General features: G+C 43.0%; 5 protein-coding genes across 35 annotated transcripts in view; 4 read left to right on the top strand and 1 right to left on the bottom strand.

Annotated features, from left to right (window-relative positions):
* LOC149984117 (uncharacterized) overlaps nucleotides 1-298 on the top strand; it is a 6,048-nt gene extending 5,750 nt beyond the window's left edge. For all 6 annotated transcript variants that reach the window (XM_090232863.1, XM_090232861.1, XM_090232859.1 and 3 more), the window contains one exon: nucleotides 81-298. In XM_090232863.1, coding sequence (XP_090088989.1) covers nucleotides 81-179 — 99 coding nt within the window. In that variant the 3' untranslated portion in view covers nucleotides 180-298. The remainder of the gene's footprint in view (nucleotides 1-80) is intronic.
* Nucleotides 299-10,245: 9,947 nt separating this feature from the next.
* On the top strand, nucleotides 10,246-22,661 carry LOC149984116 (uncharacterized). Of its 5 annotated transcripts, none has more exons than XM_090232857.1 (13): nucleotides 10,246-10,561; nucleotides 10,775-10,827; nucleotides 10,940-10,979; nucleotides 18,760-18,957; nucleotides 19,055-19,257; nucleotides 19,458-19,524; nucleotides 19,623-19,693; nucleotides 19,941-19,953; nucleotides 20,223-20,417; nucleotides 20,518-20,720; nucleotides 20,826-20,882; nucleotides 21,056-21,183; nucleotides 21,388-22,661. In XM_090232857.1, exons 2-12 carry the CDS (start codon nucleotides 10,816-10,818, stop codon nucleotides 21,173-21,175), a joined length of 1,179 nt encoding a protein of 392 aa, XP_090088983.1. In that variant the 5' UTR covers nucleotides 10,246-10,561; nucleotides 10,775-10,815; the 3' UTR covers nucleotides 21,176-21,183; nucleotides 21,388-22,661. The 5 variants fall into 5 exon arrangements, with proteins under 5 accessions (XP_090088983.1, XP_090088981.1, XP_090088982.1 ...); XM_090232855.1 differs by having other exon boundaries at nucleotides 20,202-20,417; XM_090232856.1 differs by having other exon boundaries at nucleotides 19,938-19,953.
* Nucleotides 22,662-33,459: 10,798 nt separating this feature from the next.
* Nucleotides 33,460-46,731, top strand: LOC110522258 (uncharacterized). 15 transcript variants are annotated; one of them, XM_090232847.1, is made up of 15 exons: nucleotides 33,460-33,723; nucleotides 41,061-41,163; nucleotides 41,403-41,467; nucleotides 41,560-41,626; nucleotides 42,650-42,844; nucleotides 42,989-43,191; nucleotides 43,375-43,443; nucleotides 43,664-43,730; nucleotides 43,802-43,929; nucleotides 44,078-44,147; nucleotides 44,248-44,457; nucleotides 44,829-44,885; nucleotides 45,225-45,332; nucleotides 45,570-45,755; nucleotides 45,953-46,731. In XM_090232847.1, the coding sequence occupies exons 3-15, from the start codon at nucleotides 41,459-41,461 to the stop codon at nucleotides 46,159-46,161; spliced, it is 1,578 nt and encodes a 525-aa protein (XP_090088973.1). In that variant the 5' UTR covers nucleotides 33,460-33,723; nucleotides 41,061-41,163; nucleotides 41,403-41,458; the 3' UTR covers nucleotides 46,162-46,731. The 15 variants fall into 15 exon arrangements, with proteins under 15 accessions (XP_090088973.1, XP_090088964.1, XP_090088978.1 ...); XM_090232838.1 differs by having other exon boundaries at nucleotides 45,567-45,755; XM_090232852.1 differs by having other exon boundaries at nucleotides 41,371-41,467.
* Nucleotides 46,722-81,851, bottom strand: LOC110522257 (atypical kinase COQ8A, mitochondrial). 6 transcript variants are annotated; one of them, XM_021600493.3, is made up of 15 exons: nucleotides 81,698-81,851; nucleotides 73,602-73,784; nucleotides 72,698-73,093; nucleotides 72,537-72,603; nucleotides 61,933-62,007; nucleotides 59,552-59,677; nucleotides 55,740-55,825; nucleotides 55,326-55,466; nucleotides 53,479-53,560; nucleotides 51,944-52,037; nucleotides 50,843-50,990; nucleotides 50,449-50,556; nucleotides 50,188-50,253; nucleotides 50,013-50,099; nucleotides 46,722-49,787 (listed from the first exon to the last, which is right to left on the bottom strand). In XM_021600493.3, exons 2-15 carry the CDS (start codon nucleotides 73,764-73,766, stop codon nucleotides 49,494-49,496), a joined length of 1,935 nt encoding a protein of 644 aa, XP_021456168.2. In that variant the 5' UTR covers nucleotides 73,767-73,784; nucleotides 81,698-81,851; the 3' UTR covers nucleotides 46,722-49,493. The 6 variants fall into 6 exon arrangements, 4 of the variants coding, with proteins under 4 accessions (XP_021456168.2, XP_021456169.2, XP_021456170.2 ...); XM_021600494.3 differs by having other exon boundaries at nucleotides 50,849-50,990; XM_021600495.3 differs by having other exon boundaries at nucleotides 61,945-62,007.
* Nucleotides 81,852-85,063: 3,212 nt separating this feature from the next.
* itpkb (inositol-trisphosphate 3-kinase B) lies at nucleotides 85,064-140,164 on the top strand. 3 transcript variants are annotated; one of them, XM_021600491.3, is made up of 8 exons: nucleotides 85,064-85,414; nucleotides 88,442-89,709; nucleotides 125,851-125,950; nucleotides 126,342-126,555; nucleotides 129,362-129,566; nucleotides 134,213-134,314; nucleotides 135,117-135,188; nucleotides 137,149-140,164. In XM_021600491.3, the coding sequence occupies exons 2-8, from the start codon at nucleotides 88,573-88,575 to the stop codon at nucleotides 137,368-137,370; spliced, it is 2,052 nt and encodes a 683-aa protein (XP_021456166.2). In that variant the 5' UTR covers nucleotides 85,064-85,414; nucleotides 88,442-88,572; the 3' UTR covers nucleotides 137,371-140,164. The 3 variants fall into 3 exon arrangements, with proteins under 3 accessions (XP_021456166.2, XP_021456165.2, XP_090088961.1); XM_021600490.3 differs by having other exon boundaries at nucleotides 85,086-85,554; XM_090232835.1 differs by having other exon boundaries at nucleotides 85,210-85,554; nucleotides 88,445-89,709.
* Nucleotides 140,165-144,179: the final 4,015 nt, after the last annotated feature.

Below are 144,179 nucleotides of genomic sequence, written 5' to 3'. Positions count from 1 at the left end.
AAGCCTAGATAAGTAGTGCAGATATAAAACTCAACTTATTTGGCATCTTTCTAATACATGATTTTCTTATCTTTCTCCAGAGGAAGATTCTCTGGATCTGCGGTGTTATTGGTGTAGGCTGGGGCATATACACTTCTTATAGAAGGATTAAAGAAACATGCTTTCACTTTTTGCAATAAAACGGTGCCAATCTAAGGTAATTACACAGCTGTAAGAGGAGTGCCAGTTGTATTTCACATCAGATATCAATTTTCCAATGTGATATCCTTGAAAAAGAATAAAGGAAGATAGAGGACCAGCGAATTGCTTTGTGTCATCTTTCCCACCAACACAGACACAAATGATAAAATAAAATAAAATTGTATCAAATAAAATCAAATGTTATTTGTCACATGCACCGAACACAACAGGTGTAGTAGACCTTACAGTGAAATGCTTACTTACAAGCCCTTAACCAACAATGCAGTTAAAAAAAGAAAAAGGTGTTAAGTTAAAAAATAGATTCAGTTGAAGTCTGAAGTTTACATACATTTAGGTTGGAGTCATTAAAACTCGTTGTTCAACCACTCCACACATGTCTTGTTAACAAACGATAGTTTTGGCAAGTCAGTTAGGACATCTACTTTGTCAGTGACAACAATTTATTATTTCTATGTTTATTTATTTATTTCACTTAAAATTCACTGTATCACAATTCCAGTGGGTGAGAAGTTTACATACACTAAGCTGACTGTGCCTTTAAACAACATAAAAAATCCAGAAAACGATGTCATGGCTTTAGAAGCTTCTGATACGCTAACTGACATCATTTGAGTCAATTGGAGGTGTACCTGTGGATGTTTCCTCCTTCCTCTGACACCGCCTAGTATAGAGGTCCTGGATGGCAGGAATCTTGGCCCCAGTGATGTACTGGGCCGTACGCACTACCCTCTGTAGTGCCTTGCGGACTCCATAATTCTTAAATTAAATTAAGAAGTTTGGAACCACCAAGGCTCTTCCGAGAGCTGGCCGAAGGGCCAAACTGAGCAATTGGGGGAGAAGGGCCTTGGTCAGGGAGGTGACCAAGAACCTGACGGTCACTCTGACCGAGAACGGGTGTACAATGCTTTAAGGAAGTGGAGCCAAGTATCCATTATCTCTCATGTAAGCTTGCCAACCATTTAGGAGAAGCAAGCAGCTCTTTGTGTAAGAAGTATATAATGACTGTGTACGACTCAAACTTTGAGTTTCCTCTCCGATTTATCCCGAGTGTGATCTCCCTTGCAATTGCTTGAACAAACTCTTATTAACTGGATAATGAGCTCTGCCTGGTCCTTGATACGAGATTTCCTCAACAATGTTTACTATGTTACGTCTAGTCTAAGAGACCAGGCTTATTCATTTGCTCTACTAAGTTGAGTGTGGCAGTGCTGGCACCTTTCCATCCTTCCCTGCTCCTTCAGTAATCAAGGTACAGGCCTAGTCCTACAAGCGAGCCACCTTAGTCAAATAAATCAGTGATGTGACTGACAGGGAGTAGAAATTCTTAACCTGGTCCGAAATATTTCCCCTGAGGGGGAAGAAGTTATGGCAACAAAGAGGAGGAGAGATACCTTCCACTGTTCTGTTCTAGCCACAACATGCTCTTCCACACACACACACTCTCACACACATTCCTTGCTGCTGCAGACCTTAGCCTGATTCCCAGTCTGTTTGTGCCATCCTGCCAACTCCTTGTCACTCACGGTGATGCCAACGGTTTGGCTTGACAATGACAGCAATGGAGTTGGCTACAGACACCTAGCCAACTCACACTGCATTACAAACACACACATTAACTGCACTACGCCCCCCCCCCCCACCCCCCCACCCGCCCTCTTGTGATGCTGGCCAGGAAACTCGTGTGGACCAGAGTGTCAGAGGTACTACACCTTCTATGTATCTCTATCTCTCTTTATGTGTCGCTATGGGTCAGGAGACTCGTTATTACATTTGAAAGGACAAAAAAGCTATTACATTATTGGCAGTTATTACATTATGGACTACTCAATAATGGAGCTAAGATTGTCCACTCCTTGTTAAGTATGTCAGTCATCAGTCTTTTACATCTTGTTTAAAGGCCAGTAGATTACCTAATGACATATACACTGAGTATACCAAACATTAGGAACATCTTCACAATATTGAGTTGCACCCCCTCCCCCCACACCTTTCGCCCTCGGAACAGCCTCAATTTGTCGGCGTATGGCCTCTACAAGGTGTCTAAAATGTTCCACAGGGATGCTGGCCCATGTTGACTCCAATGCTCCCCACAGTTGTGTCGAGTTGGCTGGTGCACCATTCTCGATACACACAGGAAACTGTTGAGTGTGAAAAACTCAGAAGCGTTGCAGTTCTTGACACAAACCGGTGCACCTGGCACCTACTATCATACCCTGTTCAAAGGTACTTTATTTTAAAAAAAATATTTCAACTTTATTTAAAACTTATTCAGGATCGTTGGCTCCCCATGTGATGGTTGAGCTAACGTAGGCTAATGTGATTAGCATGAGGTTGTAAGTAACAAGAACATTTCCCAGGACATAGACATATCTGAAATTCTTGTTTATCTAACTGCACTGTCCAATTTATAGTAGCTATTAGAGTTGCCTCTGATCTGGCAAACTCAAACACAAACACATACTTCATTTGTAAACGATGTCTGAGTGTTGGAGCGTGCCTTTGGCTATCTGTAAATAAAATAAATAAGAACATGGTGCCGTTTGGTTTGCTTAATATAAGGAATTTGAATTGATTTATACTTTCACTTTTGATACTTAAGTATATTTAAAAACAAATACTTTTAGACTTTGACTCATGTAGGATTTTACTGTGTGACTTTCACTTTTACTTGAGTCATTTTCTATTAATGTCTATTTATTTTTGCTCAAGTATGACAATTGGGTACTTTTTTCAATACTGCATTTAGTTCCAGTGAAGGGAAATCGTGACGCTACAACATACAATGACATTCTAGACGATTCTGTGCTTCCAACTTTGTGGCAACAATTTGGGGAAGGCCCTTTCCTGTTTCAGCATGACAATGCCCCTGTGCACGAAGCGAAGTCCATACAGAAATGGTTTGTCAAGATCTGTGTGGGAGAACTTGACTGGCCCAAAGGTGTTCAACCCCATCGAACACCGACTGCGAGCCAGGTCTAATCGCCCAACATCAGTGCCCGACCTCACTAATACTCTTGTGGCTAAATTGAAGAAAGTTCCCGCAGCAATGTTCCAACGTCTAGTGGAATCCTTCCCAGAAGAGTGGAGAAGAGTACACCCAGGAAACTGTTGAGTGTGAAAAATTCAGAAGCGTTGCAGTTCTTGACACAAATCGGTGCGCCTGGCACCTACTATCATACCCTGTTCAAAGGTACTTTATTTAAAAATATATATTTATATTTAAACTTTATTTAAAACTTATTCAGGATCGGTGGCTCCCCATGTGATGGTTGAGCTAATGTAGGCTAATGCGATTAGCATGAGGTTGTAAGTAACAAGAACATTTCCCAGGACATAGACATATCTGAAATTCTTGTTAATCTAACTGCACTGTCAAATTTATAGTAGCAATTACAGTGAAAGAATACCATGCTATTGTTTGAGGAGAATGCACAATTTTGAACTTGAAAAGTTATTAAACAAATTAGGCACATTTGGGCAGTCTTGATACAAAATCTTGAACAGAAATGCAATGGTTCATTGGATCAGTCTTAAATGTTGCACATACACTGCTGCCATCTAATGGCCAGAATCTAAATTGCACCTTTACCAGATCTAATGTGCTATATTCTCCAACATTCCTTTCACATTTCCACAAACTTCAAAGTGTTTCCTTTAAAAATGGTACCAAGAATATGCATATCCTTGCTTCAGGTCCTGAGCTACAGACAGTTAGATTTGGATATGTCTTCCTAGGCGAATATTGAAAAAAAAGTGTCCGATCCTTAAGAGTTAAATTCAGTTAAAACAAATCCTTATATTGTTAAACAAATCCAATTGTGAGCCACCCTATGAGACTTCTGATCACGGCCGGTTGTGATAAAGCCTGGGATCGAACCAGGGTCTGTAGTGACCCTGCTAGCACTGCGATGCAGTGCCTTAGACCGCTGCGCCACTCGAGAGCATAAAGATGCACTATGCAGAAATCTTTCTGCCATTTCCTGGTTGCTAAAATGTCCCATATATAACAAATATATTTTCCATAACCCAAAATATTGTACTTTCAGCTGTTTGAAGCTGGTTTACAAAACCAAAAGTATAACACGCAAAAACTAAACTTAAGCACGGGAAGCATAGATATAACATTTCTATGTGAATTTAGTTGGGTCGCCCAAAAAGTGACATACACTACATGGCCAAAAGTATGTGGACAACCCTTCAAATTAGTGGATTTGGCTATTTCAGCCACACCCGTTGTTGACAGATGTATAAAATCGAGCACACAGCCATGCAATCTCCTTAGACAAACATTGGCACTAGAATGGCCTTACTGAGGAGCTCAGTGACTTTCAACGTGGCACTGTCACAGGATGCCACCTTAGCAACAAGTCAGTTTGTGAAATTTCTGCACATCTAGAGCTGCACCAGTCAACTGTACGTGCTGTTATTGTGAAATGGAAACGTCTAGGAGCAACAACGGCTCAGCTGCGAAGTGGTAAGCCACACAAGCTCACAGAACGGTACCGCCGAGTGCTGAAAGGTGTTGCGCGTAAAACTGGTCTCTCCTCGGTTGCAACATTCCCTACAGAGTTCCAAACGGCCTCTGGAAGCAACATCATCACAAGAACTGTTCGTCGGGAGCGTCATGAAATGGGTTTCCATGGCCGAGCAGCCGCACACAAGCCTAAGATCACCATGGGCTATGCCAAGCGTTGGCTGGAGTGGTGTAAAGCTCACCGCCATTGGACTCTGGAGCAGTGGAAACGCGCTCTCTGGAGTGATGTATCACGCTTCACCATCTGGTAGTCCTACAGACGAATCTGGGTTTGGCGGATGCCAGGAGAACGCTACCTGCCTGAATGCATAGTGCCAACTGTAAAGTTTGGTGAGGAGAAATAATGGTCTGGGGCTGTTTTTCATGGTTCGGGCTAGGCCACTTAGTCAGTGATGTAAAGTACTTAAGTAAAAATAAAAATACTACATTCCTAAAGAAAATGATGTACTTTCTACTTTATACATTTCCCCTGACAGCCAAAAGTACTCGTTACCTTTTGAATGCTTAGCAGGACAGGAAAATGGTCTAATTCACACACATCAAGAGAACATTCCTGGTCATCCATACTGCCTCTGATCTGGCAAACTCAAACATATGCTTCGTTTGTAAATGATGTCTGAGTGTTGGAGCGAATCCCTTGGCTATCTGTAAATAAAACAAATAAGAACATGGTGCCGTTTGGTTTGCTAAATATAAGGAATTTGAATTGATTTATACTTTTACTTTAGACACTTAAATATATTTTAGCAATTACATTTACTTTTGATACTTAAGTATATTTAAAAACAAATACTTTTAGACTGACTCGTAGGATTTTACTGGGTGACTTTCACTTTTACTTGAGTCATTTTCTATTAATGTCTCTTTACTTTTACTCAAGTATGACATTTGGGTACTTTTTTCACTACTGCACTAAGTTCCAGTGAAGGGAAACGCTACAACAAACAATGACATTCTAGATGATTCTGCGCTTCCAACTTTGTGGCAACAATTTGGGGAAGGCCCTTTCCTGTTTCAGCGTGACAATGCCCCCGTGCACGAAGCGAAGTCCATACAGAAATGGTTTGTCAAGGTCTGTGTGGGAGAACTTGACTGGCCCAAAGGTGTTCAACCCCATCGAACACCTTTGGGATGAATTGGAACACTGACTGCGAGCCAGGACTAATCGCCCAACATCAGTGCCCGACCTCACTAATACTCTTGTGGCTAAATTGAAGGGAGTTCCAGCAGCAATGTTCCAACGTCTAGTGGAAAGCCTTCCCAGAAGTGTGGAGGCTGTTATAGCAGTGTAGGGGGGACCAACTCCATATTAATGTCCATGATTTGCAATGAGATGTTTGACGAGCAGGTGTCCACATACTTTTGGCAATGTAGTGTATTTCAGCTCTAAATATTTTGTCTTGCCCATTCACCCTCTGAATGGCACACACACAATCCATGTCTCAAGGATTAAAAATCCTTCTTTAACCTGTTTCCTCCCATTCATCTACACTGATTGAAGTAGTTTAACAAGTGATGTCAATAAGGGATCATAGCTGTCACCTGGATTCACCTAGTGAGTCTATGTCATGGAAAGAGCAGGTGTTTTTAAAGTTTAGTTCCATATGAAAAAAGTTTGCCAAAGGAGAGCTAAACTATCACTTCAATCCAGGCTCCAACAAGGAACTTCACTGCAGTAAAAAAACACTGGCCAGACTCCAGCCTGGCATTGGCTAGACTTCGAACCAGTCCTGCAGGTCTCTAAGTTCTCTGTGTACCATGATCCCTGGTGCTCTCTTAGTAATGATCTCACACACAGTGACTCTGTTCCTTGGCCAGTCAGTGTATAATGGCTAATCCCATACACACACTGACAGTTTGGCACACGCTCAAAGAAACACCAATCCCAGGTAGCCATTTCCAATAATACGAAATCACTGACAAAGTGGAGTAATACTGGCAACATAATGTAATATATATTGAAATGGACTGGATTTATGTCTCTTTCATCTGAGAGTGGAGGACTGCCATACCTGAGTTGGTAAACACAAATTGTGGTAGGGCAAGAGCACAGAGGCATCCTATGAGATGTGACATGTGTTTGAATTATTTTGTACAAAATGAATCAACATCATTGAAAACAACCCCCAACTATGCAAAATGAAAAATTAGCGACAGGGTAAATATAATGAAATATGTAGGCTTACATTTAAATTATTCTACTGTGGGCTACTGCTTATAGTTGCACGAAAGTGAACATTTTAGATTGCTCCATATTTCCAAATGGTTTATGTTATACAGTATATTATGTAAATAACAAATGTTCCTATTACATAAAACAGAGGCATATATTTGAGGTTGATATATACCGTGCTCGACACTCACAACACAAAGAAGCGATTCTGGAGAGGATGTTGCACAGAGGTCCAACGTGAGAGAACACTTGTATTTCTGGGAAAGAGACCAGATGACATTAACATCATAGTTTTGTGTACAATGTGATCAGATGTAATACATGATACAGTATAAGTATACTACTCTGAAATTCTTCACTGTAACAACTGGGAATCCTGGGACGTCTCATGAGGACTTTACAGGGTGTCTCATTACAGGAAGAGGTTTAACTGAAGTGACTAAGGAAGAGAATGATGTTATCCTGGCTTTCTGTTTCATCGTCTGTCGTGCTGGGAGTGATATTGAAGTAGCACTGCAGCAGATTCCAGGATTTCAATATGAATGCTTGCCCTAGATTTAAGGAGCTCCTTAAATCTCCTTTCAAACCACATGTACTGCAACCTACACTCCTTTCAAATCACATGTACTGCACTCCTTACCACAAAAATTCTGTACCTTAATATATTGTAATTATCTGTTTTCCTGAATGATTTATTGTTCTTGTCTGTCCCTCACTCTCTTGACAGCTGGTAAACCTGTCATCCTGGTAGTGCTGCATCATACCTTCAATCCAGACTACACTGTACCTGACAGTAGCAGACTAGTGACCAGAGGTGATGTAATACTCACAGTGGACTGTCTCTTTCATGAGAGCCAGGGACTACAGGAGTGTCATTGCATTGAAAAGTAGTCAAAAAGATTCTGAAGAGGTTCAACATATAACCAAAGGTAAGCCATTTCACTTGTATTCCACATGATGGTGATAAAGTTGAATACTGGTGTATACTTATTGTTGACACAAGAGACACATTCTCATTGTTTTCCATACAAACATTCACATATGTTACTTTTCAGAAGAATCTGCTGCTCAGCTGCTGTGCCTGTTGATGTTGCTGTTCCACTGACAATGATATAATCACTCGCCTTGTGAATCAAGATGACTGACACTGGATTATACACCAGTTGCGGTCAGAGCTGTTTATGATGAGGGAGGAGGATTTTTTGTTGTTGTAATGAGCATGGCCTTATTTCTATTACAGCATATTCCATTCATATTCCATTCACCCAGCTCAATGTAACGTCGATAGGTTAAGGCTACAACATTATCCTCAAATTTTCCATATACCCATCATGAGGTTGTTACAGCCAAGCCTGAATGAAAGTTTACAACGTAGCTGCACACAGGTCAAGAGAAAATGTTGAGGTGACAGACAGTGACATATTCAATACCGCCGTGCACACTTTTTCCTGCATCTAGCAGTTGTAAACTAGAGTTTTTATTGGACAAATTCAGGTATGTTTATCCCTGTTTCGTTCCATTTGCTTCTGTTTAAGAAGTGTTTTTCAACAGAGTCGGCGGAATGAATACACCCCTAATCACGTGTAAACAGTTCACTCACCTTTTCTCTTAATTTGTGGACTTCAATGCATCAGCAGTATGTGACTAGGCAAAATAAAAGTTCAACCCAAACCATATCCTAAGCGCTACACAGTCTACATGTCACACCCTGATCTAATTCACCTGTCTTTGTGATTGTCTCCACCCCCCTCCAGGTGTCGTCCATCTTCCCCATTATCCCCTGTGTATTTATACCTGTGTTCTCTGTTTATCTGTTGCCAGTTCATTTTGTTTTGTCAAGCCGACCAGTGGTTTTCCCTCTGTTCCTGTCTCTCGATCGTTCCTGTTTTCTAGTTTTCCCAGTTTTGACCTTTTCTGCCTGCCCTCACCCTGAGACTGCCTGCTGTCCTGTACCTTTGCCCCACCTATCTGGATTACTGATCTCTGCCTGCCTGCACCTTTGCCCCACCTATCTGGATTACTGACCCCTGTCTGCTCTTGACCTGTCTTTTGCCTGCCCCTGTTGGATCAATAAACTGTTGTTATTTTGATGTTGTCTGCATCTGGGTCTTACGTGAAACGTGATACTACATCGTTGTTAGCATATTAGCAAAAGTAACGTCCTAGTCAACATAGCTAATAGAACCAACACGTTAGTAAACCCCTTACAATCATGCAGTAACCTTACAGTCATTAAGCAGTACAGCAGTTACACCAGCGGACCCCGGTGGAAATAAATGAATAAAACCAAAAGCTTAACTTGACTTGGAAGAGTTCCAGTGTTGTGTTGGATAGCCAGCGAGCTAACATAGCATCCCTCTGTTTGAGCCGGGTGTTTTGGGTAGGCTAATTCGCTAGCTAAGTGAAACTGAAAGTGAAGGAAAAAAAACACTCTCTCTCTCTCTCCTCCTTCATTTTTGAAGAAATTAATTTGTTCAAAACTGTTCAACTATTGTCTTTCTCTCTCTTTGAGTCAACTACTCACCACATGTTAGCTTATGCTTTCAGTACTAGATTCATTCTCTGCTCCTTTGATTGGGTGGACAACATGTCAGTTCATGTTGCAAGAGCTCTGGTAGGTTGGAGCACGTCCTCCGGAAGTTGTCATAATTACTGTGGAAGTCTATTGAAGGGGGTGAGAACCAAGAGCCACCTAGGTTTTGTATTGAAGTCAGTGTACCAAGAGGAGGACGGAAGCTAGCTGTCCTCCGGCTACACCATGCTGCTACCCTGCAGAGTGCTGTTGAGGCTACTGTTGACCTTCATTGCAAAACAGTGTGTTTAAATAAATTATTTGGTGACGGGAATATATTCACTTTCGTTTTCTAAAAAGGATAACTTAAATGTCTGACCATTTAAAAAAAAAACGAAATTCACTAGGGAGGATAGTCCTCCCCTTCCTTCTCTGAGGAGTCTCCACTGTATACATATACTTTACACTACAGTTTGGACTGCTTTGAACACATACTAAACACTATCCTGACGATGACATATTTCATCGAGCACAACATCGACTGAAGCTATATTATATCAACTGAAATGAAGGAATTTGATATGTATATGATATGTATATTTTGTTACATTGAGACATTAGGGCGGGGGGGGGGGGGGGGGTTGATGGGCATAAATACTCTAAAATATTTGCATTGACAATCAAAAAGCTAGTATAAGCTATTTGAAAGCAACCTGTTTACACATGCACATGGAGGGCATCAGACACCTGTGAATCATTACATAAATTAGGTAAAAAAATGAGAAATTTGACATATCAGTTATATTCTTGCAGGGCTCAACCCTCACAACAGGATTGCTCTTAATGTAAGGCAATAGCATTGTAAGGTCAATGACTAAATTAAGCAGATTTTTTTTGTCACCATGGGAGTTGCTGTGTATACAACAATATACAATATATATACAGAACACAAAACAATCTGTTTTATCAGAAGCAGTTTGGACTTATCCTATTTTATAGAAGTGTGCTGGGTTAGTATATTGTAAACCCAAGTGATATACTGACCCTTTTAGTTTCACTTTCTTATTATAAGAATTCAGTGAGTTCAGAGAATGTTTCAAGAGTGAAAGTAGATGCTTCGACAGACACGGTGCAGAATCAGGTTCGTTATTTAATTGAATCTCTTTTCATGAATGCAATGTTCAAATTGTTATTGCTTTGTCTATCTTGATGGGCTCATTGACATTGACAGCATTTAGAAGTTCAGTATGCACCTTGATGTTCTGCGGTAGTGCACACTGTATCGGACAAACTGTCATTTGAGCGTATTGCTTGTGTTCTCACGCATCTGCTTTTGTATTACATTGAAAATCAGATGATCTTTGTGAGGCTCTGCAGCGTCAATTAAAATTGAAAATGAGCAACAAGGTAAAGAATAGGACAAAAAAAATCTATCATTAATAATAACCAGATAAATGTTAACTTTGAATAATGTTTCGAACCAGCACTTAAAGTAGACCTATGTATTTCTCTTTCCAAGGTAAACTGTCTACCACCTGCAGATGCAGATACACCCCAAGGTAAGCTGAAGGACTATGCATGTGACACCTTCACAATCTTACCTTATTAATGCAATGAGGAAATCCAGAAACACTTGGAGGATAGTGGAAGTTGATAAAAGTGTTTCTTTACTGTTTCAGCACATAGCCTTCCACAGGAATTTACAGATGGATTTTATATCCTATTTAAAAATGGGTGGCCAATGGGGTGATACTGATGGTTTACTGGCACGGGTGGTTTGTTTACATAGCAGATTATAATGACTAAAGTAGCAGGTTAGGAGAATTAACGTGGCAGCGGTGGCGGACTTACCATTACATGCTGACCAAACCTGAGGTGCACGTGGGTATATGCTCTTAAAAACCAATGAGGAGATGGGAGAGGCCGGACTTGCAGCGGGTTGAGCGTCACAAATATAACCTACTTCTTAGCCTGGCCACGCAGACGCTCGCGTGCAGTGTGGGTGCAAGGACTGAATAACATGTTTGTGTACATTTATTTTGCAACGCTCACGCAGCATGTTAGGCAGAAGAGGCATTTACCTCAGGCTTCACTGTCAGGTGCGTGAATGAGGACCCAAAAGCGAATTAACAAAACAGAGTTTCTTTAATGACGAAACACACGTAGGCTCAGATGGACAGGCAGATTCCGACAGGACAGGACAAGGTTAGATGAACAGGCAGATTCCGACAGGACAGGACAAGGTTGCAGCAAACACGACGATAGTCTGGTTCAGGCATGAGTAACACAAACGAGAATCCGACAAAGACAGAAGCAGAAACAGAGAGAGATATAGAGGCCTAATCAGAGGGAAAAAGGGAACAGGTGGGAAAAGGGGTGAACGAGGTAGTTAGAGAAGATAAGGAACAGCTGGGGGAAAGAGGGGAAGAAAAGGTAACCTAATACGACCAGCAGAGGGAGACAGGGTGAAGAGAAAGAACAGGAACAGGACACAACATGACAATACATGACAGTACCCCCCCACTCACCGAGCGCCTCCTGGCGCACTCGAGGAGGAAACCTGGCGGCAACGGAGGAAATCATCGATCAGCGAACGGTCCAGCACGTCCCGAGAGGGAACCCAACTCCTTTCCTCAGGACCGTACCCCTCCCAATCCACTAGGTACTGGTGACCACGGCCCCGAGGACGCATGTCCAAAATCTTACGGACCCTGTAGATAGGTGCGCCCTCGACAAGGATGGGGGGGGGGGGGGAAGACGAGCGGGGGCGCGAAGAACGGGCTTAACACAGGAGACATGGAAGACCGGGTGGACGCGACGAAGATATCGCGGAAGAAGAAGTCGCACTGCGACAGGATTAATGATCTGAGAAATACGGAACGGACCAATGAACCGCGGGGTCAACTTGCGAGAAGCTGTCTTAAGGGGAAGGTTCTGAGTGGAGAGCCAAACTCTCTGACCGCGACAATATCTAGGACTCTTAGTTCTACGCTTATTAGCAGCTCTCACAGTCTGCGCCCTATAACGGCAAAGTGCAGACCTGACCCTCTTCCAGGTGCGCTCGCAACGTTGGACAAAAGCCTGAGCGGAGGGGACGCTGGACTCGGCGAACTGAGATGAGAACAGCGGAGGCTGGTACCCGAGGCTACTCTGAAAAGGAGATAGCCCGGTCGCAGACGAAGGAAGCGAGTTGTGGGCGTATTCTGCCCAGGGGAGCTGTTCTGACCAAGACGCAGGGTTGCGAAAAGAAAGACTGCGTAAGATGCGACCAATAGTCTGATTGGCCCGTTCTGCTTGACCGTTAGACTGGGGGTGAAAGCCGGAAGAGAGACTGACGGAAGCCCCAATCAAACGGCAAAACTCCCTCCAAAATTGAGACGTGTCTTGCGGACCTCTGTCCGAAACGACGTCTGACGGAAGGCCATGAATTCTGAAAACATTCTCGATGATGATTTGTGCCGTCTCTTTAGCAGAAGGAAGCTTAGCAAGGGGAATAAAATGAGCCGCCTTAGAGAACCTATCGACAACCGTAAGAATAACAGTCTTCCCCGCTGACGAAGGCAGTCCGGTGACAAAATCTAAGGCGATGTGAGACCACGGTCGAGAGGGAATGGGAAGCGGCCTGAGACGGCCGGCAGGAGGAGAGTTACCGGACTTAGTCTGCGCGCAGACCGAACAAGCAGCCACGAAACGACGCGTGTCATGCTCCCGGGTGGGCCACCAAAAACGCTGGCGAATGGAAGCAAGCGTACCCCGAACGCCAGGGTGGCCGGCTAACTTGGCAGAGTGAGCCCACTGAAGAACGGCCAGACGAGTAGGAACGGGAACGAAAAGAAGGTTCCTAGGACAAGCGCGCGGCGACGGAGTGTGAGTGAGTGCTTGCTTTACCTGCCTCTCAATTCCCCAGACAGTCAACCCGACAACACGCCCCTCAGGGAGAATCCCCTCGGGGTCAGTGGAGGCTACTGAAGAACTGAAGAGACGAGATAAAGCATCAGGCTTGGTGTTCTTAGAGCCCGGACGATAAGAAATCACGAACTCGAAACGAGCGAAAAACAGCGCCCAGCGCGCCTGACGCGCATTAAGTCGTTTGGCAGAACGGATGTACTCAAGGTTCCTATGGTCAGTCCAAACGACAAAAGGAACGGTCGCCCCCTCCAACCACTGTCGCCATTCGCCTAGGGCTAAGCGGATGGCGAGCAGTTCGCGGTTTCCCACATCATAGTTACGTTCCGACGGCGACAGGCGATGAGAAAAATACGCGCAAGGGTGGACCTTGTCGTCAGAGAGGGAGCGCTGAGAAAGAATGGCTCCCACGCCCACCTCTGACGCATCAACCTCGACAACGAACTGTCTAGAGACGTCAGGTGTAACAAGGATAGGTGCGGATGTAAAACGATTCTTGAGGAGATCAAAAGCTCCCTGGGCGGAAACGGACCACTTAAAGCACGTCTTGACAGAAGTAAGGGCTGTGAGAGGAGCTGCCACCTGACCGAAATTACGGATGAAACGACGATAGAAGTTCGCGAAGCCGAGAAAGCGCTGCAGCTCGACGCGTGACTTAGGGACGGGCCAATCAATGACAGCTTGGACCTTAGCGGGATCCATCTTAATGCCTTCAGCGGAAATAACAGAACCGAGAAATGTGACGGAGGAGGCATGAAAAGTGCACTTCTCAGCCTTCACAAAAAGACAATTCTCTAAAAGGCGCTGGAGGACACGTCGAACGTGCTGAACATGAATCCGGAGTGACGGTGAAAAAATCAGGATATCGTCAAGGTAAACGAAAACAAAGATGTTCAGCATGTCTCTCAGGACATCATTGACTAATGCCTGAAAGACAGCTGGAGCGTTAGCGAGGCCGAAAGGAAGAACCCGGTATTCAAAGTGCCCTAACGGAGTGTTAAACGCCGTCTTCCACTCGTCCCCCTCCCTGATGCGCACAAGATGGTAAGCGTTACGAAGGTCCAACTTAGTGAAAAACCTGGCTCCCTGCAGGATCTCGAAGGCTGAAGACATAAGAGGAAGCGGATAACGATTCTTCACTGTTATGTCATTCAGCCCTCGATAATCTATGCAGGGGCGCAGGGACCCGTCCTTCTTCTTAACAAAAAAAAACCCCGCTCCGGCGGGAGAGGAGGAGGGGACTATGGTACCGGCGGCAAGAGCTACAGACAAATAATCTTCGAGAGCCTTACGTTCGGGAGCCGACAGAGAGTATAGTCTACCCCGGGGGGGAGTGGTTCCCGGAAGGAGATCAATACTACAATCATACGACCGGTGTGGAGGAAGAGAGGTGGCCCTGGACCGACTGAACACCGTGCGCAGATCGTGATATTCCTCCGGCACCCCTGTCAAATCACCAGGCTCCTCCTGTGAAGAAGAGACAGAGGAAACAGGAGGGATAGCAGACATTAAACATTTCACATGACAAGAGACGTTCCAGGAGAGGATAGAATTACTAGACCAATTAATAGAAGGATTATGACAAACTAGCCAGGGATGGCCCAAAACAACAGGTGTAAAAGGTGAACGAAAAATTAAAAAAGAAATGGTTTCGCTATGATTACCAGAGACAGTGAGGGTTAAAGGTAGCGTCTCACGCTGAATCCTGGGGAGAGGACTACCATCCAAGGCGAACAAGGCCGTGGGGTCCCTTAACTGTCTGAGAGGAATGTCATGTTCCCGAGCCCAGGTCTCGTCCATAAAACAGCCCTCCGCCCCAGAGTCTATCAAGGCACTGCAGGAAGCTGACGAACCGGTCCAGCGTAGATGGACCGACAAGGTAGTGCAGGATCTTGAAGGAGAGACAGGAGTAGTAGCGCTCACCAGTAGCCCTCCGCTTACTGATGAGCTCTGGCTTTTACTGGACATGAAGTGACAAAATGACCAGCGGAACCGCAATAGAGACAGAGGCGGTTGGTGATTCTCCGTTCCCTCTCTTTAGTCGAGATGCGGATACCTCCCAGCTGCATAGGCTCAGCACCCGAGCCGGCAGAGGAAGATGGTAGTGATGCGGAGAGGGGGGCAACGGAGAACGCAAGCTCCTTTCCACGAGCTCGGTGACGAAGATCAACCCGTCGCTCAATGCGAATAGCGAGTTCAATCAAGGAATCCACGCTGGAAGGAACCTCCCGGGAGAGAATCTCATCCTTTACCTCTGCGCGGAGACCCTCCAGAAAACGAGCGAGCAAAGCCGGCTCGTTCCAGCCACTGGAGGCAGCAAGAGTGCGAAACTCAATAGAGTAGTCTGTTATGGATCGATTACCTTGACATAGGGAAGACAGGACCCTGGAAGCCTCCTCCCCAAAAACAGATCGATCAAAAACCTGTATCATCTCCTCCTTAAAGTCCTGATACTGGTTAGTACACTCAGCCCTTGCCTCCCAGATTGCCGTGCCCCACTCACGAGCCCGTCCAGTAAGGAGAGATATGACGTAGGCGAAACGAGCAGTGCTCCTGGAGTAAGTGTTGGGCTGGAGAGAAAACACAATATCACACTGGGTGAGGAACGAGCGGCATTCAGTGGGCTCCCCAGAGTAACACGGCGGGTTATTGATTCTGGGCTCCGGAGATTCGAAAGCCCTGGAAGTGGCCGGTGGATCGAGGCGGAGATGGTGAACCTGTTCTGTGAGGTTGGAGACTTGGGTGGCCAGGGTCTCAACGGCATGTCGAGCAGCAGACAATTCCTGCTCGTGTCTGCCTAGCATCGCTCCCTGGATCTCGACGGCTGAGTGGAGAGGATCCGAAGTCGCTGGGTCCATTCTTGGTCGGATTCTTCTGTCAGGTGCGTGAATGAGGACCCAAAAGCGAATTAACAAAACAGAGTTTCTTTAATGACGAAACACACGTAGGCTCAGATGGACAGGCAGATTCCGACAGGACAGGACAAGGTTAGATGAACAGGCAGATTCCGACAGGACAGGACAAGGTTGCAGCAAACACGACGATAGTCTGGTTCAGGCATGAGTAACACAAACGAGAATCCGACAAAGACAGAAGCAGAAACAGAGAGAGATATAGAGGCCTAATCAGAGGGAAAAAGGGAACAGGTGGGAAAAGGGGTGAACGAGGTAGTTAGAGAAGATAAGGAACAGCTGGGGGAAAGAGGGGAAGAAAAGGTAACCTAATACGACCAGCAGAGGGAGACAGGGTGAAGAGAAAGAACAGGAACAGGACACAACATGACAATACATGACATTCACATCATCAATGAGCTGGGCATATTTAAGATACATATTTTAAAAATAAATGTCAGATTTGTCTTTTCGTAGCAGGTTAGGAGAATTAACGTAGAATGTTAGGAATATTGGGTTAATGTTAGGGTTAGCTAAAATAACAAAAGCTGGATCCCTTCTAGCCGTACTGCAGGCTCGTGCATTGTTTCACACAATATGATTGCAAACTAATATGATTCATTGAAAGTCAGCTGCAGCAAAAAAAGAAAGATTAAAAAATTACATAAATTAACGCATTTCTTTAGTTAAAAGAAAGGTGCCGCTGATAATACTGCCATCATCAACGAGGCAGAGGGCACGATGGAGACGAGCCCAGACACAGGGTAGTTCCACTGTAAAAAAAAAATATGAAATTCAGAGCTTTCTTATATCGCTCAGATATAGAACAGACACTTCTAAACATACCTACTTTTAACTTAATTTTTGACTGATAAGTTTCTATGGCATAATAGCAGTAAGGTCAAATTCAATGTTTCCTCAAATAATTGTTTATGTTTTGGTGACGGCTCAACTGCGGCCCCTCATGATTTTTTGAGCCCCCCCCCCACCATCAACAATTCCACAACTACTACCTTATACACACAAGTGTAAAGGGATAAAGAATATGTACATAAAGATATATGAATGAGTGATGGTACAGAAGATGAGTAATGTAGGGTATATAAACAAAGTGGCATAGTTTAAAGTGGCTAGTGATATATGTATTACATAAAGATGGCAAGATGCAGTAGATGATATAGAGTACAGTATATACATATACATATGAGATGAGTAATGTAGGGTATGTAAACATTATATTAAGTTGCATTGTTTAAAGTGGCTAGTGATACATTTTTTCCATCAATTTCCATTATTAAAGTGGCTGGAGTTTAGTCAGTATGTTGGCAGCAGCCACTCAATGTTAGTGGTGGCTGTTTAACAGTCTGATGGCCTTGAGATAGAAGCTGTTTTTCATTCTCTCGGTCCCTGCTTTGATGCACCTGTACTGACCTCGCCTTCTGGATGATAGCGGGGTGAACAGGAAGTGGCTCGGGTGGTTGTTGTCCTTGATGATCTTTATGGCCTCCCTGTGACATCGGGTGGTGTAGGTGTCCTGGAGGGCAGGTAGTTTGCCCCCGGTGATGCTTTGTGGTGCAGACCTCACTAACCTCTGGAGAGCCTTACGGTTGTCGGCGGAGCAGTTGCCGTACCAGGCGGTGATACAGCCCGACAGGATGCTCTCGATTGTGCATCTGTAGAAGTTTGTGAGTGCTTTTGGTGACAAGCCAAATTTCTTCAGCCTCCTGAGGTTGAAGAGGCGCTGCTGCGCCTTCTTCACAACGTTGTCTGTGTGGGTGGACCAGTTCAGTTTGTCCGTGATGTGTACGCCGAGGAACTTTAAACTTACTACACTCTCCACTACTGTCCCGTCGATGTGGATAGGGGGGTGCTCCCTCTACTGTTTCCTGAAGTCCACATTCATCTCCTTTGTTTTGTTGACGTTGAGTGTGAGGTTATTTTCCTGACACCACGCTCAGAGTGCCCTCACCTCCTCCCTGTAGGTCGTCTCGTCGTTGTTGGTAATCAAGCCTACCACTGTAGTGTCGTCCGCAAACTTGATGATTGAGGCGTGCATGGCCACGCAGTCGTGGGTGAACAGGGAGTACAGGAGAGGGCTACATTTAGAAATCTATGTTATTCAATTATTGCACCCAACACACTGCTCGAACGCGCCAACGAGCACCTGCATCGCCAAGGGCTAAAATAGAAGTCAGTTCTATTTCTGACACAGATCACGCTGCAAGTCCTGCCTCCAATGTGACGCTGCAAGTCCTGCCTCACATTGGTGCGGCTGGCTTCCGGGTTGGATGGCGCCGTGTTAAGAAGCAGTGCGGCTTGGTTGGGTTGTGTATCGGAGGACACATGACTTTCAACCTTCGTCTCTCCCGAGCCCGTACGGGAGTTGTAGCGATGAGACAAGACCAACCAAAAGTGGTTATCATGGAATAGGCTGAGGATTCATCCACTGAAGTGAATACTTGCGTGTTGATCAGAGTGAGCAGGGCTTAAAGATCTGACAATGCTCTCTAGTTTACCTCAGACATTTCCTGTATCTCTATAGGGTCGACGATGGACAAATTCTTCACTGTTGTGACTGGGAATACTCTGGGGTCTCATGAGGAATTAATCAACCGTCTTGCTGCCAAAAGACACTTAACTGAAGTGACTTCACTAGAGGAGAGTGATGTCATCCTGGCTTTCTGTCCCATTGTCTCTCGTGCTGGGACTGATGTTGAAGCAGCACTGCAGCAGATTCCAGGTAATCAATATCCATGAACATTGTCAAAACGTTAATGATTCATTAATCAGGTATGTTTACGTGATTATTGTTACTGTTATACCCTCTCTCTTGACAGCTGGTAAACCTGTCATTCTGGTAGTGCTGCATCACACCTTCAATCCAGACTACACTGTACCTGACAGTAGCAGACTAGTGACCAGAGGTGATGTAATACTCACAGTGGACTGTCTCTTCCATGAGAACCAGGGACTACTGGAGTGTCCTCGCAATGAAGAATCAATTCTAAAGATTCTGGACAGGCCAGAAATACAGCCAAAGGTAGTTTCTGGTTCTTGTCAGCAAACAACTTATTATTAAATACAATACACATTCAAGAGCAGAGATTTGACACCAAAAACATTTTATTTTTAATGTGCTATTGTCTTTAATAATATTCATAATTTGAAAACTAGTATTTAAATAAATTATAATAAATTATTCATTGTTTTGGATGAATGGATAACAACCTCTCCTTCTAGACAAGTAATCCTGCTGCTCCAGAGAAGACCAGACAGAGACCCCCTGCTGTTTCAAATCCACCTGAAGGTACAGTCAGCACATGGGGATTCATTTTGACACTTTATTTACACTATGCATTGTCCTTCAGTGCTCACTCACTGATGTTTTTTTCTATTGTTTTTTAGATGCTGTTAACGATGCTGACGAACGTCCTCCTGGTCTCAAGAACTCTGAGATTACAAAGCAACCTAAACAGGTTGGCATGAAGGCTACAGCTATGTCCATTTTCTTCTAGGCATTCTGTTGATATTTGATAACTAATAGAGTTACCTCATAACATATCGACATTAGAAATCACATTGAATGACACATAACAGTCTGCTTGTGGCAATTATATTGGACTTTTGAAATGAATATTCCCCCCCCCCCCCCCCAACAATTAACACAGGGTCTTTTCTATTATTTTTTAAAAGGAAACTAAACTTTTCTTTCTGTTGCAGCAGGACTATCCAACAAGTAAGTACTGTTATAAATTAAACATTAATATAATATGTTGCACAATAAATAGGTGTCATAGGGTCTTTTGAAACGGTTATCTACTGTCAAGCAGGGTGTTCCCTTCAAAGTAATCAATATCCATGAAACCATGTTAAAAGTAGTTATCATGGAATAAGCTGAGGGTTCATCCACTGAAGTGAATACTTGTGTGTTGATCAGAGTGAGCAGGGCTTAAAGATCTGACAATCATCTCTAATTTACCTCAGACATTTCCTGTGTCTCTATAGGGTCGACGATGGACAAATTCTTCACTGTTGTGACTGGGAATACTCTGCGGTCTCATGAGGAAATCAATCGCTGTCTCACTGCAAAAGGTTTAACTGAGGTGACGTCACTAGAGGAGAGTGATGTCATCCTGGCTTTCTGTCCCATTGTCTCTCGTGCTGGGACTGATATTGGAGCAGCACTGCAGCAGATTCCAGGTAATCAATATCCATGAAGACCATTGTCAAAACGTTAATGATTCATTAATCAGGTATGTTTACGTGATTATTGTTACTGTTATCCCCTCTCTCTTGACAGCTGGTAAACCTGTCATCCTGGTAGTGCTGCATCAGACCTTCGATCCAGACTACACTGTACCTGACAGTAGCAGACTAGTGACCAGAGGTGATGTAATACTCACAGTGGACTGTCTCTTCCATGAGAACCAGGGACTACTGAAGTGTCCTCGCAATGAATCAGTGTTCAAAGACATTTTGAAGAAGCTTGACATACTTCCTGAGGTATTGTATGATTTACAATCACAATTTTAAGTGTTTTAATTCAGTACTGTGTCACTTTGTAGATAATGTACCAGAGAAACTAATACAGTATATATATTTTTTCAGACTAAAATGAAAGCAGGAGCCAATAGGGCTCAGGAGAGGCAAACTGTACAGCCAATGGTAGTTTATTCTATATTCTACATTCACTCTACACTTGTATGTTTATTAGTAATATGAAGATGATATTTTTCAAGTTATAAACTAGAAATCAAATCAAATATTTGTGTTACTCTAAACAGATATCTAATTCTTTCCAAATGAAGTTGAGATGCAGTATGTTATTCTCTTCTCAGGAGACAAGCCTTTGGGGCATTTTCTTCAACAACTACTGTTGCTGTTTTCTACCCTCAAGAGTATGTCCTACAGAGGGCCAGAACACTCCCCTTATCCAAGATGAGAGGACAGGGGCCTAATTGAAAAGGTATAAGATAAAGAAGCGTATGAACAGTATTGCATAAATACTGACATTGCATAAATACTGATTGATTCTGATACTTTCCATGTTTCACTGAGCACCACATACATACATTGTGTGATCCTTTTGCAATGCATCCAATGACTATGACTGTAATCAATTGCAGGAAGTACATTTTCTGACAATTATTTTTTTTTTTTTACATTTTAGGGGGAATAGACACATGAATCTCAATCATCACTATAACATGTAGTGGTATATGCTCTTTCCAAGTCGTGTACCTGTATATTTACTTTATGTGTAGGCCGCGGATACAACATCAAACAAAAACAAGAAATGTGTGCTTAAAATACAATTTATACATTGATAATGACTGAGATGGTTATACCTGTGATAAAACAATATATTCAATAGTATAAACTGGGTAGTTTGGCTCCTGGATGAAGATTAGCTGAAAGCTGTTGTATATGAGACATTTGTGCCACATTCACGTGCTGGTCGGAACTCGGAAATGTCCGTTTGCTAACTGGTTGAATGCGGCACGTGTACAACCAGTTAGCAAGTCGAAAATGTCCAAGTTTCTTAGTTCCGACTAGCACATGAACGCTGCCTATAAACCTGGTAGTCTGGGTCCTGGATGCTTGTTGAAAGCTGTGGTATATCAGACAATATACCATGGGTATGACATAGAATTACTTGTTTACTGTTCTAATTATGTTGGTAACCAGTTTATAATGGCAATATTGCCCCTTGAGGGTTTGTGGTATGTGGCCAATATACCACAGCTAAGGGCTGTATCCAGGCACTCCACTTTGCTCTTTGCCTAAAAACAGCCCCCATGCTGCGTTCATGACCAAGTTGGAAATTACCACATACAACTGGGAAAAATCCACCTGAACGGCCCTCCAACTGGTCATTACTAGTGTGAAACTCATCCATCATCCTGATCTCCACTTTCTCCCACATGCTGGCCACCTCTGATATCACCTACTAAAGAAATTACCTTTATAAAAGCATTTTCAACAGTTATATGCAAAAACAAAAGTATTTATTTACAGTAATATGTTTACGAGCATGATAGCTGTACTTTTAGTTGATAGGTTACACAGCTCGTTGGCCATTAGCCAATCAGCGTTTCTAAACGAGTTCAAAGCACGTGAATGTATCACTGGTAAATTCCCACCTCCATCTTGGTTATGAAGGCAGCATCAGTTGTGGTGTATTGGCCACATACCACACACCCCCCCCCCCCCAGCCCTTATTGTTTAAATAATATACTGAACATGCCTTAGACATGCCTTAAACATTACTTTGTCTAATACATGAGCCAATGAACTCACAAATGCATGTAGATACTTTTTTGTTAAACCAATTATTACTTGCATTGTGTCAAGCTATTTAACCTTTACTTTGCCAGAAAATTGTGTATTGTTGTGACAATAATGACCTGCTGTGCAAGAAACCAATAAAAACGAATAAATAAAGGAGGCTATTTATTTTGTCAGCTTGGCTGATTGTGAGTTGAACGTTATCCCCCGCCAACCAACGGGCTGGGCTGTTATAGCCTGACACTTTCACTTTCTGATTACTAGAAATCAGGAGGACGTTTCAAGAGTGAAAATACCGACACAGAAGTGTTTACATAAATTAAGATTATATTACTTTTGATCTGGTATTTGACGAACCTATCGTCCAAAAGTGATTGTGACTACGAATTGGTCCACTTAATTTGTGTTTATTTTTGTAGTTTGGGCAACCGATAGTGCAGCTCTAGCGCCCATGCACTGTCGTCTTTCTAGGCTTGATATGCATTTTGTCAAGGTGTGTCAGGCAGGATAAAGAAAGTGCATTTTGTTGAGGATGTTATATATAGAGAGAGAGGGATGCTCTGACAGAGAGGAACTGGTCTGCATCATTACAGCTCACTATTTGCCAGAAATGGTTTGTGCAGCTAAAACAGAATAATAAAAGACAATCATGCCAGTTTGATACAGGTGCAACATGTAGTGAGTAGGAGAGTGAAATAGAATATCACCAAATACCCCACTACAGGCAAGTAACACACAACTGAAGCTGTACTCAGGAGAGCTAATTTGATAAATGGGGTGAAATAACACAGACTGTGTCATTAAGGGGGTTAAGCACAAGCTAGTCTTTGAAGTTGTGGAGTTGGATCAAAACCCACTACTCTCTGGTTGTACGTGTGAGCACTTAGGACTCGTAACTCACAATTCCAGCCGAGCTAAACAAAGTGGAGCAGTGCCCCAAAGAGCTGCTGAGCGAATATCATGACGTGTTCAATGATCTAATGGAGTCTGTGCTTGGAGATGTCCTCTTCCAGTCTGGTCTCATAGACTAGACATAACGTCGTAAACGTACATCTTGGAGACTCAAATTAGTGCAACACGCCACGGAGGGGATGGACAGTAGACACACAGCGTCTGATGTCGCACAGACTCAAGTCATTGCTGCCGGTGGCACCCAACCTGCTGAAGACCTCTTAGGTTTTGGTTGTCACCAGTAGCTATGTGTGGGTAAAATCACTGGGAAGCAGTATTTGAGGTGTCACTACAGATGCGGGTTCGATCCCAGGCTGTGTCACAACCGGCCGTGACCGGGAGTCCCATAGGGTGGCGCACAATTGGCCCAGCGTCGTTCAGGTTAGGGGAGGGTTTGGCCGGGGTGGCTTTACTTGGCACATTGTGCTCTAGCGACTCCTTGTGGTGGGCCGGGCACCTGCAGGCTGACTTCGGTTGTCTGTTGAATGGTGCTTCCTCCCACACATTGGTGCAGCTGGCTTCCGGGTTAAGCGGGCGGGTGTTAAGAAGCGCGGTTTGGCGGGTCATGTTACTCAACCTTCACCTCCCGAACCTGTTGGGGAGTTGCAGCAATGAGACAAGATCTCATATCACTAAATGGGGGTAAAAAAATATAGAGATATTTTCAGATCTCTGTGTTTCATAATTTTCCTTCAATTCGCAAGAGGGTGAATGTATCTCACCAGAGAAAGCATCAGAGCGAGCGAAACAAAAATGTGCTAATCAGCGTTGAGCTAAACTGAGTGAGTTCAACTGTGAATGGTCCTGCCGAAAAAATCTAAGTCTAAAGGGAAGCCAGCTTGGATTTGGCGTCTCTCCTATCAAATCGCTTTGAGAGCATACTTCAATAACAGGAACAACTTGAATTGTTGCATCTCATTGTGTTGTTGTCCACCGGTGGCTAGCTAGCTAAAATTGGCTCTTTCCTGCATCGACATAGGAAAGTGGTGATCCTAACTGACCTAAAACAGGGAATTTTTACTAGGATTAAATGTCAGGAATTGTGAAAAATTTAGTTTAAATGTATGTAAACTTCCGACTTCAACTGTATATGAGAATGCCATTCCTTGACTTCAGCTCAGTATTCAACACCATACAGTGCCTTGCGAAAGTATTCGGCCCCCTTGAACTTTGCGACCTTTTGCCACATTTCAGGCTTCAAACATAAAGATATAAAACTGTATTTTTTTGTGAAGAATCAACAACAAGTGGGACACAATCATGAAGTGGAAAGACATTTATTGGATATTTCAAACTTTTTTAACAAATCAAAAACTGAAAAATTGGGCGTGCAAAATTATTCAGCCCCTTTACTTTCAGTGCAGCAAACTCTCTCCAGAAGTTCAGTGAAGATCTCTGAATGATCCAATGTTGACCTAAATGACTAATTATGATAAATACAATCCACCTGTGTGTAATCAAGTCTCCATATAAATGCACCTGCACTGTGATAGTCTCAGAGGTCCGTTAAAAGCGCAGAGAGCATCATGAAGAACAAAGAACACACCAGGCAGGTCCGAGATACTGTTGTGAAGAAGTTTAAAGCTGGATTTGGATACAAAAAGATTTCCCAAGCTTTAAACATCCCAAGGAGCACTGTGCAAGAGATAATATTGAAATGGAAGGAGTATCAGACCATTGCAAATCTACCAAGACCTGGCCGTCCCTCTAAACTTTCAGCTCATACAAGGAGAAGACTGATCAGAGATGCAGCAAAGAGGCCCATGATCACTCTGGATGAACTGCACAGATCTACAGCTGAGGTGGGAGACTCTGTCCATAGGACAGCAATCAGTCGTATATTGCACAAATCTGGCCTTTATGGAAGAGTGGCAAGAACAAAGCCATTTCTTAAAGATATCCATAAAAAGTGTTGTTTAAAGTTTGCCACAAGCCACCTGGGAGACACACCAAACATGTGGAAGAAGGTGCTCTGGTCAGATGAAACCAAAATTGAACTTTTTGGCAACAATGCAAAACGTTATGTTTGGCGTAAAAGCAACACAGCTGAACACACCATCCCCACTGTCAAACATGGTGGTGGCAGCATCATGGTTTGGGCCTGCTTTTGTTCAGCAGGGACAGGGAAGATGGTTAAAATTGATGGGAAGATGGATGGAGCCAAATACAGGACCATTCTGGAAGAAAACCTGATGGAGTCTGCAAAAGACCTGAGACTGGGACGGAGATTTGTCTTCCAACAAGACAATGATCCAAAACATAAAGCAAAATCTACAATGGAATGGTTCAAAAATAAACATATCCAGGTGTTAGAATGGCCAAGTCAAAGTCCAGACCTGAATCCAATCGAGAATCTGTGGAAAGAACTGAAAACTGCTGTTCACAAATGCTCTCCATCCAACCTCACTGAGCTCGAGCTGTTTTGCAAGGAGGAATGGGAAAAAATGTCAGTCTCTCGATGTGCAAAACTGATAGAGACATACCCCAAGCGACTTACAGCTGTAATCGCAGCAAAAGGTGGCGCTACAAAGTATTAACTTAAGGGGGCTGAATAATTTTGCACGCCCAATTTTTCCGTTTTTGATTTGTTAAAAAATTTGAAATATCCAATAAATGTCGTTTCACTTCATGATTGTGTCCCACTTGTTGTTGATTCTTCACAAAAAAATACAGTTTTATATCTTTATGTTTGAAGCCTGAAATGTGGCAAAAGGTCGCAAAGTTCAAGGGGGCCGAATACTTTCGCAAGGCACTGTAGTGCCCTCAAAGCTCATCACTAAGCTGAGGACCCTGGGACTAAACACCTCCCTCTGCAACTTGATCCTGGACTTCCTGACGGGCCAACAATCTGGTTCTTGGTCACCTCCCTGACCAAGGCCCTTCTCCACTGATTACTCAGTTTGACCGGACGGCCAGCTTCAGGAAGAGTCTTGGTGGTTCCAAACTTCTTCCATTTAAGAATGATGGAGGCCACTGTGTTCTTGGGGACCGTCAATGCTGCAGACATGTTTTGGTCCCCTTCCCCAAATCTGTGCCTCGACACAATCCTGTCTTGGAGCTCTACGGACAATTCCTTTGACCATATGGCTTGTTTTTTGCGCGGACATGCATGATCCCCATTGTTCCTGTGGCAGTGCCCTTCCCCGTTCATGCCTTAGATAGTTGACCATTAGGGTCAGAGTTGATTAGGGAGGCCACCGCTCCTCTGGGCATGGTGACGCAGGGGGGTCACAAGGAGAGAATTAGTCTCTTTCTTATTGACTCTCCTGCGTTTCCCATTGTGCTAGGCCTACCCTGGTTAGCTTGTCATGACCCCACTGTTTCTTGGCAACAGAGGGCTCTCACGGGGTGGTCGCGAGAGTGCACGGGGAGGTGTTTAGGGGTTTCCGTTGGTGCTACTACGGTGGAAAGTCCAGACCAGGTCTCCACCGTGCGCATTCCCCCTGAATATGCCGATTTGGCTCTTCTCCAAAAAGAAGGCGACTCAATTACCACCCCATCGACGGGGCATTTGTGCGATAAATCTCCTGGTAGACGCTGCACTTCCCAGGAGTCACGTGTATCCCCTCTCACAGGCGGAGACGGAGGCTATGGAAACATATGTCTCCGAATCTCTGCATCGGGTACATTCGGGCCTCCACTTCACCCGCCTCCTCGAGTTTCTTTTTTGTGAAGAAGAAGGAGCGAGGTCTGCGCCCATGTATTGACCATCGAGGTCTGAACCAGATCACTGTGAGGTATAGTTACCCGCTACCGCTCATAGCCGCAGCAATTGAGTCAATGCACGGGGCGCGCTTCTTCACTAAAATAGATCTCAGGAGCGCTTACAACCTGGTGCGTATCCGGGAGGGAGACGAGTGGAAGATGGCTTTCAGTACCACCTCAGGGCACTATGAGTACCTCGTCATGCCGTACGGGTTGATGAATGCTCCATCAGTCTTCCAAGCCTTTGTAGACAAGATTTTCAGGGAACTGCACGGGCAGGGTGTAGTGGTGTATATTGATGACATTCTGATATATTCCACTACACGCGCCGAGCATGTGTCCCTGGTGCGCAGGGTGCTTGGTCGTCTGTTGGAGCATGACCTGGACGTCAAGGCTGAGAAATGCCTGTTCTTCCAGCAGTCCGTCTGCTTCCTAGGGTACCCCTACCTCAGGGGTGGAGATGGAGAGTGACCGCATTTCAGCCGTGTGTAATTGGCCGATTCCCACCACTGTAAAGGATGTGCAGCGGTTCTTAGGGTTTTCCAACTACTACCGGGGTTTTGGTAAGGTAGCGGCTCACATTACCTCACTGCTGAAGGGGGGCCCGGTACGTTTGCAGTGGTCGGCTGAGGCGAACAGGGCTTTTGGTCACCTGAGTGCTCTGTTTACCTCGGCACCCGTGCCGGCTTATTTGGATCCCTCTTTGGAGTTCATAGTGAAGGTGGACGCGTCCGAGGCTGGGATAGGAGCTGTGCTCTCTCAGCGCTCGGGTACGCCACCGAAGCTCCGCCCCTGTGCCTTCTTCCCGAAGAAGCTCAGCCCGGCGGAGCGAAACTATGACGTGGGGGACCGGGAGCTGTTGGCTGTCATCGAGACCATGAAGACGTCCCGTCTGCTGTTCGTGACCGGTTGATCTATTGTGCCCACACGTCACCCTCCTCTGGTCATCCAGGCATCGGTTGGACGGTGCGCTGTCTGACTGGGAAGTACTGGTGGTCCACTTTGGCTAAGGACGTGTGGGTTTATGTTTCCTCCTGCTCGGTGTAAGGCTCCTAGGCACCTGCCCAGAGGTAAGCTACACCCCTTACCTGTTCCACAACGGCCATGGTCACACCTGTCAATCGATTTCCTGACCGATCTTCCCCCATCACAGGGAAACACTACAATCCTGGTTGTTGTGGATTGTCTTTCTAAGTACCTCCGTCTCCTTCCTCTGCCCGGTCTCCCTACGGCCCTAGAGACTGCGGAAGCCTTGTTTACGCACGTCTATGGGCACTATGGGGTGCCTGATGATATAGTGTCCAGGCAATAGGACCTCAGAAACCTACCCACATCCTGGTTAACTCTCTCCACCTGCCCGTTACTCTCGGGGTGAAAACCCGAGGTAAGTCTGATCGAGACCCCCAGACGTTCCATGAACGCCCTCCAGACCCTCGAAGTGAACTGTGGGCCCCGATCAGAGACGATGTCCTCTGGCACCCCGTAGTACCGGAAGACGTGGGAGAATATAGCCTCCGCAGTCTGTAGGGCTGTAGGGAGACCGGGCAACGGGAGGAGGCGGCAGGACTTAGAGAACCGATCCACAATAACCAAAACCGTAGTGTTCCCCTGAGACGGGGGGAGATCGGTCAAAAAATCTACTGATAGGTGAGACCATGGCCGTTGTGGAACGGGGAGGGGTTGTAACTTCCCTCTAGGAAGGTGCCTAGGAGCCTTACTCTGGGCGCACACCGAACAGGAAGATACATAAATCCTAACGTCCCTAGCCAAGGTGGGCCACCAATAATCCTCCCGGAGGCCCCACACTGTCCTCGCCACCCCAGGGTGACCCGAGGAGGGTAGGGTGTGAGCCCACCGAATCAGTTGGTCCCGAACACCAAGCGGCACGTACTTCCGCCCAGCCGAACACTGAGGAGGCATAGGCTCCGCCCGTAACGCCCGCTCGATGTTTGAGTCCACCTCCCATACCACTGGTGCCATCAGCCTCGAGGCGGGAAGGATGGGAGTAGACTCGGTGGACCGATCCTCTGTGTCATAAAGGCGGGACAGGGCGTCAGCCTTTACGTTCTGGGAGCCTGGTCTATACGACAGAGTAAACCGGAATCGGGTGAAGAACATGGCCCACCTTGCCTAACGTGGATTCAGTCTCCTAGCTGCCCGAATATACTCCAGATTCTGGTGGTCGGTTCAGATGAGAAAGGGGTGCTTAGCCCCCTCAAGCCAGTGTCTCCACATCTTCAGAGCCCTGACCACCGCTAACAACTCCCGGTCTCCCACATCATAGTTATGCTCCCCTGGACTGAGTTTCCTCGAAAAGAGTGCCGTGCTGTGATAGCACGGCACCCACCCCAGCCTCGGACGCGTCCACCTTCACTATGAATGCTAGAGAGGGGTCCGGGTGCGCCAACACGGGTGCATCCGTAAACAGCGCCTTCAACCTATTGAAGGCTCTGTCCGCCTCTGCTGACCACCGCAAACGCACCGGGCCCCCTTTCAGCAGTGAGGTAATGGGAGCCGCTACCTGGCCAAAACCCTGGATAAACCTCCAGTAGTAATTGGCAAACCCCAAAAACCGCTTCACCCAAAAACCGCTTCACCGCCAATTACGCACGGCCTTAATGCAGTCACACTCCATCACCACCTCTGAGGTGGAAATGCGATAACCCAGGAAGGAGACGGTTCATTTGGAGAACACACACTTCTCAGCCTTGACGTATAGGTCATGCTCCAGCAGTCTACCAAGCACCTTGCGTACCAGAGACACATGCGCGGCGCGGGTGGCGGAATAGATCAGAATATCATCGATATAAACAACCACGGCCTGCCTGTGCAGGTCCCTGAGAATCTCGTCTACAAAGGATTGAAAGACGGCTGGAGCATTCTTTAACCCATACGGCACGATGAGGTACTCATAGTGGCCCGATGTGGTACTAAATGCGGTTTTCCACTCGTCTACATCCCGAATACGCACCAGACTATACGCGCTCCTGAGATCCAGTCTTGTGAAGAACTGTGCTCCGTGAAATGATTCCACCGCCATAGCGATGAGAGGTAGTGGGTAACTAAACCCCACTGTGATGGCATTTAGACCTCTATAATCAATGCACGGACGCAGACCTCCCTCCTTTTTCTTCACAAAAAAGAAACTCGAGGAGACGGGTGAGATGGGGGGCTGAATGTACCCCTGTCCCAGAGACTCCGTGACATATGTCTCCATAGCCAACGTCTCTTCCTGGGACAATGGGTACAGGTGACTCTTGGGAAGCGCAGCGTTTACCTGGAGATCTATCGCACAATCCCCTCCCGGTCGATGAGGTGGTAATTTAGTCACTTTCTTTTTACTGAAAGAGATTGCCAAATCGGCATATTCGGGGGGGATGCGCACCGTGGAACCCTGGTCTGGACTCTCCACCGATGTGGCACTGATGGAAACTCCCAGACACCTTCCAGAACACTCCTCTGACCACCCCTGGAGAACCCCCTGTCTCCACGAAATCTTAGGATTGTGACTAGCCAGCCAGGGAATCCCCAGAACCACTGGAAATGCAGGCGAATCCATAATGAAGAGACTTATCCGCTCCCTATGATTCCCCTGCGTCAGCATGTCCAGTGGAACCGTGGCCTCCCTGACCAACCCTGACCCTAATGGCCGGCTATCTAGGGAGTGCACGGGGAAGGGAGAATCTATCGACACGAGCGGAACACCCAGCTTGATGGCGAGTCCGCGATCCATAAAGTTCCCAGCTGCACCTGAATTGACTAGCGCCTTATGCTGGGAAGAGGGGAGAAAATCAAGGAAAAAAATCAAGACAAACATGTGACCAACTGGGTGAGTTTGGTGCTTACTCACCTGGGGTGACCGAGAAGCGTTCCGCCTGCCATCTCGACTCCCAGACGGCCCCCCCAGCACCGATCGGCCGTGTGTCCTCTCCGACCCCAGCTGGTGCAGGGGGAGCCTCCTCCTCTGCTACCCCTCGGCACGGCCCCTCCCAATTCCATCGGAATGGGAGCGGGGGCGCTGGGTGGTGGAACGCACAGGACCCTCTCCGAACGGCCGCGGGCAGCCAACAGATTGTCCAGCCGGATAGACATGTCAATAAGTTCATCTAGTGAGAGAGCAGTGTCCCGACACACTAGCTCCCTGCGGACATCCTCCCGGAGACTACACCGGCAGTGGTCTATAAGGGCCCTGTCGTTCCACCCAGACCCAGCGGCCAACGTCCGGAACTCCAAGGCGTAATCCTGGGCGCTCCTCTTCTTCCTCTCCTCTTCTCTTCTGCCTAAGGTGGAACAGTCACTCTCCCGCCGCTCGGCCCTCTGGAGGGTGGTCAAACACGGCACGAAAGCAGCGGGTGAATTCCGGGTAGTGCTCCTTCGCTGAGTCTGCGTTTGCCCACTCCAGAGCACGATCAGTCAGGCAGGAGAGGAGGACACTCACCCTCTCCGCTCCCGAGGGAGTGGGTCTCACTTCAAGTTGGAGTAAGAACCCCTGACACCCCGCATCCGCTCCATCATAATCCCTCGGGAGCGCAAGACGGAGAGCGCTGGAGCCGGTGGATGGGGAGAGAGGAGAAGGGGAATCCTGAGCTGGGGAAACCGAAGGTGGAGAGAGGAGACCACTCCTCTCCCATCGGTCCATTCTCTCCATCATCTGGTCCATGGCGGATCCGATGGAGGACGGTGGTGTGGTGGAGGACACGTTCCTCCATCGATAGGAGGCGGTTGGCAGCTGCTCCTGCTTACTCCATTCTTAATGGTGCGGGATTCTGTAATGCCCGGGGTGTAGTGGAGGAAGAAGTCAGACGCAGGAGACAGAGAGTTCAGAGTAGCGCTACTTCTTTATTCACCACAGTTGAAAATGACGCCACTCAAAACAAATGCCCCAAAGCACAGGGGAACTAAACAGTCCCAAAAATAATTCACATACACGAACAACCGTGACTTACAGGCGTGTACACGAGTACACATAAAACAATCCCGCACACCCAGCAGGCGGGGCCGGCTGGATAATAAAGCCCAACTAATTATCCTAACTAAAAACAGGTGTAACTAATGAACAGACAAGGAGGGGGAGGAAAAGATCAGTGGCAGCTAGTAGGCCGGTGAAAACGACCGCTGATCGCCACCCGAACAACAAGGAGAGCCACCTTTGGTACAAGGAGAGCCACCTTTGGTAGGAGTCGTGACAGTATGTTAATCTCTTCTCAGGAGACAAGCTGTTGTGACATTTTCCTCAACAACCACTGTTGCTGTTTTCTCCCCTCAAAAGCATGTATAATTAGAAATTAATATTTGTCATGTTATAAACTAGAAATCAAATGTTTTTGTTGCTCTAAAAAGATATCTAATTATTTTCAAAGAAGAAATGTGTGCTTAAAATACAATTTATACATTGATAATGACTGAGATGGTTATACCTGTGATAAAACAAAACAATATATTCAATATTATTATAAACGGGTAGTTTGGCTCCTGGATGGTGATCGCCTGAAAGCTGTGGTATATGAGACATTTTTTGCTGTGTTCACGTGCTGGACACAGAGATGACTGGTGATGAACTGGAGATGCCGAAGCCCACTGATGCCAAGGCAGTACAGAACGAACAAAACAATATATTCAATATTATAAACGGGGTAGTTTGGCTCCAAGATGTTGCTTGCCTCAAACCTTTTTGCAGCGTTCACGTGCTGGTCGGAACTCGGAAATGTACGACATGCTAACTGGTTGAATGCGACACGTGTAAAGACAATATATCACGGCTAAGGGCTGTATCCAGACACTTCACATTTTCAACAGTTCACATTTTCACATTTCCAGACATTTTCAAAAGTTATATGCAAAAACAAAACTATTTATTTATAGTAATATGTTTACGAGCATGATAGCTGTACTTTTAGTTGATAGGTTACACAGCTCGTTGGCCATTAGCCAATCAGCGTTTCTAAACTGGTTCAAAGCACGTGAATGCATCACCGGTAAATTCCCCCCTCCATCTTGGTTATGAAGGCAGCATCAGCTGTGGTGTATTGGCCACATACCACACCCCCCCAGCCCTTATTGTTTAAATAATACACTGAACATGCCTTAGACATGCCTTAAACATTACTTTATCTAATATACGAGCCAATGAACTCACAAATGCATGTATATTATTTTTGTTAAACCAATTAATACTTGCATTGTGTCAAGCTATTTGACCTTTACTTTGTCAGAAAATTGTGTATTGTTGTGACAATAATGACCTGCTGTGCAAGAAACCAATAAAAACGAATAAATAAAGGAGGCTATTTATTTTGTCAGAGCCATAGAGACGCTTGGCTGATTGTGAGTTGAACGTTATCCCCCGCCAACCAACGGGCTGGGCTGTTATAGCCTGACACTTTCACTTTCTGATTACTAGAAATCAGGAGGACGTTTCAAGAGTGAAAATACCGACACAGAAGTGTTTATATAAATTAAGATTATATTACTTTTGATCTGGTATTTGACGAACCTCTCGTCCAAAAGTGATTGTGACTAGTTTGTTTATTATCTGTGTTGGTTGACGTGACAGTATTATGCGGTAAGTAGACTACGAATTGGTCATCTTAATTTGTGTATATTTTTCTAGTTTGGGCAGCGGATAGTGCATGGGCGCTAGATCTGCACTATCGTCTGTCTAGGCTTGATATGCATTTTGTCAAGGTGTGTCAGGCAGGATAAAGAAAGTGCATGTTGTGTATTCGGCCCCCTTGAACTTTGCGACCTTTTGCCACATTTCAGGCTTCAAACATAAAGATATAAAACTGTATATTTTTGTGAAGAATCAACAACAAGTGGGACACAATCATGAAGTGGAACGACATTTATTGGATATTTCAAACTTTTTTAACAAATCAAAAACTGAAAAATTGGGCGTGCAAAATTATTCAGCCCCCTTAAGTTAATACTTTGTAGCGCCACCTTTTGCTGCGATTACAGCTGTAAGTCGCTTGGGGTATGTCTCTATCAGTTTTGCACATCGAGAGACTGAATTTTTTTCCCATTCCTCCTTGCAAAACAGCTCGAGCTCAGTGAGGTTGGATGGAGAGCATTTGTGAACAGCAGTTTTCAGTTCTTTCCACAGATTCTCGATTGGATTCAGGTCTGGACTTTGACTTGGCCATTCTAACACCTGGATATGTTTATTTTTGAACCATTCCATTGTAGATTTTGCTTTATGTTTTGGATCATTGTCTTGTTGGAAGACAAATCTCCGTCCCAGTCTCAGGTCTTTTGCAGACTCCATCAGGTTTTCTTCCAGAATGGTCCTGTATTTGGCTCCATCCATCTTCCCATCAATTTTAACCATCTTCCCTGTCCCTGCTGAACAAAAGCAGGCCCAAACCATGATGCTGCCACCACCATGTTTGACAGTGGGGATGGTGTGTTCAGCTGTGTTGCTGTTACGCCAAACATAACGTTTTGCATTGTTGCCAAAAAGTTCAATTTTGGTTTCATCTGACCAGAGCACCTTCTTCCACATGTTTGGTGTGTCTCCCAGGTGGCTTGTGGCAAACTTTAAACAACACTTTTTATGGATATCTTTAAGAAATGGCTTTCTTCTTGCCACTCTTCCATAAAGGCCAGATTTGTGCAATATACGACTGATTGTTGTCCTATGGACAGAGTCTCCCACCTCAGCTGTAGATCTCTGCAGTTCATCCAGAGTGATCATGGGCCTCTTGGCTGCATCTCTGATCAGTCTTCTCCTTGTATGAGCTGAAAGTTTAGAGGGACGGCCAGGTCTTGGTAGATTTGCAGTGGTCTGATACTCCTTCCATTTCAATATTATCGCTTGCACAGTGCTCCTTGGGATGTTTAAAGCTTGGGAAATATTTTGTATCCAAATCCAGCTTTAAACTTCTTCACAACAGTATCTCGGACCTGCCTGGTGTGTTCCTTGTTCTTCATGATGCTCTCTGCGCTTTTGACGGACCTCTGAGACTATCACAGTGCAGGTGCATTTATACGGAGACTTGATTACACACAGGTGGATTGTATTTATCATCATTAGTCATTTAGGTCAACATTGGATCATTCAGAGATCCTCACTGAACTTCTGGAGAGAGTTTGCTGCACTGAAAGTAAAGGGGCTGAATAATTTTGCACGCCCAATTTTTCAGTTTTTGATTTGTTAAAAAAGTTTGAAATATCCAATAAATGTCGTTCCACTTCATGATTGTGTCCCACTTGTTGTTGATTCTTCACAAAAAATACAGTTTTATATCTTTATGTTTGAAGCCTGAAATGTGGCAAAAGGTCACAAAGTTCAAGGGGGTCGAATACTTTCGCAAGGCACTATATATATATATATATATATATATATATATATATATATATATATATATATATATATATATATATATATATATATATATATATATATATATATATATATATATATATATATATATATATATATATATATATATATATAGAGAGAGAGAGGAATGCTCTGACAGAGAGGAATTGGCCTGCATCATTACAGCTCACTCAGTGCCAGAAATGGTTTTTGCAACTAAAACAGAATAATAAAAGACAATAATGCCAGTTTGATACAGGTGCAACATGTAGTGAGTAGGAGAGTGAAATAGAATATCACCAAATACCCCACTACAGGCAAGTAACACACAACTGAAGCTGTACTCAGGAGAGCTAATTTGATAAATGGGGTGAAATAACACAGACTGTGTCATTAAGGGGGTTAAGCACAAGCTAGTCTTTGAAGTTGTGGAGTTGGATCAAAACCCACTACTCTCTGGTTGTACGTGTGAGCACGTAGGACTCGTAACTCACAATTCCAGCCGAGCTAAACAAAGTGGAGCAGTGCCCCAAAGAGCTGCTGAGCGAATATCATGACGTGTTCAATGATCTAGTGGAGTCTGTGCTTGGAGATGTCCTCTTCCAGTCTGGTCTCATAGACTAGACATAACATCGTAAATGTACATATTGGAGACTCAAATTAGTAATGTTATGTTTGGTATGGTTACATAAAACAGATGGCTACTTAGGGTGGTTTGTCGGGGTCGAACGTATAAGGCGAACGTCTAGCAACTCAAAGGTTGCGATTTGGAATCTCATCACGGACAACTGTAACTAATTAGCAGCTTTTCATCTACTTACTACTTTTTAGCTACTCTGCAACTCATTAGCATGTTAGCTAACCCTTCTTCTAACCCTGATTCCGGAAATGTTGAGCCGAATAAATGCAAGACACATTGGCGGGGAGGCACGCTATAGACAGGCAAGGGACACACTTTTCTGGTCGAACATGAGAGAGGAATCAAGGACATGTATCCAACTGCTCAGCCTGTAATGAATATGCACGAGCACAGCAAAACGAATCAATGATTTCACATAACATCCCAGAGTGCCCATGGCAAACAGTGAGCATGGACCTTTTTACGTATATAGGAAAGGACTTCCTGATTATGGTTGATCATTACAATTCTTTAAATAATAGTCCTGTACAAGGTATCTCCATAGCTGGTAAAGAAATTATTATAAGCCAGCTGGCTGACGATACTACACTTTTTCTGAAAGACGCTAACCAAATTCCCATATCGATCAATGTGATACAATCCTTTTCCAAAGCGTCTGGTCTATATCTTAACATTAAGAAATGTGAACTCATGGCTGTCAAAGATTGTGTGACACCTTCATATTATGGTATTCCAGTAAAAGAAGAACTTACATATTTAGGCATAACCATTACAAAGGATCAGAAGTCTAGAGGCTTTCTAAATTTTAACCCTCTTATTAAAAAAACCCAGAAGAAACTAAATCAATGGCTACAGAGGGACCTATCTTTAAAAGGTAGAGTCCTAATAACCAAGGCTGGAGGTATCTCTAGACTAACATAGGGTGCGCTATCTTTATATCTTGACCGTAAAATAAGCAAGGAGATAGACCAGATGCTTTTCAACTTTCTTTGGAGAAACCGTACCCATTACATTAGGAAAACTGTTGTAATGAACACTTATGAGAATGGAGGACTGAATTTTCTGGATTTTACTACTTTAAATAATACTTTTAAGATCAATTGGATAAAACAATTTCTAAGAAGACCCACTTCTATCTGGAATTATATTCCTCATCATGTCTTCTCTACTTTTGGAGGCCTTAACTTCATGTTGGTTTGCAATTATAATATTGACAAAGTTCCAGTGAAACTTTCTGTTTTTCATCGGCAGGTTTTCTTGTCATGGTCCTTAATTTATAAACACAATTTTTCTCCACACAGATATTATATATGGAATAATCGGGATATATTGTATACAAATAACTCTCTGTTTTTAGAATATTGGTTCCGAAATAATATCCTATTGGTGAGCCAACTGGTAAATGCAGAGGGTCTTTTACTCAGTTATAAATAATTCTTATCACTTTACAAGGTCCCTGTAACACCTAAAGATTTTGCAATTGTTTTAAATGCCATTCCCTCAGGTGTTGCTATGTTATTCAGGAACCTGTCAAGACCTGACCCTCAGAGCCTACCTTCTGTTGACCCTGTTGACTCATCAGTAGGAAAGATTTGTTTCTCTTTTGGTCCATTCAACAACAGAGCGATACGAACCTTGTTTCAGCAGGATGTTGTATCTATACCTTATGTCATGCCTTATTGGAATGGATTTATTGATAATATCTGTTGGAAAAAAGTTTGGATGTTGCCACACACATACCTACTTGTTAACAAAATTAAGGAAGTTTCCTTTAAAATTATTCATAAATATTATCCTGCCAACCACTATATGAAGAAGTTTAAGGAAAACATAAACTCAAATTGCTCCTTTTGTAATGACCACCCAGAAACAGTTGTGCATCTTTTTTGGCATTGTGTTCATGTAAGAAAACTCTGGCAAGACATCAGTAGGTTTATAATTGAACACATTTATGAAGATTTTACACTATTGTGGAGAGATGTACTGTTTGGATTCTTTACATACAATAGAAATAAGCGGAATCATTTTTATGTAATTAATTTCATTATTCTTTTGGCCAAATTTCATATACACAAATGTAAATTTACAAACAGAAAACCACATTTTCGTACCCTACAAAAGAAATTGAACTGTATTTTAAGACAGTTAAATGCTCTACTAACAAAAAAGCTGTTAGAATTGTAAGTATATGCATGTCCCTTAAGGTCCTTGTGTAATTGTAATGTGATATTGTACCCCCTAGCTCGATTGTCTATTGTTTGTAATCTATGTATGCTTGTGTTCCCTCATGTGATTTATGTATTGATTTGAAATTAATAAAAAAAATAAAAAATAAAAATAAAAAAAAGGTTGATCATTACGTAGATTACTTGGAGGTGGAGCCACTGCCAGACGTGTCAGCTGACATGGTCATCACATTCTGCAAAGTGGGGAGGAGGGGGGCTATGAGGCAGAGCCAGCTGCCAAGAGAGTGAAAGACTTATGCAAGAGGGCAAAGCTAGACAGTATGGATGTATGGTCAGCTATACTGCAGTGGTGCAACACGCCACGGAGGGGATGGACAGTAGACACACATGTAACAGGGTTATATTGGTGATTCCCCATGCCACTTTATTGTTAAGCCAATGGGTTTTTGGTTTGAGTTTGTTTTGCCTTCACCTACTCAACATGGCATCTTATTGGCTGGTTTGCGTAGCTTGCTTACGAGGGGGGATGTTCCAGTTAGAATCGTCGCAGTGAACAAGCACCAAACCAGCGGTAAGTTGTTGGTTGCAAAGCACTGTACATCAAAAGTGATTTTTATACTCTCAAGTGATGATTTAAATGTACAATTTATATCAAATTGTTTGTAAATGTTATTCGAACATCACACATAAGATGCAGCGGTTTTTGGAGAATATTTGTTGTGCATTTTGTTGTAGAGAATTCCCGCCAGTATTAGCTAGCAACTTACTGTGTCTGGTGGGGGGGTTCATATATTTTGTACAGTGCGTGAGTGCAGAGTTGGATGGTGAGACGTGCATTGCATGACGTGCAATTTTGTGTCGTTCTTATCAGGTACATTGTTAAATATATTATATTGTAATTGTATTATTTTGGTAACTAGCCCAGTGAACAAGCACCAAACCAGCGTGCGTGAGTGCAGAGTTGGATGGTGAGACGTGCATTGCATGACGTGCAATTTTGTGTCGTTCTTATCAGAATAAAGCTACATGACTGGTGCTACATGTTGGAGTTCCGTGTCGATGACTGATTGTACAAGACGAGTACTGTTACACACACAGCATCTGATGTCGCACAGACTCAAGTCATTGCTACCGGTGGCACCCAACCTGCTGAAGACCTCTTAGGTTTTGGTTGTCACCAGTAGCTATGTGTGGGTAAAATCACTGGGAAGCAGTATTTGAGGCGTCACTACAGATGCGGGTTCAATCCCAGGCTGTGTCACAACCGGCCGTGACCGGGAGTCCCATAGGGTGGCGCACAATTGGCCCAGCGTCGTTCAGGTTAGGGTCGTTCAGGTTAGGGGAGGGTTTGGCCGGGGTGGCTTTACTTGGCTCATTGTGCTCTAGCGACTCCTTGTGGTGGGCCGGGCACCTGCAGGCTTACTTCGATTGTCTGTTGAATGGTGCTTCCTCCCACACATTGGTGCAGCTGGCTTCTGGGTTAAGCGGGCGGGTGTTAAGAAGCGCGGTTTGGCGGGTCATGTTTCGGAGTACGCATTACTTGACCTTCACCTCCCGAACCTGTTGGGGAGTTGCAGTAATGAGACAAGATCGCATATCACTAAATGGGGGTAAAAATATATATAGATATTTTTCAGATCTCTGTGTTTCATAATTTTCCTTGTATTAAAAAAATAGATATATATTTTTAATTTCACCTTTATTTAACCAGGTAGGCAAGTTGAGAACAAGTTCTCATTTACAATTGCGACCTGGCCAAGATAAAGCAAAGCAGTTCGACACACACAACGACACAGAGTTACACATGGAGTAAAACAAACATACAGTCAATAATACAGTATAAACAAGTCTATATACGATGTGAGCAAATGAGGTGAGATAAGGGAGGTAAAGGCAAAAAAAAGGCCATGGTGGCAAAGTAAATACAAAATAGCAAGTTAAACACTGGAATGGTAGATTTGCAGTGGAAGAATGTGCAAAGTAGAAATAAAAATAATGGGGTGTAAAGGAGAAAAATAAATAAATAAATAAAATACAGTAGGGAAAGAGGTAGTTGTTTGGGCTAAATTATAGGTGGGCTATGTAGAGGTGCAGTAATCTGTGAGCTGCTCTGACAGTTGGTGCTTAAAGCTAGTGAGGGAGATAAGTGTTTCCAGTTTCAGAGATTTTTGTAGTTCGTTACAGTCATTGGCAGCAGAAAACTGGAAGGAGAGGCGGCCAAAGAAATAATTGGTTTTGGGGGTGACTAGAGAGATATACCTGCTGGAGCGTGTGCTACAGGTGGGAGATGCTATGGTGACCAGCGAGCTGAGATAAGGGGGGACTTTACTGTTTTGTGATAAAGCCAAGGTTTTGTTAATGTATTCTGCCACTGTGTCTTCTTATTGTCTCGGCCTTTAGGCCTATATATCACGCTCGCAAGGCATATGAATTAACAGCAAACAACGCAATTATCACAGCACATACAGTGTAGGATGTAATATGGCTTTTCTGGTGAGGGGGGTGGCTTGGCTTCCCCAGTGAACTTATCCACACACCGCTACTGTTAATTCATATGCCTTGCGACCGTGATACCTGGTGTGCATCTGCGTAGTGGTTGTCTGTCACGACCAACCAAAAGCACTATTTTATACTGGTATTTAACTTTTGTTTCTGCCTTCTCGTCGTTAAAGCTAGTATAGGAGGGAAATGATGCCACAATCTATGTCATTAAGTGTTTCAGTAACAGGCAATCCTTTGTGTCTCTGCAGTGTCAGTATTTGACGTCCCACTCAGCCAACACTCATCTAAACAGTGACTGTTTCTCCGTGGGTCTTACCTGGCAGCGTAATAAAGGTTGATAAACAGCAGCAGGTGAGATTATATTTCTAATTTTTGCATCCACTCATGACTCTTACCTTGCCCTAATCAGTGAATTTGTTATTTGATTGCCCAGGCTTATTGAATTATGAAAAATGTTGATAAATGTACCTTTTTACAGCAAGGAACAGCAAGGAAAATGTATTCTCTGGGCACAATGTATTTTCTATCTGAAAGTGTTGTGACGTTGTATCAGAATAGGCCTACCGTCCTGAATCCGTTATCTTTTCAAGATCAGAGCAGAGGACAGCAAATCCTGTTTCCCTACAGCAGCATCAGTGTGACAAGTATGAGTCAGGTAACTACAATGAAATGATACAGTTAGCAGCTGTGTAAGCCTGTGAACAATGTTTTGTACTAATAAATAGTCTATAATTCTCTTCCTCCTAGGCAAGGACAATGAGTTTCGAAAAGCCAAACAGGAGCCTCTCACCAGATGCAGCATGTGCCCTTACAAGTAAGCAAAGATTTACATGATCTGGGTCCCAATTAACTTGTGGTAACCACCGGTTGTAGGATATCAAAGAGTCTGAGAGCAGTAGGCTATTGCAATAATCTTATATTTATTTAACACATCTACATTTCAAGGGAAGGGGAACAATGGGCATCTTGGCAAAAAGGAAGTGTCTGAAAAGGTTAGGTCGACTAGCTATCAGTTTTCAATGGTCGTGGTGCTGTCCATGGTGCTAAATGTTTGTGCGCCGGTATAGAGAGCAATCGTAATGGCGTCTTTTTGTAGGCATTAACTCCGCCATCGTTCGTTGGACAAAGCTTATTGGGAAATAAATTGAGTTTTTGTAGGCATTTTGAATAAAAGCTGAAATAAGGTCTGTGGTAAACACAGACCAGGAGATCTTCTACATTCATACAAAATATCTCCTAAGCCTGTGTTAACCTCAGACTTTGTTTACGGCGTTTATCCCAAAACCCTATTCTTTCCCCATTAATTTACCTGTTAGGAATGGCTGAACGAACCAGAGGTAACTCATTTCAGTATTTTAGGACTTCAAGCGGGCGAGCTCTATATTCATGTAGTTTGCGCTGTTGTGGTGCTGAACATTTGTGCATCAGTAGAATAGTGTCCCCAATTGGTCAATTTCACCGCAATATCACCAGGAATTAACAAAGAGTTCCGCTATCTCCAACTTTTTGCATCGCTCTGTTCGCCAAACTTATCTATCCTTGCTCATTTTGGCGAGATCCACTTTCCTTTCATTGAAAATGAATGGGCTCCGTCATGTTGTCAGTGCACGTCCATGTTAGTGGACATTGCCTGTAAGGGCACAATAAGGGATTCAAACAGGCTAGTTAGATGTCTTTATTGTAGCTGCGACTTCTACAGTACAATTTAAGTTTGCCTACAACACTGCCATTTATGGACCAGGCTAGGTGTAAGACACTTTTGAATATGCTAATGTAGTAACTGAGGTGTCACAGTTGCTTAACCCTATACTTAAATCACATGTTTATTATTCTATAGAGTGGAGGACGGAGACATTCTTCACCATTGTGACTGGGAATACTCTGCGGTCTCATGAGGAAATCAATCGCTGTCTCACTGCAAAAGGTTTAACTGAGGTGACGTCACTAGAGGAGAGTGATGTCATCCTGGCTTTCTGTCCCATTGTCTCTCGTGCTGGAACTGATGTTGAAGCAGCACTGCAGAAGATTCCAGGTAATCTTGGCACCCAGAACCAAGTGTACTGTAACAATCAGTCACCAGAGACTATTTCCAGGCGATCAATAATTCATAAAGGAACTTCTCAAAAAGTGACATCTAATTCCAAAAGCTCTTATCTGTCCCTCATTCTCTTGACAGCTGGTAAACCTGTCATCCTGGTAGTGCTGCATCACACCTTCGATCCAGAGTACACTGTATCAAACAGTAGCAGACTAGTGACCAGCGGTGATGTAATACTCACAGTGGACTGTCTCTTCCATGAGAACCAGGGACTACTGGAGTGTCCTCGCAATGAAGACGCAATTAGAAAGATTCTGGGCAGGCCAGAAATACAGCCAAAGGTAGTTCACCTTCATTCAATATGATAATTTAGATAAAGAGGAACATTGTGTCCCCAATTAATACAAATGGGAAAAAGTGAGCTTGAGTTGAGATTAGTAACGTCTAGGGAAATAACACGTAGTTGTAATACTCCTCATGCACACTGACCTGTATGTGTACTGTGTATTTTAACACTGGTGCAGAATGATGAGGTCTGGGAACTAATCGGAAAAGAAGAAGCCAGTGATGCCCCTGAGCAGGAAAACCTAGTGGTATGTCGTCTCATTTCAGACTTTGCCACTTGGTCAAAATACGAATGACAGGTCAGAGCAGAGGGAGGTGGTCAGAGCAGAGGGGATCAAATCCTGTTTCCTTACAGCAGCATCAGTGTGACAATACAAATATGTTTCAGGTAACTACAATTAAATGATAGTTAGCAGCTGTATAAGCCTGTGAACAGTAATAAATAGCCTATCAATCTCTTCCTCTTAGGCAAGGACAATGAGTTTGGAAGAGCAAATCAGGGGCCTCTCACCAGTTGCAGCATCTGCCCTTGCAAGTAAGTTATCTCCCTGAGCTTTATGCAGTTGTTGTTAACTGTCCTCCTAATAACATCATATTTGTTTTCAGGAGCTGGAATTAAAGAGGACATTGATATTCAAGAGTTAACAAGAGATGATCTGAAGGAACTTCTGCCAGGCCTTGAGCATTTCAAACTTAGGAAGAAGATCAGTGAACTTCTAACCCAATCTAAACAGGTTGGTATAGTCCCAAAAGCTTCTATGGTTACTGTACCACTTTGTGGGATCATTCAGTATAGTTAATAGAATGAAGGTTTTTGATTCATTGTACATTTCCATTGTATGTACTAATCCCCCCATGTTTTCTGTTATTTTTGTTTCTTAGGACACAGCTAAACCTATCGATTTCATTCTTAACGAGTTTAGGGAATTCCTTCCAGCTGTTGTCATGAAGAGTAAGTCCCTTTTCAAGGACTTTCAGCATAGCTGTCACCCAATACATTTGTGGTGTCTCTTTGGTTGTAATTGTATGCACTGGTCACTTTCTCCTTACAGATGCACTTGTTCCTGGGGGAGTGTTACATGGCTACATCCCTATTCTTAAAGATTTGAAGAAGCAGCTGGCCAAAGCCCTGCACTTCATTCAGGAACACGTTGAACTGCTTGAGAGCTACAATAAAGAAGAGCCCATGGAGGCTGAGGGCAATGCTGTGTCCCCATCAGCTGACTCTGCTACAGCAGGAAACCAGCTATCCAATGTTGCAGGTAAATGACATAACTGCTGTCTGTGTTGGTTGCAGAATAGTGGGTCTCATCCCTCATGAATCAAAAGACATAGATAATGGTATACAAAATGTTGAGAAATTAAACATTCAAGACATTCACTATTGGGACTTTAATGGAGCTCGAACACAGTCTTTTCTTAGCCTAAAATTACTCTGTTAACAGCCGAAATGTAAGGCGCTTCAGAACGACCAGGTAACTCAACCTTAAAAATATTTTTCTCAAAACATAAGAATTCTATAATGTTAAACCCTTTTACAGCTGGCAAAGCCAACCACAATGACTTGCACAGACTCACAACAATGTGCTGCAAAAACACTGGACTTGAATTCATAGTACCTTGTTGTCCTCAGCCTTAGGTGCTGTAGAGATCCACCCCAAACGACCAAGAACAGATCTGCCCACCAGTGGTAAGTGGCAAAACTTCAAGGAACCCCCACCTCATACTTCAGGAGCAGCTGGAATAACATATGCTCCTCCAAGTACCACTGGTAATGTGCAGTTCAGGTCGCGAGGCAAACTGGAGACCTCAAAATCATGCTCTCCGTACACTTCAGGAACAGCTGATATTGAGCCATCTGCAACATACTACAAAGGCCATTATCAAAGCCTAAACACTGTTCAATGTCATTAAATCCTTTAAAATATAATTAATTTATAAGTCAAAAATTGATGTATCAATTGCAGATTGCCCCTTTAAGGAATTGGAAACAATGTGTTGAGAATTTGATTTCAATTGCTACTTTCAGATAGGTCCTCATCAGTACCTGGTAACATCCAGGCCCCAAAAGAAAAGGAAGGAAAAGAACCTGGACGTTGGAGTTTTTTCAGTAGATATGTAACAAAACATTTTCCGGGTGAGATTCTTGAGATATGCTTTGTACTAATCAAAAACTATTTGTTCATGCATTTCCTGTCAGTCAATCTAATTGGCATAAATCCCTCCTTACCTCTCCACTCTGATAGCTGATGTGTGATGAGCTTTCTAGTGTAAAATGTCTGCAATGGAAATCCACCACTTTGCTTTTGTTTGCAACATCTTGGGGATATAATGTATGTAGTGTTGTAATTTAATTATGTTTTGTTTCAAGAAGTTAAAGTCTATTCCCAAGTGTGTGGAAAAACCCTGAACACTCACCTTGCACTCATGAAACAAGTGGAGGATCTGGGACTTAAACGAAAGGAGACCAGTGTAGAGGACTGCCAAGTCATAATGGTCTTCTGTCCTGTTACATCTCGTGTGGGAACTGACATTGAGGCTGCCATGAGCCAAGTTCCAGGTAGGAAAGCCTTTTGGGATTACACCATGAAAGCAAAAGATTTCTAGACCGAATACAATTGTCAATACTACTTCTATCATGGGATTTCATTTTACTCAACAGGATGTATTGGTCCATGTTGTAGAACAACCTTTTGTCTAATGATTTTTGGGGTGGAAGTACTTTTCTAAAGCTTGCATCATTTTGTCACTCAACAGGTAACACAGATGCCATTCTAGTGGTGATGCACCATACTTTTGATCGCTACTTTGTCACAGACCAGAGATCTGCATCTCACTACAACAACGTAGTAGAGAAAGTTAATGTTCTCTTCCATGACTCTGTGGGACTTCTGCATTGTAAAACAAATGATATTGCAGTGACTCTCATACATAAGGCCTTACTGAAATACAACAGCAGTCCTTAGACATTAAGCGCCCCATTGTGGCAACACAAAGTGTTTGAAGTCTGTAACAAGATTACAACGCCACCAACATTATTTAAAAACCTACATTTCGACAACTTCCACCCAGGGCGTTGGTGACTCATTCTAGTTTAGAAGAAAGCTTATCACAATCTGTGTAGTGAGCCAAATTAAATATTATCTTGATTCTCAATAAGTACAAAACTAGACTTCTCTCTGTAGAACCTCTGTTGTGAGGGAATCTTTGAAGATAAGATACCTCATATGTATTTGTGAATTTCAGCTTGTTCTACTTTTAGTATTAGAAGCACTTATAGTTTGTGTTTCCTACTGTTACATTATGCCTCAATCATGAGAATGTGTTTATGAATGTTTAATCTTATTCTATGAGAATAAATCAAGTACAAGTGTTGCATAAAATATTGAATAACTTAATGATATTGATAAGATTTTTTCTCAACTCTTCTGATATCAATAGACTTACTCATTTGTGTTGAGGAATTTCTGTCTCTGCAGATAGACTAATCTATTCCAAAGCTAAAATAAAGAGTGCACACGCAACATTGATTGGAACAAGTCTCAAATATTTAATATTTATCACAACACTAAGAACGTAATTGATTATAAAAAAATTCTGCTGATATCAATATAAAAGATGCATAGCGGCATTCATTTCTAAACATCCTTCAAGCAATACTTTTGCATTTATAGTCACACAGTGATTTAGAATCACTTTTCTCTTGCCTTAAGTCTTTCCATCACAAAGTAAAGACAGGCTTTGTAAGCTGATGTAAATAAAGGACACCATGATCAAAATGTCATAAGCCCACCAGGCCACAAGAACAACACTTTAGTGTCAAAACAGTCCATGTTGGTGCTACAGGCCCATGGTAAAGTAGATGAGAATGCATGTTCTTATTTCCAATGGAAGTAAGGCCATGTCCCATGATCCATCCAGTAACCGTGTCATGACACAGTGCAGATCATTGATAAATATATGATATTTCATGTTTCCCAAATGTAATGTGTTTATAGGGACAGGCTTTACAGGAGATTGTCCTCAAATCTTCTCCCTCAACAGGAATTGGTCTGCAACCTGTTAACGTGTGCAATATGCTTAAGTGTGAGAAAACATCCTTTTACACTTTGGTATGAATCACATGAGCATTTGTCCTCATAGGACACTAGAACTACTGCCACATGCTGGAAAATATAGGCCATTAACAGTATATCACTGTTCTTCAATATATTTAACTCCTGTCTCATCACCACCACTGGTTTTATGCCCATTAGACAGTATCATATCCCTATGTCACAAGAAACCAACTGTCTTGAATTCACAATAGCTTTACAATTCTCTGACACACACATGGCATTTATCCCAGTTAACTCAACCTAGACAATCAACCATCTGATATGTCTTGTGAATGTTAACTGGACAGCCATGGTTAATATACTCTAAATAACACAAAAATATATACAGTACCAGTCAAAAGTTTGGACACACCTACTCATTCAAGGGTTTTTATTATTTTCTACATTGTAGAGTAATAGTGATTACTGAAAAAACAAACAGAATCATGTAGTAACCAAAAAAACAAATAAATATATTTTATGTTTTTGATTCTTTAAAGTAGCCACCGTTTGTCTTGACAGCTTTGCACACTCTTGGCATTCTCTCAACTAGCTTAATGAGGTAGTCACCTGGAATGCATTTCAATTAAACAGGCATGTTTTGTTAAAAGTTAAATTGTGGAATTTTATTGTGACAAGGTATACAGAAGATGGTCTTCTACCAAATATGGCTAAGTCAAATAAGCAAATAGAATCAACAGTCCATTATAACTTTAAGAAATGAAGGTCAGTCAATCCGGAAAAATTCAAGAACTTTGAAAGTTTCTTCAAGTGCAGTCGCAAAAACCGTCAAGCGCTATGATGAAACTGGCTCTCATGAGGACTGCCACAGGAAAGGAAGACCCAGAGTTACCTCCACTGCAGAGGATAAGTTTATTAGAGTTAACTGCATCTCAGATTGCATTCCAAATAAATGCTTCAGAGTTCAAGTAACAGACATCTCAACATCAACTGTTCAGAAGTGACTGTCAATCAGGCCATCATGGTCAAATTGCTGCAAAGAAATCATTACTAAAAGGACACCAATAATAAGAAGAGACTTGCTTGGGACAAGAAACACGAGCAATGAACATTAGACTGTTGGAAATCTGTCCTTTGGTCTGATGAGTCCAAATTTGAGAGTATTGGTTCCAACCACCGTGTCTTTGTGAGACGCAGAGTAGGTGAACGGATGATCGCCGCATGTGTAGTTCCCACTGTGAAGCATGGAGGAGGAGTTGTGACGGTGTGGGGGTGCGGTGTGGGGGAGACACTGATTAATTTAGAATTCAAGGCACACTTAACCAAGATGGCTACCATAGCATTCTGCAGCGATATGCCATCCCATCTGATTTGCGCTTAGTGGGAGTATCTTTTGTTTTTTAACAGGACAATGACTCAAAACACTGTAAGGGCTATTTGACCAAGAAGGAGAGTGATGGAGTGCTGCATCATATGACCTGGATTCCACAATCCCCCGACCTCAATCAAATTGAGATAGTTTGGGATGAGTCGGACCGCTGAGTGAAGGAAAAGCAGCCAACAAGTGCTAAGCATATGTTGGAACTCCTTTTTTTTAACATTTTTTATTTTACTAAGCAAGTCAGTTAAGAACAAATACTTATTTTCAATGACGGCCTAGGAACAGTGGGTTAACTGCCTGTTCAGGAGCAGAACGACAGATTTTTACCTTGTCAGCTTGGGGATTTTAACTTGCAACCTTTCAGTTACTAGTCCAAGCTCTAACCACTAGGCTACCCTGCCGCCCCAATCCTTCAAGACTGTTGGAAAACAATTCCAGGTGAAGCTGGTTGAATGCCAAGAGTGTGCAAAGCTGTCATCAAGGCAAAGGGTGGCTACTTTGAAGAATCTAAAACATAAAATATATATTTATATATTTTTTTATATATATATATTTTGTTTCTACATGATTCCATATGTATTATTTCCTAGTTTTGATGTCTTCACTATTTTTCTACAATGTAGAAAACAGTAAAAATAAAGATAAACCCTTGAATGAGTAGGTGTTCTAAAACTTTGGACCGGTAATGAATATACAGACATACTCTGGTTCGGGGGAGAGACGGGCAAAAAAGTGCCATTCATATACATTAAATTAACAGCAGAGAAAGTCTGGCTAGGGTCAACATCCCTCCCCTTATAGTCCACACCCTCTGTAACCCTGATGCTGTAGCCCTGCTATTGGCCCTCTGCGGTGTCCGTCACTGGCTTGGTCGGTTGAGGCGGCCCCTCCAGTAGTTGTTATAGGCCTCCTGGAACATGTTCTTGCAGCCGAGCTTGGCGTCGAGGCGGGAGCAGATGAGGAAGGAGCCGCCCATCTTGCGGTGGAGAGAGTAGGTCTCCTCGGGAGGCGGGGTGAGGCGCTGCTTCAGCATCACGGGGATCAGGTTGTGGATGCGCTCCGTGGTGCTCTGGGCTCCGAAGTTAAAAGGCTCCATAGAGGCAAAGGCCTCGCCCAGAATCATCACCGCGTCCACATGGGCGTTCACCATGGACTGAGGGAGGGGACGGACAGAACATACTCAGAGAGTAATAACCTGTATGTGTTTGTGTGTTTTTTAGTGGGTTCAGGGGGAGCCATTGTAATTAAGTTATGGGTATTCACTACTCAGTTTATGCCATGGAGTAATGAAGAGCCTTCTCAATTCATTGTCTACGACAAAATAAACTAGTACGTGGCATTGTTGATTCATGTGTTGAGAACGAATGAATTGACTCACCTTTGACTCATAACCTGTGAGGAACTTGAGATCTACTGATCTTCTCCGAACGCCCTCTCTGTCTCCCTCTGCTGCTGACTTGATGAGCTGATTAAAACAATGAATGTCACACACACGTCAAATAAATCATTTTGATCGGCTATGTTTTGTTGTGGGATAAAGCCTAATAGCTTACCTCGATGTAGATGTCAGTGAAGTCCTCACTAAATCCTCTTGTGGCTCCGAAATCCAACAATGCAACCTATGGATGGAACAGAAGTCATGTTTAGTCATTCAACAACATCGTGCTACTGGAGGTGGCTACTGTATAGGCTTGGCAGGCTCTACAGAAGACACCAAGAAGACCCATTTAAACAGAGACAACCTTTAGGAGGGTCATCAACATTAGTTACAGGACTCTAATGATGAAACTGATAACAAGAGTTAAAAAACTCACCCTGTGTGTCTGTGGGTCGTAGAAGAAGTTGGACCAGTTGGGGTCAGTCTGCATGTATCTGAACTCAAACAGCTCCCTTAAACAAAGTTTCAGGATATTCTCACATATCTGACACACACACACCGAGAAAGAGGCAGAGAGAAAGAAAGATACTTTAAGAACACACATTTTTCAGTCTGCAATTTCACCACCAAGGGGCAGTAATACACTGTAGCAGGTGCTTTGGCGGGTGAGGTGACAGAAATGAGTTCTGTAGTGGCATTTGTCTTACACATCAAAACAAGCTTGGGCAAGCAGAAAGCACACATCAAAATCCACAAGTACACAACGTACAATAAGTAAATACCAAAATACATAATGGTGGCCTTTGTTAATGAACACAGGTGCAGCATACAGTGACCTCGTTCTTGAGCTCCTGGGAGAGTTGTTCAGCCTGGTCCAGAGGGAAGCCTGGGACCAGCTCTGTGGTGAGGACGGCGTTGCTGCTCAGCTCGTCTATTACATCTGGCACGTAGAAGAACGGGTGGTCTTTCAGCAGCTCCCTGTACCAATCACATAACCATCATCAGACGCAGGAACACCACAACACACAGCTTTGAAAACTCAAGCTCTTAGGACTAAATGGGAGTATATGTGCAGTATTTATGTCATGACAATTCACAGGATATTTCCAGTGTTTCAAAAATGGCATTATGTCACTGTATGAATTTATAATACCACGGTATGATCTTCTGTTCAAACTCCACAGATGTGTCAGTGAGTGACCTCTGCAACAACTCATCTCCACAATCCCTCAAATAATCCTCCCGTGTCTACACTCTAGCTGTACAAATCACTGTTTAATACTGTATGAACATGTATAGAAGGGAGAGTGTCCACCGGTCATGGTGAAAAAGCATGTCATCCACAGCTGGTGCGTACTGTATGTAACAGGAGCCTCCTCTCTGGACACAAATCTTATCTCTCACCCTCACCCTGCCTGCCAACAAACCTGGGGATCATGGAGCGGGGACAGGGGGCATGAGGACAGGGTATGGAGAGGGGGTGCTTGTTGTCTCCTTGTATTATGTCCAGATCGGCTATATTTAAATGCTGGCTGTAGACGAATGATGCACTTTTATATCAAAGTCATCCAACCAACACTCCCCAAAGGGCTGGAGTGGCTATTCGTAGACCCTACAGGCTACAGTACATTTCCTGATCTGGAGTCATACAATGATATGCTGTGTTGTCCTCCCACCACGATCTGGAAAAGTCACTGTGTTTAAGAGATTCATTTACCTTGGCCCCCTTGGGATTTATGGATTTACTAAGTGCTCACTAAAAAGCCACTGCTTGAGTCATCACAAATTCATATTGCTTGTCTACATCCAAAAGATAAAGCCACATTTCACCCCTTCATTTCTAGAGCTTGCTGTGACGATTAGATGATGAAAATAGTTACGGGGGAGGTGGTCTTTAAGAGAAAGCTCATCTGGTTGTTTTGATCACTCACTGGAATTTCTTGGCACATTTGGCCTCTCTTATGTAATCACATTCCAGTGCCAGCTCTCTGCTCATCACCTCAATCAGATGCTCAGGGAAGAGACCTGCACAAGATGTTAACAGAGGGAGAAAGAGCGAGAGAGATATAGAGAAACAGATGGATTATGGTTGACTGAGGCCTAGAGGGATGTGTGCTCGGATCATTCCCAGAGTACAGTGGAGGCCCAGACGGATGGGTATTGGACACCATCATGTCATGCATCTTGGACCAAACAGTCAAATTGCGAGAATTCCGATCGCTGCCGGTGGTGCGGAATCAGCTTGTTGACTATATTTGCCTGTTTTTTTGTGTACCATTCACGTGGCTAAGTCACTACTGACAATATCAACGGCGATGGTAGACTATAGCTACATATATTTGGGGGAGCAGTAACAGTGAATGGGCATTCCCCCTTTCTCGTTATATTGGACATTTTACAGCTCCCGTGAAAAGTTTGGCTGTGCGTTAAACCCTCTGTAGTCTACATGGTCTTAGGACTAATATGCCCACGGGGAGCAATTATGGGAACTGTATTTAGATATAGCCTGATCTGAACAAGTTGTTTTGTTTTAGTCAAATTATTAACTGTCTTTTTAGGGCTTATCTTTAGTGAATTTTATCTTGCTCAGTAATGGTGGGAACTCCTTCAGGACGGTTGGAAAAGCATTCCAGAGGAAGATGGTTGAGAGAATGCCAAGTGTGCAAAGCTGTCAAGGCAAAGGGTGGCTACTTTGAAGAATCTCAAATATAAAAATATATTTTTATTTGTTTAATACTTTTTTGGTTACTACATGATTCCATATGGGTTATTTAATAGCTTTGATGTCTTCACTATTACTCTACAATGTAGAAAATAATAAATAAAGAAAAACCCTAGAATGAGTAGGTTTGTCCACATTTTTGACTGGTACTGCATATCCATATTTAAGCCAAGCATATTTAGCAAATATGGGATAGGCCTAGATTTTGTTTCTGTAGGCTATTTAACAAACTAGGCTATAACGGACTAACATTCAAATTGTAGCAGATGACAACATAATACATAAAAGACTGTAAATACACAACTTGAACCAACCACATATTTATCAATGGAGCACGTTATGATTGCCCAGTGAAGAGGGTCAAGCCTCAACATGCCTTCAACTTGTCTTCATCAAAACCCAGCAATTTCGCGCCAGCTACTGTGCCCATTATTCTGGTTGCAAAAATAGCAAAAATATTTTACACACTCCAAACCTATAGCGCTACCTACCGCCTGCTCTTATATTTACCATTGCGTTAGGGTTGTTAAAATAGAGCCCCGTATGTGTGTGAACAGGATCAAAGCAGGATCAGAGTGTGTGCTTACAGGGAGGGGGGCAGTATATTCCCCATGTTATGTTGTGCTGCATGTGTGATTTACGCTAAGTCATAAATGTGATTACTACATCATGCTACAAATAAAAAACATAAAATAAAAATTGAATTCTACAAAACAAATCTGAAATCCGTTCCGGGATCATCACCTTCAGGCAGTGCGTTGCTCATGGTGAGGAGAGTCATTAGGTTGTTGATGTCACTGTCGATGCTTTTAGCCACTCCGGGGTACTGCATGGGACAAACAGAGCAGGAGAAACAGCATGACAAAACAACCATGTTTACAGGTTTGACTCCCTGACACCAAAAACTGTGAAAACACTGCCATGATAAGGGACACCATAGTGCCCTCAAAGCTCATATCTAAGCTAAGGACCCTGGGACTAAATACCTCCTTCTGCAACTGGATCCTGGACTTCCTGACGGGCCCCCCCCAGGTGGTAAGGTTAGGGAATATCTGCCACGCTGATCCACAACACGGGGCCCCCTCAGGCGTGTGTGCTCAGTCCCCTCCTGTACTCCCTGTTCACTCATGACTGCAAGGCCAGGCAAACTCCAACACCATCATCAAGTTTGCCGATGACACAACAGCAGTAGGCCTGATCACCGACAACGGTGAGAGAACCTACAGGGAGGTCAGAGACCTGGTCGTGTTGTGCCAGGACAACAACCTCTCAATGTGGTCAAGACAAAAGGAGATAATTGTGGACTACAGGAAAAGGAGGACTGAGCACGCCCCCATTCTCATCGACAGGGCTGCAGTGGAAAAGGTTGAGAGCTTCAAGTTCCTTGGTGTCCACATCACCAACATGGTCCAAGAACACCAAGACAGTTGTGAAGAGGGCACGACAAAACCTATTCCCCCTCAGGAGACCGAAAAGATTTGGCATGGGTTCTCAGATCCTCAAAAGGTTCTACAACTGCACCATCGAGAGCATCCTGACTGATTGCATTACTGCCTGGTTTGGCAACTGCTTAGCCTCTGACCGCAAGGCACTATACAGAGGGTAGTGCGTACAGCCCAGTACATCACTGGGGCCAAGCTTCCTGCTATCCAGGACCTCTATATCAGGCGGTGTCAGAGGAAGGTCCTAAAAATTGCCGCACTGAAAGCAGTACCGGAGTGCCAAGTCGAGGTTCAAAAGGCTTCTTAACAGCTTCTACCCCCAAGCCATAAGACTCCTGAAAAGCTAATCAAGGGCTACCCGGACCCCTCTTTTATGCTGCTGCTACTCTCTGTTTATAATCTATGCATAGTCACTAACTTTACCTGCATATACATATTACCTCAATTACCCAGTGCCCCCGCACATTGACTCTGTACCGGTACTCCCTGTACATAACCACGCTTGTTAATTTACTGCTGCTGTTGAATTATTTGTTAATTTTATATATTTTTTAAACTTCTTAAAGCATTGTTGGATAAGGGATTGTAATTAAGCATTTCTCTGTAAGGTCTACACCCGTTGTATTCGGGGCATGTGACAAATACAATCGAATTTGAAATGCTAATGAGACAGGAATTTAAACTTCTGAAAAGCACTAAGAGCCACATCTATATACAAGTTTGATGATACATCTCTACAGTTTATGACAACAGACAACAGAGCTTACTCTAAAGCATTTTAAGGTAAACAATACAGAGTTGACACACAACACATGTGATTCAAAAAGGTCATGTTTTATCTTTTCAAGGAAAGACGAACATTGCCTTAAATGGAGCCACGGGAACAGCAGAATAACAAAACAGATCGTTAATGCTGCTGGTCACTGCTGATATTTGTTCGCTCATTCAACATCGGTCATTTCTACACTTTGGACTATTACGTCAATGCAGCAGACGAGGCCTTTAAAGTAAAAACAGAGGATATGAAATGCCTATACCGTGATGTAAGGTTTGTTCAGGAGGGTGCAACATCACAGAATGTTCAGATATAGAAATATACTGGTGTAAAACACAGCATCCTCCTGAATGACTCCCAGGTCTCCATCTCACCTGGATCTTCATGGCCACCTCCCTGCCGTCCTTCATCTTAGCCAGGTGGACCTGTCCAATGGAGGCCGCAGCAAACGGACGCTCCTCAAACGAATCCAGCTTGTCCCTCCAGTTAGGGCCCAGGTCGTTGTTGATGGACTTCTACCGAGGGAAAGGGACACGGATACCTAATGGCAGCTCCCTCAACAGTGTATCACTGCAATGGGCTATAGCCTTCAATGATGGTACCTTATTAGAAGACTAATAGGTATCTGTTATTCACTTTCATTGTCTTATCATGACTGACTGACTAATTCATGACTCAAAGAGCAGCTTGGCACAATTGGTTTTTCTAGTATTCCCCTTTATAGCCAGGGGCTACAGGGCTAGTGACGAGGGGATTTAAGAGTAGGTTATTAAAAGGTGAGACATTACCGTCATCTGCTTGATGGGCATGAAGTCTGCACTCTGTCTCACACGCTCAAATATCTTGGCCAGCTGGGGGTTGATGAAGGCATCATCTGAAACACAGAAGACAGGGAGATGGCAGTGAATGGCTGATTGACGTACAACAGTCAGAACAAAACATGAGGAGACAAGCCATCTTGTTGCTGTCTGTCAACCTGTTCATTACACTATGCACCAACACAGGACAGGAAATGACAGGTCTTAATCACAATGCCTTGTTCAGTTAAAAATGACCAACTAATATAAATAAAATCTAAGGCCTTGGTACCTCTGGGCACTTAGAGTTTATCACAATTTACAGGTCCTTGCCAGTGTTCACTAAATGTCTCTGGGAGACCAAGATGTTTGGCACAGCAACCACCTTCACATACCTGAAGCTGGCAGTGCCGTAAAAGGGCCCTTAGATTTGTTATAGCAACAGAGGTGTCTGTGCATGTTAAACAAAACAAAGTGGTGTGAGGCGCACTGCAGGGCATTGTGGGTAAGATCTACAACCGTACAAACATTCCGACAACAAGTGGGGAAAAAGCACTGGAGGAGAACAGCAGTAAAACACATGACTGAGGTCAGAGGAAGAGATCCAGATCCAGCTGATTGTGAGTGAGGGTGACTTTACTCGGTATTTAGGCTTAGTTTGGCAGAACAAAAATCTATTACCTGAATCACATCCATCAGCCTGTTTTCTGAACTGAGAATTACAGAAGTGATTTTACCAGTCTTACTTTAAATTACAGTGATTATTATGGATGTTTATCGTGACTTATCTGTTTATCATTTATCTGTTATGATCAGACAGCCATTGAGTAAAATCATTAAAGAGATTCTCTGGTGCTCTTGTATACTTTTTAGCCAGTAGTTCTGAAAGTAGGCAAAAGTGGTCCCCTAAAATTGCATACGCGTCACATATGTGCACCAGGTCATTGTGCTCTCTCTGTGTGTGCATCTTGCTAGCTGTCATTCAAACGGCGAGGGGCTGAAGCTCATTGGCTAGAACTCAAATTGCTAGGGGGCTGGCCCATGTTGGGGAAAATGGCGCACCACAGCGTACAGAAAACAGTCACTTTCAAACTAGGGATTTAGTGGCTAAATAAGGTAATAAAGTAATTCTGCTCATAGATTTTAAACCTCCAGCCCAAAGCAGGAGGTTTAAGTAAATACTTAGTCGCCGCCAAAGTTCCAGAATATGTCTTTAACCCTTCACACATGTAGAAATGGGCTTTTATGGATAAGGCCAAATTGAAATGATTCTAACAGAAGTAGTATAAAAAGCATATGCATGACCATGGTAGCAAATGAAAGAACACTTTGGAGTTCATGGGGAAATGATCAGGCCGACGGTGAGGACAAAACAGTTCATCTGGCATAAGACTGAATCCAAACACTTAAACCGTTGATTTCATGTGCATTTCACATTTACCGTACATTTCCCAGCAATGTATACTCTGGACACATTCAGTAACGTAACAATATTCATGGGAATTCTGGGGTAGGTGCAACAAAATAAGATTACAAGGGTTTGAGTGAGAGGTCTAACTGGTGTCTCCAAGTAGCCACAAACACACACCTCTCTAAACTGTGCACAGTTCCTAAGTAATTTCAATGCACATTTATGACTCAAAGAAGAGTCTTCAAATATAGGGTGCTTTGTTGAGCTCTCCTAGCTTTGTCGTTGGAACACAGCCCTGCGTCCCCACCATCACACAATTACTGTTATTTACACAATGCAAAAATGTACATTATAAATCTCAATCTGAGTCAGGTAGGCATCATTTGAAAGTTTGTCCTATTGCCAACGTGACTAGCTAAGTTATAAAATACGAACTTACAGTGTTAGGCTTTCACAAGGCACTTCAGACAGATTGTAATTTTGGTGCACATAGAATGGAGTCAAACGCACTGTAAATTATATGAGTTTTCAATTATGGAAATGTGAAAACGCACATTTGTACTCATGGGTGTGTGGTTTCCTTGTAGGGCATCAAAATCGGTATTTATTATGATCCTCAACGTCTAATCTTTCAGAACACATGGACTCCTCTCGAATTACAGCATTTCCTACACTCTGACAACAAAAAATGCAAAAGTAACCCAATTAGCAGGAGGGATGGGGCATCTTTTTGTTGCGCTTGGTACACACGTTTAGAAGGGCTGTCAGTTGAACCCCATACAGCGCTGTAAAGCGAATAGCCTGAGCTCTGATGTCATATATAGTACGTTACTGTACAGCCACTGCGTTCCAATTGAGGCGCTTATCAATTACCAAAATCTGCCATTTTCAATCCGTATACGGGATGACAGGGGCTGTGAGTGTAGGGCTACCCCATCAATTTAATGCTGTTTTACCCTGTCTTACTTGACCTAAATAATAGAAGTAGCAGCCGCATTTCTATTCAATGTGCTGAAAAGAAAAGGCTAGGACCCATCCAAGAGAACCACCAACTTCTAGATAGGACACTGTATACCCAGGTGAACATTACAGTACAACTAGGTGGCCACATATTTGAAGCTGGAATAGTTAATGGTGAAACTGCCACATCCGTTTGCAATATTACAACAACAAACTGTTTTTCCTGTTCGGACTTCATTGCACAAGCGATAGAAGAGCCGAAAAAAAAGCTGTGAAACGCACGGGAAACTGTTGAGCGTGAAAAACCCAGCAGCGTTGCAGTTCTTGACAGAAACCGGTGCGCCTGGCACCTACTACCGCACACCTTTCAAAGGCACTTAAATCTCGTCTTGCCGATACACCCTCTGAATGGCACACACACAATCCATGTCTCAGGGCTTAAAAATCCTTCTTCAACCTGCATCCTCCCCTTCGTCTACACTGATTGAAGTGGGATTCAACAAAATCTATCAATAAGGGATCATAGCTTTCACTTGGTCAGTCCATGTCATGGAAAGCACAGGTGTTCATAATGTTTTGTACACTCCCATGTACGTCACAGGTTGATAACAAGAACTGAAATTCTACGACTAAATCTATTACTAAGATTCTGCATACAGTTAAGAGCTACCCGTATGCAACACCTTCCTAGAATACCAAGCCAGTTTGAAAACCAGTTGTGTCTAAAAACAGCAGAGGACACTTTCTTAGTCACCTCTGTTTACATAGGGAAATATCAGCGGTTTTCTAACAAGCAGCGATTCTGGAGCTTTGGTAGAGACCGGCCACTTCAAAACACAAAAGGTTGCAGTTCTAACATGGCTGGTGGCTTATTGTGAGCCCTGGCTATGCCTTGGCTGTTGCTGTCCCACAATGGTACATTTGTTATGTGTCACACAATTGACATGACAACGGCAGGAGAATGCCTGTGCATCGAGTTGCATTAATCCTATGCTGTGCCCTGTGGCGCTGTTTACTAGCTGGAGCAGTTGGGAATTAAGGATGGGCATGTGTTGTTGTGAGCCGACCTGAGGTGAACTAGGCGATGCAGCAAGAGATGCCAGAGGGCCAGAAATAACTCCCGTCTCCATCACATACTAATCTACAGAGGCTGGATTAAGGCCTCACGGTATCAACCCAGTGGAGGTTATGAAGATGACTCGAGACTGCCCTGACACTAGGGGAAAGGGTCATGAAGCCTGCCATGCTGCAGCACAGTAGACGTCGCTGGTGTGGGCAGTAAAAAGACGGAATGGAAAAGCCACAAACAACAACTAACCATAGGTCAACAGAGCAGCATAGAGGGGTGACTGGGGTCGCAAAGGGAGAGAATGTTTGGAGAACAGAGAAGGTGCTACTGGAGGTGTGTATTACAATGTAAGCCAGTTGTCACCTTGAATGCTGAGCATCTGGCCCAGTTTCAGTGCGGCTCCGCGGACCTTACACAGCGTCCTGACGATCCGCTCTGCGTTAGCCTCTGACAGGAACGGACTGGAGTCCAGAACGGCCTTCTTGTCAGCTGAGGGGAGAAACAACAGTCAGCTCTATGCTAAACTCTGAGGTTGGCATGGAAAATGTGATTTTCCTGGCGAGAGGTAAACTAAATGTTGAATCTCATGGGTTTAGTGGATAGGTAGTACAGGTATGGCTTAAGAGAGATAACTCTTTAATAAATGATATGTAACTCGAGTTGGGATCATTTGAGGTAAAGGTGGCCAGCTGTTAAGTCAAAACAGTGATATGATAACTCCTGACTGAGAAGGCCTAACGCAGTGAGAGAACAGTGAGAAGGGTCACTTCCACACTACTGACACTCAACACATGGTGTAGAACATCAGCGCTCTTCCTCACACCCTGTCTAGAGCACCCCATTCCCATAGTAAAAATGTGTTTACTAGAAGACTGCGGAGGCCTGACATGTGAATGTCTTCCCTGGCTATACAGTAGTGTGTACGTCAATGTGTATGTGTTCTATATTCCTGGGTTTGTTGGTGTAGTGTAGTCTCTGATGAACTCATTAGGCTCCATGTGTGGCGTCTACACTTGGGATCACCGTACTCCTCCCTCCCCCTGCTCTCCCTGGACGAAGATACACCAGGGCACAGCCTGGAAACAAACCAGCTTAAAGCCTACCCACATTCCAGACATTTAACCAAAAAAAATACTTTTCATAAATGAGGCATTTTCATAAACCAGTGAGCTAAACAATCAGACAAGGAATCTGGTCTCTAGGTCAGGGCAGCCCAATTCCGGTCCTCGAGGGCCGAAACGTTGTTTTTGTTTCTACCTGGTAGTTACAGTAACTGCACACACCTGGTGTCCCAGGTCTGCATTAGTCTCTGATTTGGAGGGTGACAACCAGAAGTGTTTCGCCCTCCAGGACCCGAATTGGGCAGCCCTGTTCTAGGTAGTGCTTTGGTACCAGCACCAGTCGGTCTGGTTTGAAGCCCCCAGACACCCTCCAGCAGAGAAAGAGGACCGCCAGGCAGCCCAGGTAGAGGGGGGGGGGGGGTCAGTGGGCCACACTGATGTCAGCAGTCAGCAGTCAGACTAAGGCGTTAGGAGCAGAAGGAGATTTAAAAAGGACTGTTAATGTATCTTGAACCAAGATTACCTCAGCCACAGTACTGCTGTTACGTCATATCCCCCAGGACAGTCTTGATTAGCATAACGTCAGACCCCCAGTAGATCTGCTCTGATGACCAACTATACTCTACCACTACATACTCACTTTGTATTGTGCAGCAATTATGCTCATTTGAGAATGATGTGTACTTGTATACCACCTATGACTTTATTTGTACTTGACCCTGGTTTTCTCCCTAATTTCGATCTGGTCTCAATGCTCAACTCCCCAACGGGCTCGGGAGGCGAAGGTCGAGTCATGTGTCCTCCGAAACATACCCTCCAAACCCGCCCGTTTAACCCAGAAGCACCAAAGTGTCAGAGAAAACACCGGAGGAGTCGCTAGAGTGCAATGAGCCAAGTAAAGCCCCCCTGGCCAAATCTTCCCCTAACCCGGACGATGCTGGGCCAAAAGTTCACCGCCCCGGTTGTAATACTTCCAGGGATCGAACCTGGGTCTGTAGTGATGCCTCTAGCACTGTGATGAAGTAGCTTAGATCGCTGCGCCACTCAGGAGGCCCTTATTTCTGATCCATGGATTAAAGTTGGAGCTCCATTCACAGCCCTAGATTCAATGTATTTGTCTTTCTCCCAGGGTATTAAGGAGACAATGGCCATGTGAATGGCTGTATAGTCACCCCTGCTCTAGATTGGACTGCCACACCACCTCCAGCGGTCCAGCCGTGGCATGGCGGAAAACTAATTGAAGAGTGCGCTGGAAAGGTCAGCTCAATAAACGGCCCTCTCCAATTCTTCCCCCGACAGCTGCAGAGGGTAATATCACAGAGGGCAGTTTCATTAAGGGCCCTTTGTAAGCGCTAAGACCACCCATACCTGAACCTAACTATAGCAGAGCCAAAGAACTATAGCCTAGTGTTTTCAGCTACGCTGAATGACGAATGATTGATTTTAATATGAATTATTATGCCTCTCTGCATGTCTGTATAGGTTCATCATATCATGCACTTGTCCATTGCATGCTAATTGAAAGGTTGTCATTCCTAGACAGGTTACATCCTGCAGGGGCATTGTGTGCATGTTCCTGCTGGGTTAAGTGTCTAGTAAGCGAGTGTGCATGCATGTACACGTAATGTCAAACATAAGCCCGCTTCCAGTTACCGTAGGAAACCGCTTATGTTAAACAGTTACCGTTATCCTCACTTGGCCTCATACTCTTCTTGGCTACCTCAGCCAGCGCTCCGAAGCCCAGTCCTACAGCCAGACCTGTGAGGACACAACACACCAGCGTTATGACATCCTGTCATAACATGCTGTTAAGCTCTGGGTCGCTCAGTAGGGTACAAGGTTATGGAACGTTCAGATAGAAATACATTGTGTAGAACAGACATGGTTCTCTGTCATGAAGCGTAAGGAATTGTTCCAGCTCTATTCATGGCCTTTATAAATCGACAACGTTCAGATTATTGTGCCCCCCCCCCCAAAAAAAGGTTAATAAAGCCAAGTTTTACATTCTTAAAATATTGCACAGTATAGCCCATTGGGTAAATTTCCTCGCCTAGCCTTTTCCTTTCCCCATGACACATCAGTCAGGTCAAATCAGTTCCTGATAGCTCTAGGAACAGTCATTTATGCCAGGCTAGTTTATTTAAGACAGACGCAGTTCAGTCTTTTATTTACAGACAGATGTTAATAACAGAACCGACGAGACGGTCTCTGACCGTTTTCTATTTTGTCATTTCAATAACTTAATTTCAATAAAAACCTTGAACCCACCTGTCCCTGCCGGGGCCTCGAGGAGTACCAATAGCCAGCAGTCTAATAACAAGAAAAGCCTGGCCTCATTGGACCACCTTCGTACGAATGTAACTTGGTTGTGTTTATAAAAAGGTGTTAGGTAACATTAGAATACGAAATGTAAATATCTGAAAGAACATAACCCTTTCAATAGTTTGTTACTGTGGGCTATATGCAAAATTATTGGATATATATACATTTTTAAAGGAATTTCAAGTATACAAGCCATTATATTCGTGGAGTGCCTTTATTACAACTATGAAACAAAAAACATGTGCATTGAAACACAGTAACAGCATATTTTTTATAATGACTAAACAAATAAAAATACCCACGCAACAGTCAATAAAGAAAATATCAGCAGCATAAACATCAGCATAGGCTCCAAGCGTGCTTGTGAATAGTGAAATCTGCACAAAAGCAAGAATGGCATTGAATGGCAGTGAAGAAAAAAGCCTATTATTGGTCACATTATTTGTGGCCTCACTCGTGCTGACACTATGGTGTGCGTCTTCGCGCAACAGTTAGTACAAGGGATAACGGCTAAATGAGATCTAACAGTCACCCCAAATCTTTGTCACCTTCACTTGATCGCAACACTTCCCACAAAACAACTCGCTTGCAGCCGAAACACCTTTTGTAGGTTTTGTTCCGAGTGCATCTGCCCAGCTTGCAGTTTCTCCTCCCCAGGAGCTGTGTGCAAATGTCTCACGTAGCCCATGTGCCAGACTCATGATGAAGTCTCTCCTGCTCATGGTGTTGTCCATGCACTGCCTGAACAACACTTGTGCGTTGAGAGCAGCCAAGTCAAGCATGTTGTAGAACACAGCAACAGGCCAGCGTGTTGGATTGATAGCAGAGAATTACAACACTGACTGGATCATAGTTCTCTACTTGTGACGATGCAAGAATCTGGGCACAGAAGAGCAATGTGTCACCGTACTGAGAATATGAGGGGCATCCAGACCTGCAGCGCAGAATTAAGATCACACCTAAATGGCACATTCCATGGAATGTACGGGAAATGTTATTCAAGTAATGCACCCAAAACAACATTCAATAGTGCCGAGCTCGGCACATTTTCGGCCACAAACCGCATGGCACAGAAACAAAAACAAGCTTGATCAGACAGTACAGCCGTACAGTAGCGTGTTACATAACTCTACATTTGGAGGAAAATCTGGGGAAATACTGTTAACTTAATGTGGCCGATGAGCTGTTTGCTCCCTTTGAACCAGTGACCTTAGAAATCCAAAACAAGCCCGGTCTTTTCCCCTCTGTTAGTGAGAATTCTAGGTCATATCCTGCCAATGATTAAACTACCAGGCTGTTTTCCACAACACCAGGAGAAAGCCTTATCAGTTAGTCAGCCAACCATGCAGCCACACCGGTGGTTCAAAACACCATGTGTATTGTATTCCTCGTCAATGATTAAGAGGCACTTCCTACACTGGTTAGATCTAGGGCTGGGAAATGTGAGGGACCTCACGATACGACACTCACGATATTTAGGTGCCGATACAATATGCATTGTGATTCTCAAGATTCTATATGTATTGCGATTCAATTCTGCGATTTTATGTTCCAAACATATTACTCACTATATGTCTGCTTCAGAGAGACGAGACAGTACGAGAAAAGGAGTTTTGCTCAGTCAGGGAAATAAAATAAAAAGTGCTGAAAACAGGTTGGCTCACTACTTTAAAAAAATGAAGAACAAGCTACAGGATGAAACAATTTTATGTAGGTACAGCAGACTATCGCGACTGTATTTATACTGAGTGTACAAAACATTAAGAACACCTGCTCTATCCATGACAGACTGACTCGGTGAATCCAGGTGAAAGCAATGATTCCTTATTTATGTCACTTGTGAAATCCACTTCAAAATCAGTGTAGATGAAGGGGAGGAGACAGGTTAAAGTTTTTGTTAAATCTTGAGACAATTGAGACATGGATTGTGTATGTGTGCCATTCAGAGGGTGAATGGGCAAGAAGAAATATTTTAAATGCCTTTGAACGGGTATGGTAGTAGGTGCCAGATGTAGGGCTGTCGTGGTGGCCATATTACCGCCACACCAGAGTCACGAGTCATGACTGCAGTCAAATTCCCTGTGACTGCTGGTCATGGTGATCAACTCCAACTGGTGTGCTAATTCCAGCACGGTGGAAGTGCGAACCACTGTTCACCCGTCTTGGAATACCTGATGGTTGAATGCCGACCCTTCTACCTCCCAAGGGAGTTTTCAGCAGTTATCATGACTGCTGTACACATTCTACCTCATGAAAATAAAAATAACTAGCTGGTGCTTAACGAACTGTACAAGATTATAAACCAGCAGGAAACCCTACACCCAGAGGCTGCCTTTCTGGCTGCCAGGGGTTGGCTCTTAACTAAAGAGCAGGGCTACCGCACACAGAGCTATCGCAGACAACCCTGATGCTATGGCTGAAGACAGGAATAAGTACAAGAAGGCCCGCTTTGACCTCCGCAGTGTCAATACGAGCAAAAGGACAGTATAAGAATAAGGTGGAATCATATTACACAGGCTCTGCCGCCTGCGGCAGGGGCAACAGTCCATTATGGATTACAAAGGAAGACCCCATCCGTGACCTCCCCAATGATGCCCCTCTACCATACGAACTCAATGCATTTTAAGCACGCTTTGACAACAACATCGAGCCGGGTGTGAGGGGCGTCACCGACCCAGAGGACTGGGTGATCTCGCTCGCAGAGGCTGACGTGAGAAGAGTCTTTAAATCAGGTCAACACCTGCAAGGCCAAGGGCCCCGGCGGTATTCCAGGGCTTGTTCTCAAAGCATGTGCAGAACAGCTGGCAGACATATTAACGTCATTTTCAACATCCCCTTGTCTCAGTCTGTAGTCGCCACATGTTTTTAGATGACCACAATCATTCCTGAGAACTCGAAGACTTCATGCCACAATGATTACCGCCCTGTAGCACTCAGTTCTGTAATCATGAAGTGCTTTGAGAGGCTGGTTGTGGCACACATTAACGCCATCTCAGCCACCCTAGAATCACTTCAATTTGCATACCGCCCCAACAGATCCATAGATAACGCAATCTCAATTTCTCTCCACCTACATAAGAGGAATACCTATGTGAGAATGCTGCTCATTGATTACAGCTCAGGGTTCAATACCATTGTTCCTTCCAAGCTCGTCACCCAGGTTATGACTCTGAACACTTCCCTCAGCAACTGGATCCTGGACTTCCTGACGAGCCGACCCCAGGTGGTGAGGGTTGGCAACACCACGCTGACCCTTAACACAGGGGCCCCACCGGGGTGTGCCTAGTCCCCTCCTGTATGTCCTGTTTACCCAGGACTGTGTGGCCACGCACGACTCCAACACTATTATCAAGTTTGCTGACGACACGACGGCGGTAGACCTGATCACCAGCGACATTAAGTCAGCCTACAGGGAGGAGGTCAGTGACCTGTCACCGTGGGGGGGGCATCCCCCACCCAGATTGACGTGGCGACAGTGGAGCAGGTAGACAGCGTCAAGTTCCTCGTGTCCAAATCACTAGACTTAAAAATGGTACAACCCAACACACACACGTGAAGGTGCGACAGTGCCTCTTCCCCCTCAGGAGGTTGAAAAAGTTTGGCATGGGCCCTCTCAACCTGAAAAGGTTCTACAGCTGTACCATTGACAGCAATATTGACTGACTGCATCACTGCTTGGTATGGAAATAGCACCACCCTCAATCGCATGGCGCTACATGCGATTGAAGATTGTACTAGGCTGTCCGCACATCACTGGGGCTGTGCTCCCTGCCAGACTCCAGCCATTTACTATTTTCTCTGCTGCCGCACGGCAAGAAGTAGAAGTTCTTATTCCTTGTGAGGGGGGTTTTGTAATACATTGTTATTTATTATTGCATTGTTGGGTTTAAAGTTTGCAAGAAAGACATTTCACTGTACTTGTGCATGTGACATTAAAACTCAAAACTCAATCCAGATTATAGTGTAAAATAGCTGCCTACCTGTTGGCTTTTGGTCATTGTAGCCTTTCTTTTACATTTCACTTTTAAATTCTGTCATTTTAATTCAGTCTTCCATTGATTAGATATCCCCTACATTTGTTACGCAAGCATGCCAGGAGCACCGATGTGTCAAAAACCGCAATGCTGCTTGGTTTTTCACGCTCAACAGTTTCCTGTGTGTATCAAGAATGGTCAACCACCCAAAACATATTCAGCCAACTTGACAACTGTGGGAAGCATTGGAGTCAACATTGGCCAGTTTCCCTGTGGAACGCTTTCGACACCTTGTAGAGTCCATGCCCCCCGACGAATTGAGGATGTGCGGAGGACAAATGGGACGGTGTGATGCAACTGAATATTAGGAAGGTGTTCCTAATGTTTGGTATATGAGACACACATATTCAATATTTTTTTTTTTATTTGTACTATTTTCTACAGTGAAGAAATAGTGAAGACAACACTATGAAATAGAATGCTCAAAGTTGTCACAATTTGCCTTGGTGACAGTTTTGCACCCATTTGGTATTCTCGCAACCAGCTTAATGAGGAATGCTTTTCCAACAGTATTGAAAGAGTTCCCACATATGCTGAGCACTTGATGGCTGCTTTTCCTTCACTCTGCCGTCCAACTAATCCCAAACCATCTCAATTGGGTTGAGTTCAGGTGATTGTGGAGGCCAGGTAATCTGATGTAGCACACCATCACTCTCCTTCTTGGTCAAATAGACCTTACACAGCCTGGAGTTGTGTTTTGGGTCATTACCATGTTGAAAAACAAATGAGTGGGACTAAGCACAAACCAGATAGGACGGTGTATCGCTGCAGAATGCTGTGGTAGCCATGCTGGTTAAGTGTGCCTTGAATTCAAAATAAAATCACTGACCGTGTCACCAGCAAATCAACCCCACACCTCCTCCTCCATGCTTCACGGTAGGAAGCAGAGATCATCTGTTCACCTACTCTGCGTCACAAAGACACGGCGGTTGGAACCAAAACTCTCAAATTTGGACTCAGACCAAAGGACAGATTTCCACCAGTCTAATGTCCATTGATTGTGTTTCTTGGCCCAAGCAAGTCTCTTCTTATTAGCGTCCTTTAGTAGTGGTTTCTTTTCAGCAATTCGACCATGAAGGCCTGATTCACGCAGTCTCATCTGAACAGTTGATGTTGAGATGTGTCACTTAAACTCTGAAGCATATATTTCTGAGGCTGGTAAGTCAAATGTATACTCTGCAGCAGAGGTAACTCTGGGTCTTCCTTTCCTGTGGCGGTCCTCATGAGACACAGCTCCATCATAGCGCTTGATGGTTTTTGCAATTGCACTTGAAGAAACGTTCGAAGTTCTTGACATTTTCCAGATTTACTGACCTTATCTTATAGTAATGATGGACTGTCGTTTCTCTTTGCTTATTTGAGCTGTTCTTACCATAATATGGACTTGGGTCTTTTACCAAGTAGGGCTTTCTTCTGTATACCACCCCTACCTTGTCACAACACAACTAATTGGTTCAAACACATTGAGGAAAGAAATTCCACAAATTAACAAGGCACACCTTTTAATTGAAAAGCATTCCAGTTGACTACCTCACGAAGCTGGTTGAGAGAAGGCCAAGAGTGTGCAAAGATTATCAAATCAAACCGTCACATGCGCCAAATGCTTACTTACAAGCCTTTAACCAACAATGCAGTTCAAGAAAGTCAAATTATTTTACCAAATAAACGAAAGTAAAAAATTATAGGCTATACACGGGGGGTACTGAGTCAATGTGCGGGGGTACAGATTAGTCGAGGTAATTTGTACATGTGGGTAGGGGTAAAGTGACTATGCACAGATAATAAACAGTGAGTAGCAACAGTGTAAAAACAATGTGGGGGGGGGGGGGGGGGGGGGGGGGGGTATATGCAAATAGTCTAGGTGGCCAGTTGATTAATTGTTCAGTAGTCTTATGGCTTGGGGATAGATGCTGTTAAGGAGCCTTTTGGTCCTAGACTTGGCACTCTGGTATCGCTTGCCATGCGGAGAGAAGATATGTAGATATGTAGGATATATATAAGATATGTAGGTACGGTCACTGTGGGGACGACGTCGTCGATGCACTTATTGATGAAGCCAATGACTGAAGTGGTATACTGAATGCCACACACACACAGTTTGGGGTCACTTAGAAATGTCCTTGCTTTCCATAATGAAAACATACATGAAATGAGTTGCAAAATGAATAGGAAATGTAGTCAAGACGTTGACAAGGTTAAAAATGATTTAATTTAAATAATTGTGTCCTTCAAACGTTGCTTTTGTCAAAGAATCCTCCATTTGCAGCAATTACAGCCTTGCAGACCTTTGGCATTCTAGATGTCAATTTGCTTGCTTCCCGAAGCACCTCCCACAAGTTGGATTGGCTTGATGGGCTCTTCTTACGTACCATATGGTCAAGCGGCTCCAACAACAGCTCAATAGGGTTGCGATCCGGTGACTGTGCTGGCCTCTCCATTATAGACAGAATACCAGCTGACTGCTTCTTCCCTAAATGGTTATTGAAACATTTGGAGCTGTGCTTTGGGTCATTGTCCTGTTGTAGGAGGAAATTGGCTCCAATTAAGCGCCGTCCACAGGGTATGGCATAGCGTTGCAAAATGGAGTGATGGCCTTCCTTCTTCAAGTTCCCCTTTACCCTGTACAAATCTCCCACTTTACCACCAAAGAACCCCCAGACCATCACATTGCCTCCATAATGCTTGACAGATGGTGTCAAGCACTCCTCCAGCATCTTTTCATTTTTTCTGCATCTCACGAATGTTCTTCTTTGTGATCTGAACACCTCTAATCTACGTTTCTGTCTATAACACTTTTTTACAATCTTCCTCTGTCCAATCTCTGTACTTTTGCCCATCTTATTTCTTTTTTTTCATTGGACAGTATGAGATATGGCTTTTTCTTTGCAACTCTGAGACAGGTGTTTGCGGGGTACTATTTAATGAAGCTGCCAATCGAGGACTTCTGAGGCGTCTGTTTCTCAAACTAGACACTAATGTACTGGTCCTCCTGCTCAGTTGTGCGCCGGGGCCTCCCGCTCTTTTGTTCTGGTTAGAGCCAGTTTGCTCTGTTCTGTGAAGGGAGTAGTACATGGCGTTGTACGAGATCTTCAGTTTCTTGGCAATTTCTCGCATGGAATAGCCTTCATTTCTCAGAACAAGAATAGACTGACGAGTTTCAGAAGAAAGTTCTTTGTTTCTGGCCATTTAGAGCCTGTAATCGAACCCACAAATGCTGATGCTCCAGATACTCAACTAGTCTAAAGGACAGTTTTATTGCTTCTTTAAAATCAGCACAAAAGTTTTCAGCTGTGCTAACATAATTGCAAGAGGGTTTTCTAATGATCAATTAGCCTTTTTAAAATGATAAACTTGGATTAGCTAACACAACATGCCATTGGAAAACAGGAGTGATGGCTGCTGATTATGGGCCTCCATACGGGTAGATATTCCATTAAAGAACAGCCGTTTCCAGCTACAATAGTCATTTAGAACATTAATCTCTGCACCGTATTTCTGATCAATTTGATGTTATTTTAAAATGGACAAAACATTTGCTTTTCTTTAAAAAATAAGGACATTTCTAAGTGACCCCAAACTTTTGAACAGTAGTATATGTGCACACATACCACTTTTTTTGTGTTGTTTACAAATAGATAGTCAAATATCAATTTATATTTTTTTAAATGGAAAAAATGTGCAAAATGTAACTATCGATTTCCGCCCCACCATCACTAGTGAGATCCCAAAGGGTTGTTCACAGGACAGTTAGCAGGGTGCATATCAATCAAATGTATTTATAAAGAACTTTTTACGTCAGCCGATGTCACACAATGTATGTACACAACTAAGTACTAAATAAACCACATCTGGTTTTAGATCATTTTTAACTCTGAAAAGGGTTTAGTAATTGATTTCTTCACTAACTTTACATTGCCCTCTAAATAAATTCAAGCCAAAGCAACAACACATTCAAAAAGCATCACCATGATATGTGGATATCGGTTTGTTTTTTTACACCCATTTGAACCCCTCAGTATTAAGCCTTCCTGGTTAAACAGCATCCAATCAATGATTTCTACACTTCATGGGCAGTAGCTGACTAAGTCCTTCTGCCAGCCAAGTCTCAGTGAAGGCACAGAGGTTACACCTCTGTCATCTCCAGACACTGTCACACACAGCACTCACTGCTTCACACCCCCAAGTTAGGTTAGGACAAAGCAGTGGGACACACCATACCAGGAAGCTGCTGGCTCACCTGGATATCAACTTACAGAAATAGGGAATTGTGTTTATGGGGGGGAAAAAATAGATGGCTTGTTTTGGAGATGACAATAATACCAGGGGTTTTCATAAAAAGACAACCGGTTAGACACATTTTGAACTTCATGGTATGCTAACTTCCGTGGTAAGACTACAACAACAAACAGCTCTACATGGAAGCATGTGTACCTGTCAAAGGGAACTGAAACCCAGAGAGCATGGTGTTAACTTATGTATCCATGTTCCAACCCAGAATAACAACCAGGAGAGAGCAGAACAGGAAACATGCATGGCTAGGCATTCCCTCGCATCGGTACACCGACTTCAGGAACTGGATAGCCTGTCAGCAACTCGATCTCAACGTGAGACCAATTTATGTTCAATCCTCAGGGGACAGCACATCACTTTTCCCCTGTAGGAGAGGGCCCTGGGGGGGGCTACTAGGTATCCCCCTGAGCCATGTTGGGGAGGGAGAGCAAACCAATAGGGTCCCAGGGTGCTGGACCGGCAGGTGTCTGTCGAGACTCACATTACTCCAATGCCACCAAACCTGGCAACCCTAACTTCCAGCTGAAGGACGGTATTGACCGGTCAATACTGTCCCCACCCCAAACCTCCCATGAAAGAGAGAGAATGCCAGAGCTGGCCCTGTAATATATAAAGATGGGTTCTCCTTAGTGGCTTTGCTCTCACTTGTGTATCAGCTCGCTGCGCGGATCTGATAACCTTTCAAAACAGTGACAAAACATGCAGCATGCTGACAGCGACAGGTGGCCCATGCTGGGGCAGGGCCGGGCCGCCCCGTCAGTCCAGGTCCCAGAGAACAGCAGGACCAGATATCAGACTGTCTCTTTTACCAAGACGCTGCGTCCGTAAACTCAGCCTGTGTTTCTCTGAGACGGCAGCAGTTGACTGGCTTTACTAGTTAAGAACTCCAAAGTAGCTAAATCTGTAGTCTGCTCTGCAGGCCTACTACTGGTCAAAGTGCAGATTAACCTCCAGGACTCAATCTGACCATGTGGCCGTCAAGGGGAGAGGAGATCTCACTCACGGGATGAAGACACACGGGCCACCTTTCACCCACTGGCCTGCAATTTACAGGCAGTAGATATATCAAGTTGAGGATAAACAGACACTAGGGTTGTGTTAGGCAGACACTGACAGGGAACATGGGGGCATGTGGGTGGGACACTTTGGTACACGGGTGGCTTGAGAAGCGGACATAATAGGGTAATAAATAAATAAAAACACAGGCCGAAACACAGGCTCTATTTCTAGATATTGACACTGGTTACAGCAATAGTTGTCGCTGAAAGTTTTGGCAGAAGAGTAGGTTTGCCTCGTGTGGATCGGTGGCATACGACTTCCCATTTAATGGGATGTGGATGAAATGGGGGATTAAAAAGGTGAGCTCAAGCCAGAAACAGTAGAATAGAGCGCTGTGTGTGTCAGAGCCTGATGTGAATATTGATGTGGTGTCCTCAACAAGTTAAAAAGGATAAAGTTCTTAATACTTATCGCAATGTAATAAAGGAGGGATCTTACTGATCCAATCACATTTTCAGTACTTTCCCGACACGAACATAAACAATATAATACATTTGTAATGGTAGCCTTTTGTGCACTTCAACGTCAGACAGAGCAATAATAAAACAACATATTAGAAACCAACATAATGTACAGCCTTACCTCCAAAATTAGCCAGTCTCCCTAACCGGGTCACTGGTACCTTTCTCTCTCGTGCCCTTTCACTGAGCTACAACAGAGAGAGAACAGCATAATGGTAGACAAGATACACACACAGCACATCTCTGAGCCACAGGTACCAGTGAGAAAACGTGTAGACGTACCATTTGTTTGTGTGGTTTCTCATTCCTCTTGGCTTCTCTGGCCTTCTCTATGTCCTCGGCCGTGAGGCCCCCAACCCCCGAGCCGTCCTGATGATAGGAGCGGTAGGAGCTATAGGATAGGTAGGAACGGATCTGTCCTGAGAACTGGCTGCTGGGGTCCTTGTAGCCCTCAAACAGCTTGGATTTGACTGAGGCCTGGCCGTTGTATGTCCCGCAGTTCGTGCTGTCTTTGGTCCCCATCCCCTCTGAGGAGACGCCTTGTCCCTCTTCTCTGAACCCTGGCTCTACGTGTTCCCCACTGTCCATGCTGCTCCCCTCTGCTTCGGAGAAGTCATACTTACTGTCTATGTCTGCTGGGAAGTTGTCAGACACGCTTTGCTGCTGCCCACCAAACTCCTGGAACAGATATACAGATGTGGAAGGTCAATGAGGAGCTGGGGTTTCACTGGAGCGTCCGAACCAGGAAAAACTCATGGCCCGAGATATTTTCCATGTCAGGTCATGCGGTCAGAAAAAAAAGGAAAAAAAAACAATTCTTGGCCCTAACCAAGGGCCACCTTATTGATCCGCCTCAAGTCAAACTGTATTTACATCCACAGCAGGCCACTCTTAGTGGCAGCTTTGTTCTCTACTATTGGACTATTTCTACGCTGTGAAAGCTGTACAGACCGGCTGTACAGACCGTAACTCAGCCATGATAAGACCAGAAAAGCTCTATGAATCAATCTTTTGTTGAGCTCACACAAAATTAGATTAGGCAAAAAGAAAGGCTAGGAAGCTATGACACCGAAGCTCCGTCACCCATTTTACATCTGGCCATTGGTGGTGTTGTCTGACAATGAAAAATACAATCTTTGCCCACTACCCACATAGAAGAGCCCCGTTCATCTCTCGCTTTACCCACCTGCATCTTCTGCATGGCTACTCCCAGGCTCTGCTCTGCAGTCATCTGCATGCTCTGGGCCATGGCCTGGGCTCCTCCAATACGCAGTGTGCTGGCCTGAGTGTCTATTACCGCCTGGCTCAGCTTGGCCAAGCCACGCATCACCAACATCATGTCGCCTGCCATGGTGGGTCTCCCTCACACCTAGAACACAGATGTGGAAAGAAATCATATTTTTGAGGGTTCGGAGTTACATACCAAAGGGGCAGTATTGAGTAGCTTGGATGAAAGGTGCCCAGAGTAAACGGCCTGTTCCTCAGCCCCAGTTGCTAATATATGCATATTATTATTAGTATTGGATAGAAAACACTGAAGTTTCTAAAAGTGTTTGAATGATGTCTGAGTATAACAGAACTCATATGGCAGGCAAAAACCTGAGAAGAAATCCAAACAGGAAGTGAGAAATCTGAGGTTGGTCAATTTTCAACCCAGGCCCTATTGAATTCACAGTGGGATATGGATGAAGTTGCACTTCCTAGAGCTTCAACCGTCTTTAGAAACTTGAATGAGGCTTCTGTGTTGTGGGGCTGAATAAGAGATGAATTAGTCAGGTTACTGGCAGAGAGCCAGACAAGTAGACAATGGACCTGATCGGACAGCTCAGAGCCTCTGCTCTTTTCTGTCCATAAGAAACAATTGGATTAGTGGAAGAGGCAGGGCAGGCCAGGAACAAGGAAGAAGGGTGTGGTCAGTAGGGCATCCCCCGAGGCTGAATGCCCTAAGGTTTTTATCAGAACGGTTGTAGGTTAGTTTCGCCTTTTTGCTTTTCCCGACATGAGTTTGTGGTGTTTTGTTTTATGGCAGAGAGCCATTGCCTGGTCACGGGAAATATTACTTTTTGAAGTTTTTGCCCGAAGTTATGCTGGACCTGCATGAGTGTTTGGATATGTGTACCTAACGCTCGAACAAAAGTATCTGGACATAAATAAATGGACATTATCGAACAAATCAATAATTTATTGTGGAACTACGATTACTGGGAGCATTCTGATGAAGATCAATGGTAAGGGAATATTTATAATGTGATTTCTGGTTTCTGTTGACTCCAAAATGGCAGATAATTTTATTTATTTTCTGAGCGTCTCAGATTATTGCATGGTTTGCTTTTTCTGTAAAGTTTTTTTGAAATCTGACAGCGGTTGCATTAAGGAGAGGTATATCTACATTTCCATGTATATAACTTGTATTATCATCTACATTTATGATGAGTATTTCTGTAAAATGATGTGGCCCTCTGCAATATCACTGGATGTTTTTGGATCTAGTGAATGTAACGCACCAATGTAAACTCAGATTTTTTTATAGAAATATGAACTTTATCAAACAAAACATACATGTATTGTGTAACATGAAGTCATATGAGGGTCATCTGATGAAAATCAAAGGTTAGTGAATCATTTTATCTCTATTTGCACTTTTTGTGACTCCTCTCTTTGGCTGGAAAAATGGCTGAATTATTCTGTGAGTTGGTGGTCACCTAACAATCGTTTGTGGTGCTTTCGCTGTAAAGCCTTTTTGAAATCGGACACTGTGGTGGGATTAATAACAAGATTACCTTTAAAACGGTATAAGATACATGTATGTTTGAGGAATGTTAATTATGAGATCTCTTGTTTTGAATTTGGAGCCCTGCACTTTCACTGGCTGTTGTCATATCATTCTGTTAACGGGATATACGTCTACCAGGTAATACCAGGACATAATTCAAGGATTTCAGTCATATTGATCAATGGCATGGGTCTAAAATGCTAGGCTGAACTGGGTCACTCAGTCCAGTCCTGTGATTCACTTTCCCTGGCTGGTGATGAGGGGACAGTGGACGCTGAGTGAGGGCAGAATCACATAGGATTTCAAATGAACAGAGGAGTTAAGCTAGTCAAAAGGATGGATTGTTTGTGCTTGGTGACAGCTTGGCCATCCTGGGACTCAAGAGGCTAATTCTAAAGCCCTATGTTCTGAAGTAGAACCAAGCAGGCTGCTTACTCACTGTGAGGAAACACGAAGGTCCCCTTAAAAAAAATTGCATGACTTAATGTTAGTAATGGCTTGTATGGTTATTCATAGCTGGTGGTGAATTCAAATCAAGCAACGATATCTTGCGCATAGCCTTCTTCCCAGACACCATTTATGGGTCTGATATTCTCTTTACAAACCAGGGCGCATAGAAATCAGTAAATTGTGTCACAGAGCCATGGATCAAATGGTTCTTCATATATTAGAGAAAACACTAACTTCAAGGCCATCCTCGCTTGAAACAAGGTCACCGTAACGTTGTCTCATTTATTTGGCAACAGAGTAACAACTGCATACTAGCCAGCCAGACTACCCCTGTATTCACACCACACATAGTGCCTTCAGAAAGCATTCATAGCCCTAGACTTATTCCACATTGTTGTGTTACAGCCTGAATTCAAAATGGATTAAATAGATTTTTCCTGCCACCCAATCTACACACAATAGCCCATAATAAAGTGAAAACATATTTAGACATTTTTGCAAAGTTATTTCAAATGAAGTACAGAAATATCTAATTCACATACAGTACCATTCAAAAGTTGACACACCTACTCATTCCCGGGTTCTTCTTTATTTTTTACCATTTTCTTCATTGTAGAATAATAGTGAAGAGATCATAGGAAATTACTGTAACCAAAGTAACAAACAGTAAAGATTAAAAATTAACAGTAAATCTACTACAAGTGATATGTAAAGGCCAATTAATATACACTAACAATCAAACGCAAACAATTCACACAATGAAGTTATGAAACACTGACTGTGCACAAATTGGCAGGAGCGCCCATTCTGGAGAGATTAGCGTATTGTCAATGGTCAAACAATGGATGGATGCAAACAATGTTCTTCCCCAAAAATATAGCAAAACGACAATCTGTTTCAGTTAGCTAGCTAAGTAGCTATGTGTCATCATCGAAAATAACCCTAATTTATAAGACCGTTCTTATTTGATTAATGGTGGTCGGACCCATCTATGTAAAGCAAGCAATAATACGGATTAGCCATAACAGTGGACTTTGCGGGTAGCCTTCAAAATAAAAATATGGCATAATTCTACTATTGGTATTATTTTGCATCACTGCATACTTTTACTTTGAAGGCAAACCGCAAATTCCACTATTGTGCCTAGCTTCACAACACATTACTCAGTCCGGTCGAGCCTCTCTAACCAGATGAAGCTAGCTGGCTGCTTATAACTTCAGCTTTGGCCAACAGGGTTAAGTAGCTGGCTAGCTATTGATTTTCATGAACTGAAGTTTCAATAGGCGAACAACAAGTGGTAACCTAGCTAATACTTACTCACAAGGATTCCTAAATCACTGCTAAGAATAATGAAAATTACTGCAGTTTCTATTGGTCATTGTTTTCAGGCTGGTTGTATTGGTGCTAGCTAGGTACCAAGCTAAAGCTAACTACCCCAGAAGTTGGGGTCGAACAAATGCTTTATTACCAACGCGGTATTGAAAACCCATCGTTTCTGGCCTGTGTTGGCAGACTTCTTTGTACAGCTTTGACAGTGCTAAATCGGTATCGAAAAATCATAATCGGTCAACCTCTAGGCAGAGTTGCAAAGAAAAAGCCATCTCTGACTGGCCAATAAAAATAAAAGATTAAGATGGGAAAAAACAACAGACAGTGAACGGAGGAACTCTGCCTAGTTGGCCAGCATCCCGGAGTCGCCGCTTCACAGTTGACGTGGAGACTGGTGTTTTGCGGGTACTAATTAATGAAGCTGCCAGTTGAGGACTTGTGAGGTGTCTGTTTCTCAAACTAGACACTAATGTACTTTTCTGCTTGCTCAGTTGTGCGCCGGGGCCTCCCACTCCTCTTTCTATTCTGGTTAGACAGTTTTTACTGTTCTGTGAAGGGCGTAGTACAGAGCGTTGTAAGAGATCTTCAGTTTCGTGGCAATTTCTCGCATGGAATAGCCTTCATTTCACAGAACAAGAATAGACTGACGAGTTTCAGAAGAAAGTTATTTGTTTCTGGCCATTTAGAGCCTGTAATCGAACCCACAAATGCTGATGCGCCAGATACTCATCTAGTCTGAAGGCCAGTTTTATTGCTTCTTTAAATCAGGACAACAGTCTTCAGCTGTGCTAACATAATTGCAAAAGGGTTTTCTAATGATCAATTAGACTTTTAAAATTATACTCTTGGATTAGCTAACACAACGAGCCATTGGAACACAGGAGTGATGGTTGCTGATAATGGGCCTCTGTACGCCTATGTAGATCTTCCATTAAAAATCTGCCGTTTCCAGCTACGATAGTTATTTACAACATTAACAATGTCTACACTGTATTTCTGATCAATTTGATGTTATTTTAAATGGACCTTTTTTTTGTTGCTTTTCTTTCAAAAACAGTGTATACCAAAACGGTGTGTGTTATATAGGTATGCTCATCAGCTTTGACATTGGTTTTGCACATTGGCACACCGATGTTGGCATTTTTATCTAATATCGGCCGATTCAGATACGTTCACCAATATATCATGCATCCCTAGTAACAATATACTCTACAAGTACCTACAATTTCCAGTGGGCTTGCTGCTATTTCTGAAGTTCTGATAAATTTTATGAGCACCCACAATACAGTGAATGGGAAAATGGATTCAAAGCAAACTGCCTCTGCTGATTTGCTGAATGCGCAATCCGAAAAGGAGGGCTGTGATTGGTTAATGACCTATAATGTCAATTTCATACTCTATAAAATGGGTCCTAGTTTGAAGAGTATATTTTCAGACCCTTTGTGTTCACTGACATTCGGATAAGCTGTCCAGCTACTCTGATAAAACGTAGCTAATGTCATCTAGCTATGTCACGTTTCAAGGCAGCAGAGTTTACTCAACTCCCCGTTATAGCTATACATCCTGTATGGAAGATATCCATATTACAGGGAACTAAACTAGAGAGTTAAGGCATATTTTTTTTTTAGATATCCAAACGTCTAAAAAGAAGCCAAATAAAAAAAAGGTTAATTTTGAGATATTCATTTATTCAACATGAAATATTAATGTGAATAGATTCTGAAATACAACTTGACATACTCAATTTTTTGGGAGCACACAATAAGAGTATAATGACACCAAGATGTCTGTATCATGTACAGACCATAGGGTTTTACAGGAGGCATGAAGGCTTATAGGTCTAAAAATGGCCACTTCCATCATAATTTTCTCAAAAATTGTTTATGACACAAACGTAAAAATTATGTATGTCAAACATCCTTCCACCAAATGAAGTTCCTATGTGAGAATTGCCAGAACAACCGGATACCAAAAATATTCCGTCTACGCTGGTGTATAATTGCTCCAATCTCTTGCAAAACATTAGAATATTACCAAGGCACAGTTTATTATGAAATAGAGGATCTAAACTAACTGAAGATATTTTTTCACAGTAGAAAAAGTTATTCTCCATGTGTGCAGTTCATATTCACCTGCACTACTATCCAAATTTACAGTGCATTTGGAAATTATTCAGACCCTTTTTCCACATATTAATATGTTGCAGCCTTATCCGATAACTGTTTAATTATTAAAAAATATAATATTTACATAACTATTGAATAACCTTTTACTCAGTACTTTGTTAAAGCATCTCTGGCAGCGATTACAGCCTAGAGTCTTCCTGGGTATGATGCTACAAGCTTGGCATACCTGCATTTGGGGAGTTTCTCCCATTCTTCTCTGCAGATCCTCTCAAGCTCTGTCAGGTTGGATGGGGAGCGTCACTGCACAGGTATTTTCAGGTCTCTCCAGATATGTTAGATCGGGTTCAAGTCCGGGCTCTGGCTGGGCCACTCAAGGACATTGAGACTTGTCCCGAAGCCAATCCTGTGTTGTCTTGGCTGTGTTCTTAGGGTCGTTTTCCTGTTGGAAGGTGAACCTTTGCCCCAGTCTGAGGTCCCGAGCGCTCTAGAGCAGATTTTCATCAAGAATCTCTCTGTACATTGCACCGTTCATCTTTCCCTCAATCCTGACTCGTCTCCCAGTCCCTGCCACTGAAAAAACATCCCCACAGCATGATGCTGCCACCACATGATGCTGCCACCACCATGCTTCACCGTAGAAATGGTGCCAGGTTTCCTCCAGATGTGACACTTGGCAGTTAGGTCAAAGAGTTCCATCTTGGTTTCATCAGACCAGAGAATCTTGTTTCTCATGGTCAGAGTCATTTAGATGCCTTTTGGCAAACTCCAAGCGGGCTGTCATGTGCCTTTTACTGAGGAGTGGCCACTATCATAAAGGCCTGAATGGTGGAGTGCTGTAGAGATGGTTGTCCTTCTGGAAGGTTATCTCATCTCCACAGAGGAGTTCGTGGTCACCTCCCTGACCAAGGCCCTTCTCCCGTTGCTCAGTTTAGCCAGCGGCTTCCTCTAGGAAGAGTCTTGGTGGCTCCAAACTTATTCTATTTAAGAATGATGGAGGCCACTAATTACATTTTTTCATACCCTTCCCCAGATCTGTGCCTCGACACAATCCTGTCTCTGAGCTCTACAGACAATTCCTTCGACCTCAAGGCTTGGTTTTTGCTCTGACATGAACTGACAACTGGGGGACCTTAGACAGGTGTGTGCTTTTCCAAATTATGTCCAATCAATTGAATTCACCACAGGTCGACTCCAATCAAGTTGTAGAAACATCTCAAGGATGATCATGGGATAACAGGATGCACCTGAGCTCAATTTACAGTCTCAAAGGGTCAGAATACTTATGTAAATAAGGTATCTGTTTGTTATACATTTCACTTTGTGTGTGTGAAAAATGAGGAAAATAATTTAATCCATTTTTAGAACAAGGCTGTAATGTAACAAAATGTGGAAAAAGCCAACGGGTCTGATTTTTTTCCAAATGCACTGTAACTCACCACAATTTTCCTATTGTTCCTGCCAATCTAGGAACCCACGTGCTGCCTAGCTCTGCACATCAACAATGCCCTCTTCACCAAAATCAACGTGAGACATTTCCTCTGCAGCTATGACTGGATATGATTGCACTAGGTCACTGCTTGCTCTATTGGTCACATTGATGAAAGCAAAAGTTGATAAGAATACTTGCCAGAAAAGTTACAAACCATTAAAATAATGCAGAAGTTAACCCAATCAAGCAAACTGTCTGCTTTGCAGTACGCCATTTACAGCCTGTAACGTTACTGTACGATTCAATGTCTTATCATTAAAGTCATGCAGCCACAAAACTGTCAAGTATTGGACTTGAACAACTCAGCAGGACATAAACAGAGCCTCACACTGTACCGAGTAATTGCATAGCAGCCTATCCACTTCATTTCAGTAACACAGTAAAGGACAAACTGTAATAATACAAATAATAAGGTAAAGCAGCCCATTAGCAGACACACTTGTAGGTATCCTCCGCTTTGAAAATAACCAGGCATGTGGTGTGCATGTGTCACAGCTGTCGCTGGTACAGAATTGTGTTTACGGGCCAGCAAGCGCCTCTTCTAGCCCTTCGTGACCGTTGAGAGCTTTGTCCTTCAGGCAAAACTACCAACACAGTGGAAACGATTCTTCTTCATGTTCACTCTGCCCATTTACTTTCTCAAAATACAGACGTCATTCACTTCTACAAGCTGATTTAAATATGCGGAAATTAGCATTTATGAATTACCTATCGTTGGCTAAATGTCACGCCAGATAGCGGATCATACATGCACGTGAAAGTTTGATGCCTGTAGTTACAGGTTGTATTGCTTCTATGTTTTGTAAGATTTATACTGCATCATGAGTTAAAATGTTTGGATTTCAGATTTGCATTCAATCTCGGTGCAATGTCAGTAAACTAACTAACTACACTTTTCAGACATGCTGTATTCACTGACATTCGGATAGCTATCCAGCTAGTTACTCTGATAACATTAACGTTAGCCATAGTTTAGCTAGGTCACGTTAAGGCAGATGAGACGCATCGTTTTTTCACCAATGCACTGCCCAAATTGTCAAACCAGGAAGAATCAATATGTATTAATTCCATTATTCCAAGCACCATACTTGTCATAAAACAAAAAACCCACTTACCGCCAGTAATTACGAATGTTTGGATTTATTTTCAATGCTATGCAGCCTCGTCCCCTAACAGTGTGTCGTCTTCCACCATGAGGTCAACGCTGTTTACCAACTCAGAACCGTGATTGTCAAAGGCATTTTACCCCGCCTCTGAACATCTTCTATTGGTCGTGTCCTGAGCGAGGCGGTCTGTTTTGGAGAGGTGGTGGCTGAATACTGATCCCTCATTGGTCAATTGTCAAAGAAAAGGTTGTACTCTCCAATGAAAAGTCAGATTCCTGTTATAAGGGCGGTTTTAGCTGTGGTTTCCACTAGCTCGCACAGCCAGAACCTCGAAATTGGCTATATCGTGAAAATGTATGAAAAAAAGAGACTAGGGTTGGCCATAAAGTTAGCAGTGGTTAAGGTTAGATTTAAAATAAATGTTTAAGAACAGAAAGAACAGGGATTATGAGATTATGGCTGTGGTAACTAGTGACGACCCTTATAAATAAACTACATTGTAAAAATGTACAACATTGTGGACATGAGAATCCACGACTTGAATAGTGTGATATTTAAAACAATAGCTAGGCCTGCTCTATCATGTGTCAAAAAGTCCCAGTTCACAAACTAAATGTGGCTAATAGAGAGTAACAAGTCAAAGACGATCAGGTACTCTTATTAGTTATATTACAGAAATATCGTAGTAAATATCGTAATAAAATTATATACCTGGTTGGTTAGTGATTTTTTTTATATAATTTCAAAAAGACAGGTGTTTTATGTGCATTTTTACTGCCACCTACTAGTATTTTTTCAAAAGTTTTCCTCTAATAAAAACGTTTACACATTTGCTGTACCAATATCAGTCACGCGATGGCGTACGTGACTGGCAAATTACATCACCTGTGGAAAATATAGGCGAGCGAGAAAGGACTTGAATAATTTATGAAAGTGGATTACACTTTTTCATTTGTTTGACCTCACTTCTCATTCAGTTCATATTTGTATGTAGTATATTTATAGTGTTGCATCATCTGTATCTTTTTTTATGCAGTAGCCATAACAGTTGATTGATAACCATATTGATAACCAACATGTTGATTGATAACCATATTGATCATAGGAAATTATATCAGTCAGGTAGTTGAGAAATGAAATCACAGGCCCTCTCCTGGCATCTAATTTCTTTATTAGATCATTCACAGGATAAAGTCACCCTCCATGACATATATTGATAAAAATAGACTTAAATGAGAGACCATGTACAGTGCACTTTACTTGACATTTGACAAATGTATAACCACCAACATCTGCAGAGGTCAGGGATGGATATAGATTTTTCTTACTACCTCAGTAAACAACAGATCTGGGTAGTGCCTCGCAGCCATAGTTTTTCCATGTGATTGGTCTTTATTGACACACAGGGCTATTATCTCAAAGTTCACCTCAGGATTTCCCTCCTTATGGGGTCTAGAAAGTACTCATGATGTTGATGTCCGTGTATGACAGACACACCCATTATACAGTTAATTTCTGACTACTTGTAAGGTAAACATGACACAGACTCAGTTGTAGGGAACACTGAGGTTACACATACACGCACACACGCACACACACACACACACACACACACACACACACACACACACACACACACACACACACACACACACACACACACACACACACACACACACACACACACACACACACACACACACACACACACACACACACACACACACACACACAAACAGGTACATATGCAAACATTCACCCCCCTTTTGTTTTACTATCCTTGTGGTGGACCAATCAATTGATTCCCATTCAAATCTTATTTTCCTTACCCCTAACCCTAAACCTAACCCTAAACCTAATTGTGACCCTAACCTTAAACCTAACCCCTAAGCCTAAAATATCATTTTTCCTTGTGGGAACTGTTGAAATGTCCCCACTTGTCCAAATGTTTTCTTGTTCTACTATCCTTGTGAGGACTTTTTGTCTCAAGGATAGTAAAACCACACACACACACACACACACACACACACACACACACACACACACACACACACACACACACACACACACACACACACACACACACACACACACACACACACACACACACATATGCAAACATTCACCCCCCTCCCCCAAAATGATCCAGTGTTTATATGCTGTGTTTTAATACAATCTTTCTGTCTTAGCAACAGAGACTACTATTATTAAGCTGTTTCACTGAAGTAAACACCACGGTAGATCTGTGACTATGTGTCTAAAGCTTGTGTAAATCTTCCCCCTTTATTAACTTCATAAAAGTGTCTGAGTTGTGTGGGGCTGCACGCTGGACATTGTGCATTAACAGACATGGTTAAATGCTGATAACACTAAAATGGTCAAACATGAGGCAATCATTTTAATTTGAGGGCCACAATGACCTAACCTGGTCTGAAATCTCAAGGGACTGGAAAGTAAATTTTCATACCAACTATCAGGGAACCAGGCTCATTCAAATCAGAAAGGCCACTAGCATTTTCCATCCAGTTTAGTATGCCAGCTGACACACTTCCCTCCCTTCTACTAAATGGTCATTGATCATTGGTTTGTCTGCTGATCTACACAATCATGAGCTAGAATTTTAATGGGTGAGTAATGACTGCTTTACAGCAAATGACTGATTGAATTTACGAAATAGATAAGTTAGTATGTGAATTTCACAGAGATCTGTTTCACACTCATTCTGCACAATGCTGTTTGAAGGGTCATACAGAGGCTTCCAAAAAGGTTCAAATGGTTATTGATATCACATTGAGTAACATAAATTAGAAATTAATTATAAATTATTCAAATAACAATTGTGAGAAAAATGTTTTACAACTTGCCTACAAGACAGCAATGTATAATTATTAATGTATGGTCTGATTTGGTTGATAAGGGCCATTAGGGAAATTAACACTTTCCCCTAGAGCCATGTAAATAGCAATATGCTAAAGATATGCTAAGAGCAGGGGCAGGAAGTGATAGTCTCAAGTAAAAAAAGGCAAATATTTACTGTAGGTAGTCCTATAATATTATATAATATTTCTTCAATGAAACGTTTGCTTTAAAATCTAGAATAAAGTATATAAAACACTGTTTGATTGAACAGTGATCAATTCTCCATAAAGTTATAAAATGTCGTTGCAGTGACAGGTAGCATTTCACCTTTTGCACGGTTTGTGGCTATACAATGCAGAACAAACATGCAGAATGTGATGTGACTATAATATCAGATCACTAATATTACTAAAATGTTATATTGTTTTACATCGTTCATTATTATGATCCTGGGTTTATTGAATACATTTCACTCCAATTAAGTTTTATTATGTGATGACCCAATCCAGATGCACTAGCCCAGCCAAAAACACAACCCAAAACAACGTCGGTTACGTCTCAACCTAAGGCTGTATGCGTATCAAGCATTTTTCTTCCCTGCTAGGCAATTGGGAGAAAAGCTGTTTGTTGCGTAGTAATGACTGTCTGTGTCTACTTCCTTCCTGCTTTTTGTAGTAGCCTACACTAAGCAAACAACAGCCTAGTAGCCTACTACGCCGAAGCGAGGTGTTGAAGAACTCAAAGGGTCATAAGAGCAAGTATTTTGGACACGCAGCGGGAGAAAAAGTTAATTTCTGGGAGAACTGGCCTTCCTTTTTCCTGTCCGGAAATAAGAAGATTGCGTGTTGTGTGAAGTTCGCTCAACAGGTATTGAATGTTCTGAGACGCGCTGGATAGCACTTTGTGCTGTACACATTCTCATCGGCTTTGATGGTTGGTCGGACAGCCACCCGTTCGATATTTCAGAACTCATAGAGGGGGTTTTATTAGGTGTCTGTTAGTACAAGGTAAGACACTCATCTTCAATGAGTCTGTTTGGTGTCTTTTTTAAACTTTCCAAGCAAATTGTCGGAATGAATTGAATTGCGTTGGTAAAAGCAATTTAGATAAAACGTTCTTTATATAACAGCGTTTTAGCCTTTATTTACAACCACGCTGCTCACCAAGATAGAAATGTGAAAAATGAACAAGTGATATGAGGTACTGTTGTATTTAGCTATTGACAACAAGGGAAAAAACGAACAGTTTTTGTTGTTACAATGTATCAACAATTTTGGAACTCTGTTACAACAACTGTAAGGATATAGCCCAGATACTGCTGATCATGATCATAATAATATCATTAATAATAACAATAATACATATATTTATTATTATTGCTATTGTATCAAAGAAGGTCAGAGAAAATATTACTAATGATAGTTGAGGCTTATAAACTACTGCACTTTTTCTCTTGGTTTCTTCTTGTTATTAGATGAGCTAAACTATTGATGTGGATTTGCTAAAGAATGTCATGATGGTTATGATCCAAACCCAGTAAGCATTTTATAACAATGGCAAGTTGAGCTTGCAGTAAAGCTCACATGCAGCTATAGATTACCACGTGTTTGACAGAGATATGTAGTTATTGTACTGGAGAGAATCCGCTTTATGTCATATGAACCAATTATTGTCAAAGTTAAACAATATATATACATTAAACAAAACAAACTTGTAAATCGTTGAATATTAGTTCAATCAAGTCCCAAATGAAATTCAGCCACCGCAGTCCATTTATTGTACGGACTCGATTTATCTTTGGCAAATCCTCATGTTTTTTTTCCTTTTATTTGCGATGTTTGCAAATGTATTATTATTTTTTGCCTGGTCATACAAAGAGAGACAATAATTTGAGTTAGTCAATGCTGACTAAGTTCCAGGGAGGTGATGGAGAGTTCATGGGAACCATCACAGGTTATACTCCCTCTATAGAGGCTGGAAGTGCTACTTTGCCTCTGAGAGGTGTGGGTCTGACTGGGAGAGAAAGACGCTAAGTAGTTGGTCAGAATTTGACCTGTCCCCAGGCACCTGGCCAGAGGCACAGGGGTGTCCCTGTGAATGCCTGTTAAATAAATGTAACCTTTATTTCTCTAGGCAAGTCAGTTAAGAACAAATTCTTATTTACAATGATGGCCTGCCGGGGAACAGTGGGTTAACTGCCATGTTCAGGGGCAGAACAACAGGTTTTGACTTTGTCAGCTCGGGGAGTCAAACCAGCAACCTTTCGGTTACTGGCCCAACACTCCAACCACAAGGCTACCTGGCTGACATCTCCTGCCTGGCTCTTCTCCTCCTCTCTGCCTCCAATTGGTGGGGACTGGGGAGGCTTGTGTGGGGAGCCACACTGCAGCTGTAATTCAAGCATTATCCCACATGTTAACCAACATTTCAGTTTGAGGTGAACAGTAGTATTTTCTATATATTTTCTATTTTCTATTGTTGTTCCATGGTGTGTCAGTGTAACAATATAGATCTACTGTGGGCTTGTGCAGAATATAGACAAGGGTGCCATTTTCAAAGCAACTAAAACTCATTTAGAACCATTCATAGGAAAATCCAAAGCCCAACTCTGTTTGGTAAAGTATACAGGGAATAATTTTGAAATGTTAAGTCAATGTCTTGTTTGTGTAACATACATTCAGCAGGGATGATGATTTTCTGGGTTCTGATCCAGGGTGCCCTTTAAACAATACTTCTTAAATGTCTTGCATCAGCTCTTTTCCCTTAAAAGGGAATACTTGATGTGTTCTTCTCTCCCTGCCCCCTGAAACACTAATCTTGCAGTATTTCATATAAATGTAGCTTATACTTAATCTTTCCTTCTGTCTTTTCTGTTTATTATGATTCACATATTTTCCAGAGACTCTAGTCACTGCAGTTAACCTACAGTAACAGTATCCCACTAGACAAACACTGGTTGAATCAATGTTGTTTCCACGTCATTTCAATGTAATTACGTTGAACCAACGTGGAATAGACGTTGAATTGACATCTTTGCCCAGTGGGATACTTGTTTCTAGATCCCTACATTTGAGCTCAGTCACAATATGCTTACTCACTCTCAAAATAGCCTACAAGCCTTGTTATGGGATTATTTCTTTTGACTGTTTTGTGTCACAGGTTAACTAAACCAACGTTATGTGATATAAAGATTCAGGAATGCAGTCTGAAAGTATTACGCTATTAATCACATTTCTGTCTCACTGAAGCGTAGACATAAATGGCCGTGTACATGTTCTCCTTCAGAAGCATATGTTTTAGGTATTTGGAATACACTCTGTATTTTGTCCAGCAGAAGACTTAAAACTGTATTTCCTCAAACGCTGCTGGACCTCATTCGCAGACAAAATGTGGGGGCTGCCCTAGATTAAAAAGAAAACTGAGTAGAGAAGCACGTCATCAAAGAGCAAGGCCAAATAGCCGTATCATTCCATTTCAGGAACATGTAGTTTACGGTAGAGAGCTACAGTGAATCTCTCTCTAAGACTAATGGCAACGTGTATATCTATTCTTGTGTCTCATTACCTACAGTAGATTTTAAGTAAGAAAAGTTAAACTCTGGGTATTTTCTTAGCTAGAGAAAAAGCAAACACATTACTATTTCATGCAACATTGATTTGTTTCTTGTATAGGCAAGTAATCCGCCTTGCCTTGGGAAGGAATGCTACCTTTGTGAGGGATTTGCTGGGTCATATTTTTAGAACAAAATGAAAGCTACACACTCATTAGTCCACACTCCACAGTGTGGGAAATAAGCTTTATTCTCATTCAAATGCAAGTCATATAATTTCAGCCTTTATTGAAGCTTTTACTGACTATGTTTTGTTTTTCCTCTCCAACAACTCTCCTCCATAGAAGATTCAGCAGGAAATTCCACCTCTCTTTTCACATACCCCACCAAATGCTATGGTGGTGTGTAGATGCCAGAGCACCAACCAGGACTAGAGCTAGATGGGAGAACATACTGACAGTACGAGTCTGATACTATGGCTGCTTATGCCCTGAGCAGTCTAATTATGATGAATAGCAACAATCTGAAGAGTGAGAGCAGCCCTCGGACTGGGAGGCCTGTGCTCCCTGTGCCAGACCGCTCCACCTACTGCCAACTCCTGGTGACTGGGGGCCCCTACAGCCCTGGCAGCCTGAGTCCTGGCTCCCCTGGGGGCTCCTTCGTCTTTCCCACCTCTCCAGGCCCCAGCAGCCCCAGGGCCCGCTCCCCTTGCCGCCACCCTGATACCCTGGGGGTGATTGTGGGCAACCGTGTCCGCCGACTCAGCAGCAACGGAGATGATGAGGCCCCAAACGGGGAGGTGAAGCGCACAGTGCAGCTCCTGCAGATCCACCGGGAGCTCCTGAATGTGGAGGTCAACAAGAAGGTGGGTCTGTTCGAGGCCCAGATCTCTGGCCTGCGCACCCAGGTTCAGAACGCTGAGATCCAGCGCAGTCCTAGGGCCCCGCGCAGAACCGTGCCAGCCTCCCAGGCCAGTCAGCCCACACAGGTGCCCACACTCAACCCCCCACAGAGAGACTGCTCTCCAAGCATTCCCAAGGAACTCCAGAATGGGAAATTGTGTCTCCGCTCGGAGCAGGGAGTAACCGGGAATGGCAGAATAGAAAATAGCACGGCTGACCCAAATACAGAACAGGGAAGTCTGCTTGTGAAGAAATCAGCAGGAACTTGGTCCCAAGCTGACAGTTCAGCAAGCAGTCACTCCCCAAGTTCACTGAGGATTGGCAGCTTCTTGGCAGGCAGTGACAGTGAGCACCCTGTGGAGAGGGCCCAGACCTGCCTGACAAAGGCAGGAACGGAGCCAATGGAAACCCAGCTGCAAGCAGCCTCGGCATGGGCTGACAGAGAGGGGAGCTGCCCAGAGGTAGGGACCACCATCCCAGCCGTCATAGTAACGGACCACGGGATGGAGGCCCAGGGAGAAGGCTGTGATCTGAGCAGCGAGCCCCAGCACAGCCCCAGATCATCCCGAGCCCTGAGGAAGCTGTCCTCCTCCTCAGCCTCTTCCACAGGCTTCTCCTCCTCCTGGGAGGAATCAGAGGACGACATCTCCAGCGACCCGGAGAGAGCCGAGGGACTGTCACCTGCCCTCCTTAACACCCAGCAGAAAGCTGTGAGTAACTCATTTTTATTAAGGAACAAACTCATTCATTATTTAGTCTGTCACTAATCAATGTATCTTCTCTTTCACATTGAATGGGTAGATAGATAGAAATCAAATTTTACCCAAAACATTTGGTTTATTGTTCAATGAAATAGGGACTGAAGTTAATAATTCAAGTTTTAAGAAAGCTATTTAGGTAATTGGGAAATTCTGTTTTGACACATTTAAGTGGCATATGTAGGTCCGTGACACTCCCATCTCTAAATTAACTTGTACGTTTGCTAGAGGGCCTCTCTTCCTCAAGTTCTTTGTCACACGGCACTCTTGCAACAAACCGATCCGCTTCCTCCCTGAATAACGGTTGACATTCTCACTAACAAAGGTACTTCTGTGTCCCGTTGTCAACCTCAGAGACTATGACTCTGACCGCTGTTGGACGTTCTTCAAAGAGAAGGCTTCTGGCATGGTTTATATATGAGGGGATGTGTATACAGGTGTAGGATCTTCATATGACCAGTTTTTCACAGCAGGAAAATAATCCTGCAGCAACAGGAAATGCAAATGATTGTGTGGATTATAATTAATGGCCATTTTTGTGGGTGTTGACACATTTTCAGTTAGGGCAAATAAAGTCTGAAATATTTAGGGGAAATTACAAACTTTAGAAGCCTTTTAAACCTAAAATACATTACAAGTTGGCATTTCCTACTGTTCAGGACATTTCTTGCAACAACAGGATGATCCATTTAAGATCTTACATCTGTACGTTAAGGGAAGAGTTTGCTTTAAAACAATGCACCAGGATTTGCTTACCCTAAGTGTTAGGACCAATAAATGTCATTAGTGGTGAGTGTGCTACTGCTGGGTGGTCTGAGATATTAATTACAATATACCTCGGAAATCATCTGTGAGAATTTGTCATCTCATTAAAACCTCCTTGGCCTGTCTACGTCTGACGTCTGACCTTATGTCTGAGATGCGTCACTGATTACCGCCATCACAGTGTTGTGTTGCTGGGTTGCAGCTGGAGCACACACACAGACACAGGCCTCCAGTGGCAGACTAAAGTGGCAGGATGAGGATAATGTGCTCCACATGCTGTACGGGACGTGTGCCAGGAGATCCATGTGATGTCTTGTCTGGGATAAACAAGTAAATCAGAGGGAGAAAACACTTCATTGTGCCCATCTGGGCTGACCATAGCAAACAAAATAAATATATGAATGCAGAGCACAGCCGCAAGGCCTAGATGGCCCAGATAGCCTTGAAGTTAAGTGAATGGAACTGTGCTGGTTTTGTGAAGGCTGTTTACACTGTAATTGATTTGCTTTGGAGATGAATGTGTTGCTTTTATGTATCCATGACAGGGAGGCAGTCCTCTTTTACTGGCCTATGTCTGAGGAAAGTGTGAATCCCAGAAAAAGAGAAAATACACTTAGCAAGCTACTTGATGATGATAGATGGCAGAACCATTACCCAGGAGACCTCTGCTTATTATTGAGCGATATTATCTTGACCTTAATGATACACTGATTTGTAATTGATATATTGCAGTGAACTCAGATTGGTGGTTAAGGTGTTTGGAGTGCAGACAGGAGAAATTGACCCAGCTGGAAAGGGCATATTTTATTTTATAATGCCATTTTTTGTTACTTTCCAAATAGTTCAAGTTAACTGGGTATAAATAGTAGGTTTCTGGAGTCTATTGGCTATAGTTTATACTTACTTTTCACAGTATTCTCTTATAAGGAATTAGTTATATGTGGGTCGTTTCACCAATTAGGTGCCTTTGGAGTAGTGTAACTTGTTGAGATTGTTTTTGTTGCTTTATTTCACCTCATTTTAACATTCAGTCATAAAAAGCACGTTCCCATCTCAAGAGGTCAAAAAATATATACTATAGTAACTGCCTATTAAGTGCCAATTAAAGTTGACCATAACAGGTTTGACTAGTTCCTCTTAAATCATCCATAAATCCCCTTGTGACAGGGGAAATGGAAACTTATTTTGTGCAACAGGGATGGACAATTGAATGCAAGCGTCACAACAAAATGTTGATCGTTAAAACATTTCTAGCCTTTCTTATCTATGGGTAACAGGATTACTGTGTTATGTTCAAACCGCTCAGGTTTCCACCACAAAACACCAGAAAATGTCCAAAAAGAGTAGAACCAGCTCACCTGCTTTTATACTGTGATTTGACTATTAGATGTTCAATGTTTCTTTTGAAAAACAAACATTTAAAAAGGAATAGTTTCACCATATTAAAACGAGAGTTCAGTTCATGTAACAAGGTTGACCTTGGAATGAGGGACAGGTTTTTTTCCCCCCAACTTTAAAATCAATCAGTAATAACATTAAATACATAATCATCTTTGGAAATGACTTTGTCAAAGCAGCAAAATAACTAGGGCTTTACAGTCATGGTGAAAACTTGGATAAATGTTGGGGTCAAGATCATAAAGTCACAGAGGATGCAGAGTGACATGTCAAAAAGCTGCATTTTGGAACTCTAGCAAGTCTATTCATATAGAAAATCTGACTTATTGAATTGACCATGTGGTCTATATGAAATGTAGACTCGAAATGACGTTGCCATGTGCAGCACCGAAGATATTGAGACGAGCGAGACGGAAGACTTTGCTCTCACACATTGTATCTGCACATGTGTATGGGTTCTCTTCACATTGTTCCAGCGTGGTAGCCACGGAGACGTTAAACCTCGCGCTTCAACACCTTAAGTTGTTGTGGAAATTGACATTATGAATGTCCCTAGGCAGGTAGTATTGTTTACACACAGACTGAAAACCTTCTAAGCACTTCAACATGTTCTAGCATCTGCCCCCTTCCTTTCTTAGTCACAGCAGTAGATTACACCAAAGTGATGGCAAATACCTTAAGTACAATACCAAACCATAGCCATGGGAAGTAGGGTGCTGATTGTGCTGCAGTATTTTTTTAATATATATATATATACAGTGCCTTGCGAAAGTATTCGGCCCCCTTGAACTTTGCGACCTTTTGCCACATTTCAGGCTTCAAACATAAAGATATAAAACTGTATTTTTTTGTGAAGAATCAACAACAAGTGGGACACAATCATGAAGTGGAACGACATTTATTGGATATTTCAAACTTGTTTTACAAATCAAAAACTGAAAAATTGGGCGTGCAAAATTATTCAGCCCCCTTAAGTTAATACTTTGTAGCACCACCTTTTGCTGCGATTACAGCTGTAAGTCGCTTGGGGTATGTCTCTATCAGTTTTGCACATCGAGAGACTGAAATTTTTTCCCATTCCTCCTTGCAAAACAGCTCGAGCTCAGTGAGGTTGGATGGAGAGCATTTGTGAACAGCAGTTTTCAGTTCTTTCCACAGATTCTCGATTGGATTCAGGTCTGGACTTTGACTTGGCCATTCTAACACCTGGATATGTTTATTTTTGAACCATTCCATTGTAGATTTTGCTTTATGTTTTGGATCATTGTCTTGTTGGAAGACAAATCTCTGTCCCAGTCTCAGGTCTTTTGCAGACTCCATCAGGTTTTCTTCCAGAATGGTCCTGTATTTGGCTCCATCCATCTTCCCATCAATTTTAACCATCTTCCCTGTCCCTGCTGAAGAAAAGCAGGCCCAAACCATGATGCTGCCACCACCATGTTTGACAGTGGGGATGGTGTGTTGCTTTTACGCCAAACATAACGTTTTGCATTGTTGCCAAAAAGTTCAATTTTGGTTTCATCTGACCAGAGCACCTTCTTCCACATGTTTGGTGTGTCTCCCAGGTGGCTTGTGGCAAACTTTAAACGACACTTTTTATGGATATCTTTAAGAAATGGCTTTCTTCTTGCCACTCTTCCATAAAGGCCAGATTTGTGCAATATACGACTGATTGTTGTCCTATGAACAGAGTCTCCCACCTCAGCTGTAGATCTCTGCAGTTCATCCAGAGTGATCATGGGCCTCTTGGCTGCATCTCTGATCAGTCTTCTCCTTGTATGAGCTGAAAGTTTAGAGGGACGGCCAGGTCTTGGTAGATTTGCAGTGGTCTGATACTCCTTCCATTTCAATATTATCGCTTGCACAGTGCTCCTTGGGATGTTTAAAGCTTGGGAAATCTTTTTGTATCCAAATCCGGCTTTAAACTTCTTCACAACAGTATCTCGGACCTGCCTGGTGTGTTCATTGTTCTTCATGATGCTCTCTGCGCTTTTAACGGACCTCTGAGACTATCACAGTGCAGGTGCATTTATACGGAGACTTGATTACACACAGGTGGATTGTATTTATCATCATTAGTCATTTAGGTCAACATTGGATCATTCAGAGATCCTCACTGAACTTCTGGAGAGAGTTTGCTGCACTGAAAGTAAAGGGGCTGAATAATTTTGCACGCCCAATTTTTCAGTTTTTGATTTGTTAAAAAAGTTTGAAATATCCAATAAATGTCATTCCACTTCATGATTGTGTCCCACTTGTTGTTGATTCTTCACAAAAAAATAACAGTTTTATATCTTTATGTTTGAAGCCTGAAATGTGGAAAAACGTCACAAAGTTCTATGGGGCCGAATACTTTCGCAAGGCACTGTATATATATAGCATGTCCTGCGTTGCATATAATCGATGAGGTGCGCATTCACAAAAAAAGGACTATTGCTCCAACGTGTACCTAACCATAAACATCAATGCCTTTCTTAAAATCAATACACAAGTATATATTTTTAAACCTGCATATTTAGTTAATATTGCCTGCTAACATGAATTTCCTTTAACTAGGTAAATTGTGTCACTTCTCTTGCAACAGAGTCAGGGTATATGCAGCAGTTTGGGCCGCCTGGCTCGTTGCGAACTGTGTGAAGACTATTTCTTCCTAACAAAGACAGCCAACTTCGCCAAACGGGGGATGATTTAACAAAAGCGAATTTGCGAAAAAAGCACAATCGTTGCACGACTGTACCTAACCATAAACATCAATGCCTTTCTTAAAATCAATACACAGAAGTATATATTTTTAAACCTGCATATTTATCTAAAAGAAATCCAGGTTAGCAGGCAATATTAACCAGGTGAAATTGTGTCACTTCTCTTGCGTTCATTGCACGCTGAGTCAGGGTATTTGCAAAAGTTTTGGCCGCCTGGCTCGTTGCGAACTAATTAATTATGACATAACATTGAAGGAACAGCAATATTTAGACTTAGGGATGCCACCCATTAGATAAAATACGGAACGGTTCCGTATTTCACTGAAATAATAAACGTTTTGTTTTCGAAATGATCGTTTCTGGATTCGACCATATTAATGACCAAAGGCTCATATTTCTGTGTGTTATTATGTTATAATTAAGTCTATGATTTGATATTTGATAGAGCAGTCTGACTGAGCGATGGTAGGCAGCAGCAGGCTCGTAATCATTTATTCAAATAGCCAGCAGCTCTTCGCAATGCTTCAAGCATTGAGCTGTTTATGACTTCAAGCCTATCAACTCCCGAGATTAGGCTGGTGTAACCGATGTGTAATGGCTAGCTAGTTAGCGGGGTGCACGCAAATAGCGTTTCAAACGTCACTCACTCTGAGACTTGGAGTAGTTGTTTCCCTTGGTCTGCATAGGTAACGCTGCTTCGAGGGAGGCTGTTGTCGATGTGTTCCTGGTTCGAGCCCAGGTAGGGGCGAGGAGAGGGACGGAGGCTATACTGTTACACTGGCAATACTAAAGTGCCTATAAGAACATCCAATAGTCAAAGGTATATGAAATACAAATTGTATAGAGAGAAATAGTCCTATAAATACAATATAAACTACAACCTAAAACCTCTTATCTTGGAATATTGAAGTCTCATGTTAAAAGGAACCACCAGCTTTCATATGTTCTCATGTTCTGAGCAAGGAACTTAAACGTTAGCTTTTTTTTATATGGCACATATTGTACTTTTACTTTCTTCTCCAACACTTAACGAGCATTATTTAAACCAAATTGAACATGTTTCATTATTTATTTGAGGCTAAATAGATTTTATTGATGTATTATATTAAGTTAAAATAAGTTTTCATTCAGTATTGAATAATTGTCATTATTACAAATTTAAATAAAAAATGTGTCCGATTAATCGGTATCAGCTTTTTTGGGGGGGGGGTCCCCCAATAATCGGTATCGGCATTGAAAAATCATAATCGGTCGACCTCTAGTACGGTTGCATTTTGGCTTTGTTTAGATGGATGAAACCAGTGGGCAGCATACAGACACCACCGGCTACAGACCTGCCTTAGAACTACACAGCTGCAAGTAAGATCTATTTGTTTAGATGATGCAGCGCAAAATATATGTAAATGACGTCATCATTTCCTCAATCAACGTTTGTACCGACAGCCTATTGAATAACCTATCACGGCTCCCCAACCCTGTTCCTGGCGTGCTAACGTCCTGTAAAATTTCACTCCAACCCCAGTTGGAACTAACCCGATTAATTTGATAAACCAGCTAATTATTTAGAATCAGGTGCGCTAGATTAGGGTTGGAATGAAAACCTACAGGATGGTAGCTCTCCAGGAACAGGGTTGGAGAGCCCTGTAGAAAACATGTATAAAATGCATCCTCCAATTGCAACGTCTGCCAATGCTCACACATATTGTCTCAAGAAAATGTTGTACAGTGCATAGCAAAACATTCTAAAAACCTGTTTTGCTTTGTCATTATGGGGTAGTGTGTGTAGATTGCTGAGGGAAAATGTATTTAATCCATTCTAGAATAAGGCTGTAATGTAACAAAACTTGGAAAAAGTCAAGGGGTGTGAATACTTTCCGAAGGCACAGTGTTTTTAGTACCCTCCAACACCAAGTTAGGCATACCTCATTTCAAAATAGGCCATCATCACTGTCAATCATGAATGATAATGATTTACGTTTTACCGGTGAAACTGCATCTGCATGCCAATCATTTGATTGATCTCAATCAGTTTCATGCATTTTGATCTTCTTGAATTGCTGTTTCATGAGCGAATTAGAGCAAATTATGTTAACAAACTATTAAGCGTTCTTGTATTTTGTTTCAATCAAAGCATAATGTATATCCTGCATAGTGGCTCTGAGTTTTGGCACGTGATCATTTTTTGGGGACTATTCAGCTTCAGCTAACCATCCTAAAATGTCATTAGAAATGAGGTGTTTTGGTGGAACAGTAATGTTATAGGCCTGCTATGCTGTTCGGTTCTGTTATATTAAATTCTAATTCATCATAATGTGATCTTGCGAGACATTGCTTCAGCTTTGATCTAACTTTACTAAACGAGCACCATTGTGAGAAGTGATTATCTTCTGTAATAATGATAATAATAATAATTATAATAATAAGTGATGAGGGCTATTTGGTGGAGGCAACAGATCTTGATGAGTGTTATTTTACACGATTGGAGCACCCATCGTGGTTCTAAAAGGACTGTATTATATAAACTTTGATTAGCTTGAACACATGGTTACAATATACCCGATCACAGAATAAAAGAAAACAGAGGGCTGAACTATGAATTCATATAATTTATTTGCAGATATTTAATCATCAAATCAATGGATGAACATAAGTATTGACCATAAATCGTTACTACGTAGAATTGCAAGAAAATTTGTTTTAAAACAGCCATAAAATGTAAAGACCGCAGCCGGACAGGAGAAGCAGGTACGGGGAGTCAAACGTTTATTCAGGAACAGACAAAGAACATGACAGGAGCAGCGTCAGCACACGGGTAAACAAGGACATATGACAAACATCAATCCCAAAGCAGGGAACAGAGCTAGGGAACAGACAGATATAGGGAAGGCAATAACACAAGTAATAGAGCTGAGTCCGATGAGTGCAGATGCCCATGACAGGGATAGGCAGGTGTGCGTACTGATGGTGAGTCGATTGCGTAATCCTCGGGAGCCTGGTGCCCTCGAGCGCCAGGGGGAGGAAGAGCGGGAACAGGCATGACAATAAAATCAAGCTTTTGGTGTGGTGTATTCATGCATCCCAATAAACTAGAACCTAAAAGCATTATTACCTCCAACTTGGCCCAATTCATGTTTTCAATTTCCCACCCTGACATAGCCTACCTTAACGGGCCCTGCGTCTCAACCAATAGTCAATATAGGTTAAAGATCCAAAGCAGAGCTACAGCAACTTGGGCTTTACAGTGGCCACTCTGGTTTGCGTGTCCTCTGCAGAATGGTGCAGCTGTAACCAAATGGTCACATATCGTTCTGGGTTCCACTGCGCAAGAGCAGATCGGTGGAGTTTTATAAACATCAAGGCAGACAGGTGATTTTTTTCTTCTTTTTTTCTATACGTTCTGAAGTTGTCAAGTCTCCAATGGGCCTCTGCATTGCACACATGTAGCCTACAGTTATTCATAATTCACCATAAGAAAGGGAAGAAACCACTATTTACCTACCTCTAGGCTGCTGTAGTCTACATATTTATTTGGTTTGTCATTGTATTGTTTTTCATGAAATTTGTGGTAATTAAATATAATTTATTTAGAATTTATCCCCCCAAAATGTCATGCTCTCTCACGCTCCCCCAGCACTACGTATCTGATTACTTGTGAAGCTAAGGCAGCTGCACTGCACTATTTCATCAATAAAAATATATATTTTGGGGGGAGAAAATTATTTGTCGCGAGCCCCCTTCCCCCCTCCCCGCAAATAAAATCGCAGCACCCCCGACCCCAAACTACTTCCCGTGGCTATGCACCAAACCTATTGTAAGATGCCTCTTTAGTCAGGAGCCGTCTGCTCTGCCTCCAATGAGGTTTCCTAATCCCAACAACAAAAATAAAGCAAGTTTATCACTAAACAGTATCAGTCAAAAGTTTGGACATACCTAGTACTCATTCCAGGGTTTTTCTTTATTTTTTACTATTTTCTACTTTGTAGAATAATAGTGAAGACATCAAAACTATGAAATAACATATATGTAATAATTTGGTAACAAAAAAAGTGTTAAACAAATCAAAATATATTTTATATTTGAGATTCTTCAAAGTAGCCACCCTTTGCCTTGATATAGTAGGTTTGTCCAAACTATTGACTGGTACCGTATATATGGCCTATTATAAATTTGTTACTAAATAGTAATTATAGCTCTATTGTTTATATTATCAAGCATTCAGATGGCTTTTTATAGTCTGGATGCAAATCTAATGCTTTAGCCAAGTTCTTTGTCATGGGTTATTGAGCTTATTAGGAAGGGGTTCTCTGGGCTGCGGGCACTGTGACACCCATCTGGAACCATGTCACGGTGGTGTCTCCTTTTCCTGTGTCGACCAGAGGAGGGAAGAGCCCTGCGCGCTACAGCACAGTGTAGCCTTGCTAGAACTGCAGTGCAGATGATGCAGGCTTGCGGTTGCCTGTTGCAACAGGCACAATAACAAATGCCCAGGGGAGCTGCTGTCTACAATGTGGTGCAGTCAGGTGTTTCTCTAGCGTTGTCAAAAAGTTGTGCGGTGGTTCAATAACATTAGTCATTAGTTGGACTGACTGTTGCAGACCAACTAGCTCCCTGTTGTCCGAATTATCTATCTAAAATATTATTACTCACGTGATAGAATATATACATATTTGAATGATATCTTCGTCTTGGGCTGTGGCCAGTTGTTTTTTTCTAACATCCGGCTTGATATTTTTCTGTGAATTGAAGTTCACGTCAAGTCCAGGGATAGTCCTGCATGGCCAGACTCAGGAAGACTGAAGATCCAGGGGTTCCCCATTGGAAACTACATGGAGCGTTATCTGTTGTTTTTGCAGTTTGTTGTTGTTCTTGTTGTTGATGATGCATGGGATGGCAGTTTAAAGGGCTGGGTAGCTAATAAGGCTGCATTTAGTGATGGCAGCTTCCTGTCTCCAACAGGAAGGATGAAGGGGGCTTATCACAACCACATGGCTGGACATGCTGTTGTGGTGCCTGGGTTATTAGCAGAATGGTGACACTCACTCAACACAGCTGGGTAACACTTCAGACGAGTTCTAATGAGAGAGATTGACACCTTTTTTATATTATTGTTGTTGTGCTTTCCCTTGAACTCAGTGAGAGGGACGTCAGCAGTGATGTGAACCAAATACGCACGCACACATTTCACACACCCACATATACCCCAAAAGCGAACTTTAATTTAGGTGAAGGATCTTGAGGGTTCAGAGCAATGGAAAAAGTAACACCCCTGTGGTAGCCTGTTGCCTGGGAGACCATGTGACGTCAAGCGAGGCCTGCTTCAAACAGCTGGGTTCTGTGTGCGCGTGTGTGTGTGTGTGTGCGCGCGTTCGTGTGCGTGTGTGTGTGTGTGTGTGTGAGAGAGAGAGAGAGAGAGAGAAGTGCTGCTAGGAGGGAGGGACCCGCTTTCTTATGCATGAGACAGGAAGTGCAACAATTTTTACATTCCCCCTCTTTTAGGTTGTATGAGGCTGACCCTAATACTCCATGGCAGAGCAGAGAGTTTAGCCTGGCTGGTTGGGTACCCACTAAAGGGAAAGTATCAGTGGACTCCTAATCAGTGTTTTTGTTTGCTATCTCACTCTGTCGAGATAGAACGACAATTGCATTTCTCAAGTGGCGTGTTGGCGGTTGTACTCTACTTATAGTAGTGGAGATTCCTTACTAGTTCTATATCTATGCCCGTTGTGTTATGAATGGTTTGTGAGTAATTGCCACTCAATCAACAACCTTGTGTTTAGAATTGCTAAACCTGTTGGATCCCCTTGTATAGCTGATGCTGCCTGCCACACAATTACCTACAGTGACATGTTGAACTCTAGTAAATAAGCAGAGAGGTGTTGCTTTGATGCTCTCTGCATAGATGTCTTCCTTTAAGGTGATTCATAGAAGTTGATTCCTTTTATGTCTATAAACCACCTCCCATCTTACTAGCACAGTATACTATACAGATACAGGATCTTAATTTGACCGGTTTCTCGTAGCAGGAAAATAATCCTGCAGCAACAGGAAATGTGGATTATTGTGTGGATTATAATCAATGGACATTTTTAAAGGGATTGATACATTTTTTTTGTCTGAAATGTTGAAGTGGAAATTACAAACTTTATAAACCTTTTTAAAACGTGAATACACTACAAGTTAACCTTTCCTGACAACAAGGTGATCAAATTAAGATCCTACATCTGTAGGTATAGTAGATGAATCATATCCCTGGTGCTAGCTCACTGGAATGTCTAAATCTCACTGTTATTGAAGGAACAGCAATGGTGTGCATCAAACAACTCTCATTACATTGAAGCAAGTCATTTACCCAGCATGGGACCAAAGTAGGACATTGAGTCCTCTAGTCTAGTCTATTGTGTGAGTGTATTCACTCTAGGATTGTTATTTACACGTTTCCACATGTCTACATGTCTCAGGGTATCAGCATAATGAAGAGAAGGCATGATGTCAGAAGAGGCCTGGTAAAGGATTCCCTTGTTTATGGCCCATTGCCAGTAGCTAGGTCTTTGTCTGTCTGTGTAGCTAGGTCTCTGTCCGTCTGTCTGTCCTGCTTCTGTATGGTTACTGCTGTGATGCTGCTGTGGGAAGACTAAAGCTGGATGAACTTAGGTCACATTCTCAGGCTTTGCACATGGTTAGTATATAGGATGCAGAGTTATAACACGTTCACTGTTATTACATTCTTCAGAACCTTTCACCTGAGGATTAGAGATGAAAGTATACTTAAGTGAATTTGTTTCTCATTTAGTAGAAGAGTGGTGAGATCAATACCATACAGTAATATGACAGAAACCTTTTGCGTGTTTGAAGAGTGGCTGGATGGACGTGAACTTTTTTCAGATAAAGGTCAGACAGACATATACATAGATCTTATTGGCCAGTGGAAAGTGTCTTATCTTCACAAGATCTATCTTTTTTTGTCACTCTATAATTTTTTTGTCGCAGATGTGGAAAATACTGTCGCCACCAACAAGCCCCCACCACTTTCCTGTCTCTCTGACAGAGGTTCCTCTTCAGGGGTTAAAAACCACTTCCTCCCTGTGCTCGGCGCTGTGCTCAGTGGAAACTTTAACAACACCAATGAGGTGGAGGAGTCGCTGAAGAGCGGCATCCCTTTCCTCCTGCTCAATATAGAACGCTGCCTGGGTCTATTTTATCAGAACAATAGCACGACGCAATGAGGTTACGTGCTCTCCCCACGATTACGGTTCTGCCTCTTCCGGTCCCCAACTAACAAACCCGCTGGGGCTTTTGATAACATGCTTGTAGAATGGCTGGAATGGAGATAGAGGGATGGACGGATGTGAGAGGGGTAGAGAAAGAGAGTGATCTTCTGGCCCATGGCTGTCCTGAGAAGAGTAGCTGAAGATGTTTCACACCCAAAACAATTTAGTCAGGGCCCCTGTATACACTGGATGCCAAAACATAGGTTAATTCACTACAAATAAATGTCTTGCAGTATAATAGGGTGTATGACATGTATTCACTGGGGACATATATTCACTGGGATGGACTATGTTGAGAACGGCCGTAAACAAATCCCACCCCGTCATGGCTGTGGTTTATTCACAGCAGGATGGCACAGTCATACAGGATTAAGGGGAGAAGGGAGGATCTGTGGGCCTTTTATGATGGATGAAGACTGTGGAAAGTTTGTTGAGAGGTGATACTGAGAATGTGCCCGTGGCCTCTGCCCTGCTGTGTTGTTTGTTTTGTTATGTTCTATTTTGACTATTTACCTCCAGCACTGGCCATGTGATTCTCATCACTGAGCCAGTCCATTAGATTACTGTGACTGATGCATTGAGGAGCACTTCATATCCCAATTAAAGTGATAAAATCCAAATGCCATGAGGTCGACTACAAATCACCAGATCTTTCTGTACTGAGGATGTGATTGAGGAACAAAGGGCACAGTGTATGTATTTGGAAGCACAAAGTCAAAGGCCCTGAACGAAATGAGCAAAATCTACTTTTGAACAACAACTCTACATCTACTATCTCCCGAAGAAAATTAATGCTGCTTGCCTGCTGTGCTAGGATGAGGGTTGCAAAGTTACCGGAATCTTCTGTAATTTTGGTAATTAACAGAAAAATCTATAGCAATATATTGTAATTTTGGTAATTTATACTTGAATAACTTAACTTTTTTTTTTTAAATGATTCATAAATAGTATTATTATTTTTTCATCTGTGTCCATATTGTCCTTGCGTTTCTAGTAGATAGACCATATGGTTCAAGAGAAAATAGCCTAATTAATGATGAAAACATCTAATCAACACTGACTTAATTTTAAATAAACTCTTCCACTACTGACTTTTTTCACAACTGCCACCAGTTTGAAGCCAAGACATTGATAACAAATACATATTGACAGGGGTGCAACTTTGGTTTTAGAAGTGGGGAGGGCATTTTTTAAATGATTTTTTATTTAACCTTTATTTAACTAGATACAGTGCATTCGGAAAGTATTCAGACCGCTTGACTTTTTCCATATTTGGTTACATTACAGCCTTATTCTAAAATTGATTAAACAATAACCCATAATGACAAAGCGAAAACAGGTTTTTAGAAATTGTAGCAAATGTATTAAATATAAAAAAAAACATCAGATTTACATAAGTATTCAGACCCTTTACTCAGTACCTGGAGGACCTTTGGCAGTGATCACAGCCTCGAGTCTTCTTGGTTATTGTTGGGGGGAATCTAAAGCTAATTTCCTGCATTTCTACACAATCCAATATGACCCATTGCCCTTCTAGCCGTCTCTATTTAAAACAACAAAAAGTAAGCAAAAATGCCCCCAGTCACCAAGCTAGATATCATTGTTAAATATGTTTTTTGTGGGAAGCTCCTACAGACCACCAAGTGCTAACAGTCAGTAGCTGGATAATGTGTGAAATGCTTATGTTAATGTATGTGATATACAGTATGTGGTATACTTTCTGGGTGATTTAAATATTGAATGCCTTTCATCAAGCTGCCCACTCAAGAAAAGCTTCAAACTGTAAGCAGTGCCGGCAACCTGGTTCAGGCTATCAGTCAACCTACCAGTGTAGTTACAAAAAGCACATTAATTAAATCATCAAGATGTATTGATCACATCTTTACTATTGCTGCAGAAATTTGCTTTAAAGCAGTATCCAAATCCATCGGATGTAGGAAAACCAAAGTTCCAAAGGCTGGGCCTAATATAATGTATAAGAGGTATGTATGTAGTGATTCCTATGTTGCTAATGTAAATAATATTTGTTGGTTTGTGGTGTGTAATGAGGAGCAACCAGATGCTCCAGTTGACACGTTTATGAAATTGCTTATTCCAGTTACTAATAAGCATGCACCCATTAATGACTGTAAAAACTGTTAAATTCCCGTGTATTAATGAGGAATTGAAGGGAAAAAATGATGGCTGCACAACCGATTGGCAAATGGACTGCAAATTGAGAAAACATGTGACTAAACTGAATAAAAAGAAGAAGAATCTATACTATGAAAAATGTATAAATGATATAAAGAATGGCAGTACAAAGCTTTGGAGCACTTTAAATGACATTTTGGGAAAAAAGGCAAACTCAGCTCCATCATTCATTGAATCAGATGGCTCATTCATCACAAATCCCACTGATGTTGTCAATTATTTTAATTATTTTTTCATTGGCAAGATTATCAAATGTAGGCATGAATGGCCAGCAACAAACGCTGACACTACACATCCAAGTACTGGAAATGAAATTGATGATATAAAGATTGTGGGAGCTGTTTTGTTACACTTCAGTCCAGCTTTTGACATGATCGATCATAATGCAGGAAAAACGTATGTGTTATGGATTTACACTCCCTGCTATATTGTGGATAAAGAGTTACCTTGTCTCGCCTGCTCCCGCTCTCCCTCCCTGGCACTCGAGGGCACCCGGCTACCCTTCTTTACACGCACCTGTCGCCATCATTACGTGCAGCAGCGCTCATTGGACTCACCTGGACTCCTTCACTTTGTTGATTACCCCCTGTATATCTGTCTGTTCCTCTAGGGTCTTCCCTGCGTCCGCATTAATTGTTGTTATGTGTTCCTGTCTAGACGCTGTTCCTGTTCCGTTTCACGTCCGGCAGCTATTAAACCTTCACTCCCTATACCTGCTTCTCATCTCCTGCGTTGATCCTTACATACCTGTCTAACAGAACACATAGGGTGTTCTTTAATGGAAGCCTTTCCAACATAATCCAGGTAGAATCAGGAATTCCCCAGGGCAGTTGTCTAGGCCCTTTTTTCAATCTTTAATTTTGAGTAAAGCCAGTGTGTCTATGTATGCGGATGACTAAACACTATATACATCAGTTACTACAGTGAGTGAAATCACTGCACACTTAAAGTTAGTTTCAGAATGGGTGTCAAGAAATAAGTTAGTTCTAAATATTTCAAAAACTTAAAGCATTGTATTTGGGACAAATCATTCACTAAATCCTAAATCTCAGCTAAATATTTTATTATATAATGTGGAAAGCAAGTCGAGGTGACTAAACTGCTTGGAGTAACCCTGGATTGTAAACTGTCAAGGTCAAAACATTTTGATACATTAGTGGCTAAGATGGGGAGAAGTCTGTCCGTAATAAAGCGCCGCTCTGCCTTTTTTTCACAATCCCCAAGTCAAGAACAGACGATGGGATATGCACAGTACTACATAGAGCCATGGCTACATGGAACTCTATTCCACAGCAGGTAACTGACACAGGTAACTGATAAAAAACAGATACAAATACACCTTATGGAACAGCAGAGACACACACAGACACAGGCTTACACACACACACATGATAAGACACATACTCTGCACACACGTACACATTGAGTTTGTATTGTAGATATGTGATAGTAGAGTAGTGGCCTGAGGAAACACACTTAATGTGTTGTGAAAAGTGTTATGTCATGTAGTATTTTTTTTATTTTTATATATAACTGACTTAATGTTGCTGGAACCCAAATGAAAATAAGAATGAACAAGATCAAAGCTAATTCAATAATCGATATTGTGTTGCACCTTTAACAAATACCCTAACAAATGAACAAATCAAGTACAAAGACTTTTGATTGTCTTTATTAGTAAGACATCCTCTATATCAAATTTCCACCAGACCTCCCAGACAGCCCGAGCCGCCTGCATACCCGACCCCCGCCAATCTAATCAATACCTCAACTCCCTCTCAACAAAATCCCCCCCCACCCACACCTTTTTTAAAAGTATTCCCAAGGGAAAGGTTTGGAAACAAAAGTAAAAAATTATAATAACACATACACCTACACATTAACACACACAATTAATATCATAGGCCTAATAGTATTGTAGAGCTCTTTTTACTTGCACACAATATAGCTGGGTCGCCCCGTCCTACCCCTAAGGGTCCACAATCCTGCACTGCCCCAAACCCAACACACCCACTCAGCTTTAGGATCTTAGTGAAACATTCATTATTGGTTTTGGGTGTGTTATGCCAAGGCCAGAGTGACAACCCACAGGACGGCAGACCCCCAGGGCCAGGACCAAGCAGCCCAGCAGCTAGGGATTGCCTAAATAGGTATCTCCCCTGACGTAGGCATGTTTTTTTAATACAGACTCATTTTGTCGTACTGTTATTCCATATAAGGCATCCAGACCTTATGAAAGTTGCCCAGTATACCCCTAATCTTGTAATAAATCAAATCTAGCGATACATAACTTGACATTTCTGCCATCCTTTGTGACATTGTGGGAGGATAACCAACCTTCCAATTAATGGCAATGCATTTCTTAGATGCTTGGTTACACAGTTTCGTTTGATAAGTCTCCAGTATCAACAAAAACGGGGAGAAGGGAGAATCTGTAGACATGCTGAGGTAAAATACATACTCTGACAGAATTCAGCCAGCCTTCACAAGACCATGACATATGCAAATATGTCCCCTTTTGTGTTTTACAACTCCAGCAGAGGAAGTACATTTCTGAGTGCATGTTATTCAGATACACTGGCATATAGTACGTTCTATGGAGGGTCTTAAACTGCAGTCATTCATCATCATCAATAGCTTCTACCAGGTCTTCCTCACATTTTTGTTTTACATGCTTTGTGTCATTGGGAAAAGCATCTATCAACCCTTGATACCGTTTGGAAATCAATTTGAGGTTTTTCAGGCTGCCTTAAAATGGTTTCAATCTTTGAAACATCTGGCTTGTAAAGTGTTTGCTGCACAGAGAGAATAAAGTGCATCTGCAAAAAATTCCCCTCAGCTTCGTCACAGACTGGTCTTCCCTGGCTGCCTGTCCCTGCTGAGACTCATCACCATCTGGTCCTCCTAAGATGAGGCATGACAAATAATTAATAGTTGTATAGTTTAAATGACCATTATTCCCAGATCCAAGACTGTAGCTTTAAGCTAATGTACTGTAGCTAGTGTGGGGTCTACCAATCAACTCAAGATGGAAGTTTGTATCATTCACTGATTGTTAATATACTGCAAAATTCAACTGAGCTCCGTAGATTCGTCTTCCCTGGCTGTCTGACCCTGCTGGGACACCTGTCACCATCTGATCCTGTGTAACGGTGTTCGTCTATAGGAGGAGAAGAAGCGGACCAAAGCGCAGCGTGGTGGTTACTCATGTTCTTTAATTAATGGAAACTGAACGATACATGAAATAACTTAACTCTACAAAAACAACAAACGGAACGTGAAAACCTATACAGCCTATCCTGTGAAAACAAACACAGTGACAGGAACAATCACCCACAAACACACAGTGAAACCCAGGCTACCTAAGTATGATTCTCAATCAGAGACAACTAATGACACCTGCCTCTGATTGAGAACCATACTAGGCCGAAAACATAGAACTGCCCCAAAACATAGAAAAACAAACATAGACTACCCACCCAACTCACGCCCTGACCATACTAAATAAATACAAAAACAACGGAAATAGAGGTCAGAACGTGACAGTACCCCCCCCCAAAGGTGCGGACTCCGGCCGCAAAACCTTGACCTATAGGGGAGGGTCTGGGTGGGCGTCTGTCCGCGGTGGCGGCTCTGGCGCGGGACGCGGACCCCACTTCACCATTGTCTTAGTCCGCCTTATTGTCCGCCTCCGTGGCCTTCTCACCATGACCACCCCTCTCAATGACCCCACTGGACAGAGGGGCTGCTCGGGACAGAGGGGCAGCTCGGGACAGAGGTGAAGCAGCTGCTCGGGACAGAGGGACAACTGCTCGGGACAAAGGGGCGATAGCAGCTCGGGACAGAGGGGCGATAGCAGCTCGGGACAGAGGGGCGATAGCAGCTCGGGACAGAGGGGCGATGGCTGCTCTGGACAGAGGGACAGCTGCTCGGGACAGAGGGGCAGCTGCTCGGGACAGAGGGGCGGCAGCAGCTTGGGACAGAGGGGCGACAGCTGCTCTGGACAGAGGGGCAGCTGCTCGGGCGGCCCCTGGCTGACTGACGGCACTGGCGGCCCCTGGCTTACTGGCGGCACTGGCGGCCCCTGGCTTACTGGCGGCCCCTGGCTGACTGGCGGCCCCTGGCTGACTGGCGGCACTGGCGGCCCCTGGCTGACTGGCGGCACTGGCGGCCCCTGGCTGACTGGCGGCACTGGCGGCCCCTGGCTGACTGGCGGCACTGGCGGCCCCTGGCTGACTGGCGGCACTGGCGGCCCCTGGCTGACTGGCGGCACTGGCGGCCCCTGGCTGACGGGCGGCACTGGCGGCCCCTGGCTGACGGGCGGCACTGGCGGCCCCTGGCAGACGGGCGGCACTGGCGGCCCCTGGCAGACGGGCGGCACTGGCGGCTCCTGGCAGACGGGCGGCACTGGCGGCGCTGGGCAGACGGGCGGCATTGGCGGCGTTGGGCAGACGGGCGGCGCTGGCGGCGCTGGGCAGACGGGCGGCGCTGGGCAGACGGGAGGCTCCGGCAGAGGCGCCGGACAGGCGGGAGGCTCCGGCAGAGGCGCCGGACAGGCGGGAGGCTCCGGCAGAGGCGCCGGACAGGCGGGAGGCTCCGGCAGAGGCGCCGGACAGGCGGGAGGCTCCGGCAGCGGCGCCGGACAGGCGGGAGGCTCCGGCAGAGGCGCCGGACAGGCGGGAGGCTCCGGCAGAGGCGCCGGACAGACGGGAGACTCCGGCAGCGCTGGAGAGGAGGAAGGCTCTGGTAGCGCCGGAGAGGCGGGAGACTCCGGCAGCGCTGGAGAGGAGGAAGGCTCTGGACGGATGGGCCGGAGAGACAGCCTGGTACGGGGAGCTGCCACCGGAGGGCTGGGGTGTGGAGGTGGTGACGGATAGACCGGGCCGTGCAGGCGCACTGGAGCTCTTGAGCACCGAGCCTGCCCAACCTTACCCGGTTGAATGGTCCCGGTCGCCCTGCCAGTGCGGCGAGGTGGAATAGCCCGCACTGGGCTATGCAGGCGAACCGGGGACACCGTGCGCAAGGCTGGTGCCATGTAAGCCGGCCCAAGGAGACGCACTGGAGACCAGATGCGTAGAGCCGGCTTCATGGCACTTGGCTCGATGCCCACTCTAGCCCGGCCGATACGCGGAGCTGGAATGTACCGCACCGGGCTGTGCACCCGCACTGGGGACACCGTGCGCTCCACAGCATAACACGGTGCCTGCCCGGTCTCTCTAGCCCCCCGGTAACCACAGGAAGTTGGCTCAGGTCTCCTACCTGGCGTAGCCATACTCCCTGTTAGCCCCCCCCCAAGAAATTTTTGGGGCTGACTCCCGGGCTTCCATCCACGACGCCGCGCTGCCTCCTCATACCAGCGCCTCTCCGCTTTCGCCGCCTCCCGTTCTTCCTTGGGGCGGCGATACTCTCCTGGCTGAGCCCAAGGTCCTTTACCGTCTAGTTCGTCCTCCCATGTCCAATCCTCCTCGCGCTGCTCCTGCTGCTGCTTTCTCCTTTGCCCATTACCACACCGCTTGGTCCTGTTGTGGTGGGTGATTCTGTAACGGTGTTCGTCTATAGGAGGAGAAGAAGCGGACCAAAGCGCAGCGTGGTGGTTACTCATGTTCTTTAATTAATGGAAACTGAACGATACATGAAATAACTTAACTCTACAAAAACAACAAACGGAACGTGAAAACCTATACAGCCTATCCTGTGAAAACAAACACAGTGACAGGAACAATCACCCACAAACACACAGTGAAACCCAGGCTACCTAAGTATGATTCTCAATCAGAGACAACTAATGACACCTGCCTCTGATTGAGAACCATACTAGGCCGAAAACATAGAACTGCCCCAAAACATAGAAAAACAAACATAGACTACCCACCCAACTCACGCCCTGACCATACTAAATAAATACAAAAACAACGGAAATAGAGGTCAGAACGTGACATCCTGCTAAGACATGATGATCATAGTGTTGTGTACCGACGGTGCACCATGACAGTGAAGCCTGTAGAGTTGTTGATTACAGTGTCAGTGTGAAAAGTAGGCAATTAGCTAGGGAAACTGACAAATTTATAATTTTACATTGCTATACTGACTAATAAACTCACATTGCACAAAAAAATTATTATCGGTCTTCAATCATTTGGCCGCTGGTTTCATCGTTTGATTCAGGTCTAGTATGAATGAGGCAAAAATAATAACGTTACCTACTTTTGGCCAGCTCACTCTCTAATGGTACATCAACTGGCGAAAGCTAGCTAAGTTAATTTACTTCTGTTGAAATGGGACAGAAAGGCTACAAAATATTTCCATACAAACAACAGCTGTTAGGTAGCAATAATAGCCACCTCATATCATTATCTGAAAGATAGCTACAGGCTAGAGCTGGCTGGCTGTGGTAGCTACTAGCTAGCTAATTCACCTCAGTCGAGAGGGGATGAAACATTAGTAAGCTAATGTTACATGTCAGTTACACATCTAGCTCAGCACTGAGAATAAACACTAGTTGATTTTTCCTCTGTTAAGTTAATTAAACAGTGGTTTCCTTGCCAGCTACATCAGTCAACTAAAGAGTAGCCAGTTTCTGCTCTGCTTGCTTTTACAACTCTGAGAAAAGCGCAACACACACACACAGACATCAGCTGCCTCTGTTCATCTCTCCCATGCTAGTCTTATGCGCCAGCCTGTCTGCACGCTGTATGGTGTCCGAGCGGTCCTAAATCCAGCCTCCAAACTGTCTACTCAACCGCTCTAAGGTGCCCACATGGTCCTAAAGCACACCAACACCGTTTTTAGTATAACAGTGCAATGATAAAATAGAGCGGGACAAAAATGCAATTTCTGAATGTGCATGGGGTGTGGGGTATGTCCCCAGTGAAAGTTGCGCCCCTGCATATTGACATAGTAAAATAAATACAAGTGTAAAAGTGTAAAAAAAAAATGATATTTAATGCTGAAACCTTCATATTAAACACCAATGGTATTCACTAAGTTGATTATTTATATTTAGGAGAATGTTTTACAGCTTTGTCATTCTTTTTAAAAATGTTTAATCATCTTATTTAATTATGTGATAATGCCACACAGAGGGCCAAAGATAATTACAGTGATAGTTTGAAGTACCACTGGATGTCTTGTGATAGAGTCTTGTGATAGATGTCTTGTGATGGATGTCTTGTGATGGAGTCCTTGAAAGTTACCAAAATTCTGGTAGTTCACTGGTAAACTTTGAAAGTTTCCAGTAATATACGCTCGCTTTGCAACCCTAACTAGGATGCAATGGCAACTTGCTTATACCTCTATTTACGCCTGGCACTAGGTGAGGGATTGTTTACCCAGGGTGCATTGCTGCAGCGTGGTGGATATGGTAGTAGGAAAGTATTGTGGTTTCACATGGTGCTAGCTGTGCTGTACTGCACTGAGCAGACTCTTATCTGTTATCTGACTGTGAGGTTGGCTCCAATGTTTGTCCTGTCTGTGAAATGAAGAGTTTAGATGTACAGACAGAAACTTGGGCTCATCAAATCATTCAAACCACATCACCGGGAGCCACGATCTGGAAGTGAATGTTGTGTGTAACATTTCTGCTTTGAGAGCACAAAGCAGGTTGAGAAAATAGAGAGAATGTATGCATAGGAGTTGCAAATGAGTTGAAGGACATTTTGCCCATAACCTTAACATTTAACTAACTTAGTTTGATTATGACCAATGCCCACAACTGTGACGTTGTCAAAGATACCCAATGATGTAGACTCAACTCATCTGAATACCTGGTGTTTGGCCTGGTACGACCTTATGTCTTTAACTAAAGAAATCTATTCAACCTCTGTCGAATTTAGTAGATCATTTGCGTATGTAAAACTGCCTCAATAACGTAATTGAAACAGATTGATACAGCAGAAACTACTCCTCAGTAGTATAGTCATGTAAATCTGTCTCTGAGTCTGCATGCAAATACCTGATTATCATGTGGTATGAGATTAAACCTTTTTCAGCTCTGCCTAATGACAGAGAGTGCATGGCCTCTAATGTCTGTGGACACTGGTTCATTATGTAATGCAAATAATACACAAGTATTCCATCAAAGATTTAATGTTGCTAGAAAGTAAACAATATATTCCACAAACAGGCCACAATATGCTATGATGGAAGTTGTTCCAATAAAGAAATTCCAGATTTCACTTGAATTGACAATTCTGTCAGATTTTGCCTCAAAACACCACTCTCCAGTGCTTGGCTTGGCTGCCAGAGTGGGTATAAGGAGAGGTATATTATGTTCTTCCTACATTTTGATCTTAGAGGAGATAATTATTTAGTCCAGAGAGGAGCAGTAGAGTTGGGGGAATCCATCATTCCAGGAATACAGGAAAAGGAAGTCTCACAGGGACAACTCACCCAAAATACGTCATACCACCGCAGTGACCTCAGATCCTCTCTGAAGACAACCCCAGAGACTACTCAGGAAAGGAGGTTGTGTAAATAGCCTATATATTATGGACTGCATTTGTTCTCTCTCTCTCTCTCTCTCTCTCTCTCTCTCTCTCTCTCTCTCTCTCTCTCTCTCTCTCTCTCTCTCTCTCTCTCTCAAAAATGTATTCTAGTACTGTAGTTAGCTAAACCATACGCTGTATCTGGATTATAAGAGCCATGCTAACAGAATCACTGTGTGTTTTATGGATTTAATGCCAGTTATAATATCTGGATATGAAAATAAACAACGATAACACAGCTCTTTTACTACCAAGTGTTTGCCAAGTATAAATACACTGACATTGGACAGAGCTGTGATTCTGTATGTTCACTGTGAGTTGTTGAGTGTTGGTCGGGGTGTTTGTCTGTCCGTCTGTTTGTCCCACCCTGTCCTGATGTGTGTCTAACATGCTGCAACCTGAGCAAACTCGTGTCTATGCCGTTCCCACATGTTTGTGATTTGTGTGTTTGAGGAACTGGTGATTTGCATGGGCGAGCAGGACACACAGACTCAGCCCGGCCACAGGCAGCAGGGCCGTGTGGATGGACGCCGGGTGGCCTCTCAAGGGCTCACTCTCAAAGTCATACCAGCTCATTTGCATGGCCGTGATTTTGTTTTTCCAAGGTGGCTTTGTGAAACAAATGAGCCATAAGCCTGGTTGTCCTGCCCCTGTGAAGACTCTGATCATAGCAGGCAGCTATATCTGGAGAAACAGAGTGCAGCATCCATCCATCTGTCACCATGTCGTCTTTTGTCTCTCACATGTGGAGCCTGATTGTCCCTATGCTGGGTGTTGTCTCAGCATCTATCCTCCTCTTCCTCAGACAGCTGCAGGTACTGTAACAAAAACATGCTTTGGCTTTAGAGGTTAGATTCTACTGAAGTTATAGCGGTTTCCTGCTACTGTATAAAGAGGTGTTATTCTGATTTATTAAACCATTACCATTACAATGATGTCTTCTATATGGGTCTTATCTCTGTCCTGATAAAACGTTATCATGGTTTGAAAGTTATGTTGAGTGGTCATTGTAAAAGGAATTCAGTGACAAGTACCTCAAATTTGAATTGTAAAGTGCTTTTAGATATGAAGAAATGAGTTATGACTGCTTATATTTATATTTAAATCCGCTATGCATTGTTGTGCATGTGCTCTCATTTATTCAGCATGGAAAATATTGAATTAATAAATGCATAACAATTATCTGTCACAAACTTCCATTCATTCTTTTGACCACCCATCTTGACTTGACCTCCTCCCTCCTCATCCTCCCTCTTCCTTCCCTCCATCCCTCCATAGCAGTCACTCCAGTCAGTTCCTGTCTCAGACTCTTCCTGCATCCTCTGTTTCCCAAGTCTCCACCTCATCTCCATGGCTCCACTGCTTCCTCAAGTCTGTGAGGGGACTGTCGGTTTACTTTCTCTCCCCGCTCCTCTCCCCCCTTCCCCTGCACCCTTCATGATGGCTCGGTGCTGTGGCCCAGTACCTGTCGGTCTGTGATAATAATAAAAACTTTTTTTTTTTTAAATACACACATATATATATATATGTATATATGTATATATATATATATATGTATATATATATATATATATATGTATGTATGTATGTATGTGTGTGTATATATATATATATATATATATATATATATATATATATATATGTGTGTGTGTATATATATATATACATATATATATATATATATATATATGTGTGTGTGTATATATATATATATATGTAAATATGTATATATATATATATGTGTGTGTATATATATATATATGTATATATATATATATGTGTATATATATATATATATATATATATATGTGTATATATATATATATATATATATATATATATATATATATATATATATATATATATATATATATATGCGTTTTTTTTTTTATACTGTATGTATATTTATTAAGCCATTACACATTTATTCAAGCCATTACACATTTCATAATTCACAATTTCAGACAAGCTCATGGATATTTTTACACTGCTCAGAGGCAGTGCTTCTCAATCCTGGTCCCGGAGACCCAAAGGGTCACTAAACACTAATGTGTTTTTAATAACTCCCAACCATACCCCAAGCCACCGCGGCCTGGTCGGTTCTGTTTCCCATCAGCCACCTTGATACAGACCAGAACCCCCAGTGTCTGAGCTGAGCTGTGAGAAATGTAGATGAGTCACTCACTCTCCTTTCATCTGAACACACATAAATATGACAGAACACAGAGATACTTTCTCTTTTAAACCGTTAACTCAAAGGGCGAATGGTTTCACAATTTTCCAACACTAATGATGGATTGGGTTTTTTAAGGGATATCTTTTGAACAGAACTAGGTGGAGCCATTATATTGTAGTCGCAACTTACTGTAGCTACACTACTTTCTCACTATGGATGGAGTAGCACCAGGAAAGCAAGTGCTTATCTGATTATACGTCGGATGTGTGTATACATGTGCATGAAAAAGATGACGCTCCAGTGGATAGCAGCCATTTTACAGGCTCCTGACCAATTCTGCTATTTTGTGTGTTTTTTTTATGCTGATCTTTTTTTGGACATAATGTCTCCGCCATCATTTTCTATGACCGAAAACAGCTTCCGAACATCAGAACAGTGATCACTAACCTCAATTTGGATGGAAATTTCTACTTCAACGAGTTGCCAGCTCTGGATGTTCTGCTGACTACGGACCAGGCCATTATCCCCGGGACTCAAATGAGGATGCTACGGCGAAAGAGAGGCAAACGAGCTGGCATTCTGATAAGACTTCGTTGGCGAGCAAATAAACCGCCTCTACCCTTCGTTCTATTGACAAGCGTACAATCACTAGAGAACAAACTAGAAGAGCTCCGCTTAAGACTGTCCTATTAACGGGACCTGAAAAACGGTAATATTTTATGTTTCTCCGAGTCGTAGCTGAACAAGGACATGGACAATATACACTGAGTGTACAAAACATTAAGAACTCTGCTCTTTCCATGACATAGACTGACCAGGTGAATCCCGGTGAAAGCTATGATCCCTTATTGATGTAACTTGTTATTTTTCGTAGCTGTCTATTTACCATCACAAACCGATGCTGACACTAAAACCGCACTCAAGGAGCTGTATAGGGCCATAAGCAAACAAGAAAATGCACATCTGGAGGCATCGCTTCCCATGGCCAGTGATTTTAATGCAGGGAAACTGAAATCCACATTTTTACCAGAATGTCACCTGTGCAACTAGAGGCGACAAAACTCTTCATTACCTTTACTCCACACACAGAAATGCATACAAGACTCTCCCTCGCCCCCTCTCTTTGGAAAATCTGACCATAACTCTATCCTCCTGATTCCTGCCTACAAGCAAAACCTCAAACAGGAAGTACCAGTGTCGCTCTCCGATGAAAAGGATGCTATGCTACCGGACTGTTTCGCCAGCACAGACTAGAATATGTTCCAGGGTTCATCTGATAACATTGAGGAGTTTACAACATCAGTCACTGGTTTGATTAATAAGTATATTGACAATGTCACCCCAACAGTGGCACTTACGTACATATCCCACCCAGAAGCCATGGATTACATTCAAGAAGCGGGACACTAATCCAGACTCTTATAAGAAATCCTGCTATGACTGTCAATTAGCCATCAAACAGCCAAAGCATCAATATAGGACTAAGATCGAATTCTACTATGCCGGCTCTGATGCTCATCGGATGTGGCATGGTTTGCAAACTATCACAGATTGCAAAGGGAAATCTAGCCGCGAGCTGCCCAGTGATGCAAGCCTACCAGACAAGCTAAATGCCTTCTATGCTTGCTTCAAGGCAAGCAACACTGAACCATGCATGAGAGCACCAGCTGTTCCAGACGGCTGTGTGATCTCACTCTCCGCAACTGATGTACATTCACAAGGCCACGGGGCCAGAAGGATTATCAGGACTTGTACTCAGAGTATGTGCTGTCCAGCTGGCAACATGTCTCCAGTTTCAACTGTTCTGCCTTATTATTATTCGACCATGCTGGTCATTTATGAACATTTGAACATCTTGGCCATGTTCTGTTATAATCTCCACCCGGCACAGCCAGAAGAGGACTGGCCACCCCACATATGCTCTCTCTAATTCTCTCTTTCTTTCTCTCTCTCGGAGGACCTGAGCCCTAGGACCATGCCCCAGGAATACCTGACATGATGACTCCTTGCTGTCCCCAGTCCACCTGACCGTGCTGCTGCTCCAGTTTCAACTGTTCTCCCTTATTATTATTCGACCATGCTGGTCATTTATGAACATTTGAACATCTTGGCCATGTTCTGTTATAATCTCCACCCGGCACAGCCAGAAGAGGACTGGCCACCCCACATAGCCTGGTTCCTCTCTAGGTTTCTTCCTAGGTTTTGGCCTTTCTAGGGAGTTTTTCCTAGCCACCGTGCTTCTACACCTGCATTGCTTGCTGTTTGGGGTTTTAGGCTGGGTTTCTGTACAGCACTTTGAGATATCAGCTGATGTATGAAGGGCTATATAAATACATCTGATTTGATTCACTGACATTTTAAACCTCTCCCTGACCTGGTCTGTAATATCTACATGTTTCAAGCAGACCACCATAGTTCCTGTGCCCAAGAACGCCAAGGTAACCTGTCTAAAAGACTATCGCTCACATCTGTAGCCATGAAATGCTTTGAAAGGCTGGTCATGGCTCACATCAACACCATCATGCCAGACACCCTGGACCCACTCCAATTTGCATACCGACCCAACAGATCCCCACATGACGCAATCTCTATTGCACTCCACCCTGCCCTCTCCCTCCTGGACAAGAGGAACACCTATGTGATGATGCTGTTCATTGACTACAACTTAGCGTGCAACACCATAGTGTCCTCCAAGCTCATCACTAAACTTAGGACCCTGGGACTGAACACCTCCCTCTGCAACTGGATGCTGGACTTCCTGACGGGCAAACCTCCCGTGGTGAGGGTAGGCAACAACACATCCACCACTCTGACCCTCAACATGGGGGCGGATCGAGAACTTCATGTTCCTCTGTGTCCACCTCACAAAGGAATAGGGCTAGGGCTGACCCCATATAGTAGTTGACTGGTCGATTGTTTGGTCGATAGGCTGTTGGTTGATCGAAATAGATTTTGTTTTATGTCACACGAGACACCTGTCTGATTCGGCATCTGTCTCAGTGGACAGTCCAAGAAGGGGAGTGTGGTTAAGATGCACAAGGTGTGTCTCTCTCCAGAATGCACTCTCTCCTGCCACTTTGTGCACATTCATTGTTTCATAACTTCATTGTGTGAATTGTTTTTGTCCTTTGATTGTTAGTCTATCAATTCCCCATTACATTTATCACCAGTAGTACGTTTATCGTTAATCCCCATCATTTCTAATCTACAATGTTTGTTTGGTTACGGTAATTTCTGTTAATGCATCCAGTATATTATTATTACATTCGTTTACCGTTCTCATTGTCGGGGTGGACATGTGAGAACTTGTGAGAAACAAGTTTTGGTTTATTTCATTCCATTTATTCATTGCATTTTGTTTGGAGTGCTCCTGTCTATGTTGAGTAAGGACACACCTGATTACACATAGAAGTTGGCCTAGGCTACCTGGCCTGCGCGCAAATTTATAAATGTATTTGAAAAACATTTGCAGGTCTCTCCCTTTCGATAACCATCGAGCCTCGGCATGAAAGGTAAAAATGTGATGCTCTAATCCAGTGGAAATGTCATAAAATACATTATTACTTTTTATCCCTTGCGTTAATACAGCTGTGTCTGTCCGGAGCTCACTGGTCAAAATTCTGAGGGCCCAGAATAGTTAATGCAATGTTTCTAGTTTGCTAGCTTGAGCTTCGGGTTGGACCCAGTTGATACAAGGTTTCTAGTTTGCTAGCTTGAGCTTCAGGTCAGACCCAGTTGATAGTTGATACAAGGTTTCTAGTTTGCTAGCTTGCGCTTCAGGTCGGACCCAGTTGATAGTTGATACAATGTTTCTAGTTTGCTAGCTTGAGCTTCGGGTTGGACCCAGTTGATAGTTGATACAAGGTTTCTAGTTTGCTAGCTTGACCTTCAGGTCAAACCCCGTTGATAGTTGATACAATGTTTCTAGTTTGCTAGCTTGAGCTTCAGGTCGAACCCAGTTGATAGTTGATACAAGGTTTCTAGTTTGCTAGCTTGCGCTTCAGGTCGGACCCAGTTGATAGTTGATACAATGTTTCTAGTTTGCTAGCTTGAGCTTCGGGTTGGACCCAGTTGATACAAGGTTTCTAGTTTGCTAGCTTGACCTTCAGGTCGGACCCCGTTGATAGTTGATACAAGGTTTCTAGTTTGCTAGCTTGCGCTTCAGGTCGGACCCAGTTGATAGTTGATACAATGTTTCTAGTTTGCTAGCTTGAGCTTCAGGTCGGACCCCGTTGATAGTTGATACAATGTTTCTAGTTTGCTAGCTTGAGCTTCAGGTCGGACCCAGTTGATAGTTGATACAATGTTTCTAGTTTGCTAGCTTGAGCTTCGGGTCGGACCCAGTTGATAGTTGATACAAGGTTTCTAGTTTGCTAGCTTGAGCTTCGGGTCGAACCCTGTTGATAGTTGATACAATGTTTCAAGTTCATTGCAGACATGCCAAGCGTTGCCAATGTGATTTATAGGATATTAATTTGTGTCAGGAAATTTTCTACCTGCAATGTTTTTATTTGTTGGCCGGGGGGGGCTTAACTTGGGTCTGGCGACTCCTTGTGACGGGCCGGAAGCCTGTAGGCTTACTTTAGTCATCAGTTGAACGGTGTTTCCTTAGACACATTGGTGCCACTGGCCTCCGGTTTAAGCTGTTGGGTGTTAAGGAGCGCGGTTTGGCGGGTTATTTACGAAGCATGTGACAAATAAATTGTCATTTAGATTTTACTGCATTTATGAGTGCAGTTGATAGTTGATACAAGGTTATATCTGGCGTGTGGTATCCTCTGTGGAAATGGGTGTGATGCTATTACTACATAATAATACTTGCACTGCTTACTTTTTTTTAGACAGAGTAACGTCAGGAAAGCATTAAAGCATGTGGTCATCTAATTGTGTCATTGATGTATGTATTCTTGTAGGCTGTCGGCGTGTGATTGGGCTGTATCTCTAATGTTTGTCATGTGAGGGTGTGGTTGTTTTGCTTTTATGATCGTGGGTAGCATAGAAACACAAACAGACCTAAAGGGAAAGCTCACACTCAGTCCTGTCCCTGGTGCTGCTGTTATCTGATGGTCTGGCTCTGCCTCTCCCTGAGCGCCACCGCTACGCAGCTGACCCCTGGTTCAGTCAGTTTCCACCACGTGAAACAGTGTGTGTGTGTGTGTGTGTGTGTGTGTGTGAATGAGAGTGAGTGAGTGTGAGAGAGAGAGAGAAAGAGAGAAAGAGCACTCATATTTGTGTGGTCACGCACTCATGTGTATATGTGTGTGAACCAACCGCTAGCCTCCCTGATATTCTCTTACATCTACTGTGAAGAGCAGTATGAGTGGATCCCTCCACCATTGGAGCACAGCTCAAGTGATGGAAAAAAACTCCAGTGCTTTTTATAAACTTCTTAATGTAACTTAATCTACTTACTGAAAACAGATATTTCCATCTGGGTGCACGTGCACTGTTCATCACATCTAGATATACAGTGGGGCAAAAAATTATTTAGTCAGCCACCAATTGTGCAAGTTCTCCCACTTAAAAATATGAGAGAGGCCTGTAATTTTCATCATAGGTACACTTCAACTATGACAGACAAAATTAGAAAAAAAATCCAGAAAATCACATTGTAGGATTTTTAATGAATTTATTTGCAAATTATGGTGGAAAATAATTTCGTCAATTACAAAAGTTTATCTCAATACTTTGTTATATACCCTTTGTTGGCAATGACAGAGGCCAAACATTTTCTGTAAGTCTTCACAAGGTTTTCACACACTGTTGCTGGTATTGTGGCCCATTCCTCCATGCAGATCTCCTCTAGAGCAGTGATGTTTTGGGGCTGTGGCTGGCAACACGGACTTTCAACTCCCTCCAAAGATTTTCTATGGGGTTGAGATCTGGAGACTGGCTAGGCCACTCCAGGACCTTGAAATGCTTCTTACGAAGCCACTCCTTCATTGCCCGGGCGGTGTGTTTGGGATCATTGTCATGCTGAAAGACCCAGCTACGTTTCAACTTCAATGCCCTTGCTGATGATAGGCTTTGTTACTTTGGTCCCAGCTCTCTGCAGGTCATTCACTAGGTCCCCCCCGTGTGGTTCTGGGATTTTTGCTCACCGTTTTTGTGATCATTTTGATCCCACGGAGTGAGATCTTGCGTGGAGCCCCAGATCGAGGGAGATTATGTCTTCCATTTCCTAATAATTGCTCCCACAGTTGATTTCTTCAAACCAAGCTGCTTACCTATTGCAGATGCAGTCTTCCCAGCCTGATGCAGGTCTACAATTTTGTTTCTGGTGTCCTTTGACAGCTCTTTGGTCTTGGCCATAGTGGAGTTTGGAGTGTGACTGTTTGAGGTTGTGGACAGGTGTCTTTTATACTGATAACAAGTTCAAACAGGTGCCATTAATACAGGTAACGAGTGGAGGACAGAGGAGCCTCTTAAAGAAGAAGTTACAGGTCTGTGAGAGCCAGAAATCTTGCTTGTTTGTAGGTGACCAAATACTTATTTTCCACCATAATTTGCAAATAAATTCATTAAAAATCCTACAATGTGATTTTCTGGATTTTTCCCCCTCATTTTGTATGTCATAGTTGAAGTGTACCTATGATGAAAATTACAGGCCTCTCTCCTCTTTTTAAGTGGGAGAACTTGCACAATTGGTGTCTGACTAAATACTTTTCTGCCCCACTGTACATTGTTCCCTGAATGGGAAGTTGCTTTGTCAATGTTTTTTCAAAGTCAGACGAGAGAATTTAAACATGGCAAGTATAGCCAGTCAGCTGAGAGAAAATAAACCAAATATCTCTTAATTATGTGGAGTAAGATTTCCCAGCAATTATTCAAGTGCTGAAGTGCGTTTTAATGGTCTTAACTCTTAAGAGCTGCTCTTAAACATCTCACTGTGTTTGCCAGAACGGCTGTTGTTTGTGCGTTCGTCCTTGCTTTTGTATGTGTGTGTGTGAGTCACTGAGTTCAAAGTGCACCCTGGCTCAGTGTGGGAGAGCACCCTGAATGATGTGTGTTAGCTCAATGTGTCTTGGAGAGCACTCTGCTGGCTCTGGTGCTTGGGGGGAGGGGGGGTAAAGGCTTCCCTGGCCTTGGGCCGAGAGAGACCAGAGTGCTGTTGTCGGTTGGTGGCTAAGGGAAACCCCACATCCATCCGAGGTGGAGATCAGCTAGCGGAGTGAAGAATGCACTAGCCATGCCAAAACGGAAAATTAAAGAGAGCTCTCTCAGGGACGTCCAGTGAGGGGGGAATAACATAATGTTACCCATCGGCAGAGCACAGCGACTAGGCTGGAACTCATCCTGAAAAACACACTCTGCCGTTAACTGTTATACGTGGGGCTCATAATGCCTTGGCGCCGACCCTTTGCACTTAGTTAGATTGAGACCATCCTAATGATTTGGTAACAGCAGCAGCAGACTCCTTAAACCTCTTCTCTGTACATTTTTAACCATGTTATGACCTTAGAGTCCTTTGTGAACAAGGCATGCGACACACAAGAAGGTTGTCATTTACCAACACCAGATAGCATGTAAGCACATCATAAGCAATGGCAAACTGCAACATTTTCTCTCATCTTCAAAGCAAAATGTGTTGAATTGCAGGAAGTTAGCTTTAAAACTCCAAAATGTTCACAGTCTCATGGCAAAATGTATAAAATAGCATTACAAATCTGCATATTTCTCTCTGTCCATGGCAAAATGTATTGAAATGTGGAAGTTAGCGGTTTTCCCCCCCAAAATGGTTTTGTTTAGTCACGGCTGTTGAAGGCGGAGGACCAAGGTGCAGCGTTGTGAGCGTACATGTTCTCTTTATTTGGAAAATGACACCGAACAAAACAATAAAAACAAACCGTGAAGCTAAAGGCTATGTGCCCTAAACAAAGTCAACTACCCACAAACACAGGTGGGAAAAAGGGCAGCCTAAGTATGGTTCTCAATCAGAGACAACGATAGACAGCTGTCCCTGATTGAGAACCCTACCCGGCCAAAACATAGAACTACACAACATAGAACATAGCATACCCACCCCAACTCACGCCCTGACCAAACCAATATAGAGACATAAAAAGGATCTCTAAGGTCAGGGCGTGACATGTTGTTGTTGGTTTTTGGGTTGGGGGGCCCCGTGGTGGTAGGTGTTCCCCAGAACACAGCAAGGACAAGGTAACAGGAAGATGGCTTTTAATGCCACATGGTAGAAATACTATTCATGGCTGGAATATTCACAAAGCCAGGACTCACCAATTGTTTTGTATACAGACACTTTTCACTACCCAATGTCCCTCCATCTGCCTTCAAATGATCCTAGAATCGTCCCTGATTTCAGTGTGCTGCTAAGCCTCACCCAAAGCAGCACTTGCCATGCAGTCAGATGTGTATGTCAGTCACCTTTAGAGCACAGCCTGGAACCAGTTACATATACCCTCAAGCTTCAGTAGCAGTAAGTGAAATATTACTCCTGGACTAATTTACAGATTCAATGGAGACTCTCCCTGACTCTCTCTTTCTCTCTCTAACAGGCATTCATTCAGTCCCCAGTCCAGCTCAGACCACACTGAACCCTGAGGTGTCCCAATGCCATAATGACCATAATATGTACATAGGATATCGTCTACTAAGTTGATCATATAGTTGAAGTCAGAAGTTTACATACACTTAGGTTGAAGTCATTAAAACTAGTTTTTCAACCACTCCACAAATTTCTTGTTAACAAACTATAGTTTTGGCAAGTCAGTTAGGACATCTACTTGTGCATGACACAAGTCATTTTTCCAACAATTGTTTACAGAGAGATTATTTCACTTATAATTCCCTGTATCACTATTCCAGTAGGTCAGAAGTTTACATACACTAAGTATGTCAGTGCCTTTAAACAGCTTGGACAATTTCAGAAAATGATGTCATGGCTTTAGAAGCTTCTGATAGGCTAATTGACATAATTTGAGTCAATTGGAGGTGTACCTGTGGATGTATTTCAAGGCCTACCTTCAAACTCAGTGCCTCTTTGCTTGACATCATGGGAAAATCAAAAGATATCAGCCAAGACCTCAGAAAAAAAATTGTAGACCTCCACAAGTCTGGTTCATCCTTGGGAGCATTTTCCAAACGCCTGTAGGTACCACGTTCATCTTTACAAACAATAGTATGCAAGTATAAACACCAAGGGACCATGCAGCGGTCATACCGCTCAGGAAGGCGACGCGTTCTGTCTCCTAGAGATGAAAGTACTTTGGTGCGAAAAGTGCAAATCAATCCCAGAACAACAGCAAAGGACCTTGTGAAGATGCTGGAGGAAACAGGTACAAAAGTATCTACAGTAAAACGAGAAGAAGCCACTGCCCCAAAACCGCCATAAAAAAGCCAGACTACGGTTTGCAACTGCACATGGGTACAAAGATTGTACTTTTTGGTGAAATATCCTCTGGTCTGATGAAACAAAAATAGAACTTGGGTCTTCCAAATGGATAATGACCCCAAGCATACTTCCAAAGTTGTGGCAAAATGGCTTCAGGACAACAAAGTCAAGGTATTGGAGTAGCCATCACCAAGTCCTGACCTCAATCCTAAAGAACCTTTGTGGGCAGAACTGAAAAAGCGTGTGCGAGCAAGGAGGCCTACAAACCTGACTCAGTTACACCAGCTCTGTCTGGAGGAATGGGCCAAAATTCACCCAACTTATTGTGGGATGGTTGTGGAAGGCTACCCGAAACGTTTGACCCAAGTTAAACAATTTCAAGGCAATGCTACCAAATACGAATTGAGTATATGTAAACTTCTGACCCACTGACAATGTGATGAAAGAAATTAAAGCTGAAATAAATCATTCTCCTTACTATTATTCTGACATTTCACATTCTTAGAATAAAGTGATCCTAACTGACCTAAAACAGGGAATTTTTACTAGGATTAAATGTCAGGAATTGTGAAAAACGGAGTTTAAATGTATTTGGCTACGGTGTATGTAAACTTCCGACTTCAACTGTACATTGACTATCAAGTGTTGTAGTTTTCATAGTTTACAGGTGGAAGACATACACTTGGGGGGCTGAGAAAATATACCTTCCAGTATATTTAGAGTTGTGATATTCAGTCTAACAAACAGCTGTCATTTAAGACAATAGTTAAAAGGTGGCTTTTAGATACTTAACTTATTAAAGGGATATTCAATATTAAAGACATTTTATTGTCAAACTCTAGAATTGCAGGAACTTTTTTATGTAAATATTCATGTGCATCATTATAATAAAACTGTCTTCATCTTTTGTGTCTTGATTTAAATAAATATGCATGTGTGCATCATTATAATAACTCAGTATTTTGTATCTTAATTTTTGCCTTGAAATACCTTCATTAATGATGGTGATGACTTATCCTTCCACTTATACTGTGTTTTTAAAATACCCCTCCATATATCCATCAAGAGAGGTGTCATAAGTCATGTCAAACTGTGTAGAATTGCAGGAAATGCATTTTAAAATGTCAAAACAAATTCTGGGGAATCCCCGGACATCCCTTCTACTGTTTGCCCTTCTCCCCTCCCAATATCTACACCATATTTTCGCCCTTGGTTTCTATTATTCCTGTGGTCTGTAATAATTATGTGGTGTATGCTAATATTAGTTAAGATGTGCGCCTGACTGTGACCATCTCTCGAGAGAAAAATTAGAGACTACATTAGTGATTGACAAAAAAAGTCAAATGTTAAAGTGTGGTGGGTTGGATTCTGAATGGTTAATAAATTAACAATGACATCCATGCACAACAGAGCACTGTTCTGTTCACCCTTGGTTTCTATTATTCCTGTGGTCTGTAATAATTATGTGGTGTATGCTAATATTAGTTAAGATGTGCGCCTGACTGTGACCATCTCTCGAGAGAAAAATTAGAGACTACATTAGTGATTGACAAAAAAAGTCAAATGTTAAAGTGTGGTGGGTTGGATTCTGAATGGTTAATAAATTAACAATGACATCCATGCACAACAGAGCACTGTTCTGTTTTTTTCTCTTGTAATACTACAGTGTTTGCTATGAAAACAGACTGAGTACTGTGCAAGGAACACAACACAGTGTAGGTTTACTCAAAGCGTCCTCTGTTTACCATCCATACAGCACAAGTCATGGAAGAAGATCAAGAACATGGTCCACTGGTCTCCGTTCGTCATGTCCTTCAAGAAGAAGTACCCTTGGATTCAGCTGGCGGGTCATGCAGGTAGGCCTTGACAACACTGCTTCCGGAATGTGGGGATTCTGGGATAAGGCTATGAATGGAATGTGTGTTTTGTGTTCCGCTCTCTTTCTCCCGGCTGGATTTGATACGCTACAGTGACCATTGTGTTTGGAATTCAAATATAGTCTCATGCTAAGCATCGGGGATAAACTTGTACATCATATATTCAAAGGCTCAGTACTACAATTCTGGCATAGCTAAGAGTTTCATAATATTAGTATTTACTTTAACTAGGCTACCTGTAATTGAATATTTCACTCAGAATCAGATAAGACTTTTTCTTTAGCAACAGGATCAAGCAATGTAAACCAGGCCTACAACCTCTACTGTAGTTTGTCTAAATGTTTTTATTGCATGTAATGGTTCCTCTCAGGCAGTTTCAAGGCGGGGGCTAACGGGCGGATCCTGAAGAAGCACTGTGACTGTGAGCAGCGCTGCCTAGACTGGCTGATGAATGACGTGCTGCGGCCCTACGTACCGGCCTACCACGGAGACGTGGAGAAGGACGGGGAGAAGTACAACCAGATGGACGACCTGCTCTCTGAGTTCGACCTGCCCTGCGTCATGGACTGCAAGATGGGCGTCAGGTGAGTGTCGGACACTGGAATGACACACTTTCATAGGCAGGTGCATCTCAGGTGCGTTGAAGTTGCAATTAGGCACAGATCTAATCTCAGTTAAACGGCATGTTAACTCTCAGATCTCTTTGTTCCGGTTTGACAGGTTAGGGTAAGGTCCAATATTTAGTCAGGCAGACATCCATTAGGCCTAGCACCGAGGAATGACCATCATCCTCCCCTACAGTGAAGAGATCGTCCTGTAGCTAGCAGACAGCCAGCTGGCCCCTCTCTCACATCATGGCTTAAATCAGCCTGTTGGGAAAGTGTTGTGAATCCAATTCCATTCCTTTGGGTTAATTATTTGACTGCTGAACTCCACATACAGTGCCTTGCAAAAGTATTCGGCCCCCTTGAACTTTGCGACCTTTTGCCACATTTCAGTCTTCAAACATAAAGATATAAAACTGTATTTTTTTGTGAAGAATCAACAACAAGTGGGACACAATCATGAAGTGGAACGACATTTATTGGATATTTCAAACTTTTTTAACAAATCAAAAACTGAAAAATTGGGCGTGCAAAATTATTCAGCCCCTTTACTTTCAGTGCATTAAACTCTCTCCAGAAGTTCAGTGAGGATCTCTGAATGATCCAATGTTGCTATAAATGACTAATGATGATAAATACAATCCACCTGTGTGTAATCAAGTCTCCATATAAATGCACCTGCACTGTGATAGTCTCAGAGGTCCGTTAAAAGCGCAGAGAGCATCATGAAGAACAAGGAACACACCAGGCAGGTCCGAGATACTGTTGTGAAGAAGTTTAAAGCCGGATTTAGATACAAAAAGATTTCCCAAGCTTTAAACATCCCAAGGAGCACTGTGCAAGCGATAATATTGAAATGGAAGGAGTATCAGACCACTGCAAATCTACCAAGACCTGGCCGTCCCTCTAAACTTTCAGCTCATACAAGGAGAAGACTGATCAGAGATGCAGCCAAGAGGCCCATGATCACTCTGGATGAACTGCAGAGATCTACAGCTGAGGTGGGAGACTCTGTCCATAGGACAACAATCAGTCGTATATTGCACAAATCTGGCCTTTATGGAAGAGTGGCAAGAAGAAAGCCATTTCTTAAAGATATCTATAAAAAGTGTTGTTTAAAGTTTGCCACAAGCCACCTGGGAGACACACCAAACATGTGGAAGAAGGTGCTCTGGTCAGATTAAACCAAAATGTAACTTTTTGGCAACAATGCAAAACTTTATGTTTGGCGTAAAAGGAACACAGCTCATCACAATGAACACACCATCCCCACTGTCAAACATGGTGGTGGCAGCATCATGGTTTGGGCCTGCTTTTCTTCAGCAGGGACAGGGAAGATGGTTAAAATTGATGGGAAGATGGATGGAGCCAAATACAGGACCATTCTGGAAGAAAACCTGATGGAGTCTGCAAAAGACCTGAGACTGGGACGGAGATTTGTCTTCCAACAAGACAATGATCCAAAACATAAAGCAAAATCTACAATGGAATGGTTCAATAATAAACATATCCAGGTGTTAGAATGGCCAAGTCAAAGTCCAGACCTGAATCCAATCGAGAATCTGTGGAAAGAACTGAAAACTGCTGTTCACAAATGCTCTCCATCCAACCTCACTGAGCTCGAGCTGTTTTGCAAGGAGGAATGGGAAAAAATGTCAGTCTCTCGATGTGCAAAACTGATAAAGACATACCCCAAGCGACTTACAGCTGTAATTGCAGCAAAAGGTGGCGCTACAAAGTATTAACTTAAGGGGGCTGAATAATTTTGCACGCCCAATTTTTCAGTTTTTGATTTGTTAAAAAAGTTTGAAATATCCAATAAATGTCGTTCCACTTCCTGATTGTGTCCCACTTGTTGTTGATTCTTCACAAAAAAATACAGTTTTATATCTTTATGTTTGAAGCCTGAAATGTGGCAAAAGGTCGCAAAGTTCAAGGGGGCCGAATACTTTCGCAAGGCACTGTATGTGTTACAGTTGTCAAACTCTCCCTTGTTAAGTTTGCATCAGATGTATACCATATATGGGTTATAATTGTTCTCTCCTTAGCCACTTTGTAATGTTATTAGTGACCAGTGAATTATTGGAGTGTCTTCCGAGCCACTTTAAACTGTATGCTAACAGGTCAGGCCTGTTTTGATACAGTATCCTATATTGCTGAAATGAATAGCTGTGTTGCTCTCTCCCTCTCCTCTCTTTTCCTCTCTAGCACAGCTTTGTGTGCTAATGTGAACGTTCTCTGGAAGGGCACTGCACTGCAGAGATAACCAGATGGCCAGGATATTAGCAAATTATAAACCGGCCTGTCCAAACACAACAATGTGGTGCAGCTCTAACAGGCTAAAGCCTGGCCTGTTATTGAGGTAGCTGGCTGCTGCAACATGAATCAGCATTTGAATCTGCAAAGGAAAGGTTGAGAAAACAGAGGCCCTTATTCAGGGTTGAACTGAGGAAAAGGGAACCCCTCCTGTCTTCTAAAGAATGTTATGTGAAATAAACAGTTGCTCTTCTTCTTTTACATGTTGGCTCCTGGGATATGATCACTCACTATAGCCACGACAATACTATCACAACTTTGTCAAACAAGAATTATCGTTATTGTATTGGACAGTGTTTGTATTCCAAGATATAAAGAGTACAAATATCCTTTATATTGTCCCATAAAAGGACATTTATTTTGTTGCTGGACTGGTAACACCATAAAACCATAAAATCCCATTCAACAAGTGAGTACCAAACAGATAGGAATGAGTGAGTAATCTCTTTTGCTTCTCTGTCCACCAAAGGACATACCTGGAAGAGGAGCTGGCCAAGGCCCGTAAAAAGCCCAGTCTAAGGAAGGACATGTACCAGAAGATGGTGGAGGTTGACCCCCTGGCGCCCACACCGGAGGAGCAGGAGCAGCAGGCGGTCACCAAGCCCCGCTACATGAAGTGGAGAGAGACCATCAGCTCCACCGCTACACTAGGCTTCCGCATCGAGGGCATCAAGGTGAGGACAGCTGGACTGCTGTGTGAATGGACACTACAATGCATCGTGATATACAGTAGAGTGATGCATTGTGATATACAGTAGAGTGATGCATCGTGATATACAGTAGAGTGATGCATCGTGATATACAGTGCCTTGCGAAAGTATTCGGCCCCCTTGAGCTTTGCGACCTTTTGCCACATTTCAGGCTTCAAACATAAAGATATAAAACTGTATTTTTTTGTGAAGAATCAACAACAAGTGGGACACAATCATGAAGTGGAACGACATTTATTGGATATTTCAAACTTTTTTAACAAATCAAAAACTGAAAAATTGGGCGTGCAAAATTATTCAGCCCCTTTACTTTCAGTGCAGCAAACTCTCTCCAGAAGTTCAGTGAGGATCTCTGAATGATCCAATGTTGACCTAAATGACTAATGATGATAAGTACAATCCACCTGTGTGTAATCAAGTCTCCGTATAAATGCACCTGCACTGTGATAGTCTCAGAGGTCCGTTAAAAGCGCAGAGAGCATCATGAAGAACAAGGAACACACCAGGCAGGTCCGAGATACTGCTGTGAAGAAGTTTAAAGCCGGATTTGGATACAAAAAGATTTCCCAAGCTTTAAACATCCCAAGGAGCACTGTGCAAGCGATAATATTGAAATGGAAGGAGTATCAGACCACTGCAAATCTACCAAGACCTGGCCGTCCCTCTAAACTTTCAGCTCATACAAGGAGAAGACTGATCAGAGATGCAGCCAAGAGGCCCATGATCACTCTGGATGAACTGCAGAGATCTACAGCTGAGGTGGGAGACTCTGTCCATAGGACAACAATCAGTCGTATATTGCACAAATCTGGCCTTTATGGAAGAGTGGCAAGAAGAAAGCCATTTCTTAAAGATATCCATAAAAAGTGTTGTTTAAAGTTTGCCACAAGCCACCTGGGAGACACACCAAACATGTGGAAGAAGGTGCTCTGGTCAGATGAAACCAAAATTGAACTTTTTGGCAACAATGCAAACGTTATGTTTGGCGTAAAAGCAACACAGCTGAACACACCATCCCCACTGTCAAACATGGTGGTGGCAGCATCATGGTTTGGGCCTGCTTTTCTTCAGCAGGGACAGGGAAGATGGTTAAAATTGTTGGGAAGATGGATGGAGCCAAATACAGGACCATTCTGGAAGAAAACCTGATGGAGTCTGCAAAAGACCTGAGACTGGGACCGAGATTTGTCTTCCAACAAGACAATGATCCAAAACATAAAGCAAAATCTACAATGGAATGGTTCAAAAATAAACATATCCAGGTGTTAGAATGGCCAAGTCAAAGTCCAGACCTGAATCCAATCGAGAATCTGTGGAAAGAACTGAAAACTGCTGTTCACAAATGCTCTCCATCCAACCTCACTGAGCTCGAGCTGTTTTGCAAGGAGGAATGGGAAAAAATGTCAGTCTCTCGATGTGCAAAACTGACAGAGACATACCCCAAGCGACTTACAGCTGTAATCGCAGCAAAAGGTGGCGCTACAAAGTATTAACTTAAGGGGGCTGAATAATTTTGCACGTCCAATTTTTCAGTTTTTGATTTGTTAAAAAAGTTTGAAATATCCAATAAATGTCGTTCCACTTCATGATTGTGTCCCACTTGTTGTTGATTCTTCACAAAAAAATACAGTTTTATATCTTTATGTTTGAAGCCTGAAATGTGGCAAAAGGTCGCAAAGTTCAAGGGGGCCGAATACTTTCTCAAGGCACTGTACAGTAGAGTGATGCATCGTGATATACAGTAGAGTGATGCATCGTGATATACAGTAGAGTGATGCATTGTGATATACAGTAGAGTGATGCATTGTGATATACAGTAGAGTGATGCATCGTGATATACAGTAGTGATGCATCGTGATATACAGTAAAATGATGCATTGTAACGTTTACATTTCAGTCATTTATCAGACGCGCATATCCAAAGCAACTTATAGGAGCAATTAGGGTTAAGTGCCTTGGTCAAGGGCACATTGACAGATTTTCACCTTGTCACTCGGGTATTCAAACCAGCGACCTTTCAGTTACCTGCCCCATGCTCTTAACCGCTAGGCTACCTGCCATCATACTCTCGAAAACTCGCTTAACAGTCAATTGTTGAGAAAATTAAACACTATAGGGAAGATGACAAAATCCTGCATATGCCAGTCTGTACATTCGGTAGTTACTAGTCAAAATTATAAATGGTGAAAAAATATCTCAAAATCTATCCATAAGGAAAAAAGTTATAATGGGAAATCGAGAGTGTAATTCTGCTTGTAAGGGCTGACCATGATGCTCCTGCTTGGTTTGCGTACAGACAACCTGCAGTCGCCCCTTAATAGCATTCCTCATACTGAGGGTTGCCAGGGCCAACAAGGGGGGATCCCTTCTCTTTAGTCTCAGTGTGTATAGGCTGTGTTGAGTGTTTTTGTCACACATAGGGCCTGCTTGTGACACTTCTATTGACAGTAACATCAGTTGCTGAAGCATCCCATTCACTCCCACACACCATCAGTCTCCTCCAAGCTGACATGAATAGATTCAGTGCAGCAGACATACAGACAGATGGTCTGATCGTGTGATTCTGCCTCAGTAAAGCTAAGCATACTAATAGTCTTATTTGTAAAAATCTGGGAGCAACAACAACAAAAAGAGCATATCTGCAGCATATCCTTCCTAGGCAATTAGATTACATGAGGGTAGTCTAATTCCTCCTAAAGCCAAGAGGGAGACATCCTGGCCATGTTTGGGCCGTAACACCGTCTTCCAGAATGTGTCTCCTCTAATGAGGGCCTGTGGTTTGACTCTGGAAGGCTACAGACAGATGTGCTGGATGAATAGTTCAGACTGGACCGGCAGTGTAGGGAGCAGCGGCAGGGCTGTCCGGAGTTTTCCACTCCAACCATGTCCATAGATGGCCTCGGCCCGCGGGGCTCCTCTGGCTCTCTCTGTTGTCATGACATCAGGGGTTGCCCTCGGAGACTGTGTGTGGAATCAAAAGGCTCTCTGAGTTTTTTGAGTGCACACAGCTGCTATTGTGTCTGTTGGGTCCCAGCTCAATGCCCATATTATTGTCTGCTTGCATATTAATGTTTGACAGACACTCTTATCCACAGTTACAGTTAGTGCATTCATCTTAAGCTAGTTGAGACAACCACCTACATTATTTATATTTATATATATATATATATATACACAAAAGTGGGTGGACACCCCTTCAAATTAGTGGAATGGCCCGTACTGAAGAGCTCAGTGACTTTCAACGTGGCACCGTCATAGGATGCCACCTTTCCAACAAGTCAGTTTGTCAAACTTCTGCCCTGCTAGGGCTGCCCCGGTCAACTGTAAGTGCTCTTATTGTGAAGTGGAAACGTCTAGGAGCAACAAAGTCTCAGCCGCGAAGTGGTAGGCCGCACAAGCTCACAGAATGAGACCACTGAGTGCTGAAGCGTGTAGCATGTAAAAATCGTCTGTCCTCTGTTGCAACACTCACTACCAAGTTCCAAACTGCCTCTGGAAGCAACGTCAGCACCATAACTGTTAGTCGGGAGCTTAATGAAATGGGTTTCCATAGTGGAGCTGCCGCACACAAGCCTAAGATGACCTTGCACAATGCCAAGCGTCAGCTGGAGTGGTGCAAAGCTTGCCACCATGGGACTCTGGAGCAGGGGTAACGTTTTTTCTGGAGTGATGAATCACGCTTCACCATCTGGCAGTCCAACGGACAAATCTGAGTTTGGCGGATGCCAGGAGAACACTACCTACCCGAATGCATAGTGCCAACTGTAAAGTTTGGTGGAGGAGGATACTGGTCTGGGGCTGTTTTTCATGGTTCGGGCTATGCCACTTAGTTCCAGTGAATGGAAATCTTAACGCTACAGCATACAATGACATTCTAGACGATTCTGTGCTTCCAACTTTGTGGCAACAGTTTGGGGAAGGCTCTTTCCTGTTTCAGCATGACAATGCCCCCCATGCACAAAGCAAGGTCCATACAGAAATGGTTTGTCGAGATCGGTGTGGAAGAACTTGACTGCCCTGCACAGATCCCTGACCTCAACCCCATTGAACACCTTTGAGATGAATTGGAACGCCGACTGCGAGCCAGGCCTAATCGCCCAACATCAGTGCCCGACCTCACTAATGCTCTTGTGGCTGAGTGAAAGCAAGTCCCTGCAGCGATGTTCCAACGTCTAGTGGAAAGCCATCCCAGAAGAGTGGAGGCTGTCATAGCAGTAAAGGGGGGACCAACTTCATATTAGTGCCCATGATTTTGGAATGAGATGTTTGACAAGCAGGTGTCCATGGTCATGTAGTGTATCTACTGAGACAGTAAAGCACAGCGTTGTGGTTGTGTTTGAATATGTGCACATTAAGTATGTGCAGACGTGTCCTGCTGTCTAAGCAATATGATGCAAAACATTGGGCCACTTTCCTGTTTTGTTCACCTCTTTCAGCAGGGTTTTCCTGTGTAGAGAAATGCCTACAGTATGTAGAATGGTATAGTAAGTTCCACGTTATGGGTCTGACTTTTGAAGTTATTTTGCCTCCCCTTGAATGATAGAGGTCTCAGACATAATATAATGTTGGAGGCCCCATCCTCAGCTCTTTCTTTCCCTTCCTCTTTGCAGAAGGAAGACGGGACGGTAAACAGAGACTTTAAAAAGACCAGGAGCAGGGAGCAAGTGACAGAGGCATTCACTGACTTTGTCAAAGGAAACCAGAACATCCTGGTGAGTGTGTGTGTGTGAGCCTTTCAGTGTGTGCGTGTGTGCGTGTGTGCCTCCATCTATGTGTCTGTGAGCCAGAGCCCCCTACCTCTGTGACAGACCTCCTTCCCACTTCGCCACAGTCTAATTGCCTCTGGAGGGAGCTCCCATGGACTTCCCCCTCTCTAATGGCCCAGGAAGTGAGGTCATAGCCGGGGAGGCTGTGTGTGATGTGGGCCTCCCAGGGTTCTGGAAACAGGGCAGGGAAAGGGAAAGTAAAGAGAAAGGGGGATACCTAGTCAGTTGTACAACGGAATGCATTCAACTGAAATGTGTCTTCCGCATTTAATCCAACCCGAAACTAAACATTCAAAAAAGATTTCCTCCATTCCATTCAAACAAGATTTCCTCCATTCCATTCCACATTGGTTTGTCATGTGTTTATCTGGCACCACTAGGCTCAAGCCAAGGCTGGCAAGCCCAGCCAAACCCACTATCTCTATCATTGTGTGGTGGGCCTTGGCCCCACTGTTGTGTACTTAACTGTCACTCATGTGTGGTCTTTATCGCTCTCTCTAATCAGCTGATCTGTTGGCCAATAAGGTTTGCACTATGGAGTTATCAAAATTCACACAATGGTCTGTTTATGAGTAACGTTGTGTAATGAATACAGATTTCAATTCAGTTCAATTTTGTGGTATTTCTAACATAGTTTGTACATGAAATAACACACTTTCACCTTGAGCCTTGAATTAATGAAAGCTTTCCCACATCTCCCTGGGTAGATTGAATAATACCTATTTTGTTCTCGCCTGTCTGTTTTCAGAACTGTTATCTGGACAGACTGAAGGAAATCATGAACACTCTGGAAATATCAACCTTCTTCAAGACCCACGAGGTAAACAAAATCTATTTTTGTCCTCCGCTGGTATTTTATCTACAGTTGTAACATTTACTGAAATGAACGCATTTGAGATCCGCCCATATACCACTCAACTGATACAGGAGGCTACAATCTGGGCAGTGGAAATACATGAACAATGGCATCTATACAAACACCAACTAATCACAGGACATTGTTATTCCAAACAGGAAGCGTAGTCAGGCTCAGGCACGTGAACTGATAGGGCTCAACCGATGCCTGAGTACATGCCCTTTGCCCCCCAATGACAAAGTGCCCTTGTAGCTCGGTGGATTTAAGACATTTTATGTATTACTTTTTAATTACATTTAACGAATTGCACATCAAACTAGCTAATTTCGTAAGCTCTCGAATATCAGAAAAGGTCCCCCTCCCCCTCCCCCTCCCCAAGAGCTCACTCGTCTGACTTGCATGCAGTGGCCATTGGCACCGGGCATGGAGACTTGAATACTGGTAGGAGGCTACTTTTGAGTTGGATCTGTCCTATGTGTCTCTGACTGTTAGTGACAAAGAATGGGGCATTTGCGCTGCTTCTTAGTAAGATGCAGATTTCCGCTGCAATTAAGTAAAAACAAGTTTGTTTCAATAGCATAGCTGACTATTACATCATCATTCACTCTGATCAGATGATATTTATTTAACTAGGCAAGTCAGTTAAGAACAAATTCTTATTTACAATGATGGCCGACACCGACCAAACCCTAACGACGCTGGGCCAATTGTGCACCATCCTATGGGACTCCCAATCACGGCCAGTTGTGATACAGCCTGGAATCAAACCAGGGTCTGTAGTGACGCCTCTTGCACTGAGATGCTGTGCCTTAGACTGCTGCGCCACAAGGGAGGCCAAATAGGTAGACACTCTTCCCGATGTCAATCATCCCCCCAAAGTTCTTGGTGCTGTGGCGTTTCAGAGGAAATGTTGAGACACAGGCCCTTGAACAAACCTCCCAGGAATAACCTATGTATGTTAACCCCTCAGATATACCTACTGTATGTGAAACCAGTGGGTCTTTATAGTAACATTTGATCTAAACTTAGGAATAGCTGATCAATAAGGTTATTTGGACTCACATTTGACATCAACCATCTGTCCAGACATACTGTAGTAAGACCATAGAGATGTATAGAGATCGCAACTCTGTATCTGTGCCATTATGTTACATCTTTTGATGTTTGAAAAAAGTGTAAAGCTAATATTGTTGACTTACTGCCACCTGCAGTGCTGGAGTCTTGAATCAAATCTTGTGTTTCATTTGTTGTGACCACTGGATGGCCGCCATAGCTTAAAGCTGTTAAACTAGGCAAACCAATTTGAAGAAGAAGACAAGGCTCTGATCATTGGCTGATAGCTCAACCCATAGAAATCCCCACCCAGTCGACTACTTTAAAATGGAGGAAGCCCTCAATGGCTAAAACAGGTTATTTCCAAGTAATGAGCTCTGTACATCTCTATGAGTAAGACACACCTGTAAAATGTAATAATCTGGATTGCATTTGTACAGTATAATGTTTTTTCCCTGTCAATGCCTTAATGAGTATTTAACTACAGAAAGCATAGGATCATTAGATCAAATAAGCATCTGAACCTCCAAGTCATAAGGTAAAGTTTAACAGTAAAAAAAATGTGTATAGTGTAAGTACATTGAAGGATGTTGATTTAATGGGCAGTTATTTACTCAATGCCGATAACAACCTTTACATGATTATATATGGCGATATAGACCATACAAAATTCTTCATTAGGCTTCTCCCTCTATATTCTTAGATGGCTACCATACACACATTTCAACTACATTTTAAAATTATGTCTTAGCCTATTCTAAACAGGGGAAAAAGTGTTATTTTAACTGCTAGTTTATGTATTTGGTGCTGACAGAGATCTCAGTGTTTTGAGGGCTAAGATGGATCCCTCTCTCCTTCTCTTCTTCCCCAGGTGATTGGCAGCTCACTGCTGTTCGTCCACGACAAGCGGGAGCAGGCCAAGGTGTGGATGATAGACTTTGGGAAGACCACCCCTCTGCCTGAGGGACAGGTCCTGAGTCACAGAGCCACCTGGGAGGAAGGCAACCGTGAGGACGGCTACCTCTATGGCCTGGACCACCTTATAGACATTCTCACCCAAATGGTGGTGACCCCAGAGCCAGACTCACTCTGAGAGGACCGTCCTGTTACCTCTGTCAACCCCTCCCCACCTCGACCCTACCCCCCCTGACAGGACCACCACCTCGCACTACAGTGACGCCTCTGGTGTCCCCAAAAAGCTACCCCATCTCTCCGTCCCTCCCTTATTCCCCCTCTCCCTGGCCCCAGAAAACAAACTGTAACCACACAAGTGAAATGTGATCACTGTTTTGTGTAAACTTGTAGATTCTGTACATACTGCTGTACAGTGTGTTTCTGTTCTGATGAGACTATGGGTTAGGTTCTTTCTCTGCAGCTAGTCCCGTGACAAGCCTTCTTGAGATTTTAGTTGGTTTTGTTTAATGAGGGTTCTTTTTAAAAATTATTTTAGTGTTAGCTAACATTGTAGAGCACTTCTTGCTTTCATAGAGGATTCCATTTCTTATGAGTTACAACTTCTATGGTGCTTGGCCTTGTGGTGAAAGAGAGACAATTGAAATAGTTATATTAAGCAGTCGGGCACTTCCTGTGTTTTTAAACTAACATACAATTTAACATTGACAGAAAATGTTGAGGGTCAATATTACCCTTTTTAGCTGATAGGATTGCCATATTCCATTTCCTTTACATGATTGTATTTGTGACCCCCTTTCCAGAATTATCCAATGTTTATAATTAGTTTGTTTCTCATTGTGTTACAAAAGCTATTGTAATAGTGCACTTGAGACTGTGTGCCGTGATGTGCCTGTCTATATTAATTTCAGTGCCTTCAGAGTGAAAGTAGAGAAGGTTGCATGAGTAGATTGCCCTCCGATATGCACTAAGAACCTATTTTATTAAGGCTAATGTTGACATTCCTGGAATCAACCATTGAGGAGTGACTATCAGTTCAGAGGTAAATGTACATGAAGCAGGGGGGGAGTTGGCGACTGCCTGGTCTCTAACAGGAAGTAGCCCATAACCAAGTGAGAATGAGTTTGCATTCTAAATATTCCAAGTTCTTCAGCCATTCAGAACACTTAAAAAAAACAGGTTTTATTCTCTTATTGTCATGATTCCCTTAGTCAGAGGTGGCATCACCTGTGATACTCTGTCATTAATGTATATGGCCTAGCATTGTACACCCATAATAATCACTGCTCTTGAATGAACCCATCCCATTCTGTTTTCCAAGGAACCTGTTCTTGAGGGGAGTTTGTTATTGTGCACAAGGCAGCTTGTGATTGCTGTTTGCATGGCTATTTGCTATTCAAATCTACCATTCCTGCCTCTTGCCCAAACATCCTGAGGTGGCAAACAAAACTAATGGGATTTCTGTCTATTGGCTAGCAGGTTTATGAGCAGGGAGACACTGTCATCATTGTCTGATTGTATTGAATTAGCATTAAGTCATGTTTTGGTGACAATCACACACGCATGACATGGGCCATAGAAAGAGTGACTGACATTGTATGGTAGTTTTTTTTTAATGGCAGTTAATACAATTTTTTATATGTTGTTTAGCTTACGTTAATCATTTAATAGTAATTTCCCTTTAATAGCCATATTAGATACGATATTCTCAGTTATGAGAGTGAAGTGAGGGTGTCCTTGTTTTGTAATGACTGCTCTTTCACCTTTATCTGAGGGACTGAGAGGGGTGTGGTGTGGTGTGTTAGAATGGCAAATATAATGTCCCAAGGAAACAGGGCTCACTTCTCCAAGGCCTTCAATTGGTTGAGGCAGATGATCCTAGCAGGACAAAATAGACAAATAGTTTTGACCAATACTCTAGGTGTCAAACTTGTCTTGTCTTTGAGTGCCATCAAACTACTTTACCGATGTAGCAGGGTTTACCGATGTCAACCATCAACTTGACACTTAAAAAAAGGAATTCAGTTGGTAAATTGAGAGTGAAACTATAGGCCTACTGCATTAGACCAGAAAGCACAGACATAAAGAGTGGAGTGCCCTCTGCTGTTACTGAATTGTATTACACTGAGCAGCATAAAACAAATGGCATGGGTGTATTTTACAGAAACACATTTTGACTTTGATTTAAAAATGTTTCCTTCATTCTCTTACTTCAATATTTCTGGAGTACCTTCTTTCAAATCCCTACTTTGTCAATGTGCTTGTAGTTTTTGTGTAGTCTCTTAGAATGATGCACTCATGACCATATTTATTTATTTGTGACACTTGCACAAGAACACTAAATGTAGCTAGCTGCATGTGATTTTTTTTTTTTTTTACAATCCTGTAATTTTGTTTAAACTCAGTCATGATATAATCATTTAGTAGGTCACTGTAACATAGGTCCGACTCACTGCTTCTTACAATGTATAAATCATACTGTATGTTTTAGAGATGAACAAGAAGTCTGTCTTCTGTGCACTCTACCAGGTGTTCTTTGTGCCTATGATCTGTAAGACCTAGTTTCGGGCTATGCTGGCCACGGAGTGGTTGGTTGACGTAGAGATCGTCATAGCAATGTCATCTGTCATCCCGGTCCAGGTTGACATGATTGTGTCCTTCGTCTCCTAGCCTTGTGCTGTGACACTGTGGGGATGTTGTGATTGATATACACACACACTGTGCCTTTAGGTCCTCTGGTCATTGTGCTGTCATTACCCATGGATCTTCTTATGTAAATCATGCCATCATGTCAATACTGCAATTAAAACTACCCACCGGGCACACACTGGTTGAATCAACTTTGTTTCCAAGTCATTTCAATGAAATTACGTTGAACCAACGTGGAATAGAGGTTGAATTGACATCTGCCCAGTGGGTATGCTTGGCTGTACAATTTTACCGTAGTAAATTTGAACGGAGTGGTTTAAATGCTACCACTTGTTTGTGCCTTTTATTTCAATGTACTGCTCTCTGTCTCAGTTACGGCACATGTAAATTTAGTTATTCCACATGGATTTCTTGTCAAGCACTTTTCACACAACCCGTTCTTAATGAATCTTTACACCATGTCATGTGTGGGACAAATCTCCCTAGCCCCGTTTATACCTGATTCTAACTTGCGTCCTGCCTGGATCTTGTCCACATTCTGATTGTGTGCACATTTTTAGACAGGTGTGGACAATCGGAAATCACATTGTGATCTGATTATGATCAGATCATCCTGTCCGCCTCCGGAGGTAGTCAGACATGCATTGTGTCTTGATATCTTACAAGTGTAGACAGATCTGGACAGAATCAATATGTGTCTTACATTAAATAAATATATCATATTTTGAAAGAATAGCAGTGAAATAATCTGCTTAAAGTAAGGGACCAGGACATCTAGTCACAATGCAAACACAGTGGATGGATAACAGACGCATTTTAACCATATGTAGACACATTTCTGGAAATATGGGCACAATCAGAATGAAGAAAAGATCAGGACAAAGGGACCAATGTTAGCACCCGGTATAAACAGGGCTCCTGTCTCTTCATCTCCCTGTTCTGCCTGACCAATTTTCATCTAATAAGAGCCTGTTCAGACATTAGGCCACAAGCACAGGAAGATAAGGTACATGTAAGGATGTACATGGCAGCATGCTTTCAGATCCCCTCCAGAAAGGAGAAGTGCATCATCCCACCCCTAGGCTCTTCGCTGCATGGTGTTTTTGTCTAAGAATATACCTTTTCTGTGGCGTGTTAAATACGCCAACAAGATTATGCTCAGAATATAAACGCAACCGTTCACATGACGACTGACAGGCACAGAGTCAACAGCACCCTAGCACCACGACAACAATACATTTTTTAAATGTAACATTTATTTAACTAGGCAAGTCAGTTAAGAACAAATTCTTATTTACAATGACAGCCTACTGGGGAACAGTGGGTTAACTGCCTTGTTCAGGGGCAGAACAACAGATTTGGACCTTGTCAGCTCAGGGATTCAATCCCGAAACCTTTCAATTACTGGCCCAACACTCTAACCACCTAACTACCAATAAAGAATAAAATAACTTAGAAGAACCACAACCCTAGATGAGGCAGTCATTTCCAACATGGCATTGTAGCAGATGAAGTGTTGTTAGTATGTACTTCTATAGCCACAGTTTGGCCACCAGCATAGATCAAAACACACATAATGTCAACACTCCCAAGCACTGGGAGCATAAATAGAGATGATTCTAGCTATACATTTAACTAGGCAAGTCAGTTAAGAACAAATTATTATTTACAATGAAAGCCTACCCTAGCCAAACCCTAATGACGCTGGGCCAATTGTGTGCTGCCCTATGAGAATCCCAATCACAGCCAGTTGTGACACAGCCTGGAATTGAACCAGGGTCTGGAGTGATGCCTCTAGCACAGAGATGTAAAAGCCTTAGACCGCTATGTCACTCAGGAGCCCATTATGCTGAAGAACATCTCCCACACATTCAACCCAAAGTAGCTTACGCCACAAAATACACCATTGGTCAAATACTGTATAAAAAACTGTTGATTTCCTCTGAAATAGTTACATCAAAATAGCACCAGGCTCTTTTGTTTTCTAGATGCACCTGTTGCCACCTAGTGGCCAAATTACACAATTCCAAGCAGATCTTACATGTAGATGGAAGGTCAGGGGGCATGAGAAACATTTCATTTCCACAAACACAACTCTGAGAGCGCGTCAGAGCTACAGGTCAGTACAAGCACTAGATATATACATATAAAATACCAGTCAAAAGTTTGGACACACCTACTCATTCCAGGGTTTTTCTTTATTTGTACTATTTTCTATGTTATAGAACAATAGTGAAGACATTAAAAATATGAACTAACACATATGGAATCATGTAATCAAAAAAGTGTTAAACAAATCAAAATGTATTTTATATTTGAGATTCTTCAAAGGTGCCTCCCTTTGTCTTGATGACATGATGCCAGATGTGTTATTTCATACTTTTGATGTCCACTATTAGTCTACAATGTAGAAAATAGTAAAAATAAAGAAAAACCCTTATATGAGTAGGTGTGTCCAAATTTTTGACTGGTACTGTATATATGTGTTTGTGTGTGTATAACAACAGAGCTAAAACATAAGAACTAGAAAATAAGTGAGTGTGAGAGGAGGTGGTGAGGTGTGGCTGTGGGAGAATGATGATGATCTTATTGAGTTGCTTGGGTATTTATTCCCCAAAGCAGGAGGAGAGGACTTCCTTATTTAGTAACGCTTGGCCTGAGTCAGGCTGCTGGCAGGGAGCCTAAGAAATGTTGTTGGTCTGGAGAGAGGGAGGCTTGGAGAGGGGCCATGCATAAAACCCACCCACACATGTTTGCATACTATTTGTATATCTACAGTTGTACAACATTTTGGATAATTTTTTACACTTTGGATTATTGTGTGCTTGTTGACATTTAATGCACTGATTGAAAGGAACTAGCAACATAGGCATTTCGCTGCACACACCATAACACCTGCTAAACTGTGTAGGCAACCAATACAATTTCATTTGACATCTTCCTCGCTCTTTCTCCTCTCTTCTTCTCTCCTCAGTTTCTTCCCCTACCCATATTTCCACCTGCACTAGGCGCAACATATTGTAGCCAATGGCTGACGTGTGTAACAGGGTAACCCTTTCTGCCTGTCATCTTGTGAAGTGTCGCTATAACAGGGCTCAGGGCTCATTGTCAGAGACGACAACAGATGACAGACAGGATGACATGTCAGCTGTCATCAACTCAACTGGATGTAATATGTTTAGAACTTTTTAAAACGGTACGTTCTATGAATGTTACAAAACAACGAGTAAAGAAAAGGCTTTGAAGTTAGTTTGCTCATACATTTAGCTGGGAAGTACAGTTCTGTCAATACACACATCCTTCAACAGAAGTTGGTCATGAATGAACGCAATCTGTCTAGAGAGCTGGCAAGGCTATGTTGTGATGTGTTGTGATGGCTCTCTCCCAGACCTGTGTTTTATTACTGTGGTTTTATAACAGCTCTGGGGGTGGAGGAGGAGATATGACCCCCTCAGATTGACTGATGACAGGCTTTATGTGGCCCTGGTGATACATGTTTCACTGGGCTGCCTACAGGAATCAGAAGAGGTTACTGTAAGAGCTTGTGTGTGTGTGTGTGTGGGGGGGGGGCTTGTATTACTATCCTTGTGTGTGTGTGTGGGGGGGGGGGGGGGTACCGGAGGTCCCCATAAGGAAAATCATCCCTCGTGGGGACCTTTCCCAGGTCCCCACGAGGTCAAAGGCTATTTTAGGCTTATGGGTTAGCGTGTGTGTGCATATGTGTGTGTGTGTGTGAGGCAGGGGGTGAGGCAGGCAGGGTACATGAGCGAGAGCAGAGATCAGGTTGTGGGAATTTCCCTAGATGGTTATGAATCACTGTGGTGATATGCCCAATTTCCTCCTGGGATGGGAGTATCACTGGTCTGTATGAATCACACGTCCCCTACTGTAAACAACAGTCATATCAATCAATTCCATGATCAATCAAACAGAGAAATCGATGAGGTCAATTTGTAGAGGTTTGAGTTGCATTTGAACTAATTCCATTAATGCCATTCAATGGTCCTAGCTGACTGCCTTAGTGTGAGGGACATCACATCTATGGTAGAAAACACCCAAGATGCATGCTGCTGTCAGAACATATTGGGTTCCCGGGTTCTGACAGTAGGCCAAACAACGATGTACAACATTTTTTTTTTTTTTTACCTTTATTTAACTAGGCAAGTCAGTTAAGAACAAGTTCTTATTTTCAATGACGGCCTAGGAACAGTGGGTTAACTGCCTGTTCAGGGGTAGAACGACAGATTTGTACCTTGTCAGCTTGGGGGTTTGAACTTGCAACCTTCCGGTTACTAGTCCAACGCTCTAACCAGTAGGCTACCCTGCCGCCCCGGAGGAGGA

This window comes from Oncorhynchus mykiss, chromosome 4 (genome assembly GCF_057628025.1).
Source record: "Oncorhynchus mykiss isolate SJ-2025 chromosome 4, ASM5762802v1, whole genome shotgun sequence".
NCBI lineage: Eukaryota > Metazoa > Chordata > Actinopteri > Salmoniformes > Salmonidae > Oncorhynchus > Oncorhynchus mykiss.
The sequence above is the reverse complement of the archived record's forward strand: the minus strand, read 5'-3'. Positions and strand labels throughout refer to the sequence as shown.

Coding starts and splice junctions, on each gene's coding strand:
- LOC149984116 (XM_090232854.1), top strand. Junction 19,258..19,457: donor GGCCAGAAATACAGCCAAAG/GTAGTTTCTGGT, acceptor CTCTCCTTCTAG/ACAAGTAATCCTGCTGCTCC. Junction 20,418..20,517: donor AGCACTGCAGCAGATTCCAG/GTAATCAATATC, acceptor CTCTCTTGACAG/CTGGTAAACCTGTCATCCTG.
- LOC110522258 (XM_090232838.1), top strand. Junction 43,731..43,801: donor TGCAGCATCTGCCCTTGCAA/GTAAGTTATCTC, acceptor ATTTGTTTTCAG/GAGCTGGAATTAAAGAGGAC. Junction 43,930..44,077: donor TTCTAACCCAATCTAAACAG/GTTGGTATAGTC, acceptor TTTGTTTCTTAG/GACACAGCTAAACCTATCGA.
- LOC110522257 (XM_021600493.3), bottom strand. CDS start 73,766: ATGGCAGGCGACATGATGTTGGTGATGCGTGGCTTGGCCAAGCTGAGC. Junction 55,467..55,739: donor TGCCCATCAAGCAGATGACG/GTAATGTCTCAC, acceptor TTCCCTCGGTAG/AAGTCCATCAACAACGACCT. Junction 52,038..53,478: donor GAGCAACGCACTGCCTGAAG/GTGATGATCCCG, acceptor CATCTTGTGCAG/GTCTCTTCCCTGAGCATCTG.
- itpkb (XM_021600491.3), top strand. CDS start 88,573: ATGGCTGCTTATGCCCTGAGCAGTCTAATTATGATGAATAGCAACAAT. Junction 126,556..129,361: donor GACTGCAAGATGGGCGTCAG/GTGAGTGTCGGA, acceptor TGTCCACCAAAG/GACATACCTGGAAGAGGAGC. Junction 135,189..137,148: donor CCTTCTTCAAGACCCACGAG/GTAAACAAAATC, acceptor CTTCTTCCCCAG/GTGATTGGCAGCTCACTGCT.